The 139,757-nt window shown below is 46.1% G+C and overlaps 9 protein-coding genes, 2 long non-coding RNA genes and 1 pseudogene across 21 annotated transcripts in view; 9 read left to right on the top strand and 3 right to left on the bottom strand.

Moving 5' to 3' along the window:
- LOC101070153 (adhesion G protein-coupled receptor L2-like) overlaps window positions 1–21,982 on the top strand; it is a 67,706-nt gene extending 45,724 nt beyond the window's left edge. The window contains 15 exon segments of the mRNA XM_029831049.1: window positions 346–531; window positions 4,649–4,832; window positions 6,033–6,155; window positions 6,463–6,668; window positions 7,026–7,199; window positions 8,459–8,668; window positions 9,363–9,583; window positions 10,233–10,299; window positions 12,565–12,656; window positions 13,181–13,220; window positions 13,222–13,350; window positions 14,105–14,230; window positions 15,559–15,655; window positions 16,608–16,733; window positions 19,651–21,982. Of these exon segments, the coding sequence (XP_029686909.1) occupies window positions 346–531; window positions 4,649–4,832; window positions 6,033–6,155; window positions 6,463–6,668; window positions 7,026–7,199; window positions 8,459–8,668; window positions 9,363–9,583; window positions 10,233–10,299; window positions 12,565–12,656; window positions 13,181–13,220; window positions 13,222–13,350; window positions 14,105–14,230; window positions 15,559–15,655; window positions 16,608–16,733; window positions 19,651–20,507 (2,838 nt within the window). The 3' untranslated portion in view covers window positions 20,508–21,982.
- Window positions 21,983–26,440: 4,458 nt separating this feature from the next.
- On the top strand, window positions 26,441–30,645 carry LOC115247945 (uncharacterized). Its single transcript, XR_003886998.1, has 3 exons — window positions 26,441–27,255; window positions 28,862–29,060; window positions 30,234–30,645. It is a non-coding gene; the product is annotated as an uncharacterized lncRNA (long non-coding RNA).
- A 15,703-nt stretch (window positions 30,646–46,348) lies between these two features.
- On the top strand, window positions 46,349–53,861 carry prkacbb (protein kinase, cAMP-dependent, catalytic, beta b). 2 transcript variants are annotated; one of them, XM_029831033.1, is made up of 11 exons: window positions 46,349–46,709; window positions 48,852–48,860; window positions 49,440–49,501; window positions 49,578–49,706; window positions 50,286–50,384; window positions 50,482–50,564; window positions 50,637–50,763; window positions 50,841–50,936; window positions 51,047–51,169; window positions 51,248–51,412; window positions 52,448–53,861. In XM_029831033.1, exons 1-11 carry the CDS (start codon window positions 46,664–46,666, stop codon window positions 52,571–52,573), a joined length of 1,065 nt encoding a protein of 354 aa, XP_029686893.1. In that variant the 5' UTR covers window positions 46,349–46,663; the 3' UTR covers window positions 52,574–53,861. The 2 variants fall into 2 exon arrangements, with proteins under 2 accessions (XP_029686893.1, XP_003975318.1); XM_003975269.3 differs by lacking the exon at window positions 48,852–48,860 and having other exon boundaries at window positions 46,353–46,709.
- A 230-nt stretch (window positions 53,862–54,091) lies between these two features.
- Window positions 54,092–55,487, top strand: exosc4 (exosome component 4). Its single transcript, XM_003975270.3, has 3 exons — window positions 54,092–54,347; window positions 54,672–54,878; window positions 54,989–55,487. The coding sequence occupies exons 1-3, from the start codon at window positions 54,177–54,179 to the stop codon at window positions 55,346–55,348; spliced, it is 738 nt and encodes a 245-aa protein (XP_003975319.1). The 5' UTR covers window positions 54,092–54,176; the 3' UTR covers window positions 55,349–55,487.
- An 820-nt stretch (window positions 55,488–56,307) lies between these two features.
- Window positions 56,308–60,612, top strand: gpaa1 (glycosylphosphatidylinositol anchor attachment 1). Its single transcript, XM_011616110.2, has 13 exons — window positions 56,308–56,436; window positions 56,769–56,865; window positions 56,974–57,153; window positions 57,267–57,378; window positions 57,472–57,619; window positions 57,699–57,800; window positions 57,868–58,064; window positions 58,149–58,345; window positions 58,434–58,587; window positions 58,710–58,781; window positions 58,856–59,052; window positions 59,138–59,308; window positions 59,384–60,612. The coding sequence occupies exons 2-13, from the start codon at window positions 56,792–56,794 to the stop codon at window positions 59,625–59,627; spliced, it is 1,848 nt and encodes a 615-aa protein (XP_011614412.1). The 5' UTR covers window positions 56,308–56,436; window positions 56,769–56,791; the 3' UTR covers window positions 59,628–60,612.
- Window positions 60,613–61,243: 631 nt separating this feature from the next.
- On the bottom strand, window positions 61,244–65,031 carry sharpin (SHANK-associated RH domain interacting protein). 4 transcript variants are annotated; one of them, XM_029831021.1, is made up of 9 exons: window positions 64,549–65,031; window positions 63,701–63,875; window positions 63,410–63,526; window positions 63,001–63,142; window positions 62,842–62,932; window positions 62,456–62,756; window positions 62,215–62,318; window positions 62,005–62,106; window positions 61,244–61,921 (listed from the first exon to the last, which is right to left on the bottom strand). In XM_029831021.1, the coding sequence occupies exons 1-9, from the start codon at window positions 64,810–64,812 to the stop codon at window positions 61,871–61,873; spliced, it is 1,347 nt and encodes a 448-aa protein (XP_029686881.1). In that variant the 5' UTR covers window positions 64,813–65,031; the 3' UTR covers window positions 61,244–61,870. The 4 variants fall into 4 exon arrangements, with proteins under 4 accessions (XP_029686881.1, XP_011614413.1, XP_011614414.1 ...); XM_011616111.2 differs by having other exon boundaries at window positions 62,005–62,103; window positions 64,549–65,002; XM_011616112.2 differs by having other exon boundaries at window positions 62,471–62,756; window positions 64,549–65,002.
- A 651-nt stretch (window positions 65,032–65,682) lies between these two features.
- LOC101070844 (alanine aminotransferase 1-like) lies at window positions 65,683–73,713 on the top strand. Of its 2 annotated transcripts, XM_029831016.1 has the most exons (12): window positions 65,683–65,931; window positions 66,008–66,171; window positions 66,255–66,344; window positions 66,419–66,527; window positions 71,933–72,066; window positions 72,133–72,376; window positions 72,444–72,523; window positions 72,590–72,726; window positions 72,867–73,041; window positions 73,109–73,264; window positions 73,354–73,466; window positions 73,538–73,713. In XM_029831016.1, the coding sequence occupies exons 2-12, from the start codon at window positions 66,067–66,069 to the stop codon at window positions 73,626–73,628; spliced, it is 1,434 nt and encodes a 477-aa protein (XP_029686876.1). In that variant the 5' UTR covers window positions 65,683–65,931; window positions 66,008–66,066; the 3' UTR covers window positions 73,629–73,713. The 2 variants fall into 2 exon arrangements, with proteins under 2 accessions (XP_029686876.1, XP_011614432.2); XM_011616130.2 differs by having other exon boundaries at window positions 65,684–66,171.
- Window positions 73,287–81,214, bottom strand: dhx30 (DEAH (Asp-Glu-Ala-His) box helicase 30). The gene is given in 20 exon segments (XM_029830994.1): window positions 73,287–74,170; window positions 74,328–74,467; window positions 74,564–74,667; window positions 74,746–74,903; window positions 74,982–75,141; window positions 75,211–75,404; window positions 75,475–75,556; window positions 75,641–75,847; window positions 75,936–76,111; window positions 76,190–76,294; window positions 76,389–76,467; window positions 76,551–76,904; window positions 76,906–76,935; window positions 77,095–77,565; window positions 77,874–78,026; window positions 78,104–78,253; window positions 78,334–78,600; window positions 78,715–78,825; window positions 78,912–79,033; window positions 79,213–81,214. Coding segments are annotated over 20 exon segments (3,477 nt in total). The 5' UTR covers window positions 79,385–81,214; the 3' UTR covers window positions 73,287–73,928.
- LOC101071304 (proproteinase E-like) lies at window positions 79,829–81,858 on the top strand (annotated as a pseudogene).
- On the bottom strand, window positions 81,846–88,702 carry wrnip1 (WRN helicase interacting protein 1). The gene is made up of 7 exons (XM_003975291.3): window positions 88,056–88,702; window positions 84,562–84,756; window positions 84,222–84,460; window positions 83,565–83,785; window positions 82,602–82,757; window positions 82,444–82,523; window positions 81,846–82,353 (listed from the first exon to the last, which is right to left on the bottom strand). The coding sequence occupies exons 1-7, from the start codon at window positions 88,683–88,685 to the stop codon at window positions 82,072–82,074; spliced, it is 1,803 nt and encodes a 600-aa protein (XP_003975340.2). The 5' UTR covers window positions 88,686–88,702; the 3' UTR covers window positions 81,846–82,071.
- A 6,644-nt stretch (window positions 88,703–95,346) lies between these two features.
- On the top strand, window positions 95,347–104,874 carry mylk4a (myosin light chain kinase family, member 4a). Of its 6 annotated transcripts, XM_029831000.1 has the most exons (18): window positions 95,352–95,485; window positions 95,569–96,375; window positions 96,498–97,167; window positions 98,364–98,438; window positions 99,868–100,011; window positions 100,139–100,235; window positions 100,367–100,778; window positions 100,893–101,242; window positions 101,648–101,753; window positions 102,142–102,235; window positions 102,415–102,524; window positions 102,599–102,740; window positions 102,834–102,904; window positions 102,975–103,103; window positions 103,175–103,327; window positions 103,416–103,494; window positions 103,573–103,627; window positions 103,758–104,874. In XM_029831000.1, exons 3-17 carry the CDS (start codon window positions 96,643–96,645, stop codon window positions 103,624–103,626), a joined length of 2,541 nt encoding a protein of 846 aa, XP_029686860.1. In that variant the 5' UTR covers window positions 95,352–95,485; window positions 95,569–96,375; window positions 96,498–96,642; the 3' UTR covers window position 103,627; window positions 103,758–104,874. The 6 variants fall into 6 exon arrangements, with proteins under 6 accessions (XP_029686859.1, XP_011614415.1, XP_029686862.1 ...); XM_029830999.1 differs by having other exon boundaries at window positions 95,347–96,375; XM_029831001.1 differs by lacking the exon at window positions 95,352–95,485 and having other exon boundaries at window positions 96,362–96,379.
- Window positions 104,875–128,822: 23,948 nt separating this feature from the next.
- On the top strand, window positions 128,823–131,539 carry LOC115247942 (uncharacterized). The gene is made up of 3 exons (XR_003886995.1): window positions 128,823–129,611; window positions 130,469–130,541; window positions 130,932–131,539. It is a non-coding gene; the product is annotated as an uncharacterized lncRNA (long non-coding RNA).
- Window positions 131,540–139,757: the final 8,218 nt, after the last annotated feature.

The raw sequence follows: 139,757 nt of genomic DNA, 5'->3' as shown, positions 1-139,757 counted from the left end.
GCATGCGAAAAAAAGTGGCCACATGTGGCCAAGTGGAGCAGAGTTGGAAGCAATTTGGTCAATAAATTGATTCTCCTCCCGTGTTTAACCGGGACAACCAAAGAAAAGTGATCCAATTAAATGACCCACTCGAGCTTTAGCTGCACCTCGACCTGCGGACTCACTGACAGGAAATGACATCAGGACCGGGGTCGACAAGCAGAATAGCATAAAGCAGCGTAATTAAAAGATTATATGTCATATGGTAAATGCAACCTTCCCCCCACTTTGTTCCCTCTCCATATGCTGCGAATGCTTCCTGCTTTTTTTCCAGCTGTTTTTAATCGATGTCGCTGCTGTTTCCAGATCCGCAGCGGCGAAAACGCTGCTACTCTAGCCAACGAGCTGGCGCGCCACACCCAGGACCCGGTGTTCGCCGGGGACGTCAGCTCCTCGGTGCGGCTGATGGAGCAGCTGGTGGACATCCTGGATGCTCAGCTGCAGGAGCTCCGGCCCAGCGAGAAAGACTCAGCTGGACGCAGCTTCAACAAGGTACGGCAAAAGAAAAAAAACCTGCGCGTCTCGGTCCTTCCTAAGCGGCAGATCCAGGGGTGTCCTTTCTCTGCAGCTTAGCTGTTCCACCTCAGAGAAGCTAATTGCCACTGTACAACCAAGACTTGAGTTCATGTACCAGTCTCCCCCAGAGCCCCTGCACCATTAGACCCAAGACCCACCTCCTTCTCCCAGCTGCAGTCCCGTGAGAGAAGAGCGACAGCTTGAAAAATGACTGGTATTCATGGTTTGTTTAGGCAACGTTTGCTCTGTAAACAAGGTGATTTGCACCAAAGCGACGCCTGCGCCCCAATGTTCCGACAGCTACAATGGCCATTATTGCTTTTGAAGATAAGAGCTAACAGTTTCCGCGCCTGCAACAGTGCGGCGAGCTCCGCATCAAAACAGCGTGTGACTGTCTGCTTACCGCCGCATAAATGAAAGAACTGAAAGAGTTCTACTGTCCTAATTTAAAAAGTCAGCCACACTTTCAAACACGGCTTAATTCACGACGGGCATCGGACCCCCCCCCCCCCCCATTCAATATTACCTGCAAATGTCGAGACGTGACGCAGCAATCAGAGACGCGGTTAAGAAGAGTTATTTAACAAATCTGCGTTTCTGATGCGACGGTTTGACATTCAAAATTCTCCACCTCCTCAGTTTATTGTCGCTGTTGCTCTGAATTTTTGGATCCGGAACTGTTTTTAAGAGGTTATTAGCGTTTTGAAATCGCTGTCGCTGGCTCGTTAGCTTAAAAACTTTCTTGGCATCAGAATAAAAAAAGTTTGTCCGTGACTCTTTTTGTCACATCTGGGTGATTAAAAAAAGCAGCGTCTTTGACACTTTATTTCCGCTGTTCTCTGGCCAATAAAGCTTTTCAAAGCTCTCAGTGAAACCAAGCGAGCCGTCATCCCAGGCCCTGTCACCTCGCTCTGTTGACGGTCGCTTGCTCGTACAGGACAGGACGGTGCAGCTGCAGGCTGCCTTTTGTTTTCCTCCTCCAGATGTGCACAGACAATAAAAGCAGAATTGGCCACGCGGCATCTGTTGCAAGATAAAAAGCAGGGTATACATTTGCATTTGTTGGCCCTTGATGTGTGAGCGAGAGAGATTTTACAGCGCGCAGACAGAAAGGAGCTAACGAGCGCTTTAAACAAAAGCACGACCAGCGACCGGCAGTGGAGCGGATCAGAAAGCAGGAAAAATTGAGCTAATGCCCGTTTAGGTGTCACAAAGCAACACCAGCCCTTTAGAGCCTCTTGTTTAGGCGTCTGTATACGTGCACAGTGCACGGCCATCGCAGGGCGTCGGGGTGCGACGGTGCAACGAAATTAAGACGCGGGTTCATTCGATGCCGAGAGCCGGAGGAAGGAGCTCGGAAGCTCATCCCACATTATTCATGGTCTCAGAATGCGGGTGCGCCGCTTCCTCCTCCACGGTGTGGGACCCATCGTCAGACAGATTCACACGCTTTTCTCCCATTTCCCTCTTTTAAACAACTGTAATACCTGGTAAGTGGCCTGATTTAATGCTTCCTGTTTTCTTACAATCTGTCTTTTGTGCCTGATCCTCTTGTTGTGTGGAAAAGCTTCAAAAACGAGAGAAGACATGCAGAGCGTACATGAAGGTATAATACCACTGTAGGCTTTCCATGTTGCTTTTTTCCCTCCCCCCCTCCCTCCCTCTGATCCCTAAACGCCTCCCCAGCAGCATGCTGCTCTGTCTGTCCGTGCCCTTGATTGCATTGTTGCAGTTTTCTGCCCGGTGACCTGCCTGCACCAGATAAGGCTCCTCTCCTCGTCTCTGTCCCCTCCGTCCTTCTGTCCGTCTCAAGATGTCAGCAATCACTCTGCCTTTGTGCCATTTTCTCTCCTCTGTGTCACTTACATGTCTTTCTTTTCAATTTGTGCGTCCCCCCCCACACTCCTTCTCTCACCCTCCATCTTCTCATGTCGGCTTTTCATACGTTGTGTGAATAATTGCCTTCCCACGGTCATAATTGCACCTCCCTGTCTGCTAGGAGTGTGATCAAAGTGGCGCTGTGCTCACTTCTCACTTGCTCTTGCAAATCTGGGCGCTCGCGTCCCCACAGCAAAACAAAAATCACAGTTGTCCATTATTAATTTCCTAATTTCTTGTGTTTCTGCTTGAAATATCTTGCGTTTCATGCGACGTGGCAGCCTTTATTGCCTCGGATAAGCTCTGCTGAGAGAGGGAGCTCCCAGGAAACTTCGGGGGAGCAGATGTCTTGCGCAATCCGGGCAGATCTGATTCTGTGTTTGTCAGCGGCTCACGGGGGGCCTCCTCATAAATCTGGGATTGTTTCTATCGTGGGGGTTTCATTTTACTGAGACATGAATTTGCCTCCAAATGATTTAGAAGTGTCATTTTTAGGCTTGTAGCGGCGCGGCCCCCCCGGTGGGTTCTTGTTCTCTGTCAGTTGACGTTTGTGGGTTTTTAAACAATATGAATCACGAGAAGACCGCAATGTACAAAAGTAACCCATTTCAATTTTAGATTCCGGTCTCCCGCCCTCGTTAGCGCTACGTGCGTTAGCAACCGGGCTGAACACGGATTTTCAGGCATATTTTAGTTTAGTTTTGCAAGCTAATGTAGCATAGCCGCGAGTCAAAACTGCAGTGGAATTAATTTTGCTCCTTTTCCTTTCATTTCTGTGCATCCAAACAAGCGTTGCTCTGTATTATGGGCTGTAGCAGCAGCCTTACATAGTTACACCATCTTCTCTGACCGTCCAGTCCGTGTGCCGCACGTCTGGCTTCCTTTAGATGCAGAGAGACCCTCCGTCGTGCCTCCACGACATCACACCTGTGACTGTTGCTTTTCCTCCCCCGGGAAACGTGACGGAGAGTTATGGGTCTTAACGTGGCCTCCGGGGTCAGGCTAGCTTGAGCTCCGCTCAAAACATCACCGTTTAAGCATTCCCGGAGCTCCCCCTCATGATTCCGTTCCTTATCGACAATGAGCTGCAGACCCACCCCGACCAGCACCCCAGTTGACCTGCGCCTGACCGAGAAATACGAAGGATTCCATCGGAATACCGATCCAGCCCCGCTCCGAACAAATTAGAGCCGAACAGCTTTTCCCCCCCTCCAGATTTCATGGTTTCTTTGAGCCAGCTCACCGCAGGGAATGAAGACTCGGTGTCCGGTTGTAATGGCTCTGACCCCGTAACGGCCACGTCCTCCTCTCCCTCTCGCTCTTCCTCTCTGGCTGCAGCAGCCAGCGAGGTCAGAGATTGATTTCTCTGGTGTAAAGACATGCTGTGTGTCCTGTGTCTGGATACTCTCACCATTTCTGCGGTTAATATGAGTTGGGGGGGGGGGGGTTAAACCTTGTGGTTAATCATACGTTGCTGCGGGCTTCGGCTGAACGCCGCCGTTAACTGTCGTTTTGGATAAACCCAGCTGTGGCTAATTGGTGCAGTACCAAAGAGCTGGTTGTGGTTAATTACCGGTATTGTGGTTGGACTCTGGTTAACGGCACCTGTGGTTACGCCGTCGTGCTTCCAGATCCAAGACTTTCGGGACGGCGGTCTCAGGCCGTGAACCCACCCGGTCCGATCGGCGCGCGACGCCGCGCAGCGCTGATCTATCGGACTTGCTGCTTATCAGAAAGCAGGAAATGAAAGGATCACGATGGAAATCAGGCAGGATTCGCACCTCCTCTCGGGGAGGGGGGGGGGTTGTTGCACCAGATTTTTGGGTAGGGGGAGGGACGGGGAGATTCACTGAAGGAATAGAAGATTGCTCTTATGTTTCCTTTTCCCCCCTCAAGCATTTTTGCATTATTCAATAAAGAGATTGGTCAAAAAGAGTCCGCCACAGATTCGGCCTGGTTTTTTCTTCTTCTCTCTGTCAACATGAAATAAAAAACCGCTCCATTTTTAATCCTCGCCATTTTTTTAGCGAGCTTCAGCTGCCGCTCATCTCCGGGACGTGATCTCGATACTTGAGTCAATGTCGCCGCTGTCACTCTCGGCCATGCATGCCCTTTTTTTATCATTTGCTGCCCAGTCCTCGCTCATTGTTATTAAACCCCAGTTATGACGGGAGGAAACAGCACGCTGACATTTCACTTGTCTCCATGGATACAGGCGATCGTGGACACCGTCGACAACCTCCTGAGGCCAGAAGCTCTGAAGTCCTGGAAAGACATGAATTCCACGGAACAGAGTCACTCCGCCACGATGCTGCTGGACACGTTGGAGGAGGGGGCGTTCGTCCTCGCCGAGAACCTGATCGAGCCGGCCATCGTCAAAGTGCCGGCCGAGAACATCAGTAAGCGGCTCCTCTTTCTGTGTCTGTCAGTCCTAATTTATGCCGAGATTTGTTTTTTCTTTGGAAATGCCTGCTGTTAACCGTGATCATCCAAAGAGAAAGAATAAAAAAACACGCTGATGTCATTGCAACGGATTTAACGATAAATTACTCCTCGCAGGAGTTTATTAGCAGCGTGATCTCATTCATTTCGATCACCTTTGTGCGGTGAACTGTCACATTTCCCCTCCCGGTGCTCTGTTGCTATGGTTATAGCTCCATCTCCTCTTTTTATGCCATACCTCGCTGAATTTTAATCTTTTTTTTTGCGGCGCATCGTGAAACCGGCTCATTGAACGTGCGCTGCAAGATGAAGTGTCCAGACCTCCGGGGAAAAACAAAGAAGCCAATGGAGCAGCATTGTTCCGTTCGTTCGGCGCTCAGTCCGATCTCTGTCTCTCTCTCCCTCTCTCTCTCAGAAAGTCCTGCTGAGCCCGGCTGATAAGGTCCGTTAGCTTGTCTCCAGCTATAGCTGGCAGCACTGATTAGCACTTATATGTCTGCGTACATTGTTTCTATACCACTACTGACCTGATTGGACGATTACTGATTAACGCGGAGCCTGAATGGCGTCGTGAAGGGGGGAACTCAACATTGAGGATGGTTCTTCACCTCCGTCTGTCAGGAGGCATCTATCTGAGGAAGTGAGGGGGGGGTTTACCTGTGTCCTCCTGACCCTTCCGTAATTTCAGACATCAAAGGGAGCACCACCCAGCAGCTGGAGGGAGGGTGGGGGTGGGGGGCTGCAGGAATTTGGAGGATTTTCAGAGGTTTGCTCGTCTAGCTTGGTTATCTGAACACGGGGGGGTGTTGGGGGTGGGGGGGTGTAATAGCTCTGCGATATTTTTGATGCTATGAATATTTGACATTCATGCCGCGGCGGCTGCCGTCAGCTCGGCACCGCCGCCGCCATCCTTGTTGTTATGCTCTCCTTTGCTCTCCCCTCCGAGGCTTCCAGAGTGTCGGCCGACAGCTTTGAGACACTTTTTTTTAAAAACTAAATGGCGCAGAGATTGTGTATAGTTGCGAGGACAGTAAAGCTCCAGTCTCTCCAAACACCCCACTGGGCCTTAATGACGGAGCGCTCTCAACCAGCAGGAAGTGCTCCTCAATGTTGGCGCTGATCCGTAGCATCTCTCTCTCTCTCTCTCTCTCTGTCAGTGCTGGATGTCTACGTGTTGAGCACTGACGGACAGGTGCACGACTTCAGGTTTCCTCAGACGAACAAGGGCGGAGCGACCCTGCAGCTCTCCTCCAACACCGTCAAAGTCAACAGCAAAAACGGTGAGAGCGGCCGCGCCGTCATTTCACGTCTGAGTCTCCGCCCAGCGCGCTGAAGACGGATCAGATACGGATTTTCACTCTTAGAGGAGGGGCTTGTTGTTTTTCACTGAACTGATTAGATTTAGAAAAATTGCATGCGGGTTAGTTAATTAGCCGATCTTAGCGTAAAGATTAGAATCAATATAGAAAATGCCCATTGGGAGCACTGAAGCAGCTTCTCCTGTCAGTAAAATGAGTAAACCTGCATAATCATTAGCTATTTTCCTTTGATTTTCGCTCATTAAACTCTTTTTTTTTTCGCCGACAGGTGTGGCCAAGCTGGTGTTTGTGCTCTACAAACACCTGGGTCAGTTCCTCAGCACGGAGAACGCCACGCTGCGGGGGATCGGGGACCTGAACAAACACAACCTTTCCCTCACTGTCAACTCCCACATCCTGTCTGCCTCCATCACCAAGGAGTCCAGCCGCGTGTTTGTGGCCGACCCTGTGATCTTCACTTTGGAACACCTGGATGTAAGCTTCCTCCGGGGACTCGGCCAGACTGCGGCATCTCGCGGGGCTGCTCCAGAGCTAAAATGGCGCCACAGCCCTTTGGGATGAAGGGAGAATCCAGAGACTTTGATCAATTGTTAGAAAACCAATGGGGGAGAATAGAAAATATCTAAATTGTGCCTGAGTTTCATCAGCGGTGCTTAAGTGCTTCTCACAGATGGAAGCTAGCGGCTAGTTTAGCATCCCTTTTATTTGGGATGAAATGAGAGTTTAGATTCTTTCGCTACAGATATGAAATATACAGATGTCAGTCATGCATATTGCAGCGCCTGTTCATTTATGTTTCATTGTTTTCGCTCTCTCCTTTGTGTTGTGCAGAAGGAACACTACTACAATCCCAACTGCTCCTTCTGGAATTACTCCGAGCACAGCATGATGGGATACTGGTCCACTCAGGGCTGCAAGCTACTGGAAACCAACAAGAGCCACACCACTTGCTCCTGCAGTCACCTGACCAACTTCGCCATCCTCATGGCCCATCGAGGAAACGTGGTGAGTGGCCCCGCGTCCGCGGCGGCGCGAAGATCCGTGCGCACGCGGCGAGAACGAGAGTGGCATTTCAGTGAAGATAATCAGGTTATTGCTGGTGGAGAAGCGGGGGGGTGGGGGGGGGGGGGGTGATAAGAGATAGAGAAAAAGGAAGAGCGAGTCAGGTTCGGATGTGTCACGCCATTATCAGAAGTAATTATATTTTACCTGCGGGCCGTGTCTAATATTGCTTTATACACGTGTCCCCGGGAGTCACGGCAACATAATAACCTCAATTTTAATGTATGTTTCCGCCCGTCTTAAAGGCAGAACCGCTCGTGAAATCCAATTACAATCCAATTACGTGATAAATAGCGTGTGGCGCGATGACTTTGGCAGTAATAAAAGTGGGGCACAAGTTTGCGGTTTGTTTAATAAGGAGTCCCACCTCCTGAACTCCCCGTCATCCGTCCAAACCTCAACCTCAACCGCAGCTTGAAACCCGAGCCCCCGGGGGCTTCGGCTTAGCCTCGCATCAATTCCCGACGCATCACCTCTGCTGCAACTCAATAAAATTACAAATATCAAAGGAGGGCTTGCGTCACTCCCAGGCCACCGCGTCCCGCAGTGATATCCGCACCGGCCCGGCGCTCCGGCTCGGGTTCAGATTCTCTGAACTAGAACCAGAAGAGTGAACAAGAAGAGTGTTTTAGTTTGACTCACTCCATAATGGGACTCAAATATGTTCTCCACGTTAAGTCAACATTCGCACGGCCGCTCGGCCTTTCCTGTGTTTTTATTTCTGTGGTTTAGGTTTAAAGAGGAAATAGATAAGACTTTGTTTTAACTGCTCATTACGAGCTAAATGCTGATTGCGCAGCGTAATGACCCCGTAATAGTGGCACCATTGTTGCCTAGTGTCATTACCTCAAACATTTCTGTCTGCAGTTCTGTCTGACGACCCCGACAGCGTCCTGCCTGCTTTGGCTTGTTGTTTTCCCGATGGCGTTGCCAACAATAATGCCTCATATCTGAAACTATATCTAAAACCGCCACGGACTTAGAGTAGGGGAAGGTTTTTGGAAGGTATTTTTGTGATTTTCCAGCTATATTAACATCATATGAACCTTTTAGCTTTGGAAAAATTTCCCACATTTCCGTTGAATGTTGCGCTAGGCCGCTTTTATGGTTCAGATTCCCGTCAGGTCAGGCTTGTCGCAGATACAGTTAAATCCACCAGAGGTGCTGACCAAAGGTCGATCTGTCACGTGTGTTGTGCGCAGGGCGACGGGAGCGTCCACGAGCTTCTCCTCACCGTCATCACCCGGATGGGCATCGCCGTGTCGCTCGTCTGCCTCGCCATCAGCCTCTTCACCTTCTGCTTCTTCAGAGGGCTGCAGAGCGATCGCAACACCATCCACAAGAACCTCTGCCTCAACCTGTTCATCGGCGAGCTGGTCTACCTGGTTGGCATCAACATGACGGAGCCAAAGGTAACAGGAAGTTGATACTGAGGAGGTTATGGTGGGGTATTTATGCTATTAGTCCCAATGTTACTGCTGTTAGCGGACCAACACACATGTTTTGCTAGAAAACGTGCAATAAAATGGATTCTGTATCGTGCTGTTTATCTCTACATTATATTGTTTAGGAAAAAAATTAATGAGAGCCAGACCTTATTAGGTTTGTTTGTAGGAGGTCTGTTTTTTGCACAATGACCTTTAATGACCTCCAAAGGGGAAACTGATTACAGAAGCGTGGAATTCTCCCCCAGTTTAGCTCTAATTTTGTCTGCAGGATGAGAAAAAGGCGACCTTTACTTGATGCTAAAAATGCTCCCCAGTGGCGCCGCCGAGCCGCGCTGTCAATTAGCCGTGTTTGAAAGCTAACGCTAGATTTGAATGTCCGTTTTCTGCCGAATCTTCTCTCGTTGCTAAGCGGCGAATGTCTAAAAAGGCCTTGACGCGTCGCCACGAGCTGCCAGAGGTGTTTAGCTCCTGATGAACATTTCAGGGCAGAACAACAGACGCACTCGGGGTCAGAAATGATGATATGAGCAGCTGCCATTAGAACTGAGTCAGTGACTATTCGACCACGAGCAGGAACAGGAGTAAATACGTTCTACGTAACCTCAGACGATGCCCACCCCCCACCAACTTAGCACATCTCCCCGTCTGCTCCTCTCAGCTGGTGTGTTCCCTGATCGCCGGCGTGCTCCACTTCTGCTTCCTCGCCGCGTTCGCCTGGATGTGTCTGGAGGGCGTGCAGCTCTACCTCATGCTGGTGGAGGTCTTTGAGAGCGAGTTCTCGCGCAGGAAGTATTACTACCTGTCTGGCTACCTCATCCCGGCCGTCGTGGTGGGCATCTCCGCCGCCGTGGACTACAGGAGCTACGGCACACAGCGAGCGTGAGTGCGGCGTCGCCTTGTTGTCGTTTTTAAAAATTTCTTTTGCAGGATTTAAATTGGGCACATGGGCGCTCCTGTCCTCCCCCTGCCAGGACGGAGTCACACCGAGAGCATGTGTGTGCTAATGATGGCGACATCGCGGGGAAAAGTCCACCTGTGGCCCCCAGCACATTTACACCCTGTCAGAGCTCAAACAGACTGCCGGCAAAACCACAACATTAATGAGAGCGCTCGCCGGCCGCGAGGCCCTGCCAGGCTTTTATTCCATGCATGTGGATAATTGCTGCCCTTGTCAGTTAGAAGTTTATGCACTTCTCTCCTGCTCTTCGTCCGAGCAACGACCTGCGTGATTTGTACGACTCGGATTCCCTAATTTACCAGATTTAAGCAAGTTTCTCTTTCCCGCTGATGAGTCCGTTCGGACTCCGACCCTCTATGACGCATTGTTGACTGATTCAGAGCTGCAAGCACATGAAGTCATGAGCCCCAGAACCACCAAGCGGCGTCTCTCCCCCGAGCCGCCGTCCTCCGCCAAGGTCGGATTTTCTCCGGCGTTGTCCGGGGAGCCGCCGCCGCCTCTGTGGGGCTCCGGCCGATGACGCGCAACTTAAATGAAGCAACCAACGCCTTTCTTTTGTTCCCCCTGAAGGTGCTGGCTGCGGGTGGACAACCACTTCATCGGGACGTTCATCGGACCCGTCGCCTTCATCATCGCGGTAGGTCGTGATTTGGTGCACGCGAGCGAAGGACCTCTCTTTCAAAGAGCGCCTTTGGATGGGGATTATAGATTTTCCTTCCCTCTCGCAGCGGCCGCCTCGCAGGTTTTCTCTCCCCTCGATCAATTTGCATGAAAGGAAAGTGGTCCCATTACGGCTGACACGAGGACATCAGCGTCCGCTCAGCTATGAATTCCTCTGAAATCATAATTGGCGAGCGGCAACAACTTAAACCTGTTTGGTCCTCGCCGGACATCTCGAACCCTCCCCTCCCGCAATCGAAGAGGAGAAATCATCCCAGGCATGAAGGTCATTTGCTCGGTGGGAAAACAAGGGTGATGGCGGGAAGGGGGGGGGGGGGCTGTAGTAATGAATGGGTGAGCCAGACAGCCATTACCACAGCTCTTAGCCATGCTGTGGATCATGACACATCCCCAGCCAATCCCGGCGCACCGACATCTCCATCTTCACTTTTTAATATTTCATGTGTTGCGAAACAAACACACACACACACACACACACACACACACACACACACACACACACACACTGCTCACAATAGGAAACAACCTGAACAAAGACACATCCTGTATCAATGCAGGCTCGTAATCGTGCGTGTAAAGGTGTCCACGGTCCACTGAAGGGCTTTGTCGGTGTTTCTGTACGTCAGGAGCGAGTCCTCGCGTAGCGTCCCCGTCTCCTCGCCTCACTGTCTCATCAGATCTGTGTCAGTTCTCGGGGGCCCATTAAATGCGTCTCCAGGCGCCCGAGTCGTGCGAATAAAAACCAGCTCCAGTGGCCGGGAGACAAAAGTCGGCCCCCTGAACCGAGATCTGAGGCCTCTGTTCTGTCTTTTTGGCTCTGCCTTCCCCTCCGTCTTTCATTGCTGGTTTCCAAATGCTTCCCACCCACACTCTGATGGTTTTCACTTAATGTCAGAAAAAAATTAACTATTTAATAAACTCAGAGGGCCACATGTAAACCATTCTGCGTTCTTTTCTGGTGAGCTTTTGCTCTTTTTTTTTGTTTTTTTTGTATTTTAAACCATGCAGTCATGCCGGGAGCAGGTACCAGACAGACGTTTTTAATAACATATAAAAATGCACATACATTATTGTTTTTTAGCAATTATTTACAGACGGGCATTTCAAAGGGGGCCAAAATGAAGAATCTTTGTGGTCACAGGCCCTCCAGTGCTTACAGACAGACATCCTGAGAGCATGGAAACCTTTCTGGATGTATGGCTTGAATCACTTAAATGTTTTTTCCTGGCCCTCTTGGCTTGACTGAAAGTTTCTAAAATATGGCACCAGGCTCCGGTCTTTCCTCCCTGTGCTGCGCTGTTCAAACATCAGGTCGGTTTGGACCTCAACAAATGCACATTCGAGCGTTCGGCGACTAAATGTGCTTCACCGCGCTGTCAAACATCAGCGGGGAAAGAACTCCGGTCGCAGCTTTTCCTTCATTTTCCTCACTGTGCGTCAGAGTTCGTTATATTCCGTTACGTTCCGGTGGTGCTGCTCAGCGCCCCCAGTGGTGCGACACTGCGCAAGTTCTCTGGTGCACAGACATGCTAAGATCCCCCTGTAAAATCAGAGCAGATAATGGAGCGATTAGCGAGCTCATTTTCATTTTGGATCTCTACAGTTTCTTCATTTCTTATTGAAATAATTCATGTTTCAACAGGTTTTTTGGGACAACAATGTTCTATCACCTTTCATTCTGGATATAAAACATTTAATTTTCAACATAATAGGCTGCAGATTAATGTTAATTACCAGTCAAACGTTGCCGACCGCTTGCACGGTATTACTATTTTTCTACTTCTGAACCTCCTGTTTTCACTTGTGCTTTAAATCTCGTACTTTCCTCTCAACTGTTGGCTCAAGGAAGCTAAAACCAGTTCCAAATGTTAGCCAGAGATATGTCACACACTCGCAGCTCAGAATACTGTACGAGCGCTTGTTCCAGAAACCTCAAATGCACGTTAGCGCCGAGCCAAGGCCTGTGACGACTCGCTGCAGATAAAGTTAGCGATGAGTGGGCCTGATGCGGCGCGGTGTTTGCTGGTTTTTCCGTTCAATCATTACATTCTTTTTTTTTTAAAAGAGAGTAGTTCGGTAAATGCTGGAGGGTTCCAGACTGGAATGAGATGATCATGATGTCGGTATTGACCAGAAGCTCTGCTGCGTTTACAGTAACAATGGAAACTGGATGCCCGTCTAAGTGCAGTCTGTCAATTCTGAGCCGTGTCTGTTTTGACAGGTCAATGTCATCCTGCTGGTGGTGACCATGTTTAAGATGGTGAAGCACTCCACCTCCATGAAACCGGACTCGTCCAGGCTGGGCGGTATCAGGTGAGGGCTGCTACTCTAGAAGATTAACACTGTGTGTGTGTAACATTAGAAATATTGTAAAATCCTTGGTTTTTCTTTTGAAATCTCCAGCTAATATTTTCTTCCCCATTTCATTATTCGCTGTGTAGGTGCTGTCTTTGCTTCCTTCATTTTAAGATTTCGCTCTCCTCAGATATTGCCTTTATTCTTCATAACTGCGTTTTGACCTTCGCCGCTCTGCTGATATAGTTTACAGGGTTCCATGGACGGCTGATTCTGCTGCGAGTCTCAAAGATTTCCAGATAGCGAGGACAGAAAAGCAAACACTCCGCCGTTCCAGCTCCTCCCTCACTAAGCCAGAAACATTTGCTTTGCTTTCGAGAGTTACCTTTAGCTTAATTAGCCGTGTTCTCCGTCTCCTCCCTTCGTCAGAAACGTACCAGGCGTGCATGCTAAAGCTCATTTAAGGGTTTTACTTTTATTGAGCAGCAGACGCAGAGACGTCGTCCTCTGCACTCGTTCACCAGCGGTTTGTTCTTTCCCAGGTCGTGGGTGTCGGGGGCGTTCGTCCTCCTCTGTCTGCTAGGGGCTGACCTGGTCCTTCGGCCTGTTCTTCCTCGACGACTCCTCCATCGTGATGGCGTACCTCTTCACCATCTTCAACACCCTGCAGGGGATGTTCATCTTCATCTTCCACTGTCTCCTCCAGAAGAAGGTCGGCCTCGTTAGTGTGCAAGTGTTCATGAAGTCGTCTAAAAAGCTGCTTTGAGAGGCATTTTAATTTCACACCGCATCTGCCGTCAAATCTCCCCCCTTGTTTGTCAAACCAACAGTGGAGGAATTATCTTGCAAACGAGGATTTCCTTTGTTTGGACTAAAGACATCAGGCAGCAAAGTGGTGGGAAAGTGACTGCTAATCTGCCCAGTAATAGAGCTGAGAAAGCCCGTTTCTAACCGTCGTGATGATTAAAACCCATAAATATGCTCCTTTTTCGGCCCTCGGACGTGAAAAATCGGTTCCATTTCTCCTCTTGTTTATGTTACAATAGGCAGAGTTTACGTTGGGCTGGACCACGTTCGCCTCCGAAGGCTGACGTGGACATTTATAGTCCCTTTACAGTCAAAACACTTCTTTCTGGAAATAACCTGCAGATGAAATGAAAATGATCATCATTTGCAGCTTTGCTTCAATAAACAGTGCGCAGCTGCCGCCATGAATCACTTTCTCTGCAAAAGTTCTCTTCCTGCAGGAGGGGATGAGTAAATATTTGTGTTCCAACATTTCTTCAGAGCTGTTCACCCGCCAACACACACGTTGTCGCCGTGTTTGTCCTCCCTGTGGCATTTAAACTGCTCTCACCCAGGCAGCATTTAACAAAGATTTGGGGATTTCCACTCGTGTGTGTGTGTGTGTGAGCCATTGTGTCACTGTGTACGTTGGAATGACCTGACCTCTTGTTCGGCTGCAGGTCCGTAAAGAGTACAGCAAATGTTTCCGTCAGTCCCAGTGCTGCGGAGCGCTGCCCCCCGAGGGCCCCCACGCGGCCAAGGCGGCCACGTCTCGATCCACGGCCCACTACTCCTCCGCCACTCAGGTATGACATCGGAAGAATCTTTGTTTTTCCAAGCCTATGGGTGTAGTTCCTGGAGATTATAGGGCAGGTTTATTTGACCTGGTTAGAAGAGAATGTGGCGCTCTTCAGTTTTTTGAATCCTAAAACGATAAAAAGATCGTCGTCGTCCCCAGCCGCTCCTCCTCCAGAATAAAGGCGTTTCCTCCACGGTTTGTTCCTGATTTTGTCATGGCAGTGTTGGGAATAATCTCGAGGCCTTTTTGGTTTGGCGCCATCAGATATTCATGATCCGAGACGTTCATAGCGGCAGCTCGGTGGTAACTGGCTACCTGGATGCCGAAACACTACTGACTTGGTGATTGGTAGATGGGTGGAGGGGGCGGAGCTACGGAACACAACACAAAAAGTTACCAACATTATTTACAGGCTGACACTTTGCTTTCAAAGTAAGAATATTCCGACTGTTCTACTGTTGCTATTGATGTGAGAATCTAACATGATTCCGTAATGTCTGTTGACATATCGGAGCCATTTATTGATTACTCTGACTACATTTCTTACATATAGCTCCTTTAATGTATGCCAGACACATGTGAGACCATTGATCAGTCATTAATTATGAATGTTAGCACTTTAAGTCCAGACATGGCAAAAAGTGAGAAAGCAGAAAGGTTAAACTTATTTGCAGTTAGTTGCTGTCATGATTAAAAAATTTATTCCAGCAAAAACCAATAAACCTGTCAGACAATGTCTGCTGGGCTGATGACGCGTGACCTTTTGTTTTGATCTGTTTTTCTGATCAAACCAGGCGCGCGACCTTGATGAGAGCAGCGTGTAAGCAGGGGGAGTCAGGAACTATCGACTGAAACCTCGGTGTTGCTTGGATATTTTTTACAATCTTAACAACAGCACGCAGAGATAACGGGCCACCCGTCATTGGTTTTATCATTGTGAAGCCTCCCTTTCAACAAAATCACCTAGTTATTGCTTCTAGCCTCACTTTTGTGTCAAATAGCTTCTTTACAAGGCTATTAAAAACATAGATAAATACAATTTACACAAAAGGAAAGTCTGGTTCTGGGTGTAAAGAGCCTTCTCTGCTTCTGCTTCCAGTGGAGAAAGAGCTCCGCCGGGCTGTTTTCTCAGATTACGGCCTTGACTTTGGGTGTTGATATCATTAGAATCAATAGTGACCTGGACCGCATCAACAGGCAGTCGGTTATTAGTGGGTTCCTGTGTACGAATTTAGTCTTGAATCGTGAACCTGCTCGGTCCTCTGGGACAGACGCTCCAAATAACAGCAGCACCACGTTGGGTCCTGATCAATGGCGTCTTTTCTGTCTCAGCAGAGCCGCATCAGGCGGATGTGGAACGACACGGTGAGGAAGCAGTCGGAGTCCTCCTTCATCTCCGGAGACATAAACAGCACCTCCACTCTCAACCAGGGTAAGTGAGCGTTTTCCCGCCACGGCGCCAGACGAGACTCGTCAACCGCCGTCTTTGCGGTGAAGCTCTGAACTCAAAAAAGGAAAAGGGAAGCAAGGCAGCTTAGCGTACAAAGCTCTTCTGCAGCTCCTGGAAGAGAGGCAGCAATGGTGCCTTTCTTTTGGTGTTAAGCAGTTAAGAAAAAAAGGAAAATAGCCCCAAAATAGCAACAATCGTAAATAGAGGTGTTAAAAATTCAGCATCTATTGCTACCGAAAAGCTAATGCTAACGACCCCGGCTGGGAAGGTTTACCTGAGGGGGGGGTAGAAGAGCAAAGTCAGCCAGAGGTCAGAGCAGATTTTAGAAATCATCCCGGCATTCTGAAGCCCAGATTAGCGCCAGCGCACACTTGGCTCCGGTTAAGAATTTAATTTTTTTTTCTGTCGATGTCGTTTTTCTGAACCCACATACCAGCGGTTCTGCGTCCGAGCGGCCGCGGATAGTTATTACATTCCTGGAGATTTGCACGGCCCTGCGCATGATGATAGGGCTGCTGCATTATTGACGGCAGGACACTTGACATGTTTTGTCTACTGTCTGGCCTGGACGCGTTTGTTTAGGTGAATCTGTCTGGTGTAAACACCGGCGCGGATTGCGTTGCTAGGCTTTGGTCAACACCGGTGATAATGGTGTTTGTCAGTTACATCAGCCGAGTGTTTGGGTAACGCTCCGGCTCCCACCAACATTTCTATGGCCGCTTTGTCCGTAATAGAAGGCAGATGAATTGCTGCTCATAAATCTTTTCTGCGGTATCGGATGTTGGACAGAAAATGTCAGTTATTGTTTATGTCAACAGCTACGCGGCGCACGACCACAAACCATCAAGTACCTCAAGCTCTTTACCCTCAATCATTTCTCCCCCGCCTCCTGATTCTTTTTCTGCCTCTCTCTTCTCTCTTTGTGTTATTTCAGGGATGACTGGCAACTACCTCCTAACTAACCCTCTCCTCCGAACCCACGACACTAACCCCTATAACAACCTGCTGGCAGAAACTGTGGTGTGCAACACTCCCTCTCCACCGGCCTTTCACTCCCCAGGTGCACACCCCCCCCCTTCACTCTTTTATTCTTGCATAGATTTGTGTTTGCTCTAAAGCCTGACATTTTAGAAAATGCACTTCCCGGGGAGCGTAACCTGAGAAGATCAAAACCTATTATGTGCCTTCAAGGCAAGCAGCCATTTAGCTTAGCACAAAACTAGAAACAGCTATTCAGGCTCTGCAGATTTGCAAGAAAATGAAACTTGGCGTCACTTCTGAGGGTCATTAATCAATTCATTTGTTGGATTTCGGCTCAAATCAAACTGTTTACTTACGAAAGAATGCGGTTTTATGGGACACAGACGCGGCCTGGCTGCGGCGGCCGGCTTTTCGTCCAGGCTGTGTCCCGTGAACCCATCAGCGAAACCTGCCTGCCACTAACATAAAGGCTCAAATCTGCAAAGGCTGCTTTTTGCAGCTTCGCGGGCTGAATTTGCCGCGACGGCAGCAGCTTTTCCAGACCTCAAACGGGCTAATCTACGGCGAGGCTGATAAGAGCGGCCGTCCAGCGCTCCGTGTTACTCTCCCCTTGAAGTGATTAAAAGAATTAGAACGCGACTGTGATTGTTGTGACACAGCATGCCCTGACAGCTTTAATACTCACACCCTCGCCGCTCCTCCAACATCTTTATTTAAACAACTTTCTTTCTTGTAAACACAGAAGATGAACTCAATCAGGCTGTCTTATCTCATCCACTGAGCGGCTCTGCTGGGAATTACTCCCTTTTAAATATGAACCTCCTTTTTTTTTTTCCACCCACATCATTGATGTTACCCCGGCGTTCACCCAACGCTGATACGGATATATGCTTCTAATTAGAGCGATTTAAAACATGTCAGTGTTTATGGTGACCTAGTTCCTCGCTGGCACAGCAAAAGAAACACAATCAAAGAAAAAAGGGAAACAGAAGCACATGACGCAATGCGGGCAGAGTCATAGCCTTCAGATATTCACAGGCATTTGATGATAAAAGAGCAAATGTGGGGGGAAAAAATGGCAGAGCGGCAGCCGTGCGAATGCTGAGGGCGTGTGGAAACGTCCGACCTCCACCTGCCGACTCTGTTGCCTTTCCAATTCGGAGCGCGAGCTCACTGACGGCACAACAAGGTCGTTTTGAGGTAATGATGCCGGGCCAGGACCAAAGGAACTTGTGAGAGAATCAAAATGTCTTTTTCTGCGCCCGAGCTCAGCGGCGGCAGCTCAGACGCAGACGTCAGCGTGAAGATGCTGGGCCCGCGCTCCAACGCCCTCGAACAGTAAACACCAATATTTTATCAGCCGTTCAGACCAAACGTGGTCATTTAGCTTCTCGTCCCCCCCCCCACCCCCCCCAAGCACGCCACCCTCCCTCCCGCTCAGGCACGCCAGCAACTGTGGATCAGAAAAGGCAAATTAAAAAAAAGTGAACGTACGGAAAGCAGCCGGAAGGTTGCTGGCAGGACGCACAAATGTCTCAACCTGGTGGTGTGAAGAGCGGCTGCTCTGCTGCAGCCATTAGTCCCGGCTCCTGGAAACGGACGAGCGTGTCTCCTGTTAGAAGTGTATTAATGCTAAATAATACCAAGCAGATGTTCGTCCGAGGCAGTGAAGCGGGCACGGCTAACGTCTCGGTCCAGAGTCTGCTGGAACCGTTCCCAGACTGCAGCTGTCGCCATGTCCAGTCGAATTCTAATCTGTTGACACCGACCCGCCCCCCCCCCCCCCCCCCCCCCCCCCCGACGGTACCTGCATGCATTGAAAAAAATCAGTGTCTGGCCGACCTCGCAGATCTTCGTTCCTTTCGCTCTGTTGAACGTTGTTTTTCAGCCTTTTTGTCCTCTGTTGCTGCCCATTTTACAGACCAGCTTTCCTCTTTTTTTCTATTCAGAGCCTGCCTGGAACTGCACACACACACAGACTCACATACACACACACACACACACTCTAAAAATGTCATCCCTGCCTTTAGAGACTCACTGTGTGTCCAGCATTGGAAATTATCCCTCTTAAACTCCATCCTATCTGTAGATGTACGTTTAAAAATAGCTGAAAAAATAACACGCTGTCACCTGCTCGGTCCAGGATTCAGTTGTCCTTGAGCCGTCCTTTCATTCTGAGACCGTTTAGCAGCCATTGTCCGTCTGTCCTGCCAGCGAAGTCTCACATGAGCTAAATTACAGCTAATTGCAAGGACGCAGTCCAAGGGGGACTAACGGAATCCAGACCGAAGGAACGAGCTTCCACTCTTGTTCTTTTTTTTTCTTTCACTGATTCTGTTGTTTCTGCTGCAATTGATATATTTAAAAAAGAAAATCATCTGTTTTACTTTTTTTGCACATCAGCTGTTCTTAGGCCAGATAGCCTGAGCAGACACACTTGATGTGAGTGGTGAAGAAGTGAGTCGTTGCACCGTGCCTGTCTGTGGTGGTGTGTGTGCCGCTTTGTTGCCGTGCTCGTGGGGGTCCCGGCGCAGAGAGGTGGCCGGCCATCTGCGCTCGGCACCACTCTGACGCCTCGACTTCTCTCAACGGGTGGAATGCTTTATTCATTGTCGTTGTCACAACACTTCCCATCAGCCTGCGTTCATTGAATTGAACATCCGTTCTCCCGTTCTGTATGCTGCCGTGTCGTTGCCCTGTGTAGCGTGTTGATACAATCTACCTTCCTCACTTTCACCTCATGTTTTTTTGTCCTCATTCCTCCAATATTGTTCAGGATGATCTCCTAGATTGGGTACAGACATATTTGGTGGCAACGGGGGGGAGCTAATTCTGTTCCTTTTATGCTCATTTGTGGAAATGTAACATTAAAGCGAAGCAAGAGAGCAAAGAGCACGAGAACGGTGTCCTGAGCAGTATCCAGCTCCGTGGCAGAGATTTGAGTCTGTCGAAAGGAAAAAAGAATAAATCATACCTGACCTGTCCCTTTCTTGCAGGACAGCAGTCTCTGAGCAACAGCAGGGACATCAGTGCCATGGACACCCTCCCCCTCAATGGAAATTTTAACAACAGCTACTCCCTGCGGGACGACGACTACGAGGCCGTGGGCGTTCGGGGCCCGGGTGAACTGGGGGGCCTCAACTTGGACGACGCTGCCTTTGAGAAGATGATCATATCAGAAATCGTCCACAACAACCTGAGACCCCGCGGGGCCCCCAAAGGCCGCGACGCCCCGAGGGAGCGGGACAGAGGTCTGCCTCCGCAGACCAGGCTGACGATGGACCGAGGCGGGGGGGGCAGCGGCAGCGAGGACGACGCCATCGTGGCGGACCACGCCGAGTCCTCTCCTCCCCAGAGAGGCAGCGCGAGGGGTGGACACACCACACTGGAGCTGCTCCTGCACCCCCACCACAAGGAGGTGCTGGAGGCCCCCCTCCTGCCACAGAGGACTCACTCCCTGCTCTACAGCGCCCAGAAGGCCCCCAGAAACATGGAGGGCCAGGGTGGCCATGGCTCCGAGACTGTTACCGCAGTGGAGGACACGGGCTCCCATTCCCCCAGTAACAACAGAGACTCCCTCTACACCAGCATGCCGAACTTAAGGGACTCGCCCTCGGCGTCCCCTTACCCCCTGGACGAGGACGAGGAGCTGTCCCCCTCACCCCGAAGCGAGGGCGAGGACGGCTACCATAAAAGCATGCCCGAGCTGGGCGACACGCCGCAGCCCGTGTCCTACTACCACATAAACCGAGGCGCCAGCGACGGGTGCATCATCTCCCCCAACAACGAAGAGTGCGTTCCCGAGGGCGGCGCGCCCAACGACGGACAAATGCAGCTTATTACCAGCCTCTGAGACTGCTTTTAATTTGCACAGGTTCGAACAGATGGGCCCTTTAGGTGGATGTCAACGCAGCCGTCGAGTCCTGCTCCACGCCACCTGCATACTTCCTGTTTGGGCAGGAAGTGACACGTGGCGGGTTGGAAAAGGAACAAGGACTTTTGCACACAGATCTCATTAACACAAAAACACGTCCCTCTAAGGCCGACAAATGTGGACCGCGAAAGCTCTGCTGTTGGACTAAAGAGGTGCAGAGACTAACACACAACCCGTCTGTTCTGAACTCTAGAAGAATAAGGGATGAAAAAATGGGAAAAAAAGACTCTGGGCCCCGTGGAGGACTTTGCAAAACCAGGCTTATTTTAGTCGTCAAGTACAGAACTGAAGCGTGCGTGGCTCCTCTACACAGTCAGGACTGTCAAAAGTAAAGAAACCACTAAATCTGACTCAGGCCTTATATTTTCTCTATTGCACATTTAACTGTTGTCAAAAGTAACAGCAAAAAGAAAATATATTTTACTGTACCACTAGTGTAAAAAGTTTCAAAAAAGAAGAAAAAAAAAAGAGGAAACCATTCAGTAGTTATGCCCTTTCAATGTTAAGACTCTTCAGACAAACTCAAATTCAATGGTGGAAATGTGTTTTCTCCTCTCACACTTGACTTGTTGTATTTAAAATGAAAAAAAAAAAAGGTTTTAGGAGATCTCCGTCCATATGGAATCATGCTCACGTCTCTGCTTGTGAAGTGCTTTTGCTTTCATGAATTCTGAGGGTTCGGGGGGGGGGGTGGGGGGGGGTTGACAGCAGTACATTTGTTCGCACCGGACCGTGCACACCCATGGAAATTGGAAGATTGTGTAATTTATTTGACTTGAACGGAGGCTTTTTTTGGGCTTTCGTGCGGTTTCGGCAGACCCAGTTTCATCCCTGGACACTGATTAATTTATTACCTGAAGTGTTTAAAGTGGGGGGGGGGGGGAGGGGGGTGAAAAAGAACATGGCTGGAAAGTGAGAAGACGTTTTATGGCGACACTGATTAGGTTCATATCATCCTTTTGTAAGAACTTGTCATCAGCTGGTATTTAATTCAACTTCTGTTTGATATCAAAATAAATGTGAATTTTTTTCTTGTTCGCAGCTGCCGAGATGCTTTGTGGTGTTTTGGGATGTAAACGTGACTGAAAATTAATTAGTTTTGAAGGGGGGGGGGGGGGTTGACGTACGGCCCACCCCCCACAATTCAACAATGGGCCTGTTTACATGACCATAAATCAGATCACGATCCGATTTCTGGAGTTATCAGATTATTATTAAGCAGCGTAATGTGACATGATTTATCACAGCAGTAGTCTGATTAGGAGGAATCAGATTACCACTTCTAGATATACTCCGATGTCCTTGTGCATGTGTACCGCTGATCTGATTTATTTTGTTGGGTTCCATCTGTGCATGTGTACTCCAAAAGCAATCTGATAAATGGACTGAATCAAACATGTTTTTGGGTTATCACGTTTCTGAGCTGCATGTAAACACAGCAGATCTGATGAGAACAATCGGATTGATCAGATGTGTTGTTATGGTGTGAACAGGCTCAATATTACAGTATTGGACCCTCCTGTTACCATGGAGATCTTTACCACACAGACCAACACCACTCGGTTCCGTAACATGTTCACCGATAACTGCATGAAGCCACAAAGATGTTTTTACATAACCCAAAAATAAAATAAATGCCAAAAGAGACAACAATGCCATCCATCCATCCCTCCATCCATCCTTCCATCCACCTATCCCTCCCTCTACCCATCCATCCATCCACCCACCCATCCCTCCCTCCCTCCCTCCCTCCATCCATCATCCCTCATCATCCTTCCATCCACCTATCCCTCCCTCTACCCATCCATCCATCCACCCACCCATCCCTCCCTCCCTCCCTCCCTCCATCCATCCACCCATCCTTCCATCCCTCCCTCCCTCCCACCCATTTAGAGTGTGAAGGTGCAGCTTCCACATAAACAGATCCTAATCGATCCTAATCGATCACAACAGATCCTAATTGATCCTAACAGATCCTAATCGATCCTAACAGATCCTAATCGATCCTAACAGATCCTAACCCTACCTTTCTTGCCAGGAGTCGGCTACGCTCCTAACTGCAGAGCGTTTCTTCTCCCGTGGAAACCATTATCACGTAACCTCACCCTCTCCCTGTTTTGTAACTGATTTTACACTGGATTAAGTTTTTCGGTTAGCTTGAAGATTGTCGGCGGAGGACTTAATTAAAACTGTTTCTTCAAGACCTGGACCCTCGGTCACTAATGAGCCCTGCTTCAGAACAGCAGATTCCTTATTCAGCTATTATTTGATAACACTGAACAGCAGGATTTATGACCTGGAGCAGCCTGCCAACAGGAGATGAGGAGGTTCTGAGCATTTTTTAATGTTATTTCTTTTTTCTGTCTTTACGCGTAAAGATTGTAAAGCATGCAAGTTTAACAAGATGTGAACTAATTCCATGTGGGGGGATCATAAATCAGCGCAGGAGGAGCAGACACGTCATAGATTTAGCAGATTTAGTGTCTTTCATCTGGGGCTCTGCAGGAGGATCCTGTTCCATCCGACCACACACTCGGATGATGTTCGCTCCACAGAGTTGCTTTATGATCCGGGCGGTGCGCTTTATTAGCTGCAGTGTGCTGGCCGACGCGCAGGCGGAGGCGAAACCCTGCGAGTCCGCCGTGGTCGTCGGCGTTTCTGCGCGAATGTCGGCCTCCCGGGTTCACCCAAAACACTCAAACACTCAGACTGCCCCATAAATCACCCCGGCTTCTCCTCGGGCCCGGATTAGGATTAAACCCAAAGACACCCTCTTGTGTTTCAGCAAGACGTCGCCGGGGCAACCGCCCAGAACTGCAGTAAATAGTGCGGGTGTCGGTGATGGAGGCAAAGTTTAAAAATCAGCATTTTCATAACTGACACTCCATGATGAACCAATGGGTTGAGTGTGAACGGGCTCTGCATGATGCATATATATTGGGTCATTATCGGCGTCGTCTGGGCCGTGTGTGTTAACCATCTCACTCTATTATCTATAAGAACATTGGAATGTGTAGTAGGACATATTGATGGCCAATTCCTGGGAGCGTTTGTGCACTTGATGGAGAACATCAGAGCTCTTCCTCTCTCACCGACCCCCCCCCCACACACACACACACCTTCCCTCTCCCGTCTTCCTGGCTGCACAGCGCTGATGCCGCCGCGGTTGTGTTTATGATGCAGCGTTTGCACTGCAAAGGCAGAACTTGTCAGAGTTTGCTGGAGATGAAAGCGCTTCATTTATCATCTCATCTTTTATCCGCATGCGGCGAGAGCCCAGCGTCCGTGGGGGCAGTGGCAAATGAAGGCGCAAATGGGCTCGGTCCGAGAAGACATTACGGTGTTTTCATTTGAATCCGTTTGATGTTCCGCCCTCTGGTGATTTGGACATTATTTCATGTCCATCATCAAAAAGACATCAAACAAGATGCTGAATTCAAAATCAGATCTCAGTCAAATTGAAACGTGTGTGTTCTGTATGGCCTCTCTCTCTCTCTCTCTCTCTCTCTCTCTCTCTCTCTCTCTCTCTCTCTCTCTCTCTCTCTCTCTCTCTCTCTCTCTCTGTATCTCTCTCTGTATCTTTCTTTGAATGATCCTAAAAGTTACTGGACTGAATACTATGGTTATAGAATCAGCTGGCTCTCCTGTAGTTTCACTGAAGAAAAGGATAATAATAATAATAATCAGACTGTTATTTATTATGAATAAAAGGAAAAGCATTCTTGCAGCCAGTGTTTACAGCCTGGAATAATAATCTTGCAGGAACTCTTCATAATAACATTATTCAGCAGGAGTATTGCGTTACCTCAGGGCCCGTGTAAGAGAACAGCTTACATTCTTCTGCGTTTCACTCTGCGGCAGGAAGATAAAGAACATCTGAGTCACTCGTGCACGCTGCCGCCGTCCCTCCGCACAACGGCGGCTCGGCCGCTCGGCTCCTGCCAGCAAAAACAGACTCAGAAACTGTTTTGCTAGCTGCTAAATAGAACGCTATAACAGGTAGCTGCAGGCTACAATGTGCATGTCTGTTGCAGATTTAGTGACCTCAGAGCCCCGTCATGCGGTTACACTGATCAGCTAGTTGGGTTTTGTTTTTCCTCCGGACTCAAATATTGCAAATTACAAGGAGGCAAAGCTTCAAACTTTTGCCCTCCAGCATTTGTAGTTTGTTGGTTTAAGGCTTGTGGTGATAAGAACTCAATTTCCCACCTCTGGTCGAGGGCTGTTCAAACAGAAATACGAGCTTCCTCTTGGCTTCCACAAAGAATTCTATCAAAAAAGATTAAGACTTTAGGCTTTAAATATGCTCCAGAGTCCTCACTGAATCTGCCCAGGACCGACACACACACCGATAGCATGTGTGTGTGTGTGTGTGTGTGTGTGTTCCTGTACTTGCTACATATTGAGTACCAAAATACTCACTCTACTATCAAAGTCAGGACAACTTCAAAGGACTGTTTGAGGGTTAAGAGCTGGTTTTAAGGTTGAGGTTAGAATTAGGTTAAAGACTGTGTGTGTGTGTGTGTGTGTGCGCGTATTTCAGACAAAGGAGCTGAGAAGTAAGGAGAAGATGGAGGAAGCGAGCGTCAGTCAAATATGTCGGAGAAAATTCCGAGTCGGAGCCCCGAGGTCATAAAAGTGTCGCGTCCCGGATCAGCAGTGGCCCCCGGGGGGGGGGGGGGGGGGGGGGGGGGTTCTCTCGTGCAGCAACACTCAACGTAAGCTACATGTTTATTGGATTGACGTTGAAATAACACATTTCTTGCGGAGAAATGGCTGCTAATACATCAGAGGAGCAGTTTATTGGCAACATAGCCGAGTCAATTTCAACCCACTTCCATATAAAATATCATTTTTACAGTTTACTTCTTTTCAAAGTTCTGCTCTGATGTGATGTTTATGACAGACACTGACTGCTAAACAGCTCAGACTGCTTCTTTTTTTTTTTTGTTACTTCCTGAAGCTGATAAAGTATAAAACAATAATGAATCTTCGTGTTTTATTCGGCGGGATAATCAGGGGTCATTCCCACAGATGTTTTCCATATTATTTCTGGGACTGTGTATCCATTTCTTAAATAAAAACCCAAAGATTATATAAATACATCTGCAACTAGTTAGCATTTCCAATTTATCAGGAAAGAAAGTACATAAAAAGAGACAACTTGGAAGGAGTCCCTGATTCTTTTGGGAAACTGTGCTTCACATTTAAAATGCAGAATAGAGTGTTGTAATATTTTTGTTGCCGAGGAGCCGCGTTGGATATTTTCTGCCCCACAGTGGGGCTGCACTTTATTGGGTTAGCTTCAACTTCGCTGTCGGCTCACTGGGAACATTTAAAGTACGATCGGCATGGTGTCAAATGTTTCATTTAAAAGGCTTTAATTCGGAGCTAATTCACTTACACTTGGCATAATCACTCACACGTAGATGCTCCGGCGCGCACGTGAAAACGCACGTGAAAATGTGGAGAGAGTTCTGAAGCTAACAGAACCAATGTCATGCTGCGGGTCGCACTGAAAAGGCGAGAGCGGCCAGCCAGGCCTCGGCGCTCGAGGAAATGTTTTATTATTGCTAAAAAAGATGGTTTGAACCCATTAAGGCAGGGGCTCCGATTTCATCCGAGTGTTTGGTTTAGCAGTTAAGGGAGACACGCACATCCTCCTCCAAACCACCCAGAAACACACAATCACAAAAGCAAAACACAACTTGCATGTTTCATTCTGTGATTAGCTTTTTTTTTTAAAAAAAGTTTAGCTAACAGCAGCTTCTCTGTAGGTCTATGTGGTTCTGCATGTGTGTGTGTGTGTGTGTGTGTGTGTGTGTGTTTGGGTGGGTGTGTGTGGGTGGTTGGGTGTGTACACTGAAATGCTTCACAGCCACTAAAGGCAAAAAAAAGCCAATATTATGCAGAAAATTGAGATTGCTTTTGGCATTTATAGGCGATTATCTTATTTCTTTAGTCCAACTTTATGGAGTCAACAGAGTTTTATTTGTATTGATATTTGCATGTTTGCGTGTGTGTGTGTGTGTGTGTGTGTGTGTGTGTGTGGTAGTAGTTGAGTTGTATTCATGGTGATCCAATTTTCTGGCATTCTGGCTGTTGGGAGATTTAATAAGAAGCTCAGACTGTCGTTTGCTCCTCATTTGTTTGCAGGAGGATGCTCACAGTCAGCAGAGGAAAGATGATGGGAGATGAATTCAGAGAACAGGGCGGCTCCTCTTCTGACGGTCTGGAGGAAAAACTAAAACAATAGAACACAAAAGGCTCCTGACACTCACAATCTCAACTGAAAAACATCATTCAAATACATTTTTGGCTAAGAATCAGCCATCTACCTGGTAGATCCTCCCCCCCCCCCCCCAGAATACGGAGGTGATCCTCCCTCTTCACCATTGTTATTCTGTTTACGTTCTCCGCAGCAGCGGTTCCGCGGGAGGTTCTCACCTCCGTGTTCCACAATGGCTCCAGTGTCAAGGTTCCATCTTCTCAGCTGCGAAAGTGCTGCTGCTCGCTGTGACCAAACAACTCGGTCTGTGTTTCATCTGACCTTGGCTGAAGCCGAGGCGCCGCATACCGAGCAGGAGCTTCCTTCTCGGACAGCAGCACCATGAAAAAAAGCCGCTCTGGATTGATGGTTCTGGCGCCCACGCTTCAGATCCAGCTGGTAAATCACTGCCGACTGTTTGTTTTTCGCTAATCTTTTGTCGAGTCTTGACAATCCTGATGTTCCCGCGTGTTCTTCCCGCCTGTCGCACAGAAGCAACCTTGACAGGCACTTTGTGTGACGGAGCGCGGCGGCTGTCATCAGTCATAATCCATCAAAACCTTTCTGATCACCCCAGCTTCTGAAGGAATGTTTCCAGGTTTCACGGCGGCTTTTATGACAAGCTAGCTCATTACATCACGGAAGAGCGAGCTCAGTGAGGAGTAAATTAATCAGAGCTCCTGAGACAAACTTGATCTTCCTCTCCTGTTGTCAGGTTGCAGAGAAACCAGCAAAAAAACAACAACCAAAAAACCACCAATTTAATTTTCTGGTTAAAATCATGGGCGTTATTCGCTCACTGGCCACTAGGGGCGACATTTCCTGTTCCTGTTTCGCTCATTCACCCAATATTAAATATTGAAACCTGATCGGGTGCTGACAGGCTTCACTCAAATGACCTCTCATGTCATGTTTTCATGCTAATGCCCTTCTATTAATAAAAAACATACACCATCCCGGATACGTCGATAGTGCACATAGTGTTACAGATTTGGGAGTGACTCTGGGTTTGATGTCGTGCGCATGGACTCCTGCAGACCACAGGGGCCCGGAATCGAAGTAACGAACCTCTGATCTCTGAAGCGGCCGCTCTATCTCCGCCCTGGCAGCCCCCGTGGATGCCTGGATGGATGAAGAGTCAGGAAACATAATCCATCGACCTCACGCTTTTACTGGCACACAGGAATATTCCCGCCTTGTGGATGGGTCCTCTCGACCTTCACCCTTCTGTAGGCGGCGGTGAATGACGGAACGCTCCACCCTGAGCAGAAAACACTGCGGCGTTATCAATAGGTTGGTGTGAAAGCATCCGCTCCTTTCATACACAAAAGCAAACATTTGGAGGGTGATGAGGGAGAAAGGGGGAAAAAAACGCTCGACTATAATAAATCTGTGATACAAGGGCTTGAAACTGCTGCAGAACGCAGAGAACGTGAATGGAATGTATAAAATGAATGAAAGAGAACCAGACCTTTGGTTTTTAAATCCCACTGAAATGGAGGCATGTGCCCGCGTCCTCCAAATCGGAATCAAAAATGCAATTTGAATGCCAGCAAATCGAATTCAACCCTCCACGAAGGTCCAGGTCGTCCCACAGATCAAACAGAAAGGTTTTTTTCTGTTAGCCTGCTAAAGATAAACCAGCCAGAGAGGCCTCTGTTCTCCGTAGTAACCAGCAGTGGGAGCGGACTTCCCACCACGAAGACTTGCTGCTGAGCACGATGATTTCAAGGACGTTTTCGTATCCTTCTCCGCTATCACTCCTGTCTCTAACAGATGGCGCAAATAGAGATTTACCATGTCTTTTAAGACCGGATCTCCGCCCTCAGATGCCTATCCAAATATTCCACAGTGAAAATCAGCTAAATCCGTGCAAATGTGAATGGATGTTCACCTTTATGAGCGAGGCCTTAAGAAAAAAAAATCCTTTCCTTCGCATTCATCGCTGTAAAATGCAAAGTGGAGCAGCTAAACTAACTGAATAACCTTTGTCTGACTTCCACAGTCGACTCTCACACCGCCAGGTCGCACAAAGATCCGGTGGGGGGGGTTTAACACGCAGAACCGAGACCCGCTGTCCCACTGCAGGAGCCGCTGTGAGTAAACGCCATGTGGAGCATGACCGCTGACATGCACGGGGCTTCGCTTACATGCACGGCGCCAACGGCACCGCCACCACGGAGGTCTGAGCGGGCTTGCTCTTGGTAAATATGCCAGACGTGAATCCATAACGTAGGACATCTGTTTAAGCTATTCAGGCAGGCAGCACAAGGCTTTCTCATGTAAAAAGTAACGAGCGCAATTCTATAATTTAATTAAGTCGACGCACTCTTCTGTAGCAGAAGCTGATTCTGTTTTATTAAAAGGGATTTTTTTTTTTGACACTCTAAACACTTCAATTAGAAAAAAAATAAAGAGCCACAAAGCAAAATGTGAATAACGTGAAAAATAAATGATTTTATGATTCCATTCATGTGCTTTGTTTGGACCTTTTTAAGAGAATTTTCAGTGAAAAAAAGAGGAAATAAGCCAAACACTGCGACGTATCTTAACATACAGATGCCTTTAAAAAAAACAAAAAACAAAGATTGACCCAAAATATCGCGCAAATCTATTTTCATTACTTCGTAAGAGCTGCGAATCTACTGAATTAAAAGGCTAAAATGATATTTAACATCACAAAAACACAAGCTGTTGTCTTCTCACGTCCACGTCGCTTTAAAACCCGAGCAGAAGGGGGGGGGGGGGGCTGTGCTTGCTCTTCCCTCCATTTCTTCGAGCGGCGTTGCTTGTTTTCCCAGGTGACCTTTCAGGGGGCAGCCATCATTTAATGCACCGCTAAAAGGCTGCAGCTGGAAAAGTGAGCATGGACATTTTTTAACAACCTCACAAAGCCCCTAAAGCCCAAACCCGGAGCTGTCTCTGACCACCTCACGCAAAAGAGGAAGCCAGCCCCCCCCCCCCGAACCCCCGACTCCAAATGCTGCGTGTCAATCTCACAACCCCTCCACATGTGATGACGCTCAGCTCGCTTTTGGTTTTTCCAGGACTCCTCCGATCTCTCGGTGATCCTGAGAACACATTCTGATCGCAGCTGAAGACATGATTGATTCGAATCATGCGTGAGATCCAGCGGAGGCCATAATGGCATCCAGGAGAAACAGGAGGGGGGCCTGCGGGGTAATTTATTTCTGGGAGGGGAACGGTGTGTGCCCCCCCCCGGGTGTCTGTTTAAGATGTTTCAGTAGATCCTGATGGAGAAATCATCATTGAAGTTGAGTTAATTGAATCATCAATAGCAGAGCTGCGTCTGGATGTCGAAGGAACTTCATCGCTTCTCATTACTGTCCTCTAAACATCATATGTTCGATCCCCAGGGTCACAGAGGAACCTTACAACCTAGACACGCATGCACGAGGGAAAGGATCACTGTCTCAACGGCATCCGTGGAGCGCCCTGGGCCTCATGGAGGTAGGAGTTTGGCATTAATTGATGCCTACGGGAACGTTTGTCCGTGTAATTTCTCGCCAAAGGGATGCGTTGGAGCAGCCAAGACCTGCAGAGGAGCGCGCTCTCTGACAAGTAATTCAGGTCTTTAACAAGACGGAGCTGATTCCAGCGGAGAACAACGGGGTCCCTTTACGGCCGGTGATTGTGCGGTTGCTGCAACTCGGAAACATTCTGAGGAAAAATCAGCGGTTGAGCTGAGGTCGTTACGAAGAGAGGGGAATATTTTTAGAGTCCCTTTCAAACGGAGAGAAAGTTAAAATACCGACAAATGCTTCACCAAAACGCTCGACAATTACAACAATAAATCTGAGGTGCTAATGTTAGCTCGCTTTCTGGGGTTTTTCATCTTAAAACTCAACAGTGGTTTTCTGATAGAATTGTAATAACTAAATTATTTAAACGAATTAATCAATAGCTTAATGTAGTTTAGCTAAATCTGGAGAACAAAGTGTAAAATCAGGGGAAACACAAAAACAACCAGCCAGTAATTCAATTATTTAATTGTATATTTTACACAATGACAACCTTTAATAAAATAACACAATGATATTTCAGATTGAAGCAGATACAAATTGCTCAGAAAAAATACAACATAATTAAGTATTTAATTAATTAAGTATTTACAAAATGTAAAAACATTTCAACAACCTCATATTAAATTATACACATGGCTTTTTGGGTTTTTTTGGAAAAAACAACAACAACAGAGCTCATGTATTTACATAAACACAATGTAGAGAATTTAGAATGAATCCATTTCAACGATGTGATGGTGGAAGGTTACCGGAGTCCGACCGACCCAAAATGGACAAGTTTTGCCTCCCAAATTTCAGTGTCACTTTTCAGATTTAGTGCTCTGTTTGACCGTTTGACATTTATGCACACCCACGTCAGCACTCTGGAGCAGACATCTGCATACACACACACACACACACACACACACACACACACACACTTGGACTTTGAAGTCTTGCGACCGTCATGTCCATCTTTTCATACTCTGTCCAGACAGGAGAAAAACCTTGGCCATCATCTCTCCTCTCTGAACCTGTCCATCACTGTCACTCTGGATCAGTGGTGCAGAACTCATCCTTCCTCTCCCGCTGGTCCCTGCTGGACCGGACCCTCTCGGCCCGGGTCCTCATATCACTGTCAAGGCTCCCAGCTGACAGCCTGCTGCTGCAGCTGATTCCAGTTTGTCGGCCTTGCTATGAGCCCGTGCCAGCGATCCGAGCGGCGGCGGTGGGTGGCTGCTCTGCTCGGGGGGGAGCGACGATGGCCGGCCGTGGCGATGTTGCTCACGCCTGCGTCTGAACGCAGCAAGGGCGCTGTCAAATGTGCGCAACGGTGGCGACGTGTCGGAAGAGCAATCCAAGATTTGGACGTGAGAATGCTGGAGTCCAGCGGTTCACATGATGGGAGTGGAACGTGCATGCGAGCGCCTTGACTCCTCAACCAGACCGGATGTCTCACCAGCTCTGAGTCTGTGACTGAGCAAAAGGCCTCTTCGTCCCTCCCTCCCTCCATCTCTCTCCCTTCCTCTCTCGCTGCACCACATGTGTGAATTCTATCGTGATGGCTGTGGTTTCCCGAGAATTCTGGGACTTTCAAACAAACCACAACAGGCAGTAAAGCCAGATTCTCAGCCTCCCACAGAGCCGGGGACAGTCGGCAGAGAAGTGAGAGTGGGGATTGGAATTTAATTACAACCTTAAAGCCCTCAGAGTCCAATATGAGAGAGGGGGATGAGAGGTAAATCTGCAGGGGTGCCTTTGTTTGTGTGGTGGCTACAACAAGAAAATCATTCAAAACCTACTGCGGCGACACTTGACGCTGAAAAACGGCGGTTTTAAGTTTGACGGATGAACAACCGGCCTCTCAAGGAATGACAGTCGTTCACTCGCTCGGTTTTTCTTTAATTAAAGTGCCCGCCCCTGTTCCTGTTATGGAAACCCACATTTTAATAACAGATTGGATGTAACAAGGGCAAACATAGAATTGACTAGACACCCTAATGGTAGTCTATAAAATACAGAAAACAAAAAAAGATTCCAACTGTTTCCACATTAAGGATACTGGGGAGCTCCCTGTTTAACTTCTGAGATGGATTTCTAAAGGAATTCTCTTCGAATCCGTCACTATGACACCTCAGATTCATGGCTAAAACCTTTTTCCACATTGTTGACCATAAACGCAATCCCCCCGTGTCTAAGAGGGGGAAAAAAAATGGATGCACTGTTACAAGGGAACCAGTGGCCCTTTGATTGGATTCAAAGCTGCTTTGGCCAGAACATCAAGGGAATATTTCTGGGCTGCAGATTGGCCAGACTGGCGGCACAGCACAGAATCTGCGGAGTGAGTTAGAAGTCACAGACCTGCTCCCAGTCCATTGTGCTCCAGCCGGGGTGGGGCACCGTGGATGAAAACCAGATTGGGCGCTCCAGATACTGTTCCACAGGCGGCGTGAAGAATAAAGCAGAGAAAGAGTGAAAAGATCAGGCCCATAAGGCGCTGCGAGAGGCTGACAGGGGGGCGGGGCACCCTCTAGTGCAGAAATCCAGATGTAGGTCACTGCCAAAAAAATTCCAAAATCCCAATGTTATGGCCAACTGGGAGGCTGCAAAACCTTCTCCGTGTAAATAACGTCAGCGAATCACCCCGTAGAATCCTTTCCATGAAGAATCTGGAGATGTTTAAGCTCAGACAGCCATGAGAACACAAACCGCATGTCTTCTTAGGTTAGGGCTTCTTAAATCACCTCAGCCCGGCTAAAACAAAATATCAGGGTTCGGTTTGACAGGGACACACCAGGCGCTTGGACACGCGGGGATGACATTCTGCAGAGTTTAAACAGGGAAGATGTATCGGCATCGACTTCATGCTAATACGGTTTGCTTTTTTCAATCCGAAGTGGTTTGTCCAATAAACTGTTGCAGACCGTCGCCGTCGACTGATTGGTCGGCCGTATTCGGCTGGAACCAGGCGCTGAACTGGCTGGAACCCTTCCACGCGTGGATGGATGGGCTCAATCCTCAGCATTTTGAACTAAGGGGATGAGTCTGGCAGGCGAACACAAGCACGCGAGGCTACGTGCTACAAGCTCTGCGGCGAAGCAAGCAAAAATGGCGAAGTCTTCCCCACAAAGACGTCAGATGAGAAGCCGCCTGCAAAATATTAACACTAATAAAACTGGAGACGGTCTCGGTTGGGCTGAATCCAGTGCCAGTCCCAGCTGTTTGCTATTTATTTGCGCATTTGTAGCAATTGTCACGTTCCTCTTATTACAGCTAATGCCTTATAGTATTACTTTATATCCATTTTCCAATACATACAGTATTCATTCCACAGGAGCCGGGAGGTGTTGCCCAACAGATGTTTCGGCATCCGTCCACCCACAGGGACATTTTGATATTGAAGCGTACATGTTCCTCTTGAAATGTTGCGTCCCCCCCCCCCCCTTGAACCGATCCCCGTCAACGTCTTTGCTACACTGCGGCGGTAGTCGTTACTTTGGGTTACCACCTCTGAGCCTGACATCTGGACTTCATACAACAAACCGCTGCAATGCTGCAAATGTCAGGTTGGATTTCACTTCCTAACTCTACATGAAACCGAAGCAGTGTAATACAGTAAATATTCTTTTAGCCGCTGTGTGAGGAGGGAACGGAGCTAATGTTAGGAGGTAAAACTATAACTGTTTTAAAGGAGCCCGTTTGCTTTGATGAACAGCAGCAAATGCATCTACAATTCAAGTTTACCTGTGAATAACAACATGAGAGGGAGCCCCTGCTGTGCCCTTATTCCGTCTTTACATTAGTTCTCCTGCACCGAGAGCAGATTCAGCTCAATGCGATGGTGCACAAACACAGAGCGATGTGTTTTGAGGTTAAGAAAAAAGGGTTAAAGTCCACCCAGGGTTTGTTGAACATGATTAATGCAGCATTTTTAATGGCGCCGGCTGGCTGTTTTTGTCTTTGAGGTGCTGTTTTTCCAATTTCAATTTCCCCACTGTGCAGAAATTTAATGGGGTCTTGGTCTTCCTTGGGCCTGTTCCCCATCGTTCTTCCAAGATTCACTGGAATCCACCCGTATTTATTGCTCAACCCAGCTCAACCCAACCGAGTGCAACGGCAAGAACACATGACCTTCACCGAGGTAATAAATCCAGTGGAAGATGTTTATTTGATGTGCCAATGAGGACCGTGGTGAGACGTGTAAAGACGAACACCCAGAGCTCTTTTAATGGTGACAGTTCAAAACTATAAAATCCATCTGCTTCCCAATCCAAAATCCTGGGAAAGCCTTTTTTTCTCCCCCCCATTCTGATAATTGCTGAATCGGTGTCACCAATCAACATAATCACCAGCTTACAAACTAGAGTTAATTGCAGTCAGGGCGGGTCCTGGTATGTTTGCATGACATTACGGTTATGCTCCATTTTCCCTTCTTTGATGAAAATAAGTCATGAGCTCAGCTCCAAACAAAGTGTTGGGGCCAGCGCACCGGTGACATGTATGTGCTGTGACACGTCGACATGACTGACTGCATTTGTTCCTGCGCAGGTTATGACTGAGCAGCCTAGCGTGACCGCCACGCCAGTCGCTAAGGTTAATGAACTATCTGGAAACTATTCAGGGCCTGCCAAGTTTGTGTCACTTCAGGTATGTCTCCATTTAATGTCTTCCGCTCTAAGTATAGGGGGCTGGAGCGGGCTCAGGGCGCCTTTCCATCGGAATTATAATGACAGCGTGGAGAGGGAGACGTGGGCACGAACTCAGAGAGGCTGCAGAGCTCCAGAACTGGGGGAAATTTCCTTTTGTTTTATGTTTACCCGTTTGATTTCCGCTGGGATGAATATATAAAGCCCTTCAACAGGAAGCTGTGTTTTCCGCCTAAAGTCCAACGATGGCTTATTGTCTCGTTTACATCTTTCTGCATTCATTCCGTAAGTTTCAGTTCCCCTCCCCATTCCATTCTACCCTCTCCCCTCTCTCCCTCCTCCTCCTTTTCCCAGCCAGCCATCAGGAGGAGGGTTCCTCCATATGAGCCTGGCCCTGCTCAAGGTTTCTTCCTGTTAAGAGTCAACCCTTTGGTTTCTTTAAAGCACGCTGAGATCATTTTGATTAGAACAAATGAATCGAATGACATTTTCTTCCGGTGAGACCATCCGCCTTGATACCGAGGCGTATTCCCCCGTCGGGGTTGTTTCCAGACGAAGAGTCAGGACACACGTCCTTTTTTGGTGAAGCAGAAACCCCAACAAATATTCCGCGTAGCGTTCGGTTATCTCAAAGGCAAAGAACAGAAGCATTAAAGTGCTCTTTGTTGTCTATATTCATGACTCGGTCTCATTTGTTTGGGGCATTAGCATAATCAAATATTGCATCAAACACAGTTGTCATATCTCCACATCGCTTGTACCTGCAGCGTGTTGATGTTATTTCTCCTACCGAGACGCTCTTATTGCAGCTCCATTCATCGGGGGACATCAAAGTCTCTTTGTAAAAGTGCAGAAAGGCTCCCGACAGCTCTGTCAGTTTCCACTTTAGGACGGATCTGGGATTCACGCCACCGTGCAGACTGCAGAGAAATGTCACGTTGTGGAATCCATCTGCAGGCGCGGTGACGTTTTTTGGTTTTCTTTTACATAAACTCATCATCACTGCATCAGATGAGGAGAAACGCCGTGTGAAAAAAGGGAGAAAACTATCATCTCTGCAAAGCCAGAAGTTGATTTAGAATCGTATCTGCGTTTAAAATGCAGGATTCGCTTTTCCATCCCAGCACAAAATGATCAATTAACTGCGTTTTCTATTCACACTTCTGACACACACTCAAACGCTGCCGGAAGAGAAGAGAAGAGAAGAGAAAAGCGCTCTTTACCATTAAGGGAAATAATCTGAGTGAATGATGCTGCAAGTGGATGTATTTATGCACTCTGAAATATAAATAAACCACATTACTCAGTGCTTTCAACACTCAGTTCAACTTCCTGAAATAAGACTGTCAATAAAACTGCCGAAGCTCAGGAAGCTAAAGGTTCATCCATCCATCCATCCATCCATCCATCCATCCATCCATCCATCCATCCATCCATCCCTCCCTCCCTCCATCCCTCCCTCCCTCCCTCCCTCCCCCATCATCCATCCATCCATCCATCCATCCATCCATCCATCCATCCATCCATCCCTCCCTCCCTCCCTCCCTCCCTCCCTCCATCCATCCATCCCTCCCTCCATCCATCCCTCCCTCCCTCCCCATCATCCATCCATCCATCCATCCATCCATCCATCCACCCGTCCATCCATCCATCCATCCACCCACCCACCCACCCGTCCATCTGTCCATCCATCCATCCATCCATCCATCCATCCATCCATCCATCCATCCATCCATCCATCCATCCATCCATCCACCCATCCATCCATCTATCCATCCATCCATCCACCCACCCATCCATCCATCCCTCCATCCATCCACCCGTCCATCCATCCATCCATCCATCCATCCATCCACCCACCCACCCACCCATCCATCCATCCCTCCATCCATCCATCCACCCACCCACCCACCCACCCACCCATCCATCCATCCATCCATCCATCCATCCATCCACCCACCCACCCATCCATCCATCCATCCATCCATCCATCCATCCATCCATCCATCCATCCATCCACCCACCCACCCACCCACCCATCCATCCATCCATCCATCCATCCATGTTTAGAGTGAGGCTGAATCAACACTAACCCTCAAGGTTGGATTCATCTCCAATCTCCATTTATATAACATCTGTTATAATCATTCATATCTAGACACCCCAACCCTGACCCCCCCACAATTAAGCAACCCTGGCAACAAAAACTGGAAGGAAGAAACCTTGTGCAGGACCAAGCTCATATGGAGGAATCCTTCTGCTAGGTAAAAGAAGAAAAGGAGGAGGAGGAGGACGATGAGGAAGGTCAAATAGGGCAGAAACAGGAGAGGTACATCATGCATGCAAATACACCAGTTATACCAAAGATGCAGAACAAAAACTGAGCGGGTTAGTGGGGTCAGAGGTCAGCCAGTTGAGCATTAAATTGTTGGAGCTATGGTGGGTGGGGGACGCACAACGTGTTTGAAAGTTCTCAAAGAGTTCTCCATGGATCTGTGTGTGGAGCGGCAGGAGGCAGACAGGTTCTGGGTGGAGGCGGATTATTGCCGACAGGTCCAAATTGAAGGCTGTTTCTGCATTGTTCCCAGTGAGCGATTGCCGAGTGTGGAGCATTAGTTATGCCGACTGCGGCGCTATAAATAAAATCCCACTGTAGCGAGGACATGCCGTGTGTCTGTTTCAGCCGGCACCTGGGCTTTAAAAAAGAAATCAAATAAATAAATAAAAATCGACATATCTGCATGATCCTGCTAACGCCGGCCATCTGAAGCGAATACAGATGAGAGGCGTTCTCACGCGGCAGCGCACGGGAACGCCGTGACCTTGGCCCAGTTCCTCTTTGCCCGTTTGCATTCCAGTAAGTCAGCCGTCAGCGCACGTCCACGGTGTCCACGTAACACTGACAGAGCAGATAAATCTGAGATCTCCTGATACCCGGCTCGGCGGCCACTTGTTTATGGATTGATATTTATGCGCGATGCCGGGGGTGTATGCAGATCAATCGAATTTCACCGCCTGTGGGATTTATTATCATCAGTCATTTTAATGAGGTAGCAACTGATATCAAGGCAGGAAGATCAGTGAGAGTCATGTTCCACCGCGGGAGCGCGGATGCCGCCACCAGATGGCTCAGCCGGGAATGACTGGAATACAGAAGCGGCCTTCCGTGACACGCACCTGCGGATTTCGCAGAGAGGACTCGGCTGGAGAAAAGGGGCGAGTCAGGGAACGGTGCATGAAGGAGGAACGTGGCGAATACGGACAGAAGGTGCAGGCTGAGGGCTCCACGTCGGGGCGTTCCAGCTTCCAGCCTTGACAGGGGGGCAAGCGAGGACCACACGGATGTGTGGTTTAATTTCATAGCACATTGTTGCCTCTTTGAAGCCCTCACTTACCACATGGTGACACTGGAAATGGTGTGTTTAATACGTGTTACACTGCAGACGCGCCGGTCCTTCAGTCCTCCAGCTCTCTGAGATGAACAAAGGGAATATGAATTAAGGCTGGAACCGAGCTGGCCCCTGGCTGCCTGGCATACGGAGTCACAACTCCAGCAGCCTTATGAGCTTTTCATCAAATTTGCATCTGATCAATTGTTTTTTTTTCTTTTTGTCTTTTAATTACCTGGTTTACAAAAAGATGCCAAAGCAAGGAGGCACAGCCGTCGGGAGGCCTGAGGTGAATACAAACCACCGCTGGAGCTTTGGAGGTTTTACAGCAGGCAGGTCAAGACGACTGCTCCAGGATCAGAAACGCTCTCCTCGAATTGGAAGTGTCTTCAGCAGGATGTGTGTGCGGCCCACGCAGATGTTTCAGCTCTGATTCCGAGCTATTTAACAATCCCGTCCCCTGCTGATCACCGCTACCCCGGGCCAAAACTGCCTCTAATATCCGAGGCAGAATTTAGGGCCGTTTGAAAATAGTAATAACCCGAAAGGAGTTCAGGTCCAGACGCAGTCACGTCTTGTTAAGCGCAGTTCCTGGACGGCTGCTTTGTTGGCTGAATATTTGGGGCACAGGTAGCGACTGGATTCAGCTGCTGGAAGCAAACGCTCACAGTCTGATGAGAGTCTGAGGAGAAACAGCCCGTTAATAAGACTGACAGCAAAAATAATCCACAGATCTGCTACAGCTGAGAGGAGGAATTATACACACCGGACGATTGGAGCTTTAAGATAAGTCAAAAAAAATCTGCCCCTGATTAACCCGATTAAAGATTAGCGTCTGATTAGTCACCTTTAATTTGACCGATCCTTGCAAACTTTGGCGCAAACCACACGCCAAAGCACTTGGCATTTAGCGTGGATTAATTGAATTGTACATTTAAACACCAGAGGATTTCAGCTAAAGCCTGTCCACAAGGTTGTTTCTCTTCCATTTTCATCCAAGTTAAAAGGATATTAGGAAAAACAAATTCAGACACCACGACTGAACGTTCCTGCGAACCAGGAAAGATCGAGATAAAAGGGACCAAAATATATCTAATGTCAATCGTCAAAATGGGATTTCCCTCATTGGTGTGCAGATATTGTTCGAAATACAGACCAGAGGCGAGCTCGGCTGGATCTGACCTGGAATCAGTGTCATACGGTCAGAACATTACACGTTTAAATGTCTCAGAACTGTTGCAGGTCCAGCTGACATCATGTTTGTCCCTGCACGCTGTGACACACTCTCCAATATTTGGGAGAATCTTCGCGCCTGCTTCCGTCCACACTCCCAATTTACTGCTGTAAAAACATCTTTTTCATACTCCCCAGATCATCCAACAACCGTTGCCATGTTTCTCCTGCCTTCGAGCACGCCTGCATTAACGTTCGCTGATGTCGGCTCAGTTTCAGCGCGTGTTTGCAGACGTTTGAACTCGCCACGTCCAGTAAATTTGTTAGCTAACAAATATGGACGTTTTAACGATACGCATGAATTATAACTAACAGCAGACCGATGCGCAGACAGATTGGAAATGTATTCCAGGTGAGGTTTTTAACCTCAAGCTTGGATGTCAAACACTCGGTAAGCATAAAAATAGCCCTGTCGTCTGGCATGTACGTGATGTCAGGTTTTGATCCTGCATCTTGATCTTATTGATAAAAATGATTAATGTTGGTAAAATCACACTGACCCCACATTCAGTGGGGATATTTCTAGATTCACTTGTTTCTCCACAGTCAGAATTGGCGCTTAAATATCATCCGTCCAGAGCGTTGGCGACCTTTTCTCTTTTGGGCTCAGATGCCTTTTGGAAACATGGCCGACTCTGTTTTTTATGGAATTCAGTCTGGAGGACAGAAACATTTGGAACCCATGACACAGAATATCAAGCTCTGTTTCTGATCAGATCTTATCGGCCACGACGCCCACTTCCTTATTATGAAAAAAACAGAATCTGCTTTTACTTTTCACAATTCCCCATCTCGCGGCACAGGATTCCCTAATGCAGATAGAGCAGGAAATGAACGCTCTACTTCCTGTTCACATATCTGAATGACTAATGGAAGGTCACATGATGGATATCTTCATAAACACAGTAGGCTGATTACCCCTGAAAATAAGGCTTAAAAACACATCTGTTCTTAAAATTAGGGAGGCCAATGAGCGTTTTATTCATCTTCCGGGGCTTTTTTCTCTCCACAAACCGCGGTGGACAGGAGAAATACATAAAAATAGCAGTTTTTTGGATTTAAGCTGCAAAACAGGTTTCAGCTTTTTTGCTCCGAGTTGAATTATTGGCCAAAACTTCAACACTGTTATCTCCCACTGCTTCGCCTCTTCAGAGCTCTACCAGCGGCAATTAAAAAGATATTCATTAAACAAAACAAGCACGGCTTTTAAATGCACTGAAACGATAACCTTGACTGGGAATAATACCGAACGAGCGTCAGCCGTGATGGATTGCTTCTTTCCGAGCGAGCCAGTTAATTTTCGACCCGTACTGGCTCAAACTGGTTGCTGTCTGGGAAGCAGGAAGAAAATCATCCATCAATCACTAAACACGTGGGCAGACAAGTCAGAGGGGTCAAAGGTCCGAGGTTGAAAAGTCAAAGAGGCTCGGCGGCCCAGAGACGCTGGGGGCTGCTACATCGGAGAGCGATCGCGCTCTTTCATGCAAAACCCACGCGTGAGTCACGACAAGTCGTTTATCAAGGCAAAGTCGTGCGGTCCAGCCCCGGTGCCTTAAATGATTATGACCACTGTCGCGTCTTATCGTTTCTGGCCTCCCATAATCCTCGAGGAGAGATACCTCCGGTCTAACACGATCACAGGTGCTTTGCTGCTCTGTTTACTTTGCTTTGAAGGATTTATGTCCAGTCAAGTCGCCGCCCAGGATTCATGCAGAAGGGGGGAGGAAGTTGAGGGCAACACTCTCGCTCACATTTAAAGGGGCTTAGTGCTGTGGCGCTCGCTCCGGCTTTGATTGCCTCTGCTCTGATCTGGTCAGGGCGTCTGTGTTGTGCAGCTTTATCCCTGAAACTCCGAAAGACACCGGCTTCATTTCTGTGTTTCTGCCGTGGCCTCATTGATATTGTTCACGTTAGGGTCAAATCACCGTAGATGTGACAGCTGGAACTGTGGGGAGAGTGAACGCTCCCATCCAACACCCACATAGCTGGAAACACAAAATAATGTGTTGATTTGCTGGAAATGTTCCAACGTGACTCCTGCAAGCGTTGTATTCCTAATTAACCTTCCTTTCAGCAAATGAACCTGCACCACAGAGATTTTACGTGCCGTTTTGGTGGGGTGGAGTGATGGTGTACGGAGCACTAGAACTAACGCACAACTTCAAAGGGACATTGTGCATCCATCCCAAATTAGCTGCTGGAACAGTCTGAGCACATCCTCTGCTGGGGAGAATACATTATCCTGTGGTTTGGAAATTATAGGCATTTATGTTGTAGAGCACCAGTGACGATACAAAACACACACATTTCTAGTTGTGTGTGTGTGTGTGTGTGTGTGTGTGTGTGTGTGTGTGTGTGTGTGTGTGTGTGTGTGTGTGTGTGTGTGTGTGAGTGAGGGACGAGCCTGAGAGGTTTCAGGTCAACATTCCTGGATTTCTGGACGCAGCAGCAGGAGCCTGAAAAAAGATGTAATCTGCAAGTTACCGTGAAACCAAAAATTGTTTAAAAAAAAAAGAAGTGCCGCAGTCTAAAATCTTTAGTCGAAAAGTTGAGCCGCCCTTTGTGTAGGATGTGGAGCCACCTAGTGGTGATAACCAAGACTTTAGGAACACGTAACTGTCGTCAAGCTATGGTGGCTGATGTGGAACAATCAGATCTTTATAGACTGTTTCTTGTTTTATTTTATTTTTTTAAATTATACATCAATTAGCACTTAAATTACACAGAAAATTGAGATCATCATGACTGTATAAATTTATGTTTATAATCCAGTTTGTTTGTCCATTCCAGGCTACAGTACAAGCACCCACGGAGGGGGACCCACGTCACGTGAACAAATACACACTTTGCTGTGGTTGTTATATACCTTAGGAAGCGTGTCTGTATCTTATACATTATATTATTTTAGCTGTGGCTTTGCGGTCATATGGCTTTTTAAAACTTCCTGTCTCTAGTCTGAACATCTCAATAACGCAAATAAAAACGTAGCATCGCCGCGGTCAGAAAAAGCTGAATTCGCCCTTCGCAGCAGGTCATTTGAGCCTCCCGCCCTGGATCCAATGTACATATTCAACAGAAAATCCATGCATGGGAGGCCTGTCAGCCGTGCTGACACATACTTGGAAGACCTTCTGCGGTTTGCACGTGATTTCTATCACCTGCGTGTCATTAACACGCGCCTTTGCGAGCTGCACCAAAGACAGGAGACATCGGTCTGCAGCTGAGACCTGATTGATTTGTTTCTTATTTTTTTTTAAATTTAAATCTTCGTTTCATAAACAAATGCATGATCAAACGTGCACTGAAGTCCCGTGCCAGCTGTTGTGGGCCGGCTGACACAGCTGTATACATGTATTTTAGCAGCGTAGCTCACTAAATCAAATGTCCCGTTGTGCTCATCTGTAGCAAATTAGCCCAATGGGTGGGGGTTGATATACAGAGCAGGAAATGGATAATGTCCTCCAACCGCATGGAACACCCTAATAGGAGCTGGTGACTAATAAGGAAGAGATAACAGATCATCTGTCTGTCTACCTCGCTTCAGTGTGAGGCAACAGTTTGACAGGTTCTCTGTATAAGAAAGCGGCCATTAAGACAGAAAGAGACAGAGAATTATTATCTCCAAATGCAGCAGCGGCATGTTTGCACCGCGAGTCATTTGCTGCTGGTTTGAGACCCAGCAAGACCCGGGTTAAATTTAGGAATCCACTGACAAGCAGAAGCCGGAGAGCTGCAAATATCACACACTCCGCCCTCTATAAATCCACTTGATTTGCTGTGGAGGAAGGCACTCTCAACCAGCGGTGTGGGGCTGCTCGGTGGGATATCTGCGGTCGTGCACGACAGTTCCTGTGTGAGTGTGCAGCAGGGTGTGTCTGAAACGCAGCCATTCCGCCCGGAATTTCAGCTGCACGGGCAAATAAAGCGTGGTTTTGGTGCTGAAGTGGTGCAGTTGTGCAGTGAAAGACTGAGCCTGTGCTTGCTTACAGCAAACAAATCATCAGAATTATCCTGTTACGTGTTTGAACTACATGAACGCATCATGGTGAAATAACTTGGCACAAATGTAGCTGCAGCTCTAAACAGACCAAATCTGAAACAAGAGAGATATTTTTTTTCCCCCAGCTATTCAGTTGAAGGCATAAATCATTCTCTTTGAAGAGCAGCAGAGCATGTTTACAAGGAACACAAGAAAGCCAATATGGAGAGCAGCTGGTCAGTTGGGACGAACATGACATGTTGGGTGGAAAAGAGAAAGAAAGGATCAAGAAACGAGGAGATAAAAGTGGAAGCAGATGAGCCTGACGTTCAGAAAGCAGAATCGATTTCTATTCTCTTGGAAAACAGCATGCGGTGAGCGTTATTTGATTAATTTAAATACACTCAGGGAAAGCTTTAGACGCACGATGTGATCTTTTGTTTTAGCCATCAAACATGACGCGGTCCTCAGAAACCTCAACGGCACAATCACATGCTTGTCATCAAACGTGTTACCGAGCACAGAAATCTAAAATTAACCCGGCAGACAACCAACACGCTCACATCAGTCAAACTGAGCTAAATCAGGAATAAGTTACCACAATGAACTGATAAATTCAATAAGGTTTTATTGAATCAAGCCCCCGTGACTCCAGTCAGGGCAGGAACGCCACGGAACTGGGTGCGAAGCGGAGATCTGCTGCCCCCTCGTGGACAAAAGCGCTATTTCAAACCAACTACTTATGCTCATACCTACTGATTTTATTTTTTTTTAAGTTCCTAATTAAAATAATCTATTAAAATGTGGTAGATGTGAACACTGTGGGTTATCTTTGTGTAATGTTCCGTTGGGTGCAGTTTTACCCCTGTGAGGTTCTGGTAAAGGTGAATTACGGGAAGAAAATGACGGTTTTGGCTGAAGAAGACCCCCGTAATGGACTTAGTCAAGGACTTAAGTGCACCTTCTAGTCCTTTTCCCAGACCAGGGAATGGAGTGTGGGGCAGAGTACATGTGACTGGGCCATGGGACCCAGCTGCATGAGCATCTGGCATCCTGCAGAGGGGGAAATTGGGATTTAGTGTACTGTTGTAGTGTGGCAACAGAGCTGGTCTTGACCTGTAGCTGGATAATTAAAGTAATAAAAAGTATAAAGCTGCATTAAAAAAGACCAGCTGCATGTTTGATGACTCTTTTATACTGGGTCTCTGGCAGATGATGTTATTAAACTTTGCTCCATCTTTTCGTGATGTTTGATCCGATCTAATGAAACCACACATATGTTGCCTTTACTCTCGTGTTTTCAGCGTTTTGCACAGTTGCTATCAGCAGGTTTCGTGACCAACCCACAGAGGAGATAAGGCTGCGCAGTGGGCCTGCATTCAAACAGGAAACACCGATCGGACACCTTATCAAGATGTGTCAGCTGGCTCCAGGCTCGAGCATGCGGGGATCCACCCTACTGACACATGGACGATAGTTCAACCGTGGCGTCTCACATGACTGAGAGCATTGTGCCATTAGTCCAGAAGCTCTTAACTTCTCTATGACAACCACAGCTTGTGATTAATACACCAGCCCCCACTGACACTGGCCAAAGAAAACCAGTTTAACCTGTACTGTCGGCATCTGGGCGACCTCGTGCGCGTGTCCTTGGACTGTGGGAGGAACCAGGGCTGGGATCGAACCCCAAACCTCCTCGCTCCGAGGCGACCGTGCAGCTTTTTTTCCCCCCATTGTGGTTTCTCTACAAATGCAATCTTTGTGGGTTTGGCACATGCTGAATCTTTAAGTTATTAAGTCTACACTTCTGGAACCACGGGGGTGTACAGTTGCACCGAAACCATCAATACACCTTTCAGCAACTTCCTGTTTGAGCCTTTTCCCATTTTGATTTTGACTGATTTAATTGAATTCATCCTTGTTTAGGAAGCGTCTGTTGCTGCTGGATCCTGCATGTTGCTTAAGGTTTTCCAACTCAGAGGTGTCGAGATTTTTACGTCTTTGAGGGGAAAATAAACTGGTTGTCAGCTTCGAGAAGGAGAAGAGGTCATTGGCAGACCAAAATAAAACAACACAACTTCTTTAATGCATTTTTTGGGGAATAAAGGTGGGATAATCAAATGTTCAGGGTCCTAGAAAGATTCTGGTGCACCAATGTTTTTTTTAAATTGAAGACAACTTATAGTAAAGTTTGATTAATGATGATGATGATGATGATGATGATGAATGCGGGCCTGCTGGTAGCAGGACAGACATGAACCTCATGTAAAGTATGTAGACGTGCACATTCTTTTGGCGTGCCCGCAGAGACAAGTAAATATGTATTGTCATGATAGACTCCTGGCTCCAGTTATGGCATCCAGCCACAGCTTGTTGCATCTTTACTGCACAATTTTGATATAAAAAGCCAAGAAACCTGAAGTGGGAAATAAATAACTTAATGAGTGTAAAAGACTCCAATATTTAAGAACGGAATAAATGTCCCAAAGGGGGCAAATGTCACTTGAACTTGATTAATAAGCGTATTTGGGGGATATTTGAGCAGCAGACCTGCAACATAAGCGAACACTCGTCTCCAATCTGACAGGTCGTGCACATTCCAGCACAAGTTAGATCTGCTCGAGTGTTTGTCTCGTATCTGTGATGCATCGAAGTTTAAAAAAAAGAACCCGAAACAAACGCGAGAGGCGAGTGTTTTATCTGCTCACAAACATCTCTGGCCAATCCGGATCCGAACCATGCCGTGAATGCAGCCGAGTGTGGAGGGTTGAGGGGGGGGAGCAGCAGCAGCGGCTTAGTCCCACCACCAGTGACCGCTAGCTTCATGTCCACCACACCGACACCTGGGAACTAACGGGAGCCGAGAGCTTTCTCAGCAGAGAGGGGTCGGCGGAAGGGACAGCGGACTTGATTTCTGCGCGTTTGGACATTTCTCCCAGTGCGCGGTTGACATATTTCAGGAGCTCCGGGGCAGCAGCTGCGGGAAGGTTAGCTAGCCAGCGCCATCTCTCCGTCTGACGCCGTGTCTTCCACACCATGGGGAACGCTGCCACAGCAAAGAAGGGCAACGAGCTAGAGAGCGGTGAGTCCGGCTGGCCTTTCTGCTCCGCTTTATTGGGCTGCTATTGAACGATTCCCCCCCCCCTTTGACGCGCACAGCTAGCCTCTTCCAGCGCTCCCGACGCGCCTAGCTGGCGGCTAACAGCGAAGCAGGGGTGGGCCGGGCGTCCATCCCTCGCACTGGCATCCCAGCGACGCTGCCAAGACTTCACTCTTATCCAAACTTATCAAGATAGGCTTGTTTTTGTAGATTTGCACCGGATCTGGCCAAAGGCCTGGAAACGTTAGCGCGGAGCAGGAAGAATCTGGGGTTTTCGCTGCCAACAAGGCGGCGGGGAGGAATGTTGACAGTGTTCACCGTCATGGAGAAGCTATTAAATACACCCCCGAGCCATCCTTATCAAGAAATGACCCGCGGGTGGAATGCTGCAGGCTGCAGAGATGTTTGCATGCAGCTCATAGGTGCATCAGGGGGGCCAGCCTCGGTGACAGGCTGGCCTGCTAACTTTAGCCCGGACGGGTGGGATTAGCCCTCAGAAGGCCCTGGTAATTTCATTGCCTCTTGATGGAGGTAGCTGTGCGGGCCTGCTCATGCACACAGTTGGCCGTGGCGTGCAGCCTCGGGGAATGTCTACCAGTCCCTTTTAGATGGACTGGTGTTACCTCTCCCAGCCTGCTCGGCTGAAGCCCAACCAGGATGCGGGTCTGTGTCCAGCCGCACCTTCGGGCTAGCTGTCACACGGACCCCGCTGACGGCCTGAAATCTGCAGCAATAAACCCCAAACCTGTGAGGAATTGTTATAAATAGGCGATAGGTTTGGCTTGGAAGGGGAGCTCGGACGTCTGTGGCGGCCACATTTTATTCTGGGCTGCATAAACAAAATCTTCCCTCTGCACAAACCCTGTGACCAAATAAGGCCAAGAAATGACAAATGCCCTCTTTCCATTCATAAAACCGGGACCTACTACCGTCTCCCCAGATGCACACACACACACACACAGGTCCTCACACACACTCGAATTGTTTGTGCTGGGTTAATCTGAAGGTCTATCAAGGCTCCCTTGGCACACTGAGCTCGTGGTTGACTGGGGCAGCTTGTCATCGGACCTTCGTCAGAGGATAAGGGGTATTACAAGCTTTGAAAGGTTTGACGTAACCGGGCCCGGGCCAGCGTGTCTTTGTGCATCTATACTTTGATGCTGCACATCCTGTCATCAGGGAGCGTGCACGTTTACCACCGGCCTGGCCGTGGACGCCACCGCTCCGGGTGTTTGTGGACGGCTGCAGGGATTCCTGGTGGTTCCACCTGGCGTCCTGTTCCTCCCAGATAGATCCACTCGTTATTAGAGAGCGCACAGGAGCAATAAGCTGCGCCAAACACCAGACACTCGGTCTGAGCCCATCGGATCGCTCATCGTTCCCATGCTGCCCAGCATTCCGAGTGTTACTATGATCCTTACATCTTGCAGCTCACCGTTAAACCCATTAAGGTGACACGACGCCCGGAGCTGGAGATGTGCCCGCGGTCTGGCCGCCCTAAAGAGACGACCCGGTTACCTGCAAGGCTGCGTACGAACCGGCGGGCGTGTGTTTACTGTATATAGCCGCCGTCACGAGCTGGAACAGATGGAATGTTGCTCTGGAGCAGCCAGACAAAGCAGCTGCTGTCATGACACCTATTTTATTAGGCCGGGAGTGTGTATTGTGTTTTATTTCCCCCCTCGTCAGGTGCTAAATGTGGAAGCAAAGGTTGTGGGAAAACTGATAAAGGTTGAGCGAATGGAGAAGCTGAGACATAAACGCCTCACCGGGCGGATTTTATTTTCCAGGAAAGGGCTGCTGAAATGATGCAAATTTTGAAATTTCCTAAAAAAAAAAAAAAGGGCGCCGTGTCACGATGCGGCCACGGACTCGTGCGAGATTTGTGACCGTAACTATGGAAACGCTCCATCCTGGTCATCCGCTGCAGGTTTTTGAAGGCTCCATTTTTAGTGGGTCCCTGAACGCAACACTAAAGTTTCTGTTTGAATGTCAAGTGTGTTTACATTCCGTTGCTTTTGTTCACTCATGCTTGTTGACGTGTTCTACATGAACTCTCTCTTTCTCTCTGTCTTCTCCTCCGTCTCATCACCGTACATGTGGGTGAACCTCCGTGTTGAGTAGAGACCTTCGGTACGCTCGCAGAACGGCGGATCCACGGAGGTCTCGCCGCGACGCCCCGTCACACGTGCTTGCTTTTGTTCCGTGCTTTTCTCTTTAATGAGCTTGTGTTTTTTTTGTTTTTTTGTTATTCACGTTCTCTCAATCTGGATTTCCCAAACATTGGTTTGTCTTTGCTTAACTTTATTTTAAAGCTGTGTTTATTAGCCTTTTCCTTGATGTGTGAAGTGATGGCAAGATGCTCGGAAAACCCTCCGCCCTCTAATCCCGGGTCTTGTTTCCCCCCCTTCCTTATTTCAATAGTTTGACGAAATTAAAGAACCTTGAATGTGTAGCTTGGCATGTGTCACTTATCTGCCTGTCTTTGTGGTTGTTATCTGTGTTTCTGTGCTTCCTCCCTTATTTTAACATCCTCTTTAATTTATATCCAGATGAGAGTGGATACATTTTTCTCCTTTAGTACTTGTGTTGTAATTTTCACTTCCCACATTTTCCCCCTGTGGTCTTGCCAGTTTAACCTAATAATCGTTTGAAATGATTACCTGTAATATTCTTTGGTGCTAATTAGCTCTGTGTTTCTCCTTGTTTTAGTTAAAGAGTTTCTAGCCAAAGCCAAAGAAGATTTCTTACGGAAATGGGAATGCCCGCCACAGGTCGGTGGAATAAAACCTCAACATTGAGATGGAAGCTAGCAATCGTTCAAAGCTAACGGGCTGTTTTATTCTGCAGAGCACAACATGCCTAGATGACTTTGACAGATTAAAAACGCTGGGCACCGGCTCGTTCGGAAGAGTTATGTTGGTGAAACACAAAGGAACAGAGCAATACTTTGCCATGAAAATATTGGACAAGCAGAAGGTCAGTGAGAGCTCACATCCACCATCCTGGGTCAAATAATATCCCATTTCTGACACTTCTTTGGCCCTTTTTCCCACTATTTTCTTATCCAAATACTGAGGAATCTGTGGCGTAATCAGGCGGCACAGTTTTATACTATACATGCTAACACAGCGGACGTCAGCATTAGCCTTCATGTGTTAGCATTTATGTGACACATATACAGTGAAACCTCAGGAACAGTTTCCCACACACCCTGAACGCAGCACAATGAGCCACAGAGCGTCCCTTCGCTCATTGTTCTCGTGTGGCGGAACTACAAGCAGAAATAATTACCTGATAACAAAAAGCCAGTAGAAATGATGTGAGCAGAGCACTGCAGGTGGAAACACCAGCACGGTCGTGGGGCAGCCGTGCACACTCGCAGTAACGTGTCATAAAATGTTTCATCTGGCTTAAAAAAAGAGATCCAACTTTGTCTTCTTAGGGTGTTCGTATGTGCTCATAAATAAGTTGTAGCTGTCCTTCCTGTGTCTCTTATCTCTGTTGCTACAGCGTGAGATTGGCTTGACAAGGTCACCTTATCTCTTTATCTGTCAGGTGGTGAAACTGAAACAAATAGAACACACTTTAAACGAGAAGAGGATATTACAGGCAGTGAGCTTCCCTTTTCTCGTCAGACTTGAGTATGCGTTTAAGGTAAAATTGAAGTTTTTTTTAGTTCATTTTTCATGAGTTACTTGTTTATTTTCTAATGTCCATTTTAAAATTCATCTTATTTTTCATCTTTTTGCAGGACAACTCTAATCTTTATATGGTGATGGAGTACGTCCCCGGAGGAGAGATGTTCTCACACCTAAGACGAATCGGACGGTTCAGGTGAGCGTGGCCCTCGGCACGTATCCTAACACTGGTGGATGTATCTTCATCACTTCCTGTCCTCCTCCACAGCGAACCACACGCGCGGTTTTACGCCGCCCAGATAGTGCTGACGTTTGAGTACCTCCATTCATTAGATCTCATATACAGAGATCTGAAACCTGAGAATCTCCTCATCGACCATCACGGATACATCCAGGTGAGGCGTCGCCCCATGAATAAGTAACTCCGCTGCTCCCACTCCGCGCCCACTCACGGCTGCCGCCTCACTTCCAGGTGACAGACTTTGGCTTCGCCAAGCGGGTTAAAGGCAGGACCTGGACGTTGTGTGGGACGCCAGAATACCTGGCACCAGAAATCATCCTCAGCAAAGTATGTTTATGGATTTGTTTCATGGATTGCTAAAGCTAGCTGCAGTGGCACATGAAGCAGAGCAGCAGTCCTAAGTGGTCCTTGTAAATACGTTGTTTGAATCCCAATAGGGCTATAACAAAGCTGTGGACTGGTGGGCGCTGGGAGTCCTCATCTATGAAATGGCGGCTGGCTACCCTCCGTTCTTTGCAGATCAACCCATCCAGATCTACGAGAAGATTGTGTCCGGGAAGGTAAGCAGGTGTGGTTGTGGATGCGTGGCTACGTGTTTGCCTTCAGAAGCCGACGTAGGCGTTTGCTCTCCCGCGCAGGTGCGGTTCCCCTCTCACTTCAGCTCCGACCTGAAGGACCTGCTGCGGAACCTGCTGCAGGTCGACCTGACGAAACGCTACGGCAACCTGAAGAACGGCGTCAACGACATCAAGGGCCACAAGTGGTTCGCCACGACAGACTGGATCGCCATCTACGAGAGAAAGGCGAGTGCAGGAACACCCTCGCTACTGTAAACAGAAGGACATTGGTTCGTTGCAGATTCAAGTGCTCCAAATCTCCAATTTCCTATTATTTACCAGATCATTTCCACATATGTTCTTTGCCTGAGTGTTCCTGTTTTTCTCGAGCTCCACGCTCAAAGCAGATGTTCACCTCAGGCTTGAGGTTCATTGGTCTGCTGATTGTGTTTAATTTAATTACCCCCCCCCCCCCCCCCCCCCCCCCCCCCCCCCCCCCCCCCCCACACACGCTGTGTGGAATGGTGTTTACAGTTCCTGCTTTTAAAAAAATCGGAGCCTTTGAGCTAAGTGAGATGCTCTTCCTTTAATGCCGTCCTCCTAGACTGTGCTGATGTTCGAGGCTTTTTAAAGACGATCCTGCTCCTTAATGACAAAGTCATTAGAGAGAGTTGTTTAACGACAGTACGGGTTGTGGCGCCACCGCTGACATTTATCGGCGCTACAAGTTTTAATCTGAGGGAAAAAAGCTCATGAGGGACGACGGCAAAGAGACGTCTCGAACAAGGAGGGAGGATAAAAAGGCAGCTTCAGTTAAAGCGTCCATGTTGTTACGGGGTGAGAGGGCAGTTTCAGGTACCGTATTTTCACGACCATAAGGCGCACTGTATTAAAAGGCGCAGTCTTAGTTATGGGTGCTATTTCTGTATTTAAAACATACATAAGGCGCACCGTATTATTAGGCGCATGCTGAAACATACAGTAAAAAATGACAACGGAAGTAAAACCGTGAGTTTCGACACATTTATTGAACAAAATATTAATTCTTCCGCCACAAAACCATCACATTATTTGTATATTATGTATTTGTGTATTTTAGCAGCCTGATTTCTAGTGGCTGCTGTTTTAATATTGCTGTCAGGGTGTTTTCAAGGTTTTGGAAGTTCTTTGTTTAGTGAGAAATAATTGCCTTCCCACTATTCCTGGGTGTCTTTTTGATTGTCATTGTCGACATGAAAAGAATTCTACATGTTTCAATACGTATATCTCCTGTTTCGGCAGGTGGAAGCCCCCTTCATACCAAAGTGCAGAGGCCCGGGCGACACCAGCAACTTCGACGACTACGAAGAAGAGGAAATCCGCGTTTCTTTAACGGAAAAGTGTGCAAAGGAATTTGCAGAGTTTTAGGATGCGAGAACATGGATATATCAGGGAAAAAAGGGGGATCTTTGCACTCTTCTAAAGACTTGGGATGGAGCAGAGACCATCGTTTTTCAGATGTGCTACATAGTCACTTCATTCCGTAATGCTGAATGAGGTTGCCATGATCCTTGGGTGCCGATAACCTCTCACTATCACACACACACCTGCATATTAAAGCAGACACACCTCTTTATTTTGTGTACTTACCCACATTCTTTTTCTTTTTTACTTTGAAGCATTTAGTCTTGGATGTTACCCCTTATACTTTTCTCAACGTATGAGACAATGGCCAGTAATAGTCCACACATAACTGGTTTGTCTGTTGCAGACTGATGGGCGTTGTAGACTATTTCTTCTAGTCATCGTCGGTGTACATTTAACGGTCTGTTACAAATCCACCCAATGTTGGCTATAGTAAAAATTCTGGCCAGCTTTCAAAGGTAGCATTACTCGATGTGCATATCTGTCAGTTTCGTGAGAATCCTGTTGAGTGTTAAAAGCATGACCAAATAGAGATCATTGGACGGCACAAGAAGAGAGGTTGTTTCAGTTGTTTGGTTTTTTTTTTTAAAAATTATTTTAAAATTTTGCCTGCAGTCCTCAGTCCTGACAGACGCATCCATTCACAGGCTTTTTGGTATTCTGACCCAGGCACAGCAGCTATCGTGGAAGGGGGGAAAGGAAATCATTGTTACATTAGCAAAATGCAAATCAAGTTGTTTTGTTTGATCCTTTATGGATATTTTAGTCATATGAAAAGAAAAATATTTGGTATTCTACAATTTTGTCGCTGTGTCTATTGTCCCTAGGTTTCAGGTCCTCAGATTCTTTTGAATTTGGTGAACAGAGTGACTTGAATAAATGAAGAGCGTGAAATCCTTTTTAGGATTATTACTGGGTGTGATGTAGTCAGAGGGTCAAATGTGTTGTGGTGTCATGCCGCAGCAAATTAGTACAGAATTTCTAATGTGTTCAATTGAAGATATTTTAAAAAGTGCATATTTACTACACTCACTATTTGTTCCCAACTGACTTCTTTGTTTCGTTCCTATTGAAGAATGTAGATTTGCAACTTATAGGTATGCATATTTGAAAGCTTGATTTCAAGGTACAGATGTCCTCACAATGCACTGGCTAAAATAAAGACTGATCCTTTGTATCACATGTAACCCTGTTATTGTTAAACTTGTTACATCATACATCTATACATGGTTTCATATATGTTTTTATTTATACACATTAGAGATGCTAATAAATTTTATTTTTAAAAGTGCTGAAGTTTTGTTTCTCTCCATGCAGTTTAAGACGGTTGTATGGAAAACGCCACAAAGTATAATGTCACAGAACCAGAAGCTTTCAAAATTAATATACATTGATAATTCGTGACGATAAAAATCAATTTAACACTAATTTTAAAGACTCAAACGAATTTTAATGCTACGAGTAAAAGCCATGTTTGCGGCGATATGAATTTTGGACCTCTTGGTTTGCTGTAGTCCGACTTGAATATGGTTTCTGGGAATTGTAGTCTTACGGTGGGCACGTGGGCAGGTTTGCGTTGCGCTTCATCCTTCCAAGATTTGAGAATATGGCGGGTCTGGAGCTACTATCTGACCAGGGTTACCGCATAGATGGAAGAAAAGCTACGGAGCTGCGCAAAATCCAGGCCCGCATGGGAGTGTTCGCCCAGGCTGACGGGTCTGCGTATTTAGAGCAGGGGAACACGAAGGTTCTGGCCGTCGTTTACGGCCCCCATGAAGTAAGTAGCAAAGGCGGATGTTCGAAGCTTATCGATGTCGTGTAAAAAGACGCAGAATTTTTATCTTATTTACAATATTTAACAATGCGTGTGTCATTTTTACTGACGCTATTGTAGCTGTCTTAAGTCTAGAATGAAACTATTATGAAAATACAGCGGGATGAGTTTGTTTCGGGGTTCTACATTATCGACTGTTTTTAAATACAAATGATGTCTTCCTCAAATGGGACGGTCGGACACGTTGTTGTGAGGTTGTCCGTTTAATGAGGAGCTGTCAGTCACTCACCCTATTTTTAATGCCCCTTTAATTGTGTCGCCCCCTAGATGCGGGGCTCTCGCAGCCGAGCTCGGCACGATCGAGCTGTTATCAACTGCCAGTACAGCATGGCCACCTTCAGCACAGCCGAGAGGAAGAGGAGACCTCACGGGGACCGCAAGTCTACAGAGATGAGCCTCCATCTGAAACAGACTTTTGAAGCTGCTGTAATGACCCAGCTGTTTCCACGCTCTCAGATCGACATCTATGTCAAGGTTCATGTTCAGTGACGTGGTTCTCACGTGTTAACCGGTGGGATCACCATTATGGGATTAAAAAGGCCGCTTTATTACGTCTGACTTTTAGAAATTCTTCTTGTTTTCAGATTCTGCAGTCAGATGGAGGCAACTACAGTGTGTGTGTAAATGCCGCCACTCTAGCGGTGATAGATGCCGGCATCCCCATGAGAGACTACGTCTGCGCCTGCACTGTCGGATTTGTGGACGAGACGCCTCTCGCTGACCTTTGCTATGCAGAAGAGGGCGGAGGAGTGAGTTCTCTTGGGCTAGCATTGTTGCCCAGAAGCAGTCAAATTGCTCTGGTCCAGATGGATGCCAGACTACATCAGGACAACTTGGATGCTCTGATGGAAGCTGCCATGACAGCATGTAAAGGTGTTAGTAAGGTGCTGGATGAAGTGGTGAGACAACACCTCCAGGAAGCTTCTATGCTCGCCAGAGATTAAGAATGGACTGTTTTTGGCTGGAGGATGGGAATATGTTTGGACTCTATGTAGATAAGTCATAACAGCTTTTTTTTATTGTTCATATCAGTTACACTTTTGCACAGTCAACAAAATAAAATCTCAACACTTTTTTTCCCATCTATGTGAGAAGTTGCATAATAGTCTTACAGTTGAGAATATGAAGATGGTATTTCAAATAAGTAAATGTAATTTAATATTGAAGAGAAATCCTATACAAAACAATACAATTTAGTCTTGCACTATTCATTCTTTCTCATACCCCTGAAATGCATTACCATCCTGTTTTAACGTCCTCCGGAAGTTGGTCCGTCGTCTTAATATTCCCAGGGAAACGAGGAACAAAAAATGAGGAACTATGTTATCGGCTACTGTGCTGTACTGCGAGGTTTGAGGCAAAGTCCGCCTTCTTCCTGGATACGTTCTTAATAGTTATTTCAGATACATTTTCCATATACATTAACTTACTTTTCTTTGTAATATACTTCATTACATCTCTACTGACGATTTTAAGTTTGCACGTTAATCGATTAAAAAAAAGTTATGAATTATTGGCCATATATCAAAAGTGTAAATGAGATTTTTCGTTACATGTATTAACTCTTGTATGGTGTTCAAGTCTGGGACCTATTTCCCTTTATCATCCAAGGAAAATGATCAATTATATTGAATGTAAGACTCATAGGCTGTTGAGAGTACCTTTCAATTGATTTTGGTAGATAAGAAAGCTTTTGGTAATGTTTAAGAACACGATGCTCACATTTCCCTAAATTCTGTCTTACTGGCTTTAAAAAAAGACAACTCGATCAAATAAAGATCAAATAAAGACCTTTTTAAAAAAAACCTTGCTAAGTAGATGCGTTTGTTACATGTGTGTTTTACATGCATTTCTGTAATCTGATTTAAATTTCAAAATGTATCGTCGGGCCTCACATGTAGTGACAGTGGACCTGTGGTGAGGAAGTGACGTACCCGGAAGAAGGCGGAGCCTGCCTCAAACCTCGCAGTATGTACTGACACTGAATTAACGCCACCATTGCAGGTGGATGAGAGTCGCACTCTGGAGAAAGGTTTGCCTTTTTAGCCTTTTAAATTAATTCATTGGACATGAATGCCACATAAAATTAAATTATAATCACTTCTACCGAAGTCTATCATTTTGAATATCACGCAGCCAAAGGCAAGGCGAATCGGTAGCTGATTAGCAGCTAGCTAATCAGCAGTCAATAGATACTGTTCAATGGGTGACAAAACTCAAGAGTGGTGCAAAAGAAAGTATACAGTATCTTGCTTGTGTCTACTTGCATAAGTAGATAATAAAATGGACGTTATATGTAAATGCAGAATTAACATTAGCTGGCCATGTAATGTCATATTTGAAGTGAATGTATGATGCCTTCAGGGACCGGTATTTCAAAGGACAAGATGGGGCTCCTGTCTGACCCAAACAGAAGAAGGGCTCTGATCAGCCTTCTGGTTCGCCTAAATACCCCCATCTCGTAAGTTGACAATCATGACAAGATGGATATTGTTAAACGCCTATAATTGCAGTTTTTTTTTTTTTACCTGACATTTTTTGCTTCTGATTTGTCTCCTGTATTCTGCAGTGTTGTCTGCTACTTTGCGGGTGTAGCCTGGTTCATGGGGTTAGCTTTTGAGCCGTTCACCCTGCGGACGTACATGTCAGAGAACGCCATGGGTTCCACCATGGTGGAGGAGCGCTTCCCTGCAGGGGAGAGGGCTCTGGCCTCGGGCAAAGAGTTTTCAGCTCATAAGAAGAAAGTAGGGTAAGAAGCACAAAGACACAATATGTATGCAGATCAGATAACAGAAATAGCTGTTATAATAGAGGTGGTTATGATCAGATTTAAATGTCATTTCCTCTTGATATACTTTGCAGTGGGATGCCAGTGGATTGGTTGGTAAAAACCATGCAGGATCGAGGCTTGGAGGTCTTCACCCAGAGATTTTCTCGCACACTGCCGTTCCCTGATGAAAACAAAGAAAGATATGTGAGTTTAAATGATGTTATAAATGTTCTAGGATGTAGATAGTTCATATTCCCAATTTTATACTGTTTGGACTTCTGTCACCATCCTTTTCAGATGGTTAAGGGGACAAACGTATATGGCATTCTTCGGGCCCCCAGAGCTCCAAGGACTGAAGCTCTGGTGCTGAGCGCCCCCTGTAGTCCGGGAGACCAAAACAACCAAGCGGTGGGGCTGCTCCTGGGCTTGGCGCAGTACTTCAGGAGTGAGTAGCGGAGTCATGGCCATCTGCGCCAGTGGAACGCTGTTGCTGCAACATTTGTTGTTTTGATGTTTCTCAACAGGCCAGATTTTCTGGGCTAAAGACATCATCTTCCTTGTTAATGAGCACGATCTGATTGGAATGCAGGCTTGGCTGGAAGGCTATCACCACACCAACACGACAGGTAGTCACAAGCATGAGCCTTAAAGGTCGCACACAGGCGTTTCTGCTAACTGTTCTTCTGATTCCAGGGATGGACTGGTCTCCCCTTCAAGGCCGTGGCGGCTCCATCCAGGCGGCATTAACTCTGGAGCTTAGCACTGATGTCATTACAAGTATGGATCTGGTTCTGGAAGGCCTCAACGGACAGCTCCCAAATCTGGATTTAGCCAACCTGTTCTATGCTTTCTGCCAAAAGATTGGAATCCTGTGCACCATCCAGGGGAAGGTGAAGGCTTGTGATGAGGTTTTCTAGAGGCAGCTGCTGGTAAATGCTAGCTTTTAACCCTGCTGTTGGTGGGTGATTGTGCAGCTGCAGAGGAACGACTGGGACAGCGTGTCAGGATACAGCCATTCCATCCAGACTCTGATGATGATGGTGATGAAGCAAGCCAGCGGGCGCCCGTGGGGAGATCACGGCCTTTTCCTTCGATATCACATCGAGGCGGCCACCGTCAAGGGCGTCAACAGCTTCCGCCAGTACAAGACTGACGCCACCACCATCGGCAGGTCTGAGCTGCTCCACCTTTATTATTGATAAAATAGTCCCTGCTGGGTTTTTTAAAGTGCTTTATTTGTATTCGTGGACATCGTCTAGGCTGCTGGAGGGAATGTATCGTAAACTGAATAACCTCCTGGAGCGCCTGCACCAGTCCTACTTCTTTTACCTCTTGCCATCCCTCTCTCACTTCGTCTCCATCGGGTATTACATGCCAGCCTTCGGCCTCCTCACCGTCATCCTGCTGCTTCGTGTATCCTTCCGCATTTTTCACTTAGAGGTAATTAGAAAAATACTGTATAAGCGTAAATATCTGTCAGCCTGCGGTGACACACGTTGAGCTGGCTGCCAGTTTGACCCTTGACGGCGACGCAGGCCTTAGATCTGTGGGTTCAACTTTCAGCTCCTCCCACCACAACAGAAGACGGCGTCACAGACGCTGAGCCGGTTGGTTTAAAACTACCGATGGTCGATAAGGTGTGAACTGTCAAAGGAGGTGAACAAGTTGTGCTCCCCGACAGGTGTCCAGCCCTGGCGTGTTGTCGGTGTTGACCCCTCTGGTCATCAGCCACCTGACCGGAGCGGCGCTCTACGCCCTGCCGACTCGCTTCCAGGAGATCGCCGTGGAGCACTTCCCCGTGTCTGAGACCGAGGCCGTGGTGCTGACGGCCATCGCCGTTTACACCGCGGGCCTGGCTTTGCCCCACAACACACACCGGTAGCTACACTGCTCGTCTCGGGGGGTTGCGGTTGCTTCAGAGATGGCAGAGACGTGAGGAGCTGATTGTGGTGCTGTGTTAAAGGCTCCTGACAGGAGAGGGGACGGAGCAGGGCTGGAGAGTCCTGAAGCTGGTGGCTGTGCTGTACCTGGCTGTGCTGCTGGGCTGCACCGCCCTCATCAACTTCTCCCTGGGCTTCATCCTGGCTCTCACCCTGGTGCCGGCGGCCGTCCTCGTCACACCACACCGCCCTAAGTAAGCCACGGCCTCCCGGGCTGTTTCAGCCCTCTGCTGCCAAGCATTAGACTTACTTCTGTCTTCTCTCTTCAGGGTCCTGACAGCCTTCACCTTAGTCATCCTCAGCCCAGCCTGCACACTCCTCTTTTCTGTCTTTTTCTTCCAAGAACTGCAGGAAATGCCAGTCACTTTCCAGGAAGGCTGGTTGCTCTACCTGTCGGTCATCTCACAGGGGATCCTGGACCACTTCCTGTACGGATCTTTGGTTTTCCCACTGATCGCCCTGCTGGTCTATCCCTGCTGGCTGCTTTTTTGGAATATCCTCTTCTGGAAATAGAAGCAGCTCCCACAGAACTACTGAGGGCTTTCTCGGGTGTAACGTCCCTTCTCAGGTCTCTCTTTTCCTGACGCCAATGAGAACGGCAGAAAAACAAATTGCAAACAATGCAATGGCTGCCTTTTTGGGACATTTAGCTGTCTTCATTTTCCGTTCCAAGGATTTAATAATTACTCGAGTGAATAAAAGTCTGGTTTTCTACATAAATTATGCAGTATGGAATGCTTTGTGCTGTCAATTACATGGAGAGAGACTAATGGCTGTGTTTTGTTGCTGTTTAACTGTTTAACTTAATAATTTCATTGTGATTTTCTTTACCTGATGCAGCGCTGCTTGTTTTTTATTCATGAAGGTGAAGGTATGGCTGCAACAACTCTGCATTGTCCTGTAAAATTCCTGTACAACTGCAGCTGTTTGTCGTGCATCCACTATTTTTGTACTTTTTTTTGGATACATTTTCTTGAAGGTGTGTTTATTTCATATTTATAAATGCTGAATTAGAAGATAGAGAGGTTGGGGCCTCAAATTTCATCACACATACAATTTAATTTACAACCTCACATAATGTAAATGTACCAACTGGTCACATTTAACAAACATTAATTGTCTGTAACCTAAAACATGAACCAGCATGTTGGTTATTGTCTCCCCTGTTAAGGAACAAATTATCAAACCAAAGTGGGAATGATTTTTAGAATTTAGATTTTTTGCTATTGTTCTGTTGTGTCACCTTTTACCCCAAATGGGGTGAGTATTTAACCCTGAGTGGTTTTGGTGACCCATTACTCATTGTTATAATGTTCCAAATTACAAGTGTACCTGGTAGCTGTGTTGTTGAACATCTCTACACACTTCCAATCTCTGATTTGTTGCTTCTGGGGTATATTTATTAACATCTATTTAAGTTCATTTTTTGAAGAGTTTTGCTATTGGTTAACTTATCAATGCTAAAATTGGAAAATAAAGTGGTAAAGGACACCTGTCACCTGAGTAGGAGCTCTTTGACATGTTAATTACAGGCTTCTCCTTCATCTATTGGCTGGAGTTGAGCCTGCCTGATGACACTGAACATGAGTTCCTGACTGGAACATCTAAGGTAGTAACATTCTAGTATTGGGTGGATTGCTCAGGTGACATTAGGTCATCTAAACCCATCAAGCAATGATGTCATTTTCTCACAGTCAGTTTAATGCTGCCACTGAGAGTCAATCATGACTTAAAAGGCTGGCCATCCCAGCCATGTTGCTGTGGTGGATCTTGGCTGGGGGGATGTCATGGATGTGGGTGGGTTGCCTGCTGGGGTGCCTGGTCCTGCTGCTGGGGCATGTTCTTTGTAGTTGTCTTAGCTGGGTCTTGAACCAGCAACCTTCTGCTTCTCAGCCCGATCCCTTACACACTGCGCCACCACCCTGAGCCTTGTGTATCCAAATCAATCTTTGTTCAACAGCATTGTTTTGCAGTTCTATACAACGTCCAGCAGATGGCGCTGTTTCACAATCCTTTCAGAACACTTTTAAAATTAACATGTAATAAAATAATTTCAAAGGCAATGCAAAATTAGCAGTTTTATCTTTTGGATTCTGAACAGTATTTTAATTCAAAGAAATCAAAACAGATGTATTTGATTCTGTTACGTTTATTATGCTGATGATTTCTTTTCTTTTTTTTACAATATTGTGTACTGAAAATCATTCCTTTGCTGTCACAGCTCAAAGAATCGGGTACTCGGATCACCTGGTAAAATGTACAATTATTCAATGACTCTTTAAAACAATACACTTACTACAATATAAAAAAAAATAAAAGCACTTGACAACTGTAAACGCAGCATCTTCTGAGTTTGAACATTAGTAATGGCACCAGCAGATGGCTAACAAACAAAACCAGGCACTGCTACCAAGCTGTGAAGGTCCGCTCATCTTCCATTGCGAAGAAGCAAATACTAACAAACATCAGGCCATGTGTGTTGCTCACACCTCACACTTTGTGAAATAAATAACAAAGGTCAGGCCAAACTCTGCTCTCTGTCTGCAGTTGGTCGTCTGAGCCACAGGGGGGCGCCATTCTGCGTCGTGCTACAGTGCTTCAAACGTCTTCAGCAGCTGGCCAGCTGTCAGAGGACTCTCAGTGCACTTTACAGTCTTTGTGTGAGTAACGGGTCAACATGTACATGACAGGTTTAGCATCTTTACTCTGCGTTTGTGTGCATGTGAATGGATGTGGGCAACGGCGATGATGGGCAGTCAGCTGCTGCTCGGAGCGCGCTCCCCCCGGTCCTCCCTCCGCCCGCGCTCCTTTGACAGAGACAAGGGTCACTCAGTGACAGTGTTGGGGGGTCGCAGATCATACGAGAGCGACGGCGGCGGTTTTGCGGTACCTGCTGGACCTGCGTGTCGGGTCTGGCTGTCGCACAGATTTCACAGCCTGGACGAGAAGGCTTGTTGATGAAAGTACACGAAGGACAGGCCCACTCTGTCTGCTGAGACACAAAAATATACCGGTAGCATTATGGTAGAATTAGCAGAGGTTCCTCGTGTTTGGGTCACAGAATTAGATCATCGGTTCGCCCATTAACGGGCCAACATACCTGCGTTTTACTTCCTTTGATGCTGTGATCGCTCAGGTGAAGATTCTCCATATTGAGCAGATCTTTGACATCACTTTGTCTGTCACTTCCTCCCGCTGTGCTACCTGAAAACACAGAAAACGTATTCTGAAAGCCACGGCGACCACATTCGACTTCCTGTCCTCATCTTTGGGATTTCCTCGAGCATCAAAAGAGCCCCACAGCAATTCTGTTTAGAACAAAAACTGCAAGAGATGCTTACATATGGTGAACGCACCCTGGCTGCTGTGGTTTAACCTCGAGGGCAAAGTGCTGTAACCTCTCCATTCTTGGGAGGCGGGGCCATTGCCTGGAGGAATGGGCGGGGCCAGGAGGGCACCTTCGAGGTCCTGCTGGAACAGCTGGCGGGTGATGCGGGCTTGTCTGGCAGAGATCAGGTACAGGTACGCCGTGTCGCCATCCTTCTGCACCCCGTAGGAGGCCAGCGACCTCGGCTCGGTGCACAAACACTGACCGATCACCCAGCGCTGGACGCGAGGATGGAAACCGTACTCGAAGAAAACCTTGAGGAGGACAGTGGGAGTCAGCGAAGAAAATCCTGCGCCCTCCACCCCCATCGTTCGCCTTCTGACTGAGGTTCACTCTGACCTGCTGTTTGAGAGCCGCCACGGTCATGTAGGGGAAAACTTTAACCGTGACGCAGGCGGACGAGGAGACGTCTTCCACCACGACAGATAAACTGCAAGAGAAACACCAACGTGAGCGAGCGCTCATCCCGACAACCTCCGACGGGTCGCCGTGTCTCACTTGATCTCTCCGTCTGTGTAGTTCTTTTCAGACAGCTGGACGCTCAACGCGGCTTTGTGCCGAGCCAGCGCGGACGCGTGCTGCGAGGCGGCCTGAGTGTCGCCGGCTTCGATAGCCCGGGAGAGTTCCAAACACAGCTCCTCTACAGGTAGAAACACAAGAAGAGGCAACAAGGTGAGATGTAAGCTACACACACACCAGAGCATCCCTCCATCAGCCTTCTGGACGGGGTCGTGCTCACATTCAGGTCTATTTACAGTTCATGTCTTTGGAAGCCTCCATACTCCGAGAGGACATACAACCTCCACAAGGAAAGGCCCCCGGGAGAGTTGAACCCAGGACGTTCTTGCTGACGCCAGCATTTTTGTTTTAGACTAAAACACTTGCCGCACACGTCGTTTGATCTCACCGGTGCGCGGGAGCGAGAGAGGGGTCCACGCCTCCGTGGCTGCGCCCGCTGTCGCAGCGGCGGTCGCTGGTGTGTGGCTGGCTTTGCCGTCTGGTTCACACGTGTTAATATTTGCAACTGCAAGAAAAGAATAGTCACGTTGATGTGAAAATGCTTTCAACATCATCAAGCATCCTGTTTCAATCATTTTGCACCTAATAAACACCAAGTGTCCTCACAGCTCCTGCTGTTTTACTTTAAGAATCCCGCTCCCACAATGCATTTCTACATATGTAACACCCCCCGACCGACCTCTGTGAGCCTCTCTAAGAGACGACATGACCACCGTGGCCCACTCCTCGGCTTCACGGTCGCAGCGGAAGTTGAAGGAGATGGAGTCGTGAGGTGGGGCGGTGAGACGCATCTCGTGGCAGCGAGGCGATTTCACCTCGTACTGCACCGAGCGGAGGTCAAACTCTGCGATGAACTGGGGGGGGGGGACAAAGACAACTAGAAAACACTGACTTCCATCAAATACCCAAAGGATAATCCCTATTATGTGCAAACTTTACAACATCCTGGCCTGTAATAGTTCAAAACAGATTAAAGAGTCACATGAGCTCAGCAACACTCATTAAAATGGGTAAAATCAGATGGAATCAACCTTTAAATATTTAGATTAATGATGTGTTTTCTCATTTATCTAGAGGGAGCAAACACAACAAATAGCCACCTGCAACATCTGGTGCCAGAAGTTGACAGTAATACACGCAGGCCAATGGAATTATTTAAGTCAATTCATGTGGGCTTCAAATTTGTTATGGGATGGTCACACAACTGCTGTCACAGATGTGAAGGTAACATCTGGTTAAGCTCAATTCTTGCATCGTTTCATTTTTTATGATTTGACCCCATGAGTTGTATCGCTGTGCCCATTTCTAGGATCCCCCCCCCCCCCCATGAACGTTAAAAAGCCACTTTCCTGTGACTTTGACAGAAGTCTGAAACAGAAAATGAAAACCCTTCTCAGCCTCTAATCCACTTTCGCCAGGAGAGACGCTATCAGCTAAAACAACGGTGATACTACAATGTTCTTGGACCTGTCGGCAGGTAAAGGACGAGGCCACCGTGCACAACAGTGAATTCATGTGAAGTCTCACCACACTGCGGTTTCCGCTCATGTCTCGCAGGGCCAGTCGGAACTCTCCGGCCCGGATCGGATCCATGCTAAGCTGGAGGCGCAGCGCCTCGCTGCCCGCTCCGGGGAGACACAGGGGTCGGATTCCGGAATGGCACACCGAAACCCGGACTGACATTAAAACGGTACTGCAGCAAGCCGTTGGTATGGGCCCGCCGCAAGCAGCCTGCTGGGACGATCCTGGGACCGTGGCTGGGGGAGCCCAGCCGCCAGAGCTGAGAGCCATGACGCGAGCCCGAGTGGAGGTGTCGGTAGCTCAGGTGTTAAAGCGACACCGCGCTGCTGTTGGCTTTGTAATTTCTACCTGTGTTTGAGGATGCCAAATTTATTCTTGGATGGGTTCTGGTCGTATCCCAGCTTCGCTAACTCGTCCATATCGACACGAACCCACAGACACAACGAATAAAAACAAAACAGGAAGTACCTGCGTACGTCTCCTATTTTGGTCCGGAAAGAAACTGACACATCCGACCTATAGCCAACTTTGATTAGGAGTAGAATAAAGCAAACCAGAAGAATAATATGGGGCTAATGTTGTAGCAAAAGTAGTGTTTATTTAGATCCGCGAGCGCGTGTGTAACCAGATCCACAATTTTGGAAAATAAATATCAGTTTCTGTTTGTAGATCAGATCCACAAATGTTAAAGGAAAGAATCCGTTTTTGTTTTGTTTTTTAAATTAAAAAAAAGCCTGCAGGTGTGTACATGGATCTCTAAATGTAAATGTAAATATGGGGCCTTTAGTTTGGGCCTGTTTATAAACGTGACTTTTGCTACGCTCCATGTAACGTTGTGCAGCTGTAGCTTTACAGTTGCGTGCCACTAGTGGGCGCTGTCACCCAACGATATTGGCTATCGCACACGTTGATTATTTTCTGCATATATGTGAATTTGAACACACACACACACACACACACACACACACACACACACACACACACACACACACACACACACAAAATCCATATAATCCATATAAAATCCATTTATTCATGTAAATGGATCTCCCTTGGGGAGAGGCAAGGTACACCCCGCTTAGGTCGCCAGCTTATATATAAAACACACACATGCGTTATGTTATATAGTTTGAACTTTAGTGTAACTTATACTGTAATTTTCTGTTCGAGAAAAACTTAACACGTTTGAAAGAATGTGCTGCTGCTTTATTCTCCGCATTTATTCTGCTAAGGCACTGTGCGTAAAGAGTCCTGTCACGTTGCACTTTTCCCCTGGTAGCTCTGCAGGCAAATGAACACAAAGGCTGCAAATTGCAGACCGTCCCCAAACTGCAACTCCATAGTTAATACGTATGCGACTTGTCATCTTTAACTGCAACTTCATAGTTAGTACGTATGCGACCTGCCATCTTTAACTAAAACTCCTAACTTGAATCAAATGAGCAATCTGGCACTTGGTTTGCAGGATATTATACAGACGCAGTCCAGCACCATCATCTCTGACAGAAAAAGAGGGAATAAAACATGCTCTGCTTGAAGGAAATCAACCCAAATGTGAAGAACATGAAAAATCTGGATTTTTTCATGATCTGCAAGCGGGCAAGACAAATCACAGAAGAACTCAGACAGGTAATGACCAACACATTTGGAATATTTATAATCCGCTTTCCATGGTAACTTTAAGATCCCTTTTAAATTCTATGTGGTCACAGGGAGCCAAAAAGCCATATCAGCAAGTGATAAATGTATCCTCAGGTGACCCACAGAGAGCAGGTGTGAAGCCTCTCACCTTTGTCCGACAGGTAACCAAGAATTTAGTTTATTTAAACAACAGGTTGCCTTCTGACTAAAAAGGATGCGTGTTGGCGCTTTGCAGGTTCTCTCAGCATGTCTTTACCCAGAGCTGCTGACCAGAGACAGCCTGCCTGCAGATGTCAGACAGCGAGCTCAGAGGATTCTTGGAGAGTGTGTTGGAGGGAGTGTAGGTATGCTCCTTCTGTGTGATTTTAAATTTGCTGCAACTCACACGTGTAGCCTTGCTCACTTGTACGGTGCAGAACCACGAACGAGGAAGTGTAAACCACCATTTTTTTTTCCAAAGCTTTTGCCTTCATCTGCAGACAGTAGTGCAGCCCCTCCAGTTATTTTAAAATGCAAGGATTTCACAGTAATACTGGGAATTTCTCATTTTAATATGAGCAATGTTTGTCCTTCAAATCTGCTGCCAGAAATGAAAGTAAAACAAATTCTCTGAACAGTTGAGGGGTGCTTCATGAACCTGGCTGTGATCACCTCCCATTGCAGTGACCTTGAGCTGCAGAGGCGTTATATAAACCTGAGTTACTGTATCTGGATTACACATTAACGTAACAGAGACAGGGTACAGGAAAAACATGTTAACGTGTGTTTTCAGGCAGGACATTTTCCATTAACCAATCAATCAATCAATCAATCAGTCTTTGTTTATATAGCGTCTTTTACAATCAAAGTTGTTTAAAGGTGCTTTCCTGAATCCCAGGGCCTGACCCCAGACAAGCAATAGTGGCAAGGAAAAACTCCCCTTTAACAGGAAGAAACCTTGAGCAGGACCAGGCTCATGTAGGGGGAGAGGAGAGGAGAGGAGAGGAGAGGAGAGGAGAGGAGAGGAGAGGAGAGGAGAGGAGAGGAGAGGAGAGGAGAGGAGAGGAGAGGAGAGGAGGAGGAGGAGGAGAGGAGAAGAGAGGAGGGGAGGAGGGAAGGAGAGGAGAGGAGAGGAAAGGGGGAGGGGAGGAGAGAGGAGAGGAGAGGAGAGAGGAGAGGAGAGGAGAGGAGAGGAGAGGAGAGGAGAGGAGAGGAGAGGAGAGGAGAGGAGAGGAGAGGAGAAGGAGAGGAGGGGAGGAGGGAAGGAGAGGAGAGGAAAGGGGGAGGGGAGGAGAGAGAGAGGAGGGGAGGAGGGAAGGAGAGGAGAGGAAAGGGGGAGAGAGGAGGGGAGGAGAGAGGAGAGGAGGAGAGGAGAGGAGGGGAGGGGAGAGGAGAGGAGAGGAGAGGAGAGGAGAGGAGAGGAGAGGAGAGGAGAGGAGAGGAGAGGAGAGGAGGGGAGGAGAGGAGAGGAGAGGAGAGGAGAGGAGAGGAGAGGAGAGGAGAGGAGAGGAGAGGAGAGGAGAGGAGAGGAGAGGAGAGGAGAGGAGAGGAGAGGAGAGGACGGGCACAGAGCACAGAAACACATACAAAAATACACTATTTATACAGCTGGTCCGGAGGTCATCATGCAGCTCCGAAGGCGGTGATACCTGTAAATGAATACAGAAGGGGGGGTGGGGGGGCAGAAAAACTACACAAGAATCAGCATAACGAGCCTGCTTGATGAGGGAGAGGAGAGGAGAGGAGAGGAGAGGAGAGGAGAGGAGAGGAGAGGAGAGGAGAGGAGAGGAGAGGAGAGGAGAGGAGAGGAGAGGAGAGGAGAGGAGAGGAGAGGAGAGGAGAGGAAACCATGACCCAGTGGAGTGACAGAGGCCTGTCAGGTGATCATGTTTCTGGACCCCGGCAGCCTCGGTCTCTAGCAGCATAACTAAGATGTGACCTAATGATTAGACGACCCCCTAAGTATGATAATTTGTCTGTCTATGATAGTAACTGGAACTACAGAATTAGTAACAATAAGCTTTTTCAAAGAGGAAGGTTTTAAGTCTGATCTTAAAAGTAGGGATGGAGTCAGCCTCCCGTACCTGGACAGGGAGCTGGTTCCATAGCAGGGGGGCCTGGTAGCTAAATGCTCGGCCCCCCATTCTACTCCTAGAGACTCTGGGGACCACAAGTAGACCAGCATTCTGAGAGCGGAGTGGTCTATTGGGCTGATAAGGTATCACTAGCTCCTCCAGGTAGGATGGAGCTAGACCTCTGAGGACCTTGTAGGTCAAAAGAAGGGTTTTAAAAATTATTCTAAATTTAACGGGCAGCCAATGAAGCGACGCCATTACAGGAGTTAAGTGATCTCTTTTGTCAATACCTGTCAGAACTCTGGCTGCAGCATTTTGGATCAACTGGAGGCTTCTTAAAGAGTTGTTTGGACACCCTGATAATAAAGAATTAGAAATAAAGAATAGTCCAGCCTGGAAGTAACAAATGCATGGAATAACTTTTTAGCATCATGGTGGGTCAGTAGCTTCTTGATCTTTGTGATGTTTCTCAAGTGAAAAAAGGCACTTCTAGAGACTGTTTTAATGTGTGAGTTGAAGGAGAGATTTTGGTCAAAAGTTACTCCAAGATTCCTCACAGAGAAACTAGATGTTAATGAGATACCATCTAGAGTGATCATGTGATCTAATCTATCCCTGAGAGGTTCACGACCAAACACCATGACTTCACTTTTTCCTGAGTTAAGGAGGAGGAAATTTGAAGGCATCTTTATGTCTTTAAGACAGGTCTGGAGCTTCACTAACTTCTCTGTCTCCTCTGGTTTCATGGATAAATAAAGCTGAGTGTCATCAGCATAACAATGAAAATTTATCCCATGCTGCCGAATAATGTTCCCTAAGGGAAGCATGTACAAGGTGAAGAGGATTGGTCCAAGTACAGAACCTTGAGGAACTCCATGGCTAACCCTACTGTATGAGGAGGGAACACCATGGACATGAGCAAACTGGTATCTATCGGATAAATCTGATCTAAACCAGTCTAGTGCTGTCCCTTTAATCCCAATCACATGTTCCAGTCTCTGTAACAGGATGCTGTGATCAACTGGATCAAAAGCAGCACTGAGGTCCAGCAGAACCAGCATAGAGACCAGTCCATGATCTGAAGCTATGAGAAGATCATTAGTAACTTTAAGAAGTGCTGTTTCTGTGCTGTGATGATCTCTAAAGCCTGACTGAAACATCTCAAACAGGCTGTTCCTCTGCAGGTGCTCCAGTAACTGAGTCACCACCACCTTCTCTAGAACTTTAGAGATCAAAGGAAGGTTGGATATCGGCCTGTAGTTTGCTAATATGTCAGGATCTAGTGATGTTTTTTTAAGCAACGGCTTAATCACTGCCACCTTGTAGGACCGGGGTCCATAAACTTAGCTACAGCATTATCTGAGAGACATCTGCTATAGTCAGACTGAGCTCTGAGCATAGAAGAATCCTTAATCATAAATGTAAAGTGATCAAAGAATGGTCTGACAGGAGGGGGTTCTGAGGGAACACTGACACATGTTCTACCTCAACACCATCAGTCAGGACTAGATCTAAGGTGTGGTTGAAGCTATGAGTTGGTTGGTTTATCTGCTGGAGGAAACCAACTGACTCCAGTAATGAAATGAAGCCATTTCTAAAGCTGCCATTGACAACATCTACAATCTGGTGGTTTACTTTGAGTTTTATTGTTTCGACATCACAGATCCAAACATAGAACATAAACAATGATTATACTGTAAAATAAAATTGATAAAGACAGGATGCTCTAAGGAACGGTACAGGAAGTCATTCCTGCCGTCCGCCATTAAACTCTATAATTCATCCAAACCCAGCCAATAACAATAATTGTAATATTTATGTTGTCATTTTATTTCTATTTTATTCTATATTTATGTTTATATGCTTATAATGCTTATAATATGTATATATTATATTATGTATATATTATATATATTATTATAATATATGCTGTATATATGCTTAGAACGTTCTAATCTTATTTGTATTTATTTATTCTATTTCTATACTTTGTAAATACAAAACCTGCGCTACAGTTATATTAATCCACGTTAGGCTGCTTCTACAATTCAATTTCCCTACGAGGATGAATAAAGTAAATCTTGAATCTTGAATGTGACGCTGTGGAAGTCAGGATGTAGAGGAGGAGGAGGAGGAGGAGGAGGAGGAGGAGGGCTTTGGGAGCTCTGGAATTGTTCTTCACTATCTTTTCCAGAACCTCATCCTTTTGCAGACCCATCTCCAGAAGCTTTTCTTCTTCTTTTTCTTTAAAACTTGAAGCTGCAGAAAAGAGAGATTGTGTTTTAGATTTCACTGAACATCATCTGAAATCTTCTGGAAGAGGAACAAAGGCAAAAGCATCTCACCTCAAGTTGGAGGATCGCTTCAGAGAGCCTCTGGAGCTCCTCTTTGGTCCTCTCCTGCTCCTCTTGCCTCAGCCGTTGGCTCTCCAGGACCTTCTGCTCCAGCAATTCTCTCATCTGGACCCATTTTTGAGATGTCGTCTCCCACCGCTGACAAACATCAGCCAGCATCTTGTTATGGGTCTCCTCTTGAGTCAACAGCTGCTGCTTCATTGACTCCTCTTTTTCAAAGATCTTTTCATGATATTTGTGTTGCTCTTCCTCAAGAAGTTTCTTGAACTTGTCGTCTTGTCGAAAGAGCTGCTGCCTCAAGGCCTCTTCCTCTTCATTAGATCCGTGCTTCTCTTCCTCGAGCTTCCTCACAAATTCCTCCTCAATCACCAGGAGCTTCTGATTGAAGCCTTCCTCCTGCTCCATCAGCTCTCTCTTGTGTCGCTCCTCTTTCTCCTGCTGCCGACTGTGGAGGGTTTCCTCCAGAGAAGCACATTTGAGGTTGCTCTCCTTCAGAGCAGCTTGTGAGGTGTTCAGCTGGGTCAGGGTCTCCATATGGGCCACAGTCCTCATGTGTCGCCTCTCCACTGCCCTGCTGAGCTGCTCCTCCTTCTCTGCCAGGGCTTCTCTGAGGTGCTGGACCCTCTCTTTCCTCCAAGTCTCCATTGATGAATCCAGTGGTTCTTGCTCTGGCTTCAGCTGCTGGGTTCCTCGCTGTGCCATCGATGCGTCTGCTGGTCACCAGTGTGGTACAAGAGTGTTGAGCTCCTCAGGCGTGTGCTTAAAGAGATAGATCTGATGTGTTTAATACAAAGGAGATCAAAGACTAAAAGGCCAACTTAAGATCAAAGAGAAAAATGCCAACTGTTTAAACCAACTGACCCAAGTAATGAAATGAAGTCATTTCTAAAGCTGCCATTTACAACGTGTACATGCATATTAAAGTCTCCAATAATAATGACTTTATCTGATCTAAGGACCAAGTCAGATAAGAAGTCAGAGAACTCAGACAGGAACTCTGAATGTGGCCCAGCAGGGGGCCGATATACAACTACAAACATAAGTGGCTTTTCTGTCCTCCAGTTCAGATGGGTGATGCCAAGAGTCAGGCTTTCAAATGAACTGGAGCCATGTTTTGGTCTAGGATTAATTAATAACTTGGAGTGATAGATTGCTGCCACTCCCCCTCCTCCACCAGGAACACCAGGAATATGATAATTAAGATGGGTTTTAACAGTCATTAACAGTGACAATACACACAAAATGATGTGCAGTATTTGTGATTCTACAATCCCTAAAATACCATAAATAACCCATTAAACTTAAAGGAATATGTGGAATCTTAACCTTTTTGTTTTTTAGGTTCTTACAGTGCTGCAGCCGGAATACCGGGAATAGTTCACAGACTGTCAGAATTCATAAGTCAGCGAGATGGTGGCATCCCATCTGACCCTGAAAACATTTACATCAGCCCCGGCTCGCAGTGGGCTCTGCAGGTAAGAGTCTTCCTCACCTAGATTCTGTGGCATCGTCCTTCACCTGACATCACGTCTTCCTGTTAGAACATTCTAAACCTCCTGGTGAAAGCTGACGGCCCGCTCAGAACCGGCGTCCTGACCCCAGGGCCGGGTCACCGAGTTACGACAGTGTCCATAATGGGGCTGGGAGCGGTCAGCGTTCCGTACCATCTCGATGAGGATCGGGGCTGGGAACTGCAGGTGGAGGAGCTGCACCGAGCGCTGGAGGAGGCCAAGGGAATCTGTAACCCTGCGGCTCTGTATATCACCAACCCTGGAAGCCCCACAGGTATGGAAAATCACACCAGCCTGGTGTCCACGTGTCGTGTGTGTCGGTAACAAACTCCTGCCTTCAGGTCAGGTCCAAAGCCGCAAATCAATGGAAGAAGTGATCAGGTTTGCCTCGGAGAAGAAGCTCTTCCTTCTGGCTGATGAGGTGGGTGTGTCACAAAGAGGTTCAGGTAGAAAACCCCACCAATGCCTTCTTCTTCCTCCACCCTAGGTCTATCAAGAATGTGTTTTTGGCCAAAAGAGTGAGTTCCTCTCTTACAAGAGGGTTTTGTTTGAGATGGGCTCCCCGTATTGTGACACAGTGGAATTGGCCTCCTTTCACTCTGCATCCAAAGGCTTCATGGGAGAGTGAGTTTTCAATTCCAGTCACCAAAGTGTGTAAAAAATGGAAGATTAAGACCTTCGCACATTCACTGCAATCAAAGTAGCAAAAATGCTGTTGAAGTGCAGCGGGAGGATGGGGAGGTGACTTCTTCTTCTTCTGCCAGGTGTGGTCTGCGTGCTGGATACGTAGAGCTGGTAAATATTGACCCAAAAGTCATGAAATACATCTACAAACTGTTCTCAAAGGACTCCTGTGCGCCAGTGCTGGGTCAGATTGCTTTGGACATAATGGCAAAGCCTCCACAACCTGGAGATCCCTCCTACCCACTTTACCACACGGTGAGACGCCTCTCTACACCTCCCCTTTTAAAAAGCCATCTTTAGCTGCTTCCTTTGTCTTCTACAGGAGATACAGAACATCAGGAACACAATGGCTCATAATTTAAAAAGAGTGTCTGAGGTTGTGAACAGTCTGCCCGGTGTCACCTGCCAGCCGGTGGAAGGAGGAGCTTTTGCTTTTCCCAGAGTCCATTTTCCACCCAAAGCAATCCAAAAAGCCGAGGTCATAACACATAACACTCAAAAACAGAGCAAAAGCTTATTTTATTATGTGATTATCACTCATTTCAGGGTCATTTTTGCTCATTTCAGGAACTGGGAATGAAACCAGACACCTTCTACTGTATGAAGATCCTGGAGGAGGTCGGCTTGCTCCTCAGTCCTGGTTGTGATTTTGACCAAAAGAGCGGGACTCACCACATCCGGTACACAATCGTGAATCCCAGGGTTCCGTCTGGACAAGCCTAAAACCCTCTAACCACCTTTCCCTCTGCAGATTCTGTGTTTTAGTTTCTGAGGAAGTTATGGAAGACCTACTGCAAGGCCTGAGCTGCTTTCATCTACAGTTTATGAAGGAGTTTTCTTAAGATGACGTCTCATTTCCAGAGACTCACTTTATTCGTTAAGTTCCAACAATACCAGAACCTCTTCTTCTCTTGTTGGAGGGGAAAATAAAACTTTTCCTGTGAATAAAACCATGTTCCTAAATCAAAATTAGCAGATTTTCTCACACCAAGCAGTTCATAATTTAAATGAAACTCAAAGAAGTGCCGGCTCTTTAGTTGAAAAAACTAATAAAACAACGACCATTGACACCCCCCATCATCTTTAGCATCTCTGTACCAGCCAGCAGATCCACACACTCACACATAAAGTGCTTTATTTCGTCAGTCCACTTCGCCGTCGCTGTGGTTCGAGTCCGTATTGTTGAGCAGCTCCACCAGTAAAGAGATGAGCCTTCCGTCCTGAGCAGCGTTGGCGATCGCATTGTTGGGGTCCTTCAGGTTGCGGTACAGCATGGTCTGGATGGAGGTGCGCAGCTCCCACAGCAGCTCCCAGGTTTCAACGGGCAGCATGCAGCGAACCAGAGAGTGTCCGTGAAGCGACACTTCCACCTCGTCACTGCGCACTAGTTTATGAGAGAAAACACAGACATCTGTGATCTTTCTGTCTATTAAAAAGGAAATAAGTTGTAAAAGAATATAGATGCTTGGTCATTATTGTGGACCTGATGCTGCGTGTTAAGCTGGTGTGAGCTCTTAATTTAAAATATCAATCTTTCCTACCGATCTCTGTGATATCGCAGTCTGTGAGCAGCAACAAGGCAAGTGGGTGGACGGTAGAAGAGTCTCTGACGAACACAATCCCATTGGATTTGACGGCAGTAAAGAAAGTCAACCAGCGACTGGGAAACTCTTCTTTTCCTCTGGAGTAAAAAGAAAGAAGTAAAAAACGAGTGCGCATGTGCACCTAGGAAGCAAATAAACACAAGCGGATGGTGAATTATGAAAAACATGCAAACCTGTTCACAGAGGAGCGGTGCAGCTGTACCGGCCCACTGAAGGTCCGCAAAGATGTGCGGCCGGGACGAAAGCGGCCTCCTTTAGTGACAACACCTTTCTTTACCTGAGGAGGAGGAAAAAAAGGAATTATCCATCAGTATTTTGTTGGGTTATTTCACATGACTTCTGTGATTCCTTCCACCTGAATAAGGTTGGGATAGAGTCCAGCCAGCAGGACAGCTTTAAGCAGCTCCTCCTCGTTGCTGCGCTCGTTGCAGAGAGACGCGTCGCGCTGACACGCGTTGGCATGTGGCACCAACTCGGCTTCATACAGGTTTGTGCTGAACTGGGAGATGAGACCTGCATCAAAGCCACATCACAGAATCCTTGAGTGAAACGTGTTCACATCCAGGGTAATGGTGAGGTCTGAGCTACAACCTTTGATGAATCGAAGGCTGAACCTCGACAGAGAAAGCCGGTCCAGATATTCGGCTCTGTCTTCTCCATCTCCCGCGTGCTGAAGTCTCCTCCAGCCCAACACGGCTCTGATGAACACCAAGTAGTCACTGTAGCTGCTGTCGCTCAGTTCAGCTTTCGCCTGGAAGAGCGCAGAAAGGCGGCGTTATCAAAGGCTGGTGGGCGTCAGAGTGGGTGTCCAACGTTCTACCTTGTTGATTTCTGCTCTGTTCTGCAGGCTGTTGTGAAATGGGTCCCTGGTGAGACAAGCAGCTACACACATCATGGGCAGGACACATCTGAACATGGCACTCAGAACCAAGACCTTGCCCAGACGAGGGTCACACGGCATACAGGCGACACGTTCACCCAAAGGCGTCAGCGTTTCTGTCTTGTCCAGCACTCCTACATAAACACTGACAGTTTAATAAAGCAGTCATCAAAAAAGATGGAGCTCTTTCTGCGAATCACTCACCAATATCCTGTAGATTCTGGACAGCGGCTTTCACAGCTTCCCGATCTGGACTGTCCAGCACTTGTGAAAGGAAGTCCACAGCCTTCACGTACATACAAGAGGCATCCTTTAATGGTGACGTATTTATAATAATAACAGTCAATAATCATTGTGGCTATTTCAGTACCTTGAGGTTTGGACTGTGGATTTTGGCTTGAACTACTAAACTTTCAAGTGGTGTACGAAGGATCTCAGGGACAGGAAACTGACTCATGGACTCCAGCTTTTTTTGTGGAAAAAGGTGGTAGGACTGCCCCGGCTGACAACGCCCTGCTCGCCCTTTTCTTTGAGTGACATTTGAGTGAGATATCCAAACTGTGTCCAGACAGGAGACCTGGGGGGATTTACAGTTGACACTCAGAAAAAAGTAATAAGAGCCATGAGGCCTGAAATAGTGACCACTGAAAGCTTCTGACATTCACCTTGGTTAGCGGGTCATAGTTTTGTTCTTTGTGAGTTCCAGTGTCCACCACATGGACAATGTCGTCGATGGTAACTGACGTCTCCGCTATGTTGGTGGTGAGGACAATCTTTCTCTGGCCCACCTGGGGGCGCTGGAACACAGCCTGCTGGTCTGCTACTGACAAACTCGAGTGCACTGAAAGAGAAAAGATTTGAATTTCATTCGAGGGAAAAGCGGCATTAAAAATGTGTATCTAAATGAGTCTTTTCTAACATGGGAGGATCATCTGTGAGCCTGAGGAAAAATGACGCCTCTTCTCCAGTTTCTCTTGGACGGCCTTGATGTCCTGCCAGCCAGGGAGGAAACACAAGACTGCACCTAAAGAAAACAAGATACAGCTTAAAAATGAGTGTTTTATTCACATTTTCATACTGAGGCTTTTAAAAACATAGAGCACGAGTGTGTTTGTCACCTGGCTCTCCGCGTTTATCAATGTGCTCGATTACGTCAGCTACTAAATCTAGATCTGGAGCATTCTCCTCCCTGCCTCCCTAAGATAACGCAAGATAATTACACAGGATTAGAAAAACATTGTTTCGATAAAAAAAAAAGGCAAATCTGACTAAAGTCCCACCCGTTTGTCCCGCTCAGCATCATAGGGGACTGGCAGCGGTCGTCCCATCTTTGTCAGCACGTCCTCCAGGTACAAGTCCCTCACTGGGTGCATGAACCCAGGCACTTTTATAACTGGACAACCTCCAAAGTACTGAGCCAGTCTCTGCTTGTCCCCGGTCGCACTCATAAGAACCACTCGTAGGTCAGGGTTCTCCTCCAAGCTGGATCGCAGCAGGGCCAGCAGAAGGTCTGTGTTGATGTCTCTCTCATGGACCTCATCCACCACCACATGGCTGATTCCCTTTAGGGATGGATTTGACTGCAGCTTCCTCAGCAAAACACCCACAGTGAGGAAGAGCAAGGCCCCCCCCGCCCTGGTCTGGAGGTCGGCTCTCAAGTCTCACCTACGGAAAAAAGAAATATCCACTGAAAACATGTTTGTTACGATATTCTCCCATCAGACATTTATCTTAACAAAACCAAACACGTGCTCACATCTACACTACACAATGAAGGTGCTTCCTCCCAAAAATGTTACCGATGGAATCAAGATTTGTATCTACCTGGTATCCCACAGAGTGTTTTAAAGCCGGGCCCATTTCTTGAGCAACCCGATGGGCCACAGACACGGCACTGATCCGTCGAGGCTGCGTCACAAGAACGTTACACTCGGCCCCCTTTCCGCCCCTCACCCACTCCTCCAATAGGAAGCGGGGAATCCGGGTGGTTTTCCCACATCCCGTTTCACCGGCGATGACAACCACCCGGGAGGACTCCACTGCGGAGACCACCCGCTGCCGGTGGGCATCAACAGGGAGCTCCAACTTCAGCACAGGGTTGGCTCTCTCCCATTCAGTCTTCAGGTGGGCACTGAGCTGCCGTGCCTCATAGATGGGCAGGGGTCTGTAAGGTCTTCCTGTGATAGCGTCCGTCACCACGTTCTCATCTTCTTCCTCCTGCTGCTGGTTTAGTATCTGCTGTTCTCTCACCTCTTCCTCCTCCCAGAGGTTCTGAACTTGTGTCGCCACAGGGTACTGTTATGAAGAAAATGGACACCTTTATTTTCCAAAACAGACTTTATTACAAATCTAACATAACTCGCTGGCGATTGAGCCATTTAACACTGAAATTCCTCCAGTTCAAATCTTAAATGCTAAATGCATGTTAGACCAAACTGAAAGGCTTTTCGTCACTTTAGTAAATAGAAATATACACTTTTAATAGTTGAATAAAAGGATTTGTCTTTGCTTAATTTCACTCAAAAAGCCCATATGTGTTTAATACCCCAGGTGTTGCTCTGTTTGGAAGAGAAATCTGATAAAAGTGTGTGATGAAAACAGACCTCTGCAAGGAACTCTCTCATTTTTTCCTTGAGGGATGTTGGGACATCCATGAAGAGGGGCTGCTTTTCTCGCTCTACAGCCTCTTTGACCTCCTCTCGGTGATACTTGGCATGACTCAGTGGGTTGTTGTTTTTATCCAGAAGTTCCATTTCCTGCACCAGGTGTTTCGTACTAACATAAACAGTAGCAACAAAAATATATATATTTTTTCCTTAAAAATGATCCTTACCTTTAGTTTCAGGCAGGCGAGAGCTGCAGTCATCTTCTCTGCTGCCACCTTCTTTGTTGCTGTGGCGACGAATGTCATCTCTTCTGGCCAGTGCATACTCAGCTCACATTTCTTTAGCTGCCCCCCTGTTGTCCTGAACTGCATCAGTTCCTTTAAAGTCAGAAAAGCGCAATGATACAACATGTGCCTGAAAACTTATCATTTCACCAAGCTTAATGACAGCTACAAACCCTTATCCTATTGGATGATGTGGCCACCTGGATGACCCTGGTGAGTAGGGATTTAGGATGTGGGAACAGGGAAAGGGCTTCAGAGATTTTGGCAGCATCGTTAACAGGGAGCAGCAACTGCTTCTGGTTGTCCAGTGTTCCATTCATGTGGACATTCTCTGTCCACAAGTCCTCCTCCTTGTCCAAGAGCACCGATTGTAGTCCAGTATTGCTTCTGCCAATTCTCCTCCTGGGTAGCTGATTATTTGGGCCAATGATTCCCATTTCCTGTGCACACACACACAAACGCACACACACAGGAGAACAAAATACTTCTTTGATGAAACATGCAACTATTACAGATAAGTTTCTGCATTATAAAGTATAACGTGAACACTTTACTTTGAGCTTGAGACAAGCCGCAGCAGCAGCAAACCTTTCTGCATCAATCTTCTTGGAAGCACGACCCTCTGCTTCAAATTTGGAGGGCCAAAGTACTCTGACAGTGGCTTTCTGCATAAAATAAGAACATTTGAATTCCATCAAATCTCTTCTTTTTTCTTAAATCTGCCACCTAAATCTGCGGTTTTTCTCCTGACCTTAACCCCCGCATGTTCTGTGCAGCTGTACTGGACATACTGGGACAGGTCGCCGACTCCCAGTGAACGAGAGATGGTGTTATTCAACAGTCCTTTGGGATCAGGAAACTCGTTCAAAAGATCTGGAAAGGAATTCCCTGATAAAAAAAGTCAACCACATAGACGAGTTCAGTTTATGTTACGTACTGACACGTTGGAACCGTGAGAAACCTCGGACTTGAAGTGATGGATGTCCTTGAGATTTAAAGCTATGAGAGCTGTCACTAGTTAGCTAGTGTGGCTAACGACAGTGTTCCATTACCTTGTTTGGCCTGAACATGCGACGGATTGAGATCCTGAATACTTCTCGCTTTTGTCCTATACCACCGCAGCCCTCTGCTCCAATTTGATGCTGGAATTCCCTCGGAATAAAAACATTTTGCAATATTACATAGTACTCTAAGCGGCATGGATGAGACGCCGGGTAGCGCCATCTTTACACACGACTTCTTCAGCTGAGGACGCCAGTGCAACGATAAACCTACAGCGACACTTCTGGCGGAAAGCGGTACTACATTTTACATTACAAACTATAATTTGAATATCATAATTCAACTAAAATAAATCTAAAAAAACCTCTGAGTTCATTTTTTTGAATACTTTGTGGCCTCAAAACACTATGACATTGCATCATTGTTATTAAACAACATATTTCCTCAAGTTGTTAGTGAACCAATTATTTATTTATTTATTTAAGTACATCAGGCAGGCTAAGACAAATACTACAGATTCAAAACGTGCTTCAAAACTATTTTGATGATTACATGAATTTTTTGTTTGTTTTTTATTTATTTAAAGAAATGCTATTCTTTTTGACAGGCACAACACAACATCTGTAACTTGTGAGAACCCTCCCAGGCTGTTTCGAATATCATCTGGTCGGCTGCCCATAAATAGCTCTGCATAATGAACCAGTTCTTCAAGATAAAAAAGAGGGATGAAACTGATACTAGTCCTCCTCCTGGGTGTTGCAGCTGGTGAGTTATCGCAATACTCAATGATAAATGAAAAATAGGAATGTATCATTGGATGTATACACCCATAAGGAAAATCTAATTTGCTTAAGGAGTAATATACAGACATTTGTTCTCCACTGTGTCTTTTATCATAGTGTCTGGGTGTGGTTTGCCCAGCTACCCTCCCGACACCAGCCGCGTGGTGAACGGAGAAGAAGCCCGTCCATACAGCTGGCCATGGCAGGTTTCTCTGGAGTCCTTCTACCCCACTTGTGGGGGAACGCTTATTGCTCCCAACTGGGTCCTGACTGCAGCACGTGAGGGAAACATGCATTTGATTTCAGGCGAACAATTAAATCACTAAAGCAATATGGAAAAAATGGACTATGAGCATTTTGAATTCCTAATCTAGTTTTCACACCTATCGTGTGGTCCTCGCTGAGCATAACATGCATGAGGAGGAAGGTCCTGAACAGTCCATCAGGGTGGCAAAGATCATCATCCATCCCAAATGGAATGACAACTGTGTGTCTTGTGGGTGGGTAACCCATACTCTTCATCTGTAACCAAACCAATATTGGCATCTACTGCCACTTTAATGTAACTCTTTGAGGGAAATATCTGATTTTATTCACTTAATCACCTGCTTCACCAGAGGTGACATGTAAGCTGGTTAAATATAACATTTTAGCCAAAATGTCTGGAAATTATTTATGGAACAAAAGCTTTTAGCAGGTAATTACACTCCCAAACTGCTGTAAAATCGCAGCAAATGATTACAAAAACACTTTACAGCAACATAATGTATTTTCACAACATAGTGCTGTGAGTTTGCTGCTATTATTTGATTAAGAATTGTTCTGAAATCACAACTAATATTTAGTCCATATGATTTTCAGCCCATCTTTACTCTGTAACTGAATGAATTAGGGGTTGTTGTTGAATTATTTGAGTGAAACCAAGCAGATATCCCTAAACATGCCGCACTTACTGTACATGCTGAGAAATTCTAGGAAACAGCAGCTGCGCAAATAAGTCTGTGAATGTAAATCAACAACTCACAGCAGGAGAAAAATAATCTTTGCACACTAGTTTACCCAACTCAGTTCCTACATCCTTGTCTATAACTATTGAAGTTTTTTAATTGTTATGTAGGAATGACATCGCCCTGCTGAAACTGGAGAAAAGTGCTGTCATCAGTGACAAGGTCCAGCCAGCCTGCCTGCCTCAGCAGGGTGCCACCCTCCCCCACAACCAGCCGTTACATCACAGGCTGGGGTCGCCTCTACTGTAGATACACTTCCCAGTACCTTTGCAAAACAGACTAAATTTGTTTCCAAGGCATGCAATTCTAGTGATTTCACAGCATAATATGTGACACTGTCTTCAGCTGGTGGTCCCCGCGCCGCCACGCTTCAGCAGGCCCTACTTCCTGTGGTGGATCACCACACCTGCGGACGAAGCGACTGGTGGGGCAGCTCAATAAAGACGACCATGGTCTGCGCAGGAGGGGGGAGCGAGTCAGCTTGTCATGTGAGGCACGACCGCAGCTTTAAATATAAAAAGCAAATCGACATTTCCATTTCTGCAATCGTTTGTCCAGGGCGACTCTGGAGGCCCCCTGAACTGTAAGGGCAGAGACGGGAAGTGGTACGTAGAAGGAGTGACCAGTTTTGTGGACGGGCGAGGGTGTAACACCCCAAAGAGACCCACAGTCTTCACCCGAGTGGCTGCCTTCATCCCCTGGATCAGTGAGGTAGAAGGTGTCATGAACCAAATTGTTCAAAACATCTGGATGATATAATAATGTAATCTTATTTGCCTTCAGGTTCTTTCCAAAAACTGAAGAGAAGCTACTGAACAACGAACTGGATAATCGGACTTTCATCTTGCCTGGTTTCACTCAAATATCAGCAGAATAAAGAAAGATGGGACCCAGTTTTATTACTGAATACATTCACTCTCAGTGCTTTTATTTGAAAGGATTAAGAGGCTTATTTAACATATATGAAAGTGCATCATAATTATTTTGCTTTAAAAAGGAGGCAAAAAAACTTGTATTAGAACTTCCATAGTGTAAAGACCAGCTACCTGCATTCATAGCAGCCACCTTTGCTGAGGTTTTAGTCCAGTCATTGGCTTTCATCAGCAGTTACAGTGGGGTCTCAGGTCTCTGCAGGTGACCAGGTGAAGAAGTCGACTCCCTGCAGCTCCTCGGGCAAGTACTCCTGCTCCACAGGGCCGCTGAATGCTGGGTTGTACTTGTAGCCCTTTGCGTAGCCCAAGTCTTTCATCAGCCTGGTGGGGGCGTTGCGCAGATGCAGGGGAACCGGAGGCAAGGGGCCTTTGTGGTTCCTTAAGCAAGCCTTCACGTTAGCGTAGGCCTTGTAGACGTCCACGGACTTGGGTGCTCGTGCCAGATAGATGGCGCACTGAGCCAGAATCACCTGGTGAATAGCAGATGAAGCAAAAGAGCAGATGTAAAGACAATTATTGCAGGAGGTGAAGACCCAAGAGGCCTCTGACTGGTCAGCTACCTCACACTCAGGCATTCCGATGAAGTGACAGGCCTGGAACGCAGACACGGCCTGAGGGAGGGCGGCAGGATCAGCCAGACCTGAAAACAGACCAGCGAGACTGCATCAGAACTCCATTCTCACCTGGGATTTAGTTGTTTAGGAATCACTGTACTTGCCCACATCCTCGCTGGCAAAGCGGACCATTCTGCGGGCTACATAAATGGGGTCCTCGCCCCCCTCCAGCATGCGGCCCAGCCAATACAGAGATGCATTCTCATCTGAGCCTCTCATCGACTTGTGTAACGCTGAGATACAGTTGTAATGCTCTTCACCTTTGAGAGGCACACAAGACATTTTTAAGAAAAGTCTATTTTCACCACAGACACCAAAACAACAAATCACGTGAGAAAGAAACATTGATAAATGACAAGGACGTGGCGCCGATAAGGGTCAACACTTTCATCAGATGGGGAAAGAGGGGACAGTAAATCTGAGCCTGCCTGGACAGCTGGTGTGTTATATAACAACAGGGAGGAGTTATCACGTGTAATCGGAGGTCAAAGTTGTTGCTAATGAATGCTGTAACTAGGAGAAAGAGCAGACAAATATTTGGCCCTAGCGAGCTTTTGAACTACTTTGTTAGAATTAAATTAGTCTGTAAAAAAACGACAGTTTGAGCCGTCATTAAAATTCCCATAAAAAGGTGATAGAAGCTCTAAATTTGATATCTGATATTAAAGATTGACAGTAAAAACATGCAAAACTTGAAGTTCTTTCTGAAAAATCTTCCTCTATAATCAGCCGTCAGATGTGATAATGTTAAGTTTATAGGATATAAAATGCATAAATGTAAATGATGTATGTTAGATTATTGGATCATTTAATAGCCCGTGTTGAAAAAGAGCTCAAATACATTTTTATGAGAGCAGATCAAGGACGCAAAAATATCTCAGCAAAATGGATGTTGAGATATTTCCAATTTAGTGAGAACAATTCGATATTAGCTTAATAAGTAACCCTGAATGCACAAGAATTACAGAATCGTTTTATTTCTGTGCTGAATCACTCAACATTAGAATCGATGTAGTTAGATAATATTTAACATAATCACAGATGCACTGAGTAAACTGAGGACATACCAGCTTTGTCATACAGGATATGGGACCTCTGCAGACCTTCCTTGATGTGCTGCTCTTTGACCAGGATCACCGGAGAGGTACCCTGTCCTGATATGTCGGCCTGGCTCGCGTGCACTCGGGCCTGAACAGCCAGCTGCAGACTGTTGAGTCCAGTCCTGGCGTCGCCGTCGCACAGGTGAGCCACGGTGTCCACAGCCTTCCGCTCAATAAAAATCCTGGGCCTGAAAAAGAACGTTAAACCACATTAGCCCGTGTATACATGAAATGAAACACCTCAATAACATCTTTTAATGTGAAACGCTTAATCCGGACTTTAACCTTGCCTTGTGCCTCCCAAACAATGGCCGATTGTAAATATCTGATGGCCTCTGTGGTTCGTTACAACGTACCATCTGCAGCCAACAGCTAGCAGCTGCCTTCCTGTGTACAACCCATGCTGATTCCTGTCCATCATCATACCGCAGCAGCAGAGCTGAAGGGATTGCTGTAGCTCCAATCCCTTCAGCTCTTCTATGATATGATGCGATGCACCCCGCCCATATATTATCGGACTCAATGAGCCCTCAGCAGGAGATACCAGGCCTCCCACAGATGAGACGCTTTGTTGACAGGATAAAAATACATTCATGGTGTTTGTCAGAAGAATTAAGACTTTACTCTTGTCCGACTGTTTGACCGTCCTCGCTGGGAACCGTTGAATCTTGTTCCAAGACCCTGATCCCCAGTGTGGCCACAGCCCGGTCCAGGATCGAAGCCATTGCCTCCACGGAAAGCTTCTCCAGAACTAGCACCCTGCACCTGCTCAGCAGGGCGGAGTTCACTTGGAAGGACGGATTTTCTGTGGTTGCGCCGATCAGAATCACAGTCCCGCACTCCACGTGAGGAAGGAAGGTGTCCTGCAGATAACACGTTTACAGCAGAGGAAGAGACAAGCGATCAGAAGTAAGCATTTGCTTTTTCACCCGTTTTTCAGCGGGTTCAATCTGTGTCACTGTACCTGTTGGGACTTGTTGAAGCGGTGAATTTCATCGATGAACAGGATGGTTTTCCTCTTGCACAGCCGGAGCTCATTCTGTGCCTGTTTTATCACCCCTCGCACATCATTGGTGGAGGCACTTGTGGCGGACATGGTGACAAAACGAGCCGTGCCCTTCTCTTTACATTTGCTGGCAATTATGTGAGCCAGTGTGGTCTGAAAAGCAACGCATGCAGGGTTTTCAAGCAAATCAATATACTGCTAGAAATAATATCAACTTTATAGTGTCCAAGTTTTAAACTATGTAGATGATCTCCACATGACTCCAGGTACAAAAACAGCTGATAAATAAAAGACCTGGCAGAGGAAATGTTGAGGAAGAACGTCGTCAAAGTTTACAGATTGAGAGATCAAGTAGAGGACCACTCACGACTTCTTTTTAACAGGCATATTTATTTGGAGGTAAACTAGAGCGAACAGCATGAACATCAAGCTTTCTTATCTGATCCGTTCGTGTCCATGCTGCTTGTCTACCTGCTGGTAGCTGGGTGAGGCTCCATGTCGTACTCCTCCGGAGCTTCAGTCTCCTCATCCATCTCATCACTGCGTTGACTCTGCTGCCATGGCCTCGTGCTGGGTCACGTAAGCTGACGTCTGGACGTCCGGTAACTGACTTTCTCGCAGCAAACGTGTGCTCATATCAGAGAGTTTGCATCAGAGATACACAACCGCTGTTCCTGTTTGTCGTGCATCCCCCCTCACGTTGGGTCCCACTCTCTAACTCCGAGTGGGCCTGAAATCAGCCATCCAAGCTTTTAAACTTTTCAACGTCATTCCCGATGTGCCAGCTTGCTCCTGTATCCACCATGATCCGGTCCAGCGTCACATTGTTGAGTGACCTCCCGTTCTTTGCATGCTCTGCGTTGAAGACATGAGATTGCCTTTTCCAGAATCTTGTTCTTTCAGTATTTTCAGGGCTTTTCTGCAATCTTCAGTCGCATCGTGATTTATCAGCGACCGGCTTTTATGGTCGACGACCATCAGCAAAAGCAGTCAGCATTCTTCCTTCCGTCTTCGGCCAACAGCGTCGCACAGTTGTCGGATGGCTCATGCAAGATAGTCTCCTTTAACTTTAGAATGTGTAGGTGGCCTTAAACTCTCACTTCCCAAAGGTCATACTTATCTTTGGACCTGTCGGATAACATCTGTGATGCCGGAACCCCCGTTGCTGTGCTCGCCTCCTGCCCTCTGGAAGGGGGTACAGGAGTCTCCGCTCCCGGACCACCAGACTCACGGGCACAGCTTTATCCATCAGGCTGTGAGACTGCTGAACTCTCTCCCCTCAGCCCCAGCCAGCAGAACCAAAGATTAAGATTAAGATTAAGATGTACTTTATTCATCCCCATGGGGAAATTGAATTGCAGTAGCAACCTATACAAAGTATAGAAACAGAATAAATAAATACAGATAAGATTAGAACGTTATAAGCATATATTATAAGAATATATATAATATATACATAATATAATATATACATATTATAAGCATATATACATAAATATAGAATAGAAATAAAATTACAACATAAACATTACAGTTATTGTTATTGGCTGGGTTAGGATGAGTTATACAGTCTGATGGCGGACGGCAGGAATGACTTCCTGTCCCGTTCCTTAGAGCAGCGAGGCTGCAGGAGTCTGTTGCTGAAGCTGCTCCTCAGTTTGTCCACTGTATTATGGGGGGGGGGGGGGGTGGGAGGGACTGTCCATGATTGTCAGCAGTTTCAACACCATCCTGTCCCTCACCACCTCGTCCAAGTTATCAAGTCTACAGCCAACAACAGACCCTGCCTTTTTAATGAGTTTGTTGAGTCTGTTGGCATCCTTTGCTTTAATGCCTGCACCCCAGCACACTACAGCAAAGAAGATGGTGCTAGCCATGACAGACTGGTAGAACATGTGGAGCATCCTGCTGCAAACACTGAAGGACCTGAGTCTCCTGAGGAAATAGAGTCTGCTCATGGCCTTCTTGTAGACAGCATCGGTGTTTGTGGACCACTCCAGTTTATTGTCCAGCTGAACACCCAGGAACCTGTAGGATGGGACTATTTCCACATCCTTCCCACTAATGCAGACTGGGGAGGGAGGGAACTTGCTTTTTCTGAAATCCACCACCATCTCCTTCGTCTTGGTCACATTGAGCTGCAGAAGGTTCTCCCTGCTCCACCTGACAAAACTCTCCACAAGGTCCCTGTATTTGTCCTCCTGTCCATTCTCCACACACCCGACTATGACTGTGTCATCCGAGTACTTCTGGAGATGACATGTCTCAGAGTGGTACTGGAAGTCAGCTGTGTAGGTGGTGAACAGAAAGGGGGAGAGCACAGTTCCTTGAGGAGCTCCTGTGTTGCTCATCAGGGGGTCGGACACACAGCTCCGCAGACAAACTGTGGCCGACCTGTCAGGTAGTCCTCGATCCAAGAAACAAGGGGAGCATCCATCTGCATGTTCTCCAATTTAGCCCTCAGCAGTCTTGGCTGGATGGTGTTGAAGGCAGGTGTTAGGGGCTCTGGGAGGTGTGAAGGGGACCCATTGTTATCCAGAGGAATATTGGGACAGCTGGGGGAGGGGGAGCTGTCAAAGGACTGTCAGGAGGCTAATTTCTGGACACCGACTAACAGATGACTACCTCTGAATCGTGCAAAATGCACACACCAGCTGCTGCTATTATTATTATTATTATTATTATTATTATTATTATTGTTACCATTACTGCTGCTATAAGGATGATTACTGCCACTGACTGCCTTGCACTACAAAAACCCCTGACCCTCATAGTACTTCTATCTAAAATGTACACTGTTGAAACACTTTGAATTTTACACTGATATTTGTCTTATATCTTCTCTTTAGTACCTGTAAGACCATAAGTCTTTATTTTATTTATTATCACTTAGGACCAGACTATAGTAGGACATGTTCATGGTCTCGCATGTGGTGTTTGTCCTGTCCTGCTCCGTCCTGATACTTGTCCACGCACGGGACAGTGAGAAACGTAATTTCGATTCCTTTGTATGTCTTGGACATGTGAAGAAATTGACAAATAAAGCTGACATCTTGCTAAACTTCTGCAGTCGTGTTTCCACGCCGCGTAAACCCCAGACTGCTCCACAGTCGAGGAAGCTTCATGCAATCGATCCCGTTTAACTTCTTCCAGAAAACTCTCTCGTCTCCAACTGTGTCTGAGCTCCGAACCTACTGAACAGGCAGAGATCCTCTTTTCCGTGCGTGTGGAGAATCAAGCAGATCATTGATTGTTTCTTGTTATTTGCCTTCCACCAAACATTAATGTGAAGATGAGGATCTAATTGAAGTCACATTCCCTCCAGTGTTACATGGGGAAAACGGCAAAACCCAACCACTGGATGGGCAACAGTATGTGACTTACCGTGGGGGGATTCTTTAATTAAAATGTTGGCATTAAATGCCATCAATGTAAAGAAAGCAACAACTGACCTTTCCGCAGCCAGGTGGACCCCACAGGATGAAAGATGGTATCTCCTGGGCCTCCAGGAGGGACCGGAAGAGCGTTTGCTGGCCGATAACTTTATTCTGACCGAAGTATTCCTCCAGGGTGTTTGGTCTCAGGATGTCTGCCAGAGGTTTGCCCTTCGTCAGCAAACTCCATGGCGACAACTTGGACTTTACAGCGTGTTTGTCTGAGTCTGAGCTGGAGACCTGGCTCTCTGGTTCGGAGTCGGTCAGCTTTATTCTCTTGTTGAAAACACCTTGTTTACCTGTCCATAAGTCACTGCAGCCATTCTGGAGCGACACTCGACTCTTATCGGGCTGGAAAAGAGAAAACATCCCAGATGGATGCGAGCGAGCAGCGCGGGAGGTGCCCGGGGACGCGCCGTGGTCCGGAGGGGTGGACGGTTTCGTTTCGAAGCTAACGCGAAGTTTCTTTAACGACGGCTCACTTGTTTCGGTCCGTGACGGTCCGTTACAGGCGGCGTTCTCCAGCAGACATGCGTCGAGATGGTGGTTGATGGTCACGGGGGTGTAGTCGTTGGAGCAAACCGGGCACTGCACAGAGGCCGGAGACGGAGATGCCAGACCAGACGCCATGACAGTTGCCGCCAACATCCATATAGTCACGTGACTTAGCCACGTGACGCGCGCTTTTGGTTTCTAACTTCCGTGTTTTAACGTTTATTTTTGATAACTAAAGTGCAAATCTAACATTGTATTCAGGACTTAGAGAGAACTTCCAAACTCAATTAACTTTGCCTGCTTGTTCTCTACTTTGAAGGAATGCAGCCCACTTTAGCTCACGGATTCTTGCAAATTCTTGCAATTATAATATATTGTCGTTATTTAAGTTTTCATTTATTTATGCATAGATGTAAACTTCATTTGACAAATAAAATCCGCCACAAATTACACAATCAATAATGGAATTTGTTGTGAAATGGCTAAATAAATGAATAAACGATTATCTATTTCCAGTATTAAGCTCTGTTCCTTTGTCATGGATCATATTCAACTAATCCGACTGTGCTTTAATGCAATGAATCAGATTGAACCAGTATCAGATATCAGCACAACATAACGAATGTATATTTGACATTATGAACAATTTTTCATCTTTGTGAATACAATATAATTAGTAAGAGAGTGTAAGCTCTCATTTTCCTCTTTTTAACCACTTTATGCCTTTCAGGGTCACAGGGAGGATAAACAAAGGGGCAAAGGCAGAGTGTACCCCTGGATAAGTGGCCAGTTCATTACAGGGCCCTATATGAACATTTGTGGGTTCTGTACCTCGCTCAAGGGTACCTCGGCAGTGCTCTGAAGGTGTTCCGGCACCTTCCCCTATAGAACACCATCCATGTTTTATCTGCACTGGGGCTTGAACCAAGAACCCTACGCTTCTCAGCCCAGTTCCTAACAGACTGAGATACCACCGCCCAGATTTAAAACTTATATAGGTTGTTTTTTTTTTTAAATTTCCGAGTGCAAGTACAGCAGACCTAGTCTGCAACAGATGGTGGAGTAGAAAGACATGTTAAAATACAAATAAACATGGGTTCTACAGCTACTTAAAACATACAGATATGGTAAAGTAACTACAAACAAAGTCTAGTATACAGATCTAGTTTATTAAATCATATAACAAAGTATCATGGCATTAAGGTATTGTATAATGTCTCTTGTTAGTGTAATCTAACAAATTTTGGCCTTGAATATTCAAGTGCCAAATTTTGATTTGAAAAATCTTACTAAAAGTTTTTTAAAAAAAAATGCTTTTTATAAAATTAACATTGATATCAATTTCCTTAATTAATTCACAGCTGTAAAAGATCTCTGTGGATTTCCACGAAGAATAAGCTGTGTTACTGTTTTAAATACTCAAGCAATCAGATGAAACAAATTTAGGATGATCTGTCAGTGTACTACAACCATTTCTCCTCTTTTCTCTCCTTCTTTCATCATCCAAAAGGCCCAGCCAAAGGACACACACAAGACAGGACGGCCAGTCCAGAAAGCCGGCACAGAAGTTCACTTGGCCCAAACTGCCACAGTGAGAATAGCCAAACGTAAGTCAGTTCATCAGTGTGCCTGCACTGGAAACACAAGCAGGCTGGCGATCATCCCAGATCTGGAAAAAGTAAAAACTGTGCGATGCTTCTGGGAGATGAAGATTGAACCAGAGGTAATCACACAGTACAATCCAGTCTGTAATCCCCTGAGTTACCAGCAGATGTCAGTAAAAGTCATTTCTCTATCACGCACATTAGAGTGCCACGGTGTGTTTACCTACTGTAACTACTTCAAAATGTATTTAGGAACTGCCTTAAAGTATTAATAAACAAACAAAACTAACTAACTTGCTGATAGAAAGAGTCCAAATATGACAAGATCCAATTTCAGCTCTCATGTGTATCAAAGGATATTTATATTTAAGAACATGCCCACCCCCCACCTAAAAAAAAATTACAGAATAAACCACGTTTCAGTTAGCCTTTAACTGAAACGTGGTTTATTCTGTAATTTTTTTTTTACATTTGTAACTTAATTGATCTACCTATCTATTCTACAGTAAATTGATATGTATAACTTTTGTATGGCAGCCAAGACATTCATTTGAGCCACGAGATGTGAGCTGATTATTGTAATAGGCACAGTTGCTGTTCAGGCCAGCAGATGCCGGGTTGTGTTCCAGACATGCCGTTCATAGTGTGATTGGCTGCTATCAGCCTGATGATGCATTCTTGGCTTTCAAACTAAAAATGCTATTATTGCTGCACAATGCTTTATGTAACTGAGCTACAAAGAGCGTAAGGCTAATCCTGCCTTTATTAAATAATCCATGCATTATTATGACTATTTCAGCTATTTTTTTTCTTTTCCCTCAACAATGCATGGTCAAACACGTTGGCTATTAAAATGGTTGCAGTTGTTTATGGTGCGTATAAGCACTCATGTGACAGTCGTGTGGCATTTTGGAGGAGTAATTTAATAGCAGGAGCTATTTATTTACATCCAAGCGGCTGCTGTGACAGGAAGATGAAGCCCCTGTATATCAGTTTCTGTCCTTTTTGCTAATACCAGCAATATGTTGAAGATTAATTTGCCAATATCCTTTATAGTATAGTCCGTCACTTATGAATTCTCCATCAAAAGTGGAAGGGTTAAATAAAGGAGAGACATCTCGCTATCAGGCAGTCCTTGCTGGCACCTGTCACTCTTTTGTCATGAGGACAACCTGCCCTTTAGCTCTCAGAACTGAAGGCAGTGGGCTCTGATTAACAGAGGCTGAAGAGGATAATGTTGTATTAAAGATCGGGGCGGTCATACCCAGGGAAGGAACTCAAATCTCCTCTAACTGGTCACTTGAGACTCTCCCTCCTTGGATTTAAGAGCTGATTTGTAGTTCGAGACTGGAAAAGCGACAGTATAGAAATTGATGAAGAATAAAGTTAAAGCTGCAGAGAACTTTGCTGCTGGCTGGGACATTTGGTTGGTCAACAGCATGTGTCTGGTTGCCTCCTACCTCTGGTGGAGGCTGTGTAATTTACTCTGCTACAGGAGGAGATACAGAACACCACCTCCAGCTGCCATCCAGGTACCGAGACATTCGACTTTCTACAACTGTTGGGTGGATAAAAAGACTTTAAGACTGTGTTTGTGCAGACATGTTTATTCTGTCCCCAGTGAAGGGAAAAGGCACGTAACACACTTCTGTACTAGTGCATGTGATGTTCAAACAACTCTGTTGTTTAAAATGAAAAAAAAAGGTGCCGCATTCAAGAACTCAACCTTAAGTCTTGATGGTACCCAGACGGGTTCAAATGTTTCCTCATGGAGACGCTGCACACCGTCATGATGTCATGGATATCTATATGTAAACTATACGTAAACTTAGATATAGGTAGGCTTGGATAGTTCATCCATCCAACCATTATTTGTCCTGCTTGTGGGGGTGCTGGACTCCATCCCAGCATCTCTGGGTGAAACACCCTGGACAGGTCACCAGCCCATCACAGGAAACACCCCCACCATTCACTCACATGAGGGCTGATTTAGAGTCTCCCATCAAACCATCATGGGTGTTTCTAGACTGCAGGAGTCCAGAATCCAACCTTTGTGACATGATTTAAAAGAAATGATTTTATTTAGTCTCTATTTCTCTGGCCATGTTGCTGAGAAGGTAGTTTTGTGTTAATCATCTTTGGGACATATTCAACTCTCTAAACAATGTCTACCTCACATCCCTCTCCATCCACTTTCCTTCTAACATGGTTCTCTGATGGTGTCTGCAACCCTGACATCACACCTCCTGTGGCAGCGGACGTCACAGCTTCAGCTGCTTTCAGAGGGTGATAGCAGCTGGGGGAGCTCCTTTCATAATCTCAGCTGCCCTCATAAGAATTTCCAATTAGGCTGAAGAGCTCTTCATCTCTATGTAATGTTTTATTTCTCCGTTGTTGCCTGTGAATGTTTATGCCAATCACATTCACCCGCTCTATGTCAGCAGAGAGCAGATGGAGTCTCTCAAACAGCATTTCAGGGAGATTTTCTTTGATGATGATGAAAATGGGTTTGTCATTCTATCATATGCCGTATATTTTAATCTTTTTATTGCTTATAAAGCAAACTTTATCTCTGCTTTGCCTCATCTTTATTATGTTGTCCACCACCCGAGTGTCCCGTCTAATTAAATTAGCCCCCTCAACACATGGGGGGTAATCCATGTGGTGGTGTGATATCAGATATCCAAGTGGAACTTGTGATGCATCCTTCCTGTATGTTGCACACAGGCGTCGTTGCGTTATCAGCAACGTCAGCTGTTGCTTTTGCTTCCATCTAGTGGTTTTACTTTTCTTTACAGCCGCATACGTCGCATTAGAAACGCGTCTGGCCTGAGAAACACACACACACACACACACACACACACACACACACACACACACACACACACACACACACACACACACGCGCGAGGGTCTCACTCGATCAGGTTTCCATGAGTATTCTGACATTTAGGAGATCCATACTGACATTGAGTGAAGTGGATCCACCAGCTTGTGACTAAGCTTTATGGACATTCTCTCACTGATGTTAAACTGGTTTTAATTGAATCATTAGTTGTCGTTGTGGTTTATATGGTTTATTTAGTATATTAATGAACCTTTCTTGTAAATACAGTAAATCTGATATATGATATAACCAGAAGTATATTTGGTCTTGCATATTGAAGTTCTTAGATGCTTTTTCTGCAATTTGATGCAGATATATTAAATATGATAATTATTAGTGCAGCAGCAGATAATCTTACATAGTATTTCTTTATTTTAAACCACTCTATCTGTAAGAACGGTGACAGGGACTATTTAACTCTTTTTTTCTGTTGTTATTATTTTGTCTGGTTCATATTAGGGTCGACGCATTCATTGCATGAACTAAGTTCCAAGTGCAGGTGCTTTGTTCCTGAGTCTGGAGGCCAGAGTTGGAGTATTTTCTTTTACACTGATGCCACCCGCTGTCCACAATTAAGTCTAATCTGTAAATTAGCGAATGCACAAACTGAACATGCCCAGTTCCAGTCAGCAGCATGCACATCCTGATGCATCCTCAACAGAGGTTATAAGTCTTATTGTGCTTTGTTATTTTAATTTTGGTTGTAATCTTCTCACATGAGGCACAAATCTGCCAACAGAAATTTACCGTCTACTATAAGTGTAGTAATAATACAGAAGGCATTTGTAGGAAGAAGCTTGTTTTAGAGAAATTAACATCAAAATTACCTGAAATTCAAAGTAAAAATGTTATTTAATAAAGACAAAACCCCAAAAGGTGCCAAGGAAAATATGTTTCTGCACGGATAACATATGAGCCCTCTGGAAGAGAACAGAAGAGACATCTTCGACAAGCAGACTTAGGTTTCATAGCTGTCCTGCACATTTAAGAGCGTAAGTTTCCATCAGAAAACTGGCAGACTCTGTGTGTGTGTGTGTGTGTGTGTGTGTGTGTGTGTGTGTGTGTGTGCGTGTGTCTGTGTGGGGAGGATGTGACTGGACAGTAGCCACAACACCCGAGTGCTTCCAGGACATTGTGTTCTCTGTTAGGGCTCCATTTTTAACCGTTCACCTTGTCCCGGTGCCAAACATATATTCTAATAAAAGAGAGGCCTGCAGCTATTTTATCACATATCCTCCACGTGGAGGGATTGTTCAGGAAAAGACGACACCATCAGAGCAGGAAACGCACAAAAGCTCGGTGCTTTTTTTGATCTCATCTGGATTCACCAAGGGTCAGAGAGAGGTGATTCCACCAGGTCAAAGAAAACAGGCTCAATTTATTTTCTTTGTCAGCTTCAGGTTCTTTATTGATGATAAATTAAAGCTGATCTCAGTTGACGGACTAATAGTGTTTAAATTGAGAGAACCGTACAAAATTTATTTTAAAGTTAAACCATTTCAGTCTGATCTTCTCAAATGTCTGAATGTCCTTCTTGTGTCATATTTTATACACTCTAGCTTGAATATCCTGCCAAAGATGCATTGTGACCTTCAAAGTTGTAAGTTTTGCTATTTAAAGGAGCTAATCCATCTGCTCTATATCATTTTACATTTACATTTTTTCCACGCTTGAGGTCTGCAAGTCATTAGGCTTTGTAACCAAAGGTCACCCCAGACCATTATGTCATTATCCTGTTGCTGTCTGGCAGGTGGACGCTGATGCAGTTGAAAATGCCCCAAAACATCCCAACGATTCTGCTCGCACATTAACAGAACAGCATTTTAGTCGTGTATTTGTAGGGACGGCCGGTATTTCCCAGCTGCCAGTGCCTGGCAAAGACAGTGAGAGACGCATCTGCGCACAATGATGCTGTTACCTGGTTTGTAATGTGAATATTGGCTTTAAGAGCTCTGGGACCAGCTGAGCAAAATAATTCAAGTTCAAAAACCTTTCACTATTGTAGCTGCACTGAACAACATCCACTCCGATTCACACGGGCAGCGTGACAGCGCCTGTCATGCTCCTTTAATTGCGGCATGTTGCAAACGCCCCCTCTGTCTGTCATCTCTTGGCATGTGTGGACAGGTGATTGATGGCTGGCTTCATCTCTTTATGCTCTGACGCACCCGCTTGTTCTCTCTGTTGTGAGCGTCTTATGCAAGTGACAGGGAGCGACATGCCGGCTTGTCCATCAGACATGAGCTGACAGGTGAGCCCGTTGCTCACCTTACTCAGCTTCACTGCACTTTATCCAGCAGGTGCACATTCCTCCGTCAGGTCCCTGCAGCCATGGGCCAGTGGCGCACGGCGAGGTTGGCCCGGGTTACTTTCCAGTCTCCACTGCTGTTGTCAGAAATATTTCACGGTGACTTGATCAAAGCTGGATTCCTCCACTGCTTTGTCGTCCTTGAATCTACGAGGTGAATTGAGTTTGCAAAGGTACTTTTTCCATGTGTTTTCCCTCCACTATTTATCCGGTTACCACTGCTTTTCCCCCCACCAGGATGGCTGGGGTCTATCCCAGTGGTCACTGGGTGAGAGGCAGGAATACACCCTGGTCTGGTCAGCCACACGTGCACCATTCACACACACTCACGCCCACAACACAATTTAGAACCTCCAGTTGCCCTAATGCATGTTAGGTTTGGACTGTAGGAAGCAGAGAGAGAGAGCGGCCCTGAGCCCAGGAGAGAACCCAGAACCTTTGTTCGATAAGGCTAACCAGGGCAAGGTGCTACTTATTTATTGGAGTTTATGCTGTCATTTTCTGTCCAATGGGTTTTCTGCTCCAGCTTTTGGTTGGATGGTTTTTGGTGATTTTTAATGTTTTGGACTTTGGGGATCTGAAGGTGGATCAGGAAATTTAAGCAATTGTGTTTGAGGGTGTTGAGTTCTTATTGTTGGAGTGAAGCCTAGATGTTCGGATCTGCAGGAATGTGGTTTCTGTTCATGTTACAAGAGCCAAGATCAAAGTGATCAATCATTAACAGGTTTTGTCCATTATCATCTAGAACATCAGAGATGACTCAGAAATCTGGACGTAAATAAATAAGCACTGACTCACTTTTACACCAAAGCGGTGGCGTGTACAGTGACCATTTTGACACTCGGCAGGCAAGTGACGATGATGGGCTTAACACTTAAAGGCTCTCGAATGTCTCATAGCTGTGGGCAGCCAAGCCCCCTCCCCAAACATTTGACCCCTGCTGACGTAGGCTGGCCATTTACATTTAGGGACAAGGGGGCTCAGTCCATTCTTAATCCTATTTCTAGTGTGGAAAGAAGCAGCCACCAGCAATAAAGTGAGAGAGTAAGTAAGGCTGTATTTTGATTACATTTTTAGGTTTTAAAGATTCAGATTTTGTCTGCATTTTGGGTTCTTAGACTTTTAAAAAAATCTATTTTTGTTCCACTTTTCTGTGTTCTGATCAGTTTGCTCAGCGCCGGGAGAACACTGCGGGATAGAGCTGGCTACGCTTTCTGAAAAAGCCTGTTCGTCTGGTTTACGGACGGTTTCGGTCCGATTTTTGTCTCAAGTCGGTCTCCTGACGTGATCTTTCTAAAATCGCTGGAAGCCATGAGTTCCTTTGTGAAGAACGCAGTAGCCGATGGAAACAAGGCAAACTTTGACCTCATCCAAATCCGGATCGAGTCGCTCAGCAGCAAGATGGACAAGCTCATCCACATTCAAGAGAAGGTCCTCGGCCGTTTGGACGGGATGTCTCAGGACATAGACGGCATTGAAAACGACATGGAGAATCTGAAGGTTGACAAGGAGGAGATCCATCTCCCTCCCAGGATGGTGAACCAGACCCAGGTCGTGGGTCGGGAGGTGAGGGAGATTTGTCAGGAGATGAGCACCATCATGTCGGCGGTGAACCAGCGGTCCGAGCAGCAGGCTCAGAAGCTCGAGGGAATGGAAAAGCTGGTCCTCAGCATGCAGCAGGTCATCAGCTTCATCGGGGAGACGGTGAAGAGTTCCAGGATCATGAAGCTGATGTTCAAAAATCCCGCCGCCAGGAAGGTCTCGAAAGACACAAAATCCAAGAAGGCCATAAAGAAGAAATCATCCACAGACACAATAAACAAGAAGCCTGAAAAGGTTGGTGTCAATCAGAAACTTTTGGAGAAGTTAGATTAATGCTGTGCTAATTAAAAAGGGCCAGTGATCACGTCCCACCAACGCTTGTTGGTCTTCATGTTCTTGAGATGTTCTTTCATTTCAATGCTGACTTTAACTTCTTGGATTGTACAAAGATCTCTTTCTTGGCAGAACATGTGGAAAGGATCAGAGTAGTCACCTCAGCAGTGCGAGTCCTTGTTTATGTGACTTGGCCTGCATTTGAAATGCTCCATATTACGGCTGCTGCGAGGTGAAGCCAATAAGAACGGCAGCTTTTTTGCTTGGTGATGGGTAATATTAGAGATGTAAAATAGCAATAATTCTCACACATCGTGCAATGCTTGATGGGTCCCTACCTGTGCCGAGTGCATAATCTCCTGCTACATGAAACCCATGGGTGCCCCACGGCTCTCATTCCCACAGCCACCCCCACCCCCCCACGGGGCATGAGAGGGCTGGCACGATGCCAGGGGTAAAAATATGAGCAGCCTGGTTTAGAAATGCTGTTTTTGGATCGAGAGGCTGCCTGTGTTTGTGGTCTATAAGGGACTTTAACCCCTTAGCTTGTCAGGGGTCAGGTGTCAGTAAAATATGATGAATCAGTCGTCCGCGTCCTCGCTCCAGTTTCTCTCTTCCTCACCACTGTGGTTTACACCGTCACCTCATACCAGCGAGGTTCTGAGCTTGAATTGCAGCTGGAGGCCCGAACGTACGGACTTACCATGTTACATAGATCTGGATTTGAGCGCCACAGTGTGGCTGTAAACTACTCCTGAGTAATTAAGGGCAGAGGTAAAATGTATCTTGTGTCTTCCCGAAGAGACAGTGTAGTAGCTCCTTCTTGTGTGTGATTGGTAGCTTCCATAGATGCTCCTCTCCAGCCATCGCCCTGTTCCTTCTGTCTTCACATTCATCTGTTAATTAGCAACTTCTGTGGATTCACTGTGACGCCTGGTTCCTGTCATCAATAAGTGGAAGATAATTATTCTTCATTTTGTGTAAAATGTACATTAAGTGCTGTCTGGCTGCAAATATCTGTCAGGAAATCTGTTGTGTGAAGCTACAGTATTTGGGATCTCCCCTTTTCCAAACCATAGTCCACACCTGACCTGACCTGACCTGACCTGACTCTAATGGCTGTTTTCTCTTTCTGCTGGGAAAATTTTGGCACCCAGAAGAGAGAATCTTCCCTGCTCTGTCATTCCACTGTGTTGGTCTGTTGGACGCCAAAAAAAAGATGGCCTATGAGAGTGAGTCCACAAATCTAAAATACATATAATAATTCTATAGCTACTGTATGTAACCTTTATGAAAGGATGGGACTACAGTGTTTTGTGGTGTCTGCCTTCCCTCCTGTGTTGTTGTTGAGGAGGTCAGTCTTTTTCTGGAAACATAGTTGTCTGGTCACTAATAGTGAGCAGAATCATGGAAGGTTGAGCACAGAGCCTGATGTGGGAAAAATGACTTTTGAAAGTGGGAAAAACTGGCTAAAACCAAGGACCACAATGGTGATGTAATGATGATGATGATGCTAATGATGAGGTCTTAGTGTACTCTGGTTATTTTATGTAACTGAAAGATTTGTTTACCCCCCACTGCACCACCATATGACTTTTAATGCCAGCTAGCATCAGCGCCCATCTCTTCCCTGTCTTAGCTATATAGCCAACAGTCCATAATGCAATGTAAAGGTCACTGAGGAGCTCTTGGCATCGTAGCTGTGAGCTGCTTTCAGACATGCCGTGACAAGATCTCACCACTTTCCTATCACCTGCAAAGCAGCCGTTGGAAGAATCATATCTCTTTTCCACTGTGACGTACAAGCTGAGAGGAAACTCAGCAAGTGGCAATGACGACATTTATTACGTGTTCCATAGAGCCTGTCAAGCCAGCCACAATCCAGAGTAAAATAGGTGAGGCAGACCAGTTACCGGCTCGATCTTTCTGACTGATTTTTACTTTTCTTTTTTTAATAAATGAAGATTTTAGGTTGGTGGAAAGTTCATCTTGTGGTAATACCTCCCTTGACCTCCGGGGGGCGAACATGCCAATGAGATCCAGCAAGTGTAGCTGTAACTGGGGAAAACACAGCACTCAAAATATCCCCTCTCCTGTTTACCTCACGACAGACTTCGCAGAAACCCAGCGAGACACCTGTGGCCTCAAGAGCATTTTTTTCCCCCTTCATGCTAACCCGATCAGTGCGTTTCCTCGGCAGAGAAATTTGAACAAGAGCACACCGCCACTTGTAATATTTTCCGCCCGGGGTCGGCATCACATTCCACCACTGAGGGCAACAAGTGATAAGCTATAAATTCACAGCTCTGCTGCTGTCTATCAATGTGCCATGAACAATCAAAGGCATACCATCAGACAAGCCGTGCAGCTAACAGGGATATGCAACAAACGTGCTTTTCTGTCAGAAGAAAACAGTTTGAAATTGTTATGGTTTGCTTTTTATATTAATCTGCTGCACAAGACATTTTTTGGGGTGTTCGATACGCTAACATTAGTAAATCAACTAATCCTCGTCATTTCATTAAAGTTGACATTCCGGATGAATTTTTCCACCTGTTGTTTTTTTCTAACTTCCTCATCTCCACCTTTGTCTCTGTGATATTTCATACTCGCTTACTTCTGTGTAACCCTACTAAGCATTGCTGTCTGTGTTTTTATTAGAAATCTTCCTCTAACAAAGACAATAAAGGGAACCAACAGTTCAGGATAATTCCTGCTTGTGAGACCTGTTGTCCACAGCCGTCTCACAAGGCAAAGCTCCGCGGACCAAAGCACTTCCTCGCATCTCGCAAATGTGGAAACTTTGTAGGTTTATCGTACTCGTGGTTGTAAGACTGTCTGCTAAACCATCATTGCGTTTCTCTCCATGCTGTCACCAGGTGTTGGTCATAAATAAATGGTTTCTTTTTTGCGGTATATTTAAATTTAACAGGTCAAGGACCACAAAAGTAAGGATGGGATAGATAAACCCTGTTTGAGCCCAAAAGACCTGAACGTGCAGAAGAAGATGAAGCTTCCAGAGACAACAGGTGGGATTAGCACAGATAAAAACCTGCTTATACACTGTTGAATGCTGCTTCAGAGCTTCTATGATAGAAATATATACAGTTTATTTGCTATATCCTATTAATAAGTGATGCATGGTGTGTTTTATTTGTAGAAAATATCTCTCTCAAGAAGCAGGCTTTGCTTCTGGAAGAGGTGCAGAAGCTCAACCGGGAGAATGTGGAGAAATCAGATCTGCAACCGACCCCAGAACATCTGGACGCGGAGGCTGGAGCTCCCCCAGAAGATCAGCAACCCGAAGCTCCTGTTTGCAGCGTGATCGACTCCCTGTGTGAGGACTCCCCGGTGGTGGAGAACCTCCAGATCATTGAGGTTGTCGACCAGGAGAAAGTTGATGACAAACAGGCAGAGGTTAAGCCAGAGGAGAAAGATGAGGAAGTGGTTCCTGAGCATGAAGATACATCCACAATGGCAGAGGAAATTACCCAAGAGGTTGTTACTGCTGAGGAAAAAGCTGCAGAGCTCAGGACTCCACCAGAAGATAAAATAGACCCAACTCCTACAAGGTAGCGAATATCTAAATTGACTGTCTGATCAAAAGAACAATTAACTGTTTGTCTATTTGTCAAGAGAAACAATAATGAATGGAAAACAACACACCATTTTTGACTTTGATGCAGCGAGGCCCCCAAAGAAGCTGAGCAGGACCAAGAGGCAGAAGGCAGCAGCACGTGTACGGCAGCTGTGACGGAGCAAGACTCTGTCACAGTTCACAGCCCAACTCAGTCCACCGTCCTGGAAGAAGGGCCTGAAGGGTCATCACAGGGCCTGATGGAAGAGAAGAAGACAGAAGACAAGGAGGAAGAAGAAGAGAAAGCAGAGTCTGAGGACTGGGCCATCTTCAAAGCAGATGGTGTTGAATTCCAGATCAACCTTAAAGAAAGGCTGGAGAGAGAGAGGACGGACAGCAGAGCAGAGCAGGATGAAAAGGATGACGATGCTGATGATGATGCAGAGCGCTACTTTATTGGTAAGTTGAAACCACATCCTTGAATTTCTTTAAATTCTTTTTTTAAAATCTGGAAAAAGATGTGGTTTATACAGGATGTAACGAGTTCTGAACGTCGTCCGGCCGGCAGAGGGCGTTGTTAGCGTGATTTTTGTATAACACTGCGACTATGACAATATCAGGATATAAACAAGATAGTGCGTAATTTAAAATAAATGCAAAATGAACCTGCAAATAAATGTGTGTAAATGTGCGATCAACTTCCGGTCAGGACGTTGTTGACTTGACAAGACCTAATTAGACGGCTCGTGTTCCTCATTAATGTTTGTCAACGTGCTTAAGCACCGTGTGCTGACTTGATTATGGCACATTCTTCATCGACTTATTAAAAGAGATTCTATCTACTGTCTGCTTATCTCTCATCAGACACCAGTTCTCCTCCTTCGGCCCCGTTTAACCACCGAATCGTTTCAGCCAAGCCAAACCAAATCATCAACTTCTACACCATCAATTGGCAGGAAGTTCTCGGAGGGTGAGCACCAAATGTTGAATTTCATTTGTTAAAAAAAAAGAGAGAAATAATCGTCCCAGTCCTCCCACTCCTTCTGCTGGCCTCTGGACCATAACCAGAGTCACTGCAGCTATTTTTACACCAGGACCGAGTGCTATGTGAAACTGTATCCTCGGTGCCAGCTGGTAGCTAATCACTAAGTGTTAATCCGAGTCTTCAAAGAGGAGACACAGCCCAGCTCAGATTTAATGAAATAGCACATCAAGCACACACGGCACAGTAAAACATCTCAGCTGAAACGAAGATCGCTTTTTGATTTGTCATTGAAACATAAATCTCCAGGTCCTCTGTTCTCGAGCACGTTTCCAGGATGTAATGTGTCATTTCCTTTCCCTCCCTCGTCAATAAGGGGTCGTTTCGGTCAGGTGCACAAGTGCGTTGAAAACTCTTCAGGCCTCACTTTGGCAGCAAAGGTCATCAAAGCCAGGAGTCTTAAAGAAAAGGTAAGAGAATCGAATCGCACAAACATCACTGGATGTTACTGGGATGCTCTGGTGAGCTGGGGCAGGGGGACACGTGTGTGGGTGAGAAATGTTTGACCCAGAAAAGACGGCGCTTTGTCTCGCACCCGAGGACAGCTGAGACCTTTCATTGTGTCCGTCTGCCTGTCCGTCTCTGGTAGGAGGTGGTGAAGAACGAGATCCAGGTCATGAATAACTTGGACCACGCCAACCTGATCCAGCTGTACGCAGCGTACGAGTCGAGGAATGACATCATCCTTGTGCTGGAATAGTACGTTTGATAAAGGCAACAGTAGCGACTGGCGACGTGAATTCAATCGTGACAACTGTAACTGTTACATTTAGTGTCGGTGGAGGAGAACTGTTCGACAGGATCATCGATGAAAACTACACTTTAATGGAGCTGGACGCTGTGATGTTCATCAGGCAGATCTGTGAAGGCCTGCAGCACATGCACAAAATGTACGTCCTTCACCTGGACCTAAAGGTAACAGATGCTTAAGTGGACTTTTTCTTTGTTAATTGCAATTCACCGTTCCACCCAGTTCTTTATAATGTTGTGTTTTCTGATGAATTCCAGCCAGAAAACATCCTCTGTGTGAGCAGACTCACCAACAAGATCAAGATCATTGACTTTGGCCTGGCTAGAGTGTGAGTATGCTCTCACGGATGATAGCTATAATCTTCCATAGTGGGATTTACATGAAAATCCCTCACACAGATATAAACCACGGGAGAAGCTGCGGGTCAATTTCGGTACACCAGAGTTCCTCGCTCCCGAGGTCATCAACTACGATTTTGTGTCGTTCAAAACGGACATGTGGAGCCTCGGCGTCATCACATACATGCTGTAAGCAAGCACCTTAATGCACGCAGATACACGCAGGCTGAATTGTAAAAAACCCAATCTCTTCCTGTTAGCCTGAGCGGTCTATCTCCGTTCCTTGGTGATGATGACAACGAGACCCTCAACAACATTTTGGCCGCCAAGTGGAACTTTGATGAGCCAGAGTTTGCAGATACGTCTGAGGAGGCCAAAGACTTCATCTCCAGGATGCTCATCGTGAATAAAGGGTATCGCCGTCTCACTGAGCTCTACTTTACACGCTAACATTAGCAAGTGCTGCTGCAGATGTGCATTTATACTGTTGCAATCATTCAGCTGGAGGATGGGGGCTTCTGAGGCCATGAGACATCCTTGGCTGTCTAACTCAGTGCTTCATCATCATCTTTACACAAAGGTACCGCTTTATTCTGCTAATTCTCTGATGTTGCTGCTATTAATGCATCTATAAAAGCTTTTGTATTTGTCCACCCAGAAAACGATGTGCAGATCACGGCGATCGTCATGTGTCCCCACAGCTGATAGCTGAGGTTGGTTAATCAGGGTACTTTCAAGCTTTCAAAACCGTTTAAGCTGAAATGTTTTCAACATGTCCACAAGGGGGCGGTATGTTTCACAGATTGTTCTGAGGAGAAACCGGTCCGTTTACTGTTCTTGCAGGGCTCCATAGATGTGATGACCCCAGCCGTGGACACTTGGACCAACCTTTCTGTGTGAAGGACCTGTTATAAAGTCTGTAGGGTCGAAGATCTCCAGATGCACCGAGAACCTTCCCGACTGTTTCCTGCGAATGTGAACGTGCAGAAACAAGCTGCTGTCCGACACTCGATGGCCCCATCATGAGTCAGACTGGCCTGCAAAGACCTGTGTACGAATACGAGTCAGTCTGGTACATTTTAAAATAGCAGTAAACGTTGAGGAAACGACAAGAGTTCTTTAGACTGAACAATGTTCCATCCCCGTCCTCACGTTACCAATTAGCCGAACTTTAAAAGCAATATTAACGCAAAAGAGCTGGAGGAAATTTGCCTCTGAACTTGCATGTGTAAAGTACATATATATATATTTATTATCAATTTCTTTGTTCCTACCATCTTCACAGTGAGCCCTCACACTTTAGTGCCCAAACACATCTGTGTTACTGTCTTTGCCTCTTGATAGATAAGAACACCGGAAAATACTGTTGTTTATGTGACTAGAATGTTCTGTTTATCCTCTTATATTATTATTATGGACAGAAAGAAGTCATTATCATGAGCTGTAGTCTCTGCACTTTATAATGTATATTTTTAAATATAGATTACCTATCAAGCTGCCATAGTTCTATTAGAAAGGTTTGTGTATTTTTTTTATTTTTATTTTTAAATCCTGTTCTTTGTTGGGGTCTTTAACACACATTATATGTTGTAACTAACAGTTCGCTGGCACAGTCTATGTCTTATCAACCTGTTTAACCCTGTGTTGCATGTCCAATAGGCCTTCTGTTTAATGAAGCAGACACTGAAGCACCCACAGAGGAATCACTTTATTTCTGAAATCGTACTGTACGCTTGAATAGTCCTCCTCTCCCGCGTGCTGCTGCCGTGGCTCCCTGTTTTCATGGACGTCTTTGAAATGCCTTCCGTGAAGGTCCGCTCTCGTGAAAATAAAAAGGGCTGCCTGCACCGCTCCAGGTCCAAACTGCTATTTTAGACCTGAAATTCTTTGTTTTCACGTGTTTCAGCAGTTAGAATCAGGCGTGTATTTGTAAGCGTGTACACATGCATTAAAAATGAAATTTTGTCTTAATCATGTTTGTCTCCTTTCATTTCAGTGAGATGACATTTTCTTTTTACACTAAGATCACTAACTGGTAAAAAAACATCAAATTAAATAAGGTTGCTGATGCGTCACTGCATTTGTAGAAGAGTCCATAAGAAGAGACAGAATAAACAGAAAACAAATGTGCTTAAATCGCAGAAAGATGTCCTGCTTTTTAATAGAGTGAGGTCTTATTTTACAGAACCTCCAGGGTTAGTTGGGGATAAATGCTGACTTTATGGGGGATTGTCGCAGCAAATAGGTTTTTAATTATATAGAAATGCCAGAAAAGCAAACTATATCACCCAAATGTGCAGAAACCCAGCGGTCGACAAATTTCCCATCCAGCAGTTTGAGTAAGCCGTGACCATAAAATTGCAAAGGTTGGCAAAATGTTTTAGGCTATTTTTATTTTCATTCAATTTTGATTTCTACCACCTCCACCGACAGGAGAGATGTATGAGAGAGAATTGCTGTTTGTGTTACAACCTGAAATAGAACGCGGCTTCAGCTCCTTTTCTAAGAAAATCTGAAAAAATAAGATGTGTGACTATAATTAGAAAACCACCAGAGAAACAAGCAGGTCCGAGATCCCCCCCCACCCCCAAAGATATTGATTTTATACTAATGAAAAATGAAATTAGCCGTGCAGCCAGATGGATTATATGACCCTAGATTGACTAAATTCTTTCCATGCTGCTGCAGCGTTTGTGTCACTTCACAGCAAGAAGATCCCACGTTTGAATAACTGAAAGTTCTCCTGGTGCCCCTGTGGATTCGCTCCGGTCTCATTTCAGGTTGTTTGGACGCTCTGGAATTGAGGGCGTGAATACTGGAAGGGAGGGTTCCCGACAACTGCGGGTCCACCAGGCCAGCTCTGCGTAGCGGCTCGGGACTCGGTGCGGGTTTCAAACCTTGCTGTGGCGCAGATGTGGTATCAAGAGCCTGATTAGTCTCTTATTTGTTTCTTTTGACACAGCACTGAGCGAGATACAGAGGATCTAATGTCGGTGGGGACGGTTCAGAGACAGTTCATACATTCTTGCATGACAAACACAGCCTGAGCAATAACTCCATGTGAGCCATTACTCCCAACATTCAAGTCGTTTGGCAAAACAGGTGAGACTGATTTCTTCCAAGTACTTTCACCCCCACTTTCCTACGTTTCTAACGTGTGCCTTTCAGGACCCCGAGGGGTGGAAGCCAAGCACCGGCTCGAGCTTTGTCCCTGGTTCCAGGCCCGGGCTGGAACGGTGAGAAATTCAATTTAAAAGGAGCAAAAAGTGCCTCCAAGAACTGCTCCTTCACCACCGCTAAGTCTCCTCCATCCACATCTCCAGGGGCAATCATGAGAGGCCAAACCAAAACCAGATGGACTTATTGGGCCTAAAGATAACAAATAGTGCCTGTCAGTTAGAGACCACCACAGCTAGGAAACTATGGGGAAAAACAGATAGATAGATAGATAGATAGATAGATAGATAGATAGATAGATAGATAGATAGATAGATAGATAGATAGATAGATAGATAGATAGATAGATAGATAGATAGATAGATAGATAGATAGATAGATAGATAGATAGATAGATAGATAGATAGATAGATAGATAGATTTGAGTGTGTGTGTTTCTGTACTTGCTACATTCCCAAAATATCGATTGTACTACAAAAGTGAGGACTTTTTGGTAGTGGGGACATTGTGGTTGGTCCTCACAACTTCAAAGGCCTGTTTGAGGCTTAAGACCTGCTCTTAAGGTTTAGGTTAGAATTGGGTTTAGGTCAAGGACAGGGTCAGGGTCAGGGTCAGGGTCAGGGGCTTATTTAGTACGGTTAAGGCAATGATAAGATGCTGGATAATTCATAATGTCTAGCCTCACAAGCCCTCACAAAGATAGAAGTACACTTCCGTGTGTGTGTGTGTGTGTGTGTGAGTGTGTGTGTGTACATGACATTAGAGGACCATTTGGTTTTGGAACTTATAGGCAGAGACCTGAATCCATAGGTGAGATGCCCTGCAGTGTTAGATGATACCCCTCCCACCCACACACTCAGAGTTAAGAGACAGAAGAGAAGACGAGGGTGACCCCCGAAACTCCCCAACAGAGTCCCCGTAGATGAAATAAAAATGTGTCCTTTGTAACAGGAGTTTCCTGTACGTAATTTAAAAATACTGGGCCGGGGTCTGAGGTTGTCGTAAGAGTCCCCCCTCGCTCTGCTCCTTGTTTCATGTAAGAGCCCTGGAGCTGGCCCTACATTTGTCTAAACAAGAGACTCTCTCTCTCTCTTCATGGAGGTCCAGGGTAACAACCGGGCGGTTCTCGGGGCCCTGGGGCAGGTGGTTCTGATTTGTAAAAAGGTGGGGGGAGACCAGGTTTATGTTCAGTTAATGGCAGTACACATGTCGTCACGTCCAGAGGTGGGCACACGCTGAGCGAGTGAGCTGTTTCTAACACTACATGAGGTTTGACTCCAATAAAAACACACCGACCAATTATCCCTTTACGACTTTCGAGCCCGGTCTTCTAAAATCAGGGTGAGGAATGTCCACTTGTCCAACTGCAGCTATCTCGTCACCCCAGAATTCATTAAGAAAGAGGAAAAGAAAAAAACAGAATTTCCATAAGGCAAACACTGGACCCAGTCAGGTGGATGTCAAGGAACCAGTCAAAGGTAAAGTTGTTAGCTGTTCAATGCTAACAAATGTGAGGGTTTTTTTCCCCCCTGTTCAACATTTTGAAGCACCTTTAAAATTCAACAAAGACGAAGAACGTGACACCTTATGAAGATCAGCTTCCTCTGTGCTAAATGACATTTTGGATCTACTCAGTCCCGTTTTTTTTTGGTTCCTTTGGTCTCAAACTGCCCGCTTGGTGGGAAGGTGGCTTGTGTTTGAACAATGTTTCACTCTTGAAGCACGTATATGTGAATATGCACCAGCCCAGTACGGGATCCACTCTTTTTTCCAGTAACAACTTCACATAAAATGGGGGTTGCAAATGAAAACAGTCATCTCCAACCCACACAGATTGATTTCCAGACAAGGGGGAAACACAGCATCTCGCTGCGTCCACTGTTTGCAGTCCGCGGTTTCAACACTGATCAAATGGCGACGGTGAGGCCTTTAATGATCTGAAGCGTCCCCCCGCTGTGGGGTCATCTGCCTGGCTCCATATCATCTTAATGTTGGGCCCTACTGCTGGCCAGGCCTTCCCACAGTGGGGCTGTATCCATCAGCTTTGTGTTTACCCGTCCTCTCTGGCTCACCCCTCGGCCTGCACGGGGTCTCTGTTCAGTCTGCCAGCCCTGCTGAGAGGACTCCGCAGCACGGAGAGCCGTAATCCATCAGGCCTCTGTGTGTGTGTGTGTGTACATGCTGTACTCTTTTATACTTTTAGCCCTCACTGAGGAGTTGCCGCTAAAGAACCTAAATGGAGCCGATCGGCTTGTCCAAACAGACTGAAGGAGCTCTTTCCCTGAGGTCAGCATGTTAATATGTGCTCGTGGGTGTACGGACACGCCGCATTTGTGCATATCTTATCATTTAGGAACAAAATGTCCCCTCTTTGACCCCTCACGCACGCACAAACCCACTTATTGCGGTCTCTTTATTTAGATCCCCTCCATTGAGTACAGCAGCTGACACTTATGTTCACATTCATTTACAGCGTAGCCCAAGTTTCCTATGGATCCATATTACATCTCTGTTCTTGAATCCCACACAGCGTCTGTCCTCCCTCAGCCCACGGTGATCGATGAGCAGATCCCCTGCCTCTCTGCAGATGAGACCATTACTGAGGGGAAAAGACCCTCAGCGCGCTCTCTATCTGACTCCCAAAGTCGGCGCCGGCGGCCAACAAAAACAGCTCGCGAGGCACCCGAATTTCAGAGCGGCCGTTGCTGCTGTAGGGTGAAACATTTCCCACGATATGAGACAACAGAAGAGGGCCGACTGGATGAGGCGACCCATACGCAGACGATGTGCTGATTTCATTGTATGTCATGATCGTTTCTAAAGAAACAGCACAGCATCCCAGGAATAATGAGAGGAACTTTTGCAACACAGCACATTTGGAGAAACACGATACAACCACAGCAGCCTAATAACCTAATTTGTATTCCTGGGTTGGTAAAGTCAGGATAGAGTTACTGATTTCTGACCATGTTTAAGCTAAATATGCATTGCTGGTTTATTTTTGGTTTGTCTTGGGGTTTTTTTTGGTGTGTTTTTTTAAGCGGCTTTCAGTTGGGTTCTGTATGCATTAAATGGGGGGGGGGTGCAGGAAAAGAGTCACAGCACTGCGGTTCATTCTTCAGGTCATATTCACTTGACCACACAAAGAGCCCATTTGTGAGGGAGGCGTTTTATGTGTTGTGTGTCAGGAGGCGCAGCAGAAAAAGATTTACTGTGTCTGTGTGTGTTCACGTTTGGGCTGGAGGTCGTGCTCTTACTGGTAGAGGCTGCCGATTTATTGCAATTTAGAACTACAGGTGGAGATAAAAAAAAAATGAATATGCATGATATCCAGTTTTGATCAAATGAAAAATTATCATTATATAATTTATCTTTTATTTTCTCGGCTCATTTCTTGAAAATGTCTGGCATCGAAAATACAGTATATTTCTCATCTGTTGTTTTAGGAAATTTCATTTTTTATTAACACTAATTGAGGCTTTTCAATTGGTTATTTTATGTTACAAGTAACAGCTCTTTAGTCTGTAAATGCTTTTTAAAGATGCAGTGGAATTAAAATAAAAAAACCCAAGGTAATTCTATGATTATTGAAAATCATATTTAGCTATTTGGCATTTTCTTAAACTGACAAAGATAATTATAGAAATATAATTCATCCAGGCAAAAGCATACACGACTCGAGTCTTTTCAAAATCAAACTGCATACGGAGGGAAAAAAATGCTTTGTGTTGCTGAACTTGCAAACGGTGTGTGTGTATGTGTGTGTTTGTGTGTCTGCCTGTGTGTGGGCATCAAGGTTGATGGAAGAGGAGGAAGTTGTGCCACTGAGGTAGCACTCAGAGGGACCAACAATGACCCACACGTATCCTGACACAGACGGAGGGAGCTGTGGGCTGTGACTCCAGTGTTCCAGCTTTTGTTTCAGTCTGAAAGTTGTTTTCTCTTTTTTTTTGTCCGCTGATGAAAGATGAATTGATGATTATTTATTTATTCTAAACCTGGAAACACTTAAATGCATTTGAATGTTTTTCCCAAATAAGCACCGATGATGATTGAGGGATATAACTGAGCTCTTTTTTTTTTTCTCCGTTAAATTTTGCTCACAGGCAGGGCTCTCTGAGCCTCGGCCCTTCCTTTTATGAGCTGCCTCAGCAGCGCCCCCCCCAGCCCACCCTTCCCTGGAAGGGAGAGGCTGCAGCAACCTGCGGCGCTCACATCAGCGTGGGGAAAGTGCTCTGCTGAACCCACTTTCCAGGAACTCAGCAGAAATGGAGCAAGGATCAGCTCAACTCTAAGGCAAACACCTGCACTTCCCCCCCCGGCTTCTTTTTCCAGATCGGTCTGGATGTCTGTTGCTAGAAGGAAGCCGAGAGCGACTTTTCCAAATCAGAAGCCATCTTCTCTCTGTTCGTCCACAGTGACAGCACATAATATCAAGTGTTCCTCTCTCATAGCCCCACTGCTGAGTCATGATGGCAGGCTGACTCGACAGGAAGGTGACTCTCTATTTTATGGGGGACCACCTGGGAAAGAAACCGTTTTGTCACGGTTGCTTTCTGTAGCTACACCACATCATTGCTGTGCAGAACCTTGGCCAGCAGAGGGTGAACAAAGCTCTGGAAAGAATCTTGGACCTCCACGGGCCAACGGGAGTGCCCCCTCCTTCTTCAAAAATAACATCTCCCATTACATTCATGGGTATAGAGGAAATTTAAGTAGGGTGGTATGTGAGGCCTTTGCCAGCCAGACCTGAGACAAAATGTGGTTAAAACAGATTATTTGATTGCTGTGTAGCTTCAATTTTTCTCCAGAACCCTTTTTTTCATCATGGCTTCAGGTTTTTTTTTTTTTTTTTTGAAGGGGCCCTTAAAGATCACCTGGCCACACAGAGCAACAACAGCCCTCTATATTTAAAGACCTGGCCACATCTAATCATACCTTCATGCTCCTGCCTCGTCCGCAGCGTTAAAAAAAACCTCCCCACCACTAAGCCGCCATCAGCACCACTCCCCGACCGCTGCAGCACCTCTCGTTTCCACGACGAAATGCCGCCATTGGCCAATCCGTCAAGACCTTGGTGGTCTAGAATATCTCCGAGGTGGCACAGCCGCAGGGCCTGCAGGGCGTAAACAGGACGCTGGGGGAAGGAGGGGACGGAGGAACAAGGATAGAGGGATGAGAATGTAGAGTCAGCAGCCTCTGCAGTCGGCCCGGGCAGGAGGAAAGCCCGTAAAGCCTTCAGATTCAGAGCTCGCAAACAGCGGACCGCCCTGAGACTGGGCTCAGAGGATAAAGCTTTGGCCAGACACAAGACGGCATCAAATAACTGCTGAATTATTTTCTTTTTACCCGGATCAGTGGGATGGTGGCTTAACTTTGCTCAACACAGTGGCCCGGTGTTTTATTTTTGCTGCATCTTTTTCGACTGAGGTCAGAGTGACTAAATAACCGAACGGTAGAAAGTGGGAAGATGAATTTGATGTGTCCAAGGCAATCCGCAGCTGATTTTAAACCAGAGGTTGGGCCGGACAACAAAGCATCAAAGCCCGAAATAAGGTTGGCTTGATGGGAACGTGCAGAATTCGTTGCTGTGAAATGAGCAGCAAATATCCACACGTTACACCCGCTGCCTGTTTCCAATAATATTATCCTCATGGGTGATGACAAGTTGAAAAGTCATTTACCTGACGCGGCTTTTATTACAAATGTGTCTCGTGCCCTTCCCTCCCCCACTGTCAGGATCAGCACTAAACAGCCCAGATGACGTCCAACTGACCCTGACACGTGTGATAAAGATGGATGAGGTGTTGCGACACAGAGGATTTGCATACGGCCCTGGAAAAATGTTGTATTTGTTCAGCAAATGTACAGTCCAATAATAAAAAGAGTAAATATACAATTAGGCTCATGGCGCGTTCTGACCGCACGGTTGAAACGTCCTTTGAGGAAGGTTTTTTCTTCTCCGCCGGTGGCTTTTTTGTGGCTTTTATATTATTTTCTTTTACAATCCACATCCAAAGCAGTGTACTTAGTCGATGTTTTCGTAGATTCAGAACCCGTCATCTGGGTTTTGTCTCAATTTAACGTGCCAAAGGGGGGAGACAGAGATTGGGGCTTTGCATTTGTATTGTATTCACTTGTATTTTGACAGCAAGGGCCGTTCTGGTGAACTAATAGCATGCTTCTATTCCTCCCTGCAGGGGGGATGCACCGCCACAGGGGAAGCCACAATCCTAATAGGCAGCTGGAAAAAGACAGGAAGATATAAAGCCCTGAAAAAGGCTGCAGGAGGACCCTCCCTGTGTTAGGAGTAAGGTCTACTGAATAAGGACAGCCTTTTATACGATTCATTTTGTGAGAGGTTAAAATGGGGCAAAATATCTCCAGATAATCTCAATTCGCTCATATTTCACTGGGACATGTGCTTTCCCTTTCCTGGATTACTGAGGCATGTAATAAAACACACACTGTTTGACTTTTTTTCTTTTCTCCCCCCCCCCCCCGAACCGCAGCGGCTGTGGAAACGGTGTTCGAGGTGATGTGAAAGAATTTGATATTTAGGAAAGAGTCAAAGCAGGTAAAACGACAGACTGGCCTGGAGAAAGCATCAGTGTTTTAAACACACATGGGAATGAGGCCTGACAATTATGGTAAAAAAAAGAGAAAAATCTCATTTTCCAAATCTTGTTTTGTAACTTTAAATGACAAGGATTGGTCGATAGTGGGGGCCTGATGGAATCAAGCCTCATTAAAACAGGTTACAGACAATTAATATGATTAAAAGGCCAGTGTTTGGAACGCATTAGAGGGGTTATGTCTAGGTGACATAATGCAGACATAAAAGGATATAAATGAACAATATTCTGATTTTGAGATCTTGATTGTGATAATGGAGCACTTTTATGTGAACATGTGGAATTCAGGTGTCATGCAAAGGTAGTTTTGGAATAATTAATGATCTTTACACTGTGTGGCCAGGCAATGCAATGAATAAAAAACAGCTGTTTGTCGTATGAGAAAGAACAGAATTCAAAGCATACTTGATCCAAGAGACCATGAATTACTTCTCTCTGCTTCGTGTGTGTGTGTAAGTGTGTGTGTGTGTGTGCGTGTGTGTGTGTGTGGCCTCTCGTGTGTTGGAGTGCAGAGCATGAAATGCCTCTAAATTGGCTGTGTTTGCCCTCTGAGGAGCGCTCTTTTCAGATCATATCCTAATCCCTCAGAGAGGCGGTCCACAGGGTCACTGCTTATTCAATTAGTCCAAAGCCATGGCTCAAAACATTGTGGGGCGAGAAAGAGTGTGAGAAAGTGTAGAGATAAAGGATGGTGGTCTGAGAGTGTGTATGTTGGAGGTCTCACTCTGTGTCTTTTATCATGCAGCCGCCAAGAAGCGAGAATCATCTGCACATTTATCACGTCAAGTGTAGGTGAGTTCTCTGGCCAGAGGATGGCGCTTGTATGACATATCATTGGCAGGTGGTAATAACTTGGCGGTGGGGGGGTTGATAAAAGGGAGAGGACAGCGTCCCATTCCAGAGGGGTCATCACTAAGCCTGGAGCCTGAACCACATACCCTGAGGCAGCTGTTTGGTTACCTGAAGCTCCCCTCCGGTCACCACTGATGAAATTCAATCTCCTGCAACAGCAGACCAATGTAGCAGAAGGAGCATCATTAAGATGCTGTTAACAGCAGATGCAACGCAAATGCAGCGACGTCCAGATGGTTAGAACGCACAACTGTGAGTACGGCTCCAAGCAATGAGCTGAAATAAATGCTCAAACAGGAAACCAGAAACATGCCAGAGGGTTTCTGCTGGGAGGAGTGCGGCTGCACCAAAGGTCAACAATCAGATTTCTGGACAGGATTCCCCTTTTAAATTTGCAAATTTATCCTGTAATATTGAACTTTACAACATAAGCATATTTTGAGCAGGTGGAAAACAACAAAAGGCCCAAAGTAAAAAAAACACCAAAACCCCCAATGTCTGCAGCTTATCTATGAACTTTTAACTTCCAGGCAAGTGGGAACCATCTTATCTATTGAAAGACACAAAGATAAAAACATCAGTCTGAAATGACTGCTTTCCCAAGAAAAAAAATCAGGACACACAAACTGTTTAATAAAGGAAATCTCTTATTTCACTGTCATTAAAACCCCTCATTTGTTTCTGCCTTCAGAGCTGATAGACAGCTGACAGACTAAACAAGCCTGTGGCAGTGCTGACAGGAGCTGCATCCAAGCCTGTCGCCCAACACTACCTGTCACTCTGGAGGTTTACTCAACCAGACATGAGGTGTTACATCCACATCAAACCCTCTCGTCACCATCTTACACACATGCATGTGGGCGGTATGAATTTTTCCACCTTTCAGACTTGTAATAATTGACTTACGGAGCAGCATGTTTGATGGGAGTGCGTAACACATTACAAAAAGAATACTTTTTCACTTTTTAAATCAGAAATTCAGCTTTAGTTTAGATGGCAGAAGAACAGTTGTTGTGTTGTGTGTCTCACAAACAGAATCTCAGCGCTTTAGTTCCATTGTAATCACACACAACGGCCTCAAAAACCCCTTTAAGTCAATTGCATATGCTTTTGTTCAAAGTTGTTTTACTTATGCGTATGCTGTGCATGTGTGCAAAATATTCACTTTCATTCTGGCTCCCAGTCCAAAACCGGCCACACGAATTTGTGGTGTGTTTAATCAGACTGAGCAGCTTAGGGCAGTGCAAGCGAGGACTACGGTCTCAGAAAGGAATGAACTAATCTGATAAGTTATACTGGAATTATATAAATTGCGTCCAATGAACATTTTTTTTCCCAGACAAATGTCACTGCCCCTCTTCATTTCTTGTGTTTGTCTGATTTGTGCTGTGTAGAAAGCTCCTGTTTCCAAAAGTGGCCTATTTTTAATCACATTATATGTCCCGAAACGCGAGCGCGGAATAACTCAAATCTTTACATTGCATTAGGCTAACCGGAGGCCGGGGCCCTGTACTTTCTTTGGCAGTTCAGCCCAGCGTTCGGCACATTTTATTCACCCAGCTGAATACAAGAGCAAACCTCATTCAGATGAGGTACAAATGAGTGCGGTGAAACGGGGCCAACTGAGAGTTCTCTGTGCTGCGGTGGGGGCCGACCAGCAGCCAGCCAGTCTTTCAGCGAGCCAGACTCTGTCAGACCAGGCAGTCCAGAGTGCACAGCTTACCGGAAACCAGGGCAGTTTGATTGAGTTCCTGTTATTGACTGCTCTTTTCTCTCTCCCCCCCTCGCGTGGAGCAGGTTTCTGCCAGGTTAATTTTTTCAGCCCTGCCAGCTGTCAGAACACAGACTGTACAGAACTGCACACGCAAGCACTCGCGGCCCCGCCAAAGTTTTCAGCTCCAAACATTCATTTGTCATCCAACAGGCGGTGTACGATAAGTAACGGCGGCTGTGTTCCTTTTTTTGGTTTTTGTTGTGCTGTTTAAACTGGTGTTCTGCGGAAACCCGGAGAATCCCAGCAGACAGTAAATCAGCCGGTATTGGGATGCTCCCGTTCTGACAACGTGGGATGTAGCCGTAGAGGTTAGGCAGTGAGAGGTAATGCATTGCTTGGCCCGGCTCCCGGCCCATAGTGAGGTCGGTCCTGGCTGGAAGGCCTGAAAGATGTGTTTGTTGTACAATAAGTTGTAGCCGCGCTGCCATCTGGGTAAAGACCTTCGGTCAGCGCCGCGCAGGCATGTGTGTGGCTCCCCGTGCCAGAAATAATAATAATAAAACAAAGAGGCCCATTCAGTCCTCCTCTTCCAAGATGAATTTACCGCAGTAATGATATTAGGGCTTCAGAGAGGATTAGAAAAGTAGCAGACTTTTTCTTTTCTTTTAACGCAAAGGGTGTCCAACATCCTCAATTCTGCTCCAGCGGACAGAAACTAAACACGCGTCGTATCTTTTACAGCTGTGGCGAAAGCCTTCCTGTGGTGTGACATGTGTGTCACCTTGGAGAATGAAAGGGGGGCACTATCGGCCGACACATCTGCTCGCCGATACGCCAGGCTCCAAATCGAAGTTGAATAAGCAACCTCGTCCACTTAAATATCCTGTAATGATGTGATCCGGTGTCTTTTTGAGATAACACACAGATTTCAGGACAGACAAACAGCCCATCTCCCAGCGAGGGCGCCCTCTCCCCCCAGATCCACATCCTCTTCCGATCAACATCTGCAGTCAAGCGCAATATGAAGACTTATAAACTGAAAAGTTCTCTGCTGCTGATTTTATTAAGCACTACTTTGGTTTTATTTCTGACTTCTTGTGGATGGAAAGCACCTTGGGATTTTTATATTGCAAAATGAAAAGTGAACTTTACACACTTTATTAAGATGTTTGGCTGCAATGATTACAACAGCAATAATAAAAAAAGGGAAAAGTAACAGAAGATAAAGTATTGTCAGGACAGACATACAGACAGGAAAAGACATCTTGAAATCAAGATGCTTCTAAACTCTACATCCTTTTCTATTTAACATCTTTGATAGCTTAGAAAAATGGAAATGACGACTGGTAGAAATGAAAAAAACACAAAAACATGCCATTTCATTCCAAAAAATCTTGGGTGACAGTTGCCGTTTCTATGAATAAACAACAGGTTTCCCCTAAATGTGATGTGGAAAAGTTTGCTTCACTACAGGACTCTGTTGATTTGATAGATTTGCAGGCGCCACCGAACCACCTGTCAGCAAACACGGCAATCCATTAAGACCAGGCCGATGGTGCTGATTGCTTTGCCCCTGACCCCAGATGCTTGTTTACTCAGGGCATGGTTGCCAGTGGGGGGCATGAGGGGGTGGCGGTGGGGTTGGAGGAATAATTTGAATTCCGTAGGTGGACCTGGGGTGAGGGGCATTGGTCTCTTTCATGACACCCGTACTCGCACAAACACCCAGTCAGTACCGGTGGTGGTGGGATGAAGCCAGGCTCCTGACATGCTGCCGGCCCACCGCCTGCACAGGCAGAGCGGGACTGTTGATACAGCTGGGGTAGGCAGAAGTGGCGAGAAGTCAAGTGACTTGACCGGGGTCAAAGCACCTTTCTCTCTCTCTCTTACACACACACACACACACACACACACACACACACACACACACACACACACACACCATTGTCATCTTTAATTAATAATAAATGTTGTAATATTAAAACAGACAATAACATCTTTAAAGTCTCACTTTTCTGTCTCTGACTCTGATTTGATACTAATCAGAGCCAAGAACAACAACTAAGGAAGTGAAATGAGACCACAAAGGAAGACAATATCCTTCCACAGCTTCTATATTCTTCAAAGATGTTTTGCTTTAATCCTCTAGCAGGGGGAGGTGCATCGTGCAGCGAGGCTCGGCCTTATCATCAATAAAGTTTTAGACTTCGAGTGCAATTATTGTTTCCGTCTCCTGTTTTTCCAGCAGATTTATTATGACTTTGAAAAAAAAAAAAGGTTCACAAGCTGTGTTACTTGCAGCTTTTTCCAGGACAAAAAGAAAGAGGAGGGCTAATATTTCAGACAGCTCCCTCTCGGTCCTGCCCAGGCCTCCGTCCCTATCTGTCTGACTGCTCTGACAGGGTAGGAGCGTATTTCCACCTCACCACTCAGGTCCAGGTGTTTTCAATCCAACCGAAAGCTCCCTGAAGATGATTGATGAGTGCTGTTGGAGACGTCCACACAAATACCAACTGTACTTAGCCACTCTCCCTCTCTCTGTTAATAGGTGCTCGTGATTGAATTAGCTGGGTCGGGCAGTGTGAGAGGGGCTGTGCACAAACACACATTTGTGCGAAGGTGTGCGGCAAACGCAGGTGTCAAACACTCCCCTCAGCTAAAAGAAAATGTTTAAATGTAAAGTAGTAATTGAAATTATGAGTTTTTATCTGAAGCAATGGCCATCCTGAAGGCTGGCAGCTAAAATAGATATCTTTAATAACATTGTGTATTAAATTCAGTTATTAAGGAGTCCCTGTTCTGGATAGGTTGATTGTTGCTGTTAGGCACTACAGACACGAATCAATGCAGACACACACAACTGGGTGAGGCTGGAATTAAGATTTATTGAAAGGTGGTTCAGGGCAAAACCAAATGGTGCTGAAAGCAGACAAACACTGTCAAACTGGAGCAGGCTGGGCGGTGCGAACGGGCGTCCGGAAGGCGATTTACGGGAAAAACTAACAATCAGTTCGGAACTGGAAACTGGAATAATGAAACAAACTTGCATTCAGAGTTTCAGGAGCCAGGATGTACCACGGGGGTTAACAACAAACTGGCGATGAGTGGAAGGTGGACCAGGCTTTGAAAGCAAGAGGACAGGTGTGGATGATTAGCTGGGGATGAGTTCCAGGTGTAGATCACCTGACAGGAGAGAACCTGGAAGCAGCCCCGCCCATCCTGGAAGTAAACAGACAAGAAAGAGAAGGAAGGGGAGAGGGAAACACTCGGGAACTCCTAACAGTTGCAGTCATCCAGTTCAGTTAATTTTAAAGAATTTAAAACATTTACGCAAAAAACAGTTCCTTAAAAATGTACTTTACAGAACCGTTTTCCAGAACAGAAGAGTCCTTTCAGAAAAAAACATTTACTTTTCTGTCTCTTAAGATTTATTTCTTTTGTCATTGGATGTAAATATTCTTCTGACACGTTCCCTGATAGCATTAATGTCTCTTTCAACTCCAACCTTCTGCACCGCAGCCACTTTTGTCATAATTTCTATTAACATTTTGCAGCTATTAAGTCACAAATCCAGTATTATTATGCACATTTAAGATGGAGCTGAAGACTGAAACTGGAATCCCCAAAATAACAATTTCTAACAGTAAAAAGGTTCAAAATGGGACCATGGTTTTATAGCTGTTACCCCTTTATTTCAGAGGGGCAGCTGTTTTCCATCACGCAGCTCATATGTGACACAGCACGACTGACTTTGCTCGAGGGGGAAGTGCTGGCACCAGGCGCTGGGCACCGTGGGGCCTCTGGTCTTATCAGCATCCAGGTCATAAGGTAGACTGGCGGGGCATAGAGGCAGGGCCGTGGTGGGAACGGAGGAGGCAGAATGAGGGGAAAGGGGAGGGGGATTGTTGGGCTGTTACATAGCCGGCGGTGTGGGTTTGTTCTCCCGGGGGACCCCTGCCGTGCTGGACAGGCATGCTGAGGGCAGATAACCGCAGAGGATGAATATATGTGAGAACAAAATGAAAGCAGAATAACAACGCAGGGCCGTTGCATGAGCGCGGGATGATAGAGAGGGTTTGTTTTTGTGGACTTCATCTGTTGTTTTCCAAGGTAACGCCTCATTCAAAACATGCCCATCAGCCTTTGAACGCTGCTTTTCTTTCAAAACCTCTCTGAAATAAACACATTTGCATTTCGCAGCTCAGAAAATGGGCGCGTTTCTGTGTAAGTTGCTTATTCTTGTGGCACACATACTTCACTGGCACGACCTGGCTCTCTTCTGGTCTCACTCCTTAGTTTCCATCCTTTTCTCCAAGTGCCTGCAATTCCTCAGGTTGCTTCTGCAGCGCTGGACAGGCCCGCAGGGAGCCGCCGCTGTAATGCTAACTGGTGCCGTTTAGCGCTGAGTCTCCTGTGCCAGCAGGTCTGTCTCGCTGAAAAGATATCCTTTCCAGATTTCAGCCCAGTGTGCTGCTCAAAAGCAGCAGCCACCTTATTCAATTAAATCTTCGTTAGAGGCCATCAGAGAGGCAATTAGCTTGATTGTCTGAATGGTGATTTATGGAGCTCAGGCTGCGGTTTTCCCTCTGTTGGCTCTCCTGTGTGCCTGATGGATATCTGCAGGTACTTGGTAGATGATTTATAATCAGAACCCAGACAAGCAGGTGTGGAAATGGCATGCTGTAGAAAATGGGACCCACAAGCTGGTGGGAATTACGGGAAAAAGGAGATATGTTACAAAATTAAGGGTCGAGGGCAGCAGCAGCAGAATGGCCAGTAAAAGCACAAGATGCATCGATGTGGATAACAGGTGACACCGTGATCTAAGAGTGGGTTTGAAAAGAAAGTTGTAAAAGCAAGAAAAAGCCAAAAATAAAATAATTTAAAAAAGCAGCTCATCTGAAAAAAAGTCCAAAGATTAATACTGTAGCTTCTTTCGGGACATCAAACAGCCAGAGCCATGACACGTTTTGTCTGGGCCGATGCTTTATTCTTGTCAGTATTGCTGTCTCTTCCTTTTTACCCATCATCTAATCATATCTTCCCCTCCAGTTTCAGGTGACTGCTGTGCATTTTCCCCCAGGAGCGAGCCTGCAGACGCCAGACGGATGGCAATATCCTGGGTCCAGTCATGAGGTCAGCAGGAAACAGCAGGCTCTCATTCACAGGACCAGGAAATAACCTACAACTGAGACTGTGATGCAAACCCAAATGATGTATTTTTCTAAAACAAGCATAATCAGATAAAAACACCCACAGTCCTGAAATGTAATCCACAGGCCTCATACTTACCCAGACTGTGTCGGCTAAACCTGGTCCTTGCCTGCTTCTGGTGTCTTTATCAGTCTGCCCTACAAGTGAAAAACAAGTGTCTGCCCCATGGAATTCCAGCCATTCTCCCTGTGTCCCATTTTCCTGCCTGCTAATGTAATCGGAGGGAAACAGAGTCAGCTACCCAACGCCACGGCCGCCTGATAAGACCCATTTATCACATGTCGTTCCTACGCGACTCGATCCAGGGTCCCGACCAGACCGAAGCCCAGAACCTGCCAAAGCCCAGAACCTGTCTACACAGAAGCTGTGGCCTGGACGTCTGGCTGAGCTCCCAGTCTCATTTCAGCTTTTTATTTTGTTTGTTTTGATGATTATATGGCCTTTAGTTTGGGACTAGTTTGGGATATCTATCATGAGGTTTTCAGCTAGTTATTTTTACAAAACAAAACAGAAACATTTTCTTATTTTATTACATCTGTAAAACATTAATGAAAATGCAGTGGCAGTAATTTATATTTATTTGCAAATTCATGCATTTCAGATAATTTATCAAGACTACATTTACAGTGTTACAGTAGTTATTCACAGTTCAATGTTGGCAGAACTATTATTTACATATTTACACATTTAAATATTAACCAACCTATCTTAGGTTGTGTAGTTTACCTTTGACATTTACCTGCAAACATTATCCTGTAAGTGTGTAATTGGTCAGTTTTTGTCATGTAACATAAAGTCTGGTCACACATAAAGTGTGGTCACACTGCAGTCAAAATTAAATTCTATTAGAAATGCTTCATGTTTGGAGTTTCAGTGAGGTAACATCCTGGAAAACAACAGATTTGTTTTGTCTGGTTGGTTATATGTTGAAAGGAACCTTCAGTTTTGCGCACAGTATTGTGTTAAATCTTGAAAAATAATTTAAAAAAAAACAGGGAAATGAGTGAGTGGAGTCGCTCTGCAAGGTTTGACCTTTTAATTGCCTCAGCGCTGCCACTTAATTAACCAGTGATGGCATTTTCCTGCGCATTAATCACGTTTGACAGGGGAAAACCTGATGGCGTTTTCTTCAAGATGAAGATGTCGCCTGGGTGTGTTGACTCTCCTCGCACGTACGCCGTCCTGTGCGTTTGAGCGTCGCATGACAGGGTCAAAAACAGGAAGTCTGGGTCAGAGCCGTACCTGCCTCTCAAGACACTTGATTGAATCGAACGGGACTCGTGTCATTTACGGCGCTGGCAAGCCCCGATCCTCTCACCTTTTTGCTTCCTAGACAGGAGGGCTTTAGTCTGCTCACCGTCTAAAAAGGCAGACTACATTAGCGGCGGGCTGAAAAGACCGCTTGTGTTTCAGGAGGGAAGCCTGCGCCTTTTTCCTCAGTGCGTGGAAATTTTTAAAAACACTGGCACGACTTCAGGAAAACATTACCTGTGGCAGTGTTTGTGGTAAAGAGGAGCCCGTGTGCCAGCATCCAGTGGCCGCTGGGCCTGCAAGGAAGCCTGACAGAGTTACCTACTTAGGCTTTCCATGTGCGACCACACTCGGCACGGCGCTTGGCCAGCAGGAGATCCAAATTGCCAGTGGCGGTTCTTGCTAGAAATAGAACCTACAGTCTCCCGATAGGCCTGTCAGGCCTACAGAGCCCAGAACTCAACCCATGGATGGAAAAGAAACACACATGTGACACTAAACACGTCAATCATCGGGACCAGTGACCTCAACGTGAATTTTAGGCTCGTTCGTGCCAAACAGGCTTCATCTAGGGGAACATTAAATAAAAGACTGATCGGGAGAACATTTAATAAACTTTTAAAACAGGTTGAGTTGGAATTTTGCATCTTAGTGTAAAGTTAATGGAACCAAAGCCACGAGTAAGTTCAAACAGTCAGTTATGGGTTCATCTTTTATATGCTGCAAATTACAGTTGTGCTACACTCAGTCATCAGTGCTCCCTAAAGGTTCCTTTTATGCTTCTCTCATATGGTTAAATGCAGGCATTAGTTAGAAACTGAGAATTGAGATATTTTTCTCTGAACCTCGTCTCAGTCTGATGACCTCAAAGCTGGCCTGCACCAGCCAATGAGCCCGTTCTCCTTTCAATTAGTAAATGTCAAATAAAATGCGCCATGACCATTCTAGTCTTCCTGCTTCCTCTCCAAGGTTGTTAAAAACCCACCTCCTCTCCAGCCCCTCTTTGGGCCGCTGCGTCCGACTTACATGGGACTTCACTGAAGTCCACTATTCTGCTCCTCCTACTTAGACTTTCCATTGATGTTGATGGAAGGACAAGGATCTCTGCTTCTTCTGGAAGACCCAAACCTTCATGAACTTTGGGGTGCTGAGCATGTTATAATCCTGTTTTGTCTTTAACTCGGGGGACAATATTCAACAATGAGGCAAAATTGTGAGTCCAAATGGACAAATGAGATGATTATAGATGAAGCCATCATTAATGTTACATGGCATTTCGCAACAAAACAGATTTCATTTTTTCAAAAGCTGATGTAAAAGATCATGTAAAAATGAACCTGAAGGAGCCTCTCGTACAAATTGAGGTGTCAAAGGTCACCTACTCCCAACAGACGTCAGCATCCAGATGTCAAAGGGTGGCGGTAACTGCACATCTATCTGATGACTTAAACAGTGGTTCGGCCCCCACAAGCCAGGGAGTGTCTACATTTACTGCTGACCACCTGACCCCCCTGCCCCCCCCCCCCCCCCCCCAGCCCCCCATCCTCCACCTTCCTCTGTTCCACTGTGGACTTGCTCAGCAGGAGCTCCTCTATTTTACTCACATCCTTCTGAAATTACAGTCGTCAAGTTAAACAACAATGAAACGCCTGACGTGCTACAGAAGCCTGATGAGACTGGGCTCCTGGTGTCCGGGTGGAGGACAGCGGCGGGCCGCCGATAAAAGCCTGCGTTTAATCTCCTCGACAGAGGGAAAAAAAGTATGAGAGAGCAACGGCAAAGAGGGAGGGAGGTAGGAGTGAGAGCACGAGAGGCCAGGGAGGTGAGGGAGCGCAGCTGACAGGAGCTTCCTCTGGGTCCGGTGCCTGTTTTCCAGAGGAAGTGCAGGAGGACTAATCTGTGGCCCCCAGAGGAAGAGGACTGGCTGGCCCCCGCTTATTGTCCATTTTATCGTCTTTTGGTTCAGATGGGCCTTTCTCCATTATAGACAGAATCTTATCATGGAAAAGAGCCACAGGAGACCATCAGCGTGCACACATCATTCAAACGGGTTTCTACAGGCACCTGGAGGTAAGAAAATACTCTGAGGTGGCCACAGCCCAGCACCCAAATATGCGCCGCATTTATGACTGCAAAAAAAAAAAAAAGAATAACGTCGTCAGTTTGACAAGATGAATTATGTAATCTTCCCCAAAAGAAACCACGAGGGCAAGCTCTTCCCGTCATGTGTGGCATCTGAGAGGAAAAGTCAATCAGGGAAAACACTGCGGCTTGTGGGGCCAGGAAGTTGATGCAACCACCGGAGCCACAGTTTGTCAGGCTGTCACCTCATAACGATCAGCTGAGGAAGTCACACACGACCGCATTCACACGCGTCGACACGGCTATCCACAGTCACGTTATCAAATGCAAGGTAGCAGATCCCTCAGTCAGAAGCCCTACTCTCTGTTTTTCTTTACTCTTTGAGTTTCCTTCACGTCGGGCAGATTTTTCTGCAGCGAAGGTTGTGAGCTGACCTCAAGCAATGTGAGACGTTACATCAGATCCCTCACATCCTTCCACTCCTTCTTCTCCTCATGCTATTTTGGAGCTCCTAGACACCCTCCCCCCTTTGTTCCCTCTGATTAGGGAGGTCTCCCGCTGGACCGGGGCCTGCAACAGGGATGTCCGATGACCGAGACCCTTCCTTTGAGGGTTGCCAAGAAACTCAGGTGTTTGCACGGACGCTCGCACTTGCGTACAGTTCCTCCAGCTTGTAACCCCTCCTGCAACCACAGTGGTCGTCTGCTGCTCGTCTGCTTAATGTCACAATCACTGCTATCATGATAATTAACAATAATGTCAACCTAACCACCATCTGCTGGGCGCTGCCACCGCTTAAACACTGACTTAGCCTCAAGTCCATTTGTTTTCAGGGTCCAAAGGGATAACGTGACAACTGCTTGGTCCTTTGCTTTGCTGTGGTTGAAAACACTGGGAGCAGCGGGTGGGTTTTCTCTGCCCCCTCCACTGCCGTTTATCTGTTGTTGCTGTTGTTGCTTGTAAATCACAGCCCATCTCCAGTGAGGTGCTTTTAAGGTTCTGTGAAAGCTTGGCCCACTCAGTCTCACCAGTTTTTTTCCAATTTGTTTTTTTTTTCCCAGTTTCCCAGCTTCCCAGATTTCGGCTTTGCCATTTTACCCCACAATGATCTCCCAACTAATGGCAGCACAGAAAAAGGGATTCATGGCAGAACGATTGTAATACGTATATTGATGTAACTCATTAACCACTTATCGGAAGTTATCGGAAGCATCCACTGGGGGTGCTGTTTTGCTAGTTGTAAAACCCCAACTATCCCAAACCTTCATTTAAATTTATGTGAGGCCTTCTAACTGCTTTAGAACCCGAGTCTGCCTGTCATGCAGCCAGAAAGGAACATTTTTATCGTTCACATTGTGTCACGTCATTGTGCTTAGGTTTGAAGTGATCTAAACTTTTACATTTCTCCATTTGTTGCTATTTCCATTTCCATAGGGGTGAGTGAGTGAGAACTGGAACTTAATTAGCTCCTACTCCAGCCTGAGAGCTAAATTTGTCCCCCGGTTGATCTGACATGTGATCTCTGAAAGGGGTACTTATCTCCTTGTTCTTATTCCTGAATAATAGTTTCCTGATTATGAAAGTGCCTGTAATTAAAACTGTAATTTACTTATAGAACAAACAGAAATGTTTCTCATGTTGCTTTCTTGCACATTTTTTTAGCGTGAATAAACACTCTGTATATACTTCTCTGTAGAGCACTCTGGAGGCCCCACACAATCTCTCGCACTATAGCTGTCTCCCACTTTCTATCCCCCCTCTATCTCCCTTTCTCATGCACGCACATTCCTGTAATCAATGTCGAGCCTTTTTGCACTCTGAAGCCATGCATCAGACGGAGCAGAGAGCTGACCTCAGCCCTTTTTCAAAAGGAGCCTCTAATCCAGCCGTCTTAACTCGATTACCGAGTGTCAGCGGGATCACAGAGGCGCTCTCACCTGTCATCCATCACAATGACTACAGGCACAAGTCCGGCCCAGGGATTCCTGCCAGCCACGACAAGGAAAGAGACCTGATCACGGACTTTTAAGGGAGTGTGATTGTGAGTTTCACAGTTTTCTACACAAGTGTGTGGGTTTGCATATTCTAAATTCGGACATATGAATTCCTCAGAATATATTTTTCTATTGTAAACTTTTACATTTACATTTGGATTTTACACCGCCTAGTGTCTGAATTACGGTGTGAAACTGCCCAGTTGTACCTCCAGTCGTGGTCTACCAGCAGAGGCAGTGATCATTTTTGTTAATAGTTCAAACCTCGATAAGTGTTTGTCCTGCTCGTCCTTTCGAGTGGCGCTCGGTACGAATGCAGGAAGGAGAGGGGAACCACCGGTGGCTCATTAAAAGCCATTAGGGAGCAGCACGCAGACAGGATGTGGGCAGTGAATAGAGGAAAGCAGGGCAGGGCTGAGGACAGTGTTACTCTCCGGACCCCCTCCTCTGCTGCCTCCTCACACACACACTCACACAGCGTTATCTTCTCCACACAGCACTTCCTATGGCCCCACACATATTCCAGCAGGCTTCTGCACTTAGCTCCGCTAACTCACGTCTCACACCCTCCTGACCCGGGCCTGTAACGAACAGACCCGGCGATAACACATTCTTCACTTTACTGCTTTTGCTATCGCTTTGTCTGACACGTTATCTCTCACACACTCCCTTTGTTTGTACGTCTCCCTGCCCTTTCTCACCTCAGGCTCTCCACCTCTTTTGATGGTTGTCATCCTTTTGGCACAATGTGTACAGTGATGGACTGGAACCAAGCCTCTGTGAAAGCACGTTCAACTCCGGTACACAACCTGGTGTACAGTCTGCGACCTGTGGGTCAGCGGCGCTTAGAAATAATAGAGATCTGTCAGGCTGGGACGGGCTGTGGCTCGGTGGCGTAAAACAGAAGCTTCGTGTGAATGTGACCTGGGGGCTGCGGGGCCGAGGCAGGAATTAGCAGTAGTGTTGCGTGAAGCGATGACAGGAAAAATCCGGTCATCTATGGAAAAATCCTGGAAATGTGTGAGATTTTCTGGCCAAAGCGGCTCTGATGTGCTTTGGCCATTAAACAGCAGAGTCAACACGAGGTGGGGTGAACATACAGCGATCCGAGTGATGTGTTTGCAAAACAACCGGTAATGTCGGGAACATGACTCAGCTGGGGTCGGTCGAGAAACGCGTCTGTACGATGTCGGAAATGATATAACAGCATATTCACACTTTTGTTCAGTGTCGAGAATGCGGAGCAGATTTTGTCCTCGGACTTTCACTATTACCTCTTTGATTTCATGCTCACTTCTCAAATATGCTCAAAACATTCTTGAGTTGTTGTTTTTTTTTAGGAGTGTATTTGCCTCCTCGGACGCTGGTCGTTCCCTTCCTGCATACATCAGCACCACAGGTTATGCGTTCTGCCGCAGTCCTGGACGAGCCTAACGACTCAAGATCACGTCAGTCAGTTTTAAAAATACAAACAGCGATTTCCAGTGGAGTCCTGAGGTTCTGCAGGTGCGACGGTGCGATAAAAACAGGCTCTTTTATGTGCCGGTGAGGATAGCGCACAGACTAATCATGTCACTTACATAATGAAACACCCTCCATTGTCTTCATTTCCAGGTCTTTTTCTTGGTCAGCCGCTTTATTGCCCTGACTCATTGACATGCTCGGGGTATTTAGAAACTCTGAGGACTCAATGGCACTTGACACCATTGACCCTGTACTATTTAGATATTCTTCTGTTACACTTCCCTCCAACGCTGGGTTAAGAGTCACGCTGGCACTGTTTGGACAGAAAAAACACCGGCTGTGGTTAGCGGTGGAACGGCTGGGCCGTCCCTCGCCAAAGACAAATATAAATATAGCAGTGTCATTATCTGCGGCAGTTAACCGGGATCATTTTCCTCCGCCGCTTGCACGTGCTCGCTTCCAGGTGTTGCCATGACGAGTGATCCTGTTTGTTCAACTGTGCTGCACTGCCTGACTGGTTCAGATTGCAGGCTTGAGGCAACGCAAATGGAGGACGATTACAGCGTGTTGATGATCTGATTGGTATTTGTTTACATGTCGATTGCATGTGCAGGTAATGCGACGCCACACGTGCAGTGATGCAACAGGTGCACGAGAAGCTAACGTCAATCGGACCCATTTCAATAATAAAAGAGGTTCTTCTGTGCAACACTCGCATGAGAAGACAAAGCAAAACAATTCTGCGCATGAGTCTTGGCTGCATCGCTATGTGAGATGTCTGGTTTGAGGATTTGGAGCTCCTGTTTTAACGCGCTACGTTCAAGACTGCGGCGGTAAAAGCTAAGCACAAAATAATATGGCATCACGCATGAAAAATGCAGCAGAAAATCACAGCGAGATAGAAGTTTCATTTTGTCTATTAGCTGAGTAATTCTCAGTGATCCCGTCCATGTGGCCGCAAGCTGCAGGAGTTAGTCGGTTGCTAAGAAAATCTGCTGCATTGGTTGACCACATTGGGACTTAAGCATGGCGAGACGATAAAGACACCATCCAGAGAGCATTTCTCACCGCGGCTGCCGCAATTGTCTCAATATGCGATAAGCTTGTCTCTGCCATTGTCTCATTTCCTGTTCTTAAAATAGGAGGCCACGTTTTCCTTTCATCCACTGCTCATGTGGCGATCGTGGGCGACTGGACGCAGACACTCACTCCAGAGCTATTTGTCGGATGAATAAATGGTTCCAATATGTTGCCTCGTTGGTCTGGTTTTAGAGTCGGGAGGGAAATGCCTTCGCGTGTTTGCTACTACTGTATCGGCCTTTACCGGCACAAAAGATCAGACTGGAGAAACCTGCCAGCTTCGGACGGAGATGCAGCTGGTTTGACTCAACATTTCGCCTCTTCGTTCTCAGCACAGGTGAAGGTCGGCCTCTGGGGAAATCCAGCTGTCTGGTTGCGGTTGAATACAGCTGAGGGGGCACATGAGATTCCCTTCAATAGCTTCTAAATGTATATGAAGTCTCAGGGGAGGTAGTCGGGTGAGGTAATGTGGCACTACGGCTGCTGATTTGGGGCCAAAAATCAGACTTCTGTTATGAATATTCAGAGTGTTTTTTTCTCTCTCTCAGATATGACGATTTGGTCTCTTAATTTGGAAGGAAATCCACTGGTTAATTGATTGGTGTCTATTTTGAAACAAAGCTGCCGATTGGTTTACTCAAGGCCTGATTAATATTTATGTTAGTTTCAACCGTTTCCTGTTTGGATACGTCTCAGCTCGCACTCTGGAACATCCTTCACAGAGATTTAATCAGGACGAAGAAAATTTTTGCTGCTGCCCACAGAGACTCAATCAAATTATTTATTTCAAGGAGGGCCAAATTACTCACAACTGTATCTTAATTATGTTTACGTTAAGGCTGCTCCAGGAAGGCGATAGTGTTACATTAAGCTCTAACGCGCTGAAAGAGGCATTTAATGCACGAAAGCTGTCAGTCCCATCTAGTGAAATGCACGAGTTCTTTAATCAAAGCTTTTTGAAAGTTTCCTCTTATCAATCACCAGAGATTACTCAGCACTTTCTGCAGCGCCGCGCTCGGACCGCATGTTCCACCGCACACAGACAGGTGGCGGCAGAGAGCTGCGAGGCCCCGGCGGCTGACGTCTGGGGGTCCAACACAAGCCAAGACTGTCGTTTTCTTCCAGCTCCATCTTTGTGTCACTTGACAGGACGTCCAGAATTCAGAGGGGAGCAAAATCACTCTGGTGACAGCATCAGTGAGGACACGGATGAGATGATGGGATTCAGGCCCAGGTCAGTAATCTACTGCAATTATATACATGAAGAAGTCTCCTTCATATATGTGTAAAGGCATCAAGAGCAGAGAGTGAATCATCATGATGCAGCACAAAATAGAACCAGCCTGAAAATCTAATACAGGATTTTGGACCAGCAAAAACACACTGGGGACAACTAATGTTTTGTCAAACGCTTGTATGGTGTCAGCATTTTGGCACAGGGGAGGGATGGCGTGCTTTTCATGCCCCCACGCCTGACTGTTCCATTCTGCCCTCAGCGTGTGCAAACAAATAAAGCTCTGAGGCCTTTTTTAATTAGCTCCGGGGATGAGATTGACAGCTGATAGTGGCAAAGATCGCGCAGTAACCAGCTATTATTCTAAATATTTGCTGCGTTGCATGGTTAACGCTGTATTTGCGAGCTCTGTGGTGGAATTAAAAAAAAAAAAACAGCCCATAATATTTGTTTTTGTAAAGTCGAGTAGCCATATTTTGCCTGCGTTTCAGCCACTCTTGTAATCATCGCACATTATGGTATGCTTCACACATTTGCTAGGCTTTTGTGATATGGAAAGGAGTTTTGTTTATTTGTTTTTGAGTCGTAAATTTTATTAAAGCAGTAAAAATCTTTATGGAGTCTCAGAGGAACCGCTGATGTTGATCTTGAGCTTCAGCGTATAGAGGTCAACCTCAGACACACACACACATACGCACACACCTTCTCCTAAACTGGATGTTATTTTAAAATGTAACAACCTTGAAAATAGTGAATGAATGCCAATGAATGTTGAGATTTAGTCTTTAAAGAGCAAATTTTATCAGTGTAATCTAAAGTTCAATGGAGTGTAATCTAGAGTCCGCACTTCTCTTTAGTGGTTCTGGGAGGTTTGTTGTGCTGTTTTGGCATCGGAGCCAGACTGAGCTGACGACAGACAGGCAATCTATAGTAAGTGTAACATATCACGTTTCTTTTTATGTAAATCCTTCTAAGTGTGAACCAAACAGCTCCCTGCAATTATTCCCATTGTTTAGCAACAACATTTCCAATTCAAATGTGGCACCAAAGAATGTGCTGTTGGAAAGAAACTGACCTCACTCGCAGACCCCTGATGAGGTGTTACCGAACAAGAAATAACACGCTGAATAATTGGCATCTTCTATTGATAGTGTGGCTTTGCACTGTTTGTGCAAGAAGGCTGGAAAATATTATAAAGTGCTTACATTTTGATTTTTGTAGCACATTTTTTACATTTTGCCTAAATTAGCTATATCAATAGCTCTACTGTTCTTGGTGTATATCCTGGTTCATGACCCTGGATTGGATTTTCTCGTGCAGGACCCTGAGAGTGCAACTGTGTGAGGCCGTATCTGACGCTGATGGGCCTGGTGTTTATTTAATGCCGGCTAAATGACCGGTTTCGGGCCTGCAGCTTCCAGTGCTAAATGTAATTATAGTGGGATTCCTTCCCTGCGTGGCAGTGTCGGTTAGAACCTCCAGGATACACAGATTCAAAGAAATGACATCATATTTAACGTATAAATCCGACTGGCTTTGGTGTTTTCTATTGGGAACTAGATATAGAATTAGCGATTGTGTTATTGTAATTATATGAACTCAATAAAAGATGTGATGATGGAAATTAAGAGACAAAAATAAAAAACAGAAATGATTAATCGATGCGCACATTTACAAATGATGTACAGTGGTCTGAAATGAAAACTATAAAACATCATTTAAACAGAAATGAGAGTATTATTGACTGTTTTTATATTGTGTATTAACTTTCCACATTTGGTGCTCTCTCTTTTTAAGGGAATACAATTTTTTAGAATCTTATCTATCGTAATTCTTCTTGTTCTGTCTGGATTTTATTCTCTGGGAATAAAGGAAATGCCTGCGAACCGACGCCGCCTCACCACTGACATTTGTGCGTTATTCCAAAGATCGGATGTGTTTTCAAATTGTTTTCCATTAATAATAGTTCACATTTCAAGTCAAACAGACATTATTTTACCATTCTTTTGTGGGAATATGATAATTTCATTGATATTTCAAGTGTTTTTAAAGTTCCTAAATGCATTCTTAGATCATTTAAATGAATTATATAATACTAAGCCTAAAATGTTAATTTTAAATATTTTAATTTCCAAATTGAACCTAAAATGTACTTGGAAAATATTTTCTTTTTTTCAGAAAAATGATTTTCTATGTTTACAAAGGTGAAAACTATTTTATATAAAAATAAAGTTTCAACTTTAAACATCAGCGACATTAACTAATTTTCTTAGTTTATTTTCTTATTTAGCCTCAAAGCTTCTTTATTCTGCAGAACACGGCCGACAAATGAGAGTGAAAATTTACGACAAACGAAAACTTTAGAATAATTTAAGAAGTTTCTTTTTCCTTTGAACCAATTTGCACACAAATAATCAGCAGCAGAGGAAATATAAAATGCAAAGTACTTCTCTCCTTCCAAAGAAAAATAATAATTCAAATCAGTTCAAATCAGAATCATCTTCAGAAAATACACATTTCCTGTTTTAATAATTACGATTATACACACACTTAAACATTGTCACAGGTTTTAAGACTTATTATTTAGAATCTGTGACAATTGTGTTTTGAATTTTCTTTCACAAATTCAGTCACATTAAAGTAAAATATGACACATTAAAAATGTGTTAATGTGTGTGTGTGTGTGTGTGTGTGTGTGTGTTCCAGTAAAATGTCAAATTAGGAGCATCGGCACAGTCAAGTTTACGTGTGTGTAATGAAGCAGCTCCGACGCAGACAGACTAAACACACACACACACACACACACACACACACACACACACACACAGAAACAACAACATAAAAAAAAAAAGAAAATAACCAAATGCTGAATATGTTGCGTCCATGTGACCAGCAACGCTTTTCCTCCCGGTTAAAATCAAAAATGGAAGAAAGGAAGGAATGAGCAGCAGCAGGAGGTGCAGCAGCGCCTGAACTCATGATTAAAACACGCAGATGGTTCGAGAAACACAATGTGTAGCGTGGGGAGAGTTAAACAGTTAAAAATCCTAAACATCAAATCCGTAGTGAGAGACTTTCTCCTTCTCCTTTCTCCTTCCCTCTCTCTTTCACCTTTCTCATAATCAGGAGGGATCAGCTGACTTTGGGAAAACTGCTGCTGGAGCTTGGATGGGTTTGTGTACTCCACCTCTCTGTGGCTCTGTTTTCTCCAACATGCCCGTTCTGTGACTACCAGTGGAGCGCTGACACCCCTGGAGAGGATTCTGAGCATACCAAGAGGAGATGCCTTTGAAAGGACAGATGTTCTGAGGCTTAAGCGGCCTCCCACCCAAACTGCTACCCTCCTTCTATTGTATATTTGCTCTCGCTCTATAAATAACTATAGCCAGTAACTCACAGAAAAATGTAACCGACGTGCTGCTGACCTCCGGGCCTCCGATCTCAGAGACTTAACACGACGTTGAAAAGAAAAAAAAGAAAGAAAGGGAGCAAATGTGGGGAAAAGTTGGTTGGTGCAGTCACGGTAAGTGGATTTGGGCGAGGGGGACTCGGTCAAACACACCCAGTTTTGTCCTCATAAGGACAAGTCGAGATGTCTGGACGGGCTGAGCTCTCTTACGTAACAGTGGAGTGAAGTCCTGGCAGATGAGGCGTGATGGGCTCCAGCCAGTTCGGCCACATTATCCAAAAATATTCCGTCCATATTAACGGGGGAGTTTTTGCTGATTTGATGTTCTTCTCTAAATTCCACTGTAGCAAAACTCTATTTCAGCAACAAACTTGAGCAAAGAGAACTGATTCCTGGGGGTGTCCGAAGGGGCCTTATCACTGTTTCAAAATGGCGTGTTCAACGTTTTGTCAGTACAGAGCGCCCCCCCCCCTTCCCTGCGGCTGCAGGGATGAATGGGTGATTGTTCGGGGGTCCTTATGATGAGTCCCCTGGGGCTCGTCAATTCAGCGTGGCTCCTGGAACATCAGGTCAAGGATAACCAGGTTCTGAAGCTCCAGCCTGGCCTCGCGGTGCTGACTTTGCCACAGTTACGGCTCAGGACCTCCAGGGCGCACAGCTGGGTCCCTTAAAAACAGGCTGACTGAATGGTTTTAGAAACACTGCTTCTCCTCTTACCCTGCGCTCTCTCCAACGCAGCACAGATATCAGATACTGTGTTTTTTATTTGATGTGTTCATCTTTGCTTGCCAAAGCCCCTGGAAACCCTATTAAAATTTGCATTCCATCCCTTTTAAAAAAATAAAATAAAAATTGTAAACCAAAAAGACTCCTCACTTGAACATTTCCATCATCCTCTCTCCTCTTTTTTCCCTCCCCGCATGCTTGCACACTTCTTAATTTTCTCTTTCTCCCCCCCCAGGGCTTCCATCCTAATGTATCAGTTACAGCTGACCAACAGTCAGGTGGGTCTGCAGGACATTTCAGAGCACCAAGGGGCAGCCGGCTCACTCAGCGCCTCCAGCCTGCCCCCCTCCCAGACTTGGGTCTTGGGCTCCACTGATGTCTTGTCCCAGGCAGGGCAGAGAGACACCTGGCCAAACCACAGAAACACTTCCAGCTGCAGACTGCCTGATGTTCACCACAGAGAGAAACCAGGCCAAAGGTGGAGGAGCTCATCAGGAGCTACCACACCACCGTACACACATGTTCATCTTTAATTTCGGTGCAAAGCAGTTTTATTTCGTTCTGACTTAAACATTTCTGAGATTTTCGCGTCAGCTGTTTATATGTGAAGTGGTTTAATTGGTGCTGACAAGCCAAAAAGGAATTTAATCAGAAGTCATGTCACATACGGAGATGGACTGGGGTCACTTTAAGATTATTTGGAGAGGATTTTAGGTTTTAAAGAAGGTTTTATGGGAACACATTTTTTTTAATTTTATTTTATAGGACGAAATTTAAACACAGTTTATAAAAAGGTTTATTTTCAAAGAAAATCTCTTAAAGGAATTAATCCCCCCACAAAAAATCGGATCAGTAGCCCTCATGCAAACTTATGTCAGGAAAAATGTTTCCCCAAGTTACAATTTCAAATTCTCTTCCTTCCTCGGAACAAATAGATTAAAAAACATCGAAGCTGAAAGTTAAACTGTGTTGTTCAGGGTGAAAGTGGGTGAACGGGGCCAGAACAACAGCCCCCTTTTTTTGTTGACATGAAAGAGCACATTATGTCCGAGATTTGAGGCAATTACACCGGCAGTGCGCTTTAAGACCTTTGTTTGCCAACATGACAGCAGGGAGCAGGGGTGTAATTTGATGAGGGGGCAGCGCGAGTGAGAAACTCAACATGGCCCCGGCAGCTCCGGCCGGAGCTCCATCTGCTATTGACTAAAGAGAAGAGGATTCATCTGCACGTTTGTCTCCGTCCCATCATCACTGCGAGCGTGGGTGTTGCTCACTAAATCCTGTGGTCTTAAATTCATGGTGAACCAATCACATGAACTCAGCAATGCACGATCAAGATGGACGTTACAGAAAAGAGGTGAGCAGGAATAAACCTTTCAAAGACACGTACATATTATTTATTGATGGCTTTGAGAGATGGCATCACTTTCATTTGTCTTCCTAGTCATGAGACACATGAAAACTACATGTATGTTAGCTGTAATATTATGTAGAATAATAATTAGAATATAGAACCACCCTCCCACCACAAACTGCAGTTATTTGCTTGAAAACTCGGGGAATCTTTTTGGGACTTTACAGCCCCAAAAGGAAACACTTTCATCTCTGCCTTTTGTTCCAGGTGAGGGTTCAAAAGCTGCCATCTATTGTTCCAGCATCTGTACGGATCCAAATGGCACAATCGTGTCAGTTCATTCCGATGTCACAAATACTGTAAACACATGATTCAGGCGGAACCTGCAGTCAGACAGAAAGCACCGGGTCTTCAAAACGTGACATCGCCGCCGTCCCCGGCCCGCATTGTTCAGGCGAGCTACGAGTTTTCAGGACAGGAAACGAGCAGCTTGTTCCAGCCCGACCGGCAGAACGGAGCAAGTCTTTATTTGAGGGAAGTGATTCCGTTGATATATAAAACACCAAAGCAGGGTTTCCTTCCCCCACACTTTCCTGGTGCTATCCCCTTCAAAAGAACGTGGCTCTTTATACTGGGCTCACATGCACACACGGGACCAGAAGCAAAACAAACAAAGGCCATTTAAATATCAACCGACCTTCCTTCTGTTTGACTGCAGGAGCTACTGCTCAGCCATCTTGTGCTCGGCCCTCTGGAACACAGGTACGGGCTCAAGAGAAGCACAGCTGCTGAACAACAGGGGTACTCTCTACAGATTTGAAATAATCCCGATTATAAAACGTATTTCACCTCTAATGGTGACATTTATGGGATTGAAACAAAACCAACTGCGTAAAAACGGCGAAGCAAAAGTAAGTCATTGCTGTTGGATGAGGCTGATGTTGAAAATCTAAAGAATGGCTTCGCCTTTTCTTAAAAAACCAAACGTTCAAATAGAGCCTGAAAATAGAGCCGTCGACTTCTGTTGTTTTAGAATTAGCAGTGAAACCGGAGTCAGATATTATCACCAAACACTGCTGGACAGCGGCCATTTGAAACAAGCCTCAGTCATACGTCTCACTGTTCGCTGTCTTGTTCTCCTTAAGCGTATTTTCCCATAAGGCCCTGTGAAAGGAGGAAAAGGACCACCTATTAAAGTGAAATCTTAGGAGTGATGGATTGGAGCTTGTTGAGGGGGAGCGCAGCAACGTGCACCCCAGGGGAGGCGGGGGGACGACGGACCTGGGGGAGGGGGTGCGTCCAAACCCCACTCACACCTCTGGCTGTGGGCAGAGTGGATGGAGACCTCCCATGCTGTCCGACTGTGGGAGATTTGATTGATTCAATCCTCTAAAGCGCTTTAAACTTTTGCCTGTTTTCCCTCAAATCTCCTGACTTTCATCTACATAGTTTGGGTTGAAAAATGTGCAGCTTCGAGCTGCAGATCAAGCCTGAACCTCTGCCTCTGACAGCTGCAGCGTATTGGAAGCTATTTCAGTAGTTTTAGCAAATACTTCGGATCAAAGTCAGGCAATACGTCAGCGCTGAGCAGATTCATTAGCGCTCATCTAAAACGATCTCCAAGTTACCGGCGAGGAAGCAGAGCAAGATACTCCGATGTCATCTAGATTCAAATCATACAGATTATGTATTACAAGTTTAGAGCGCAGATGTGCAGACAGAAGAGAAGGTTTTGTTCCAGTATAAAGGAAGTGGAGGGAGTCACTTGTCAGATGTAGGTGCAACTTTAAAACTTAAGTTCATCATTTTCCTTATTTATGTTTGAATGAAACAGACTTAATCTGTAGAATATTGTTGTCCCTGAAACAGACTTAACATGTAATGCTAAATGAGCAGCTATTGAAGTCATTTCTCTCCATAATTTTTAGACATTTCACACCAAACCAAAGCTAATTGCAGTGAGGTAACTCAAGGCCATATGTCAGAGCTGGCATGGTTCCCTCACAAAGGCCAAGAGGAGCTTTGAAGAATTGATTCTGAAGCATAAAATCACGGCAATTTCACATATAAAATAATTCACAGTGTAGTAAGTTCAATGGGTTTTAAATGTTTTATTGAGTCTCTGAGATGGAAGAATAGGAATACCACGCTCAAGTACTCCTACTGGGTTGGATAATCTAATAAACTATTAAGAATTTCCACAGCATTTATCTTTTTAGCCATAGAAAGAAAGAAAAAACTTCACGGATGCAACTCCCACAGCGATCTCTTCTAAACAAATGCAAACATCCATCAGTGAGGTGATAAAAAGCAAGAGGCCGAAGCAACCTTGTAAATTAGAATCCTGTTGCCCAGTTTCACGACAATAAATCCAAGAGGAGGCAAATGGAGAGGCTGCAACACTTGTGGTTTAACGCCTGATGTGTGGTGGAATTACTGCTGTAGTTTGCCTTTAACTGTCAGGAAATGACCCATAATCTGCAAGCGTTTGACTGCTGCGGCATTCCTGTGAAATGACACAAGCTGAGGTAGATTAGAAGTTGGGTAATTAGCTCATTAGTCAACATAAACACATGGCATGGCTCCCCATTTTCCACACCCTCCCCTCCTCTCTCTTTTTGCCTCCCACAGCTGGTGGCGAAAGTAGACTCAAATGTTAGGGGGCGAGTGAACACACACGCACACCCCCCCCACACACACATGAAACCAGGCCAATCTATCACTCGTCCAGTTCTTCCCTTTTTCCCGTCTTCATCATCTCCTCTGTTCTGCTTCGCTCCAGACAGCCCACTCTTTCATATTGTAGCCGTGGGGGCTCAGGGCCACTTTTCATCAGCACCTCACAGCTTATCAGAGCACTTTATCAGCCTGGGGGGAAAAGATGTGGGTTAAGGCTCAGAAAACCAGCAGGCTGTCAGCAAACAAGTATTTGTAAGCTGGGGCTGGCGAACATGTGGCCCCCTGACGACGAGAGAAGCTTCATGGGTCGTGTATTCCAGCGTGTGCTTCACAGACAGAGCATCCTTTGTGCGGCGAGGTGAGGCGGTCACACAGCCACATTTGTTGCTCAGGGGAGAGGTACCAAACGCTGCAACCTGGGACAGCCCTTCACACCTCTTAACTGCGGTGGGAGGCCCTAGTTTTCTCCTCCACTCTTATTTTCAGAGCCTCTGTTCACCAACGGCCGCTCCTGCTGCAGCACACCCCCAGAGATCAGCATACAATGCCCTCTTTCATCATCACAAACCCCAAAGCCCGACAGGCTTTATCAAGGTGTTGAAAACGGAAACATTCCTGAAGGTCGATTCCCTCTCTTTGATAGGGAACGTTTGAGCTTTGAAACCATCTGAGTGGCATTTTAGCAACTTCAATTTCAGCCACAGGGAACTTTTTCACTGCAAAACAGGTCTGGGTGTGTTTTGCTGGAAACAAGGATCTTTTTGATGCCATTTAATGATTGATATGAATGAGCATTTGTGCGGCTTTTCACTGTACAGACCTTGTTAGCGGCTGGAATCGCTCACCGTCGGTCACGAGAGACCCGAGCGGGTGGACAAGCAGTCAAAGAAACAGAAAATGCCGCCCAGGAGATCCATCACCAGCGGTCGATGGATCACCGATCATTTTCTGGGTAATTTAAAGAGGAAAAACACATCAAGGCTTCCATTAAGTTGAACTTGTTCTTTAAAACACTGCCTGCATTGCTGATTGCGCAACCAAAAAAACTTGCTTCAGGTGCAACGAAAACACCGGCGTTTCCAAATGTCAGTCAGGCACAAAGAGCGTGTGTGTGTGTGTGTGTGCGTGCGCGTGCGCGTGTGGGGGGGGGGGAGTACATTCCCTGCCTGAGTTGTATAGCATTAATTAACACAGAGGGAGTGAAATCAAATAAATGCCTGTCATGATGTCGTCTTTGTTCACTTCACTCCGGCTTGATCGGTTCTTGTCGGGGCACGTCAGAGCTTTATTTAAAATCATTCCAAGCAGATTTAATATTTATAGTAACGTCGTTCTCTTCAAATAAACTTTATAGCCAAGTTGATGAAGTCGGTTCAAAGTGTTGATGTGACGCTTTCACACAATTCTGGTTTGCGCAGCACATTTTCTGAAAAACTGCTTGAATTGAAACAATGAATTACCAGCTACAGAACTTCAGTGACAAAAAAAACAACACCCACAGTTGGTTCTACACTTAATAATATTTAAAATCACACATACATATACTGATACTGAGTGAAACAACAAGAGATGGGTAGACGCATGGAACTTTAACATAAAAAAAGCCACTAACTAATACTAAAGAACTAGAGAACTGGGCTCTTCAGCTCCAGACTCTGAAAGAAACAGTGAAGGTCTACGTACAGTAAATACAGACAGCACTGCCCCTCATCGCTGAGGTCAAGGGTCATGATAGTTGAAGTGGAAAAATGATAACAGGCATACTTCTTGGAGAGCCTCTAAGTAGCAAAAGATAAAGAAGTTTGTTGAAGAAAAAAAGCAAAAACAACCAGGAGTCCAGAGGATGTTTAGGCTCAGATTTAATTTATGAGTCAGCTGTAATGAATGAACGACCCCGATGCAATTCCATCAATACTGATATTAATAGTAAGAGGAAGAACAACAAACAGGCTGTGGGGGGACGCTTCCACTGACAGAG

The sequence above is a fragment of the Takifugu rubripes genome, chromosome 22, assembly GCF_901000725.2.
Source record: "Takifugu rubripes chromosome 22, fTakRub1.2, whole genome shotgun sequence".
In the NCBI taxonomy this organism is placed as follows: Eukaryota; Metazoa; Chordata; class Actinopteri; order Tetraodontiformes; family Tetraodontidae; genus Takifugu; species Takifugu rubripes.
The sequence above is the reverse complement of the archived record's forward strand: the minus strand, read 5'-3'. Positions and strand labels throughout refer to the sequence as shown.

Bases quoted from the DNA above. Each gene is read 5' to 3' on its own strand.
- prkacbb (XM_029831033.1), top strand. From the start codon at position 46,664: ATGGGGAACGCTGCCACAGCAAAGAAGGGCAACGAGCTAGAGAGCG. The intron at 50,565-50,636 runs GTGAGCGTGGCC...CCTCCTCCACAG, and splicing joins AGACGAATCGGACGGTTCAG to CGAACCACACGCGCGGTTTT. The intron at 51,170-51,247 runs GTAAGCAGGTGT...TCTCCCGCGCAG, and splicing joins AGAAGATTGTGTCCGGGAAG to GTGCGGTTCCCCTCTCACTT.
- exosc4 (XM_003975270.3), top strand. From the start codon at position 54,177: ATGGCGGGTCTGGAGCTACTATCTGACCAGGGTTACCGCATAGATGGA. The intron at 54,348-54,671 runs GTAAGTAGCAAA...GTCGCCCCCTAG, and splicing joins TCGTTTACGGCCCCCATGAA to ATGCGGGGCTCTCGCAGCCG. The intron at 54,879-54,988 runs GTTCATGTTCAG...TCTTGTTTTCAG, and splicing joins AGATCGACATCTATGTCAAG to ATTCTGCAGTCAGATGGAGG.
- gpaa1 (XM_011616110.2), top strand. From the start codon at position 56,792: ATGGGGCTCCTGTCTGACCCAAACAGAAGAAGGGCTCTGATCAGCCTT. The intron at 58,588-58,709 runs GTATCCTTCCGC...ACGGCGACGCAG, and splicing joins CCGTCATCCTGCTGCTTCGT to GCCTTAGATCTGTGGGTTCA. The intron at 58,782-58,855 runs GTTGGTTTAAAA...GCTCCCCGACAG, and splicing joins GCGTCACAGACGCTGAGCCG to GTGTCCAGCCCTGGCGTGTT.
- sharpin (XM_029831021.1), bottom strand. From the start codon at position 64,812: ATGGCTCTCAGCTCTGGCGGCTGGGCTCCCCCAGCCACGGTCCCAGGA. The intron at 62,319-62,455 runs GTAAGCATCTCT...CTGTGTTTTCAG, and splicing joins CCAGGGTGCGTTCACCATAT to GTAGCACAGCGGGAGGAAGT. The intron at 62,107-62,214 runs GTATGTTGGCCC...TTTGTGTCTCAG, and splicing joins TCAAAGGAAGTAAAACGCAG to CAGACAGAGTGGGCCTGTCC.
- LOC101070844 (XM_029831016.1), top strand. From the start codon at position 66,067: ATGCTCTGCTTGAAGGAAATCAACCCAAATGTGAAGAACATGAAAAAT. The intron at 66,345-66,418 runs GTAACCAAGAAT...GGCGCTTTGCAG, and splicing joins CTCTCACCTTTGTCCGACAG to GTTCTCTCAGCATGTCTTTA. The intron at 72,524-72,589 runs GTGGGTGTGTCA...CCTCCACCCTAG, and splicing joins TCTTCCTTCTGGCTGATGAG to GTCTATCAAGAATGTGTTTT.
- wrnip1 (XM_003975291.3), bottom strand. From the start codon at position 88,685: ATGTTGGCGGCAACTGTCATGGCGTCTGGTCTGGCATCTCCGTCTCCG. The intron at 83,786-84,221 runs GTAAAGTCTTAA...GTTCTTTTTCAG, and splicing joins GGTCAAACAGTCGGACAAGA to GCCCAGGATTTTTATTGAGC. The intron at 82,758-83,564 runs GTATGTCCTCAG...TGCCTCTCAAAG, and splicing joins TATCCTGTATGACAAAGCTG to GTGAAGAGCATTACAACTGT.
- mylk4a (XM_029830999.1), top strand. From the start codon at position 96,643: ATGAGTTCCTTTGTGAAGAACGCAGTAGCCGATGGAAACAAGGCAAAC. The intron at 102,236-102,414 runs GTAAGAGAATCG...CGTCTCTGGTAG, and splicing joins CCAGGAGTCTTAAAGAAAAG to GAGGTGGTGAAGAACGAGAT. The intron at 103,104-103,174 runs GTAAGCAAGCAC...TCTTCCTGTTAG, and splicing joins GGCGTCATCACATACATGCT to CCTGAGCGGTCTATCTCCGT.